Source organism: Trichomycterus rosablanca, chromosome 22, assembly GCF_030014385.1.
Source record: "Trichomycterus rosablanca isolate fTriRos1 chromosome 22, fTriRos1.hap1, whole genome shotgun sequence".
Lineage (NCBI taxonomy): Eukaryota > Metazoa > Chordata > Actinopteri > Siluriformes > Trichomycteridae > Trichomycterus > Trichomycterus rosablanca.
Genome location: NC_086009.1, coordinates 16,446,877 through 16,588,110, shown reverse-complemented (window position 1 = coordinate 16,588,110; position 141,234 = coordinate 16,446,877). Strand labels below are relative to the sequence as shown.

Below are 141,234 nucleotides of genomic sequence, written 5' to 3'. Positions count from 1 at the left end.
CAAAGAAAACTGCTTTGAGCCATTTAGCTTTCTGTTACAAGAAACATTTCAAACAAATCAATTTTTTTATTAATTCTTTTTTTCTTGTTTTATTTTAAATGGTTTATTTATTTTATTTGTATTTTTCTTTATTTTGTGTTTACAAGCACAAAGGTTTATTTGGACTTTAAAAGTTTTTTTTTCATTTTCTTTTGTTTAAAGAATTTTTGGTTTTGTTGGTTTTCAACCAGTTGTGACAAGCCTTTTGTTAAAAAAAAAAAAACGATTCTATCAAGCAATTGAGCTGGAAAGACGGGGCATGCATTTGAGCCTGTATTGTGTATGTCGAAAATCTGCAGAATGATGTAGTTTTTTTTCCCTCTTCCACACTGTGGTGCAAACTCATTTATCTTTCATCACTTTTCTATTTTAATTCTGTGAAATGGGGAAATAAATGTTTTTTTTTCTACCAGCTGGGATGTGTGTACATTCTTTGTGTTGCTTTAATCAAAAAGACGCCTGCTGCTGTTGTGTACTCATGTACATCAAGGAAAAAAAGACTTATGACATTATGACACAAAATAGTGTAGTGAACCTCAAGATTGCCTCACTTTACTCAGATTTGTTGCATCGAATGGTTTCAGATCCTCGTCCAAAAACTGGTTGTTTCAAGGAATAAGGTTATGCAACACATCACTCGTGTGAATTAGTAATTGCACCTCCAATTTTGCTGGTTGTGCCTCTTTTAGTCTCAACCAGATATAATGATAAATTGAGGTCATTCTTTCAGCTTGGACAATTCCTGCACTTTGAAAGCCATGAACTGCTTCTTAGTTTAAGCTTTTGCTACAGCATTTTAACAGATGTCATTTAGAACTTTGATTAGGCTGTTCAGAATTTTTGAGCTATTCTTAATGTTAAAAATTGTGTGTGCCCCATGTATTTATTTCCAATTCTTTCCAATTCCATTACTGTTAAACCATGCTGAAAATGTAGAAGAAATCAAGAATGAAGCAAATGCCTTTACAACACAATAGCATGACTTCTTCACAAACTGTCTGACTAGCTGGATATTGAAGCTTGATGCACAGCAAAACAACATAAATGAGCAAAACCTCTGACCATATGTAAAACTACACTCCATCACCCAGTCAATTTATGTTAGTGATGAAGTCGGGCTACCTGTGTCATAAAAGTGTCATAAGGTGCCTGACTGGGCCTGCAGGCAGGGCTGGAATGTGCAAACCAAGCACCCTGAGCAGAACTAAACATGTCGTAATGAGAAAAGTCGTAATGCAATAAAAGACACGATTTTTGAAAGTAACACAAAGTAAACATTGTAATAGTACAACTATTTAATTATATGAACAGAAGCTGATAACCCATTATCTATGGCAGCAGTGTTTCCACTGGTAATGATACCAATAAGGTTGTATAATATTGTATTTGTCCAGAATGTTTACTGTCCACTAACACTACAGCTGGGTGTGTCAACATTGGCTCATAATGATTTACTACTTTAAACAACTATCTCTGTAAACAGCACCCTAACCTTAAATACATGCAAACATTAATGAGTAGCCAGTCTGCTGTTCAAATAATACACTTCTCTAACAACTATGTAATCTTATTTTTCCATAAAAAATGATTAGAAATGTACTTTGATGGTGGTGGTGGGAGGGGGGTTATGTACAGTATATACAAGCTGTGATTTGGCTGCAGGTAATTACACAGTCTACCAAAAACTCTTGGGTATAATATCCGAAACACCATTTTCTGCACATGATGCAGTGGAGAGAAGCTGCTTTAGTCAGTAAGATAAAAGGCTGTCTTAATCTGCAGTCTATTTTACAATGTGCTCAAACCAATATTCTCACCATTGGTGAAGCAGCATTTAGCTCGGTATGATTTTAAGGTTATACAATGTGGTGTAATGTGTCAATGATTTTTCACACGCAAAAAAACCCCCAAAATTACTAAGCATTCTGCATGGCAAATTATGTTTTAAGTGGGTGTGGTGGTGGTAGAGGGTTGCTGACTCAATATAAAAGTATAGTTTTTGTCTATAGGCTATGGCCTACCATTTTAATGTAATTATAAAAAGTACATCACTTGTATCGGTTGAAATGATGGTGCATGAACAGTCAGCATAGCTAAGAATACATGTGTTTTAGGTAAACTCTGGATGAGAGACCATAGTAATGTGTGTTTAAAAGGTCAATATAAGGAACTGGAGTTCTGGGAACTAGAAGGTGTTTCTTAGAATTGAACTAAGACTAAGATAGTTGGAAAAGTATAAAACACATAGGCATAGCAAAAACAGCAATAACTAAAGGTTCTCAGAGTCAAATGATTAATATCTTAGTGGCAGTACCCTGTCCATTCTCATTTATAGTTTGGTATGCCTTTAGAGGTTGTAGCAATAAACTTATTTATTTTCCCTTTTTTTTTTGTTTACTCTTACAACACCGCAACAGTTTTTACAACCACTATTGTTGACATTTGCAACGTTGTATGGATGTAATTAGAAAGCTGAAATGAGACACCTATATGGGTTGTAACAACGGTGCTGCATTACACAGTAACCATCCAACAACCTTTTTACCTTTTATGGGTAAAACATCTTTGTTTTACCACTTAATATAAATAAATAAATAAAATTATATTTTTGTCTTAAAAGTAACAAGTACTTTTAATCTGAGACAAGTGATGAAACACGTGTAACAGAGAACATGTAGCTTGTTACTACTTAACTTTAATAAACCTTACCTTATATTCTTACTTATACATCACCGTCTCTTTTTTACCTAGAATGTAATTTTAACTTATAGCTGAACTTTTAGTATAAACCTTGTTATCTAACATTACGAGTTTTACATTATAATATTACAAATAAATTTTTAGCCATTTTTGCTTTTGATAAACCTGAAATGATTTAAAAAGAAAAGAAAACAAACTGACGTTTTAACGAATAGAACATAAATTTCTACTGTGTTTATTTCAAATTCTTCTGTAAGTTCTATACAGATAAAGGCAGTTAAATCAACGCCATGTACAGTATAAGGAAAGGTTGGCAATGTGGTTTGTTGATTTTGTTTGTGCCACCCAACAGAATACAGATCTACAACATGTATCCACAAGTTTATATAAGGTTCACTAGACACAGTGTTATATTGTGACCAACCTGAATGTAACATATTTACATATTTAACACATTTACCTTTAATAATCGCTGTTTTCACCATGCCTGTGTACTGTTGCCTCACGGCAAGAAGGTCCTGGGTTCAATCCCCAGGCGGGGCAGTCCGGGTCCTTTCTGTGTGGAGTTTGCATGTTCTGCGTGGGTTTACTCCGGGTGCTCCGGTTTCCTACAACAGTCCTAAGAATTGGAGATACTAAATTGTCCATGACTGTGTTCGATATAACCTTGTGAACTGATGAACCTTGTGTAATAAGTAACTACAGTTTCTGTCATGAATGTAACCAAAAGTGTAAAACATGACGTAAAAATCCTAATAAACAAAAACAAACAACAAACCATGCCTACCCACTGTCCCTGTTTTTTTTTTTTACTTTTCCAAATGATCTCAGTTAAATTGTAAGAAACACATCTTAGTTCCCAGGACACTACAGTTCCTGACAGTTGATATACAGTATATGATATTTTGGTGCCAACCTGTTGAAGACTTGAATGCGTACTATTTAAAACCGTAGTACGCATTAAATCTCATACACTGTAAGTGGCGTACTGTTTCTACACACTACCTAGTACGCTAGCATGTAGACGGCGCCTGAAGTGTGCGCATGCGCTGTTCGGGATCGAACTGAAACGCTTTGTAACCTGTGACTGTTTACACATAGCCGCTAGCTAAGCGCAACGCAACTTTAAACAATTCATAACGCGTTTTATTATTAATTCATCTGACAGGTGCTTGTAATTCTGCTACATGACAACGCGGACCGGTTATTTAATGAAATATGATAGAAAAAGGACCCGTTATTGGGCTTGTTTCGGTTTGTTTTAGGTAGCTAGTTAGCACGCAGGCTAAGCTGTGAGGAGTCAGGATACAGAGGCTCATTGGAGTTGATGAGCTGAGCAGAAAGTGGAGTGTCAGCACAACAGTTAGAGAGATCAGGTGAGCTTCTGTTTTTCTGTTCCAACTAAAACTACAATCATACCACTAAAACACCAAGTCTTCCATAGTTACTGAACTGGCTAAGTGCTGTGGGCTTTCCTTTAGGCGTTGTGTACCGGTTGATCACCATGGCAGGAGGCATTACAGAGACAGGAGAGCCATACTCACCTTTTGTAAGTGTTCACTTTTTACTATCTCTATTTCACAAGCTTCTAAAGTGCTTTATTAGGCTTGTATGTCTATTGATTGGCATCAGTTTTAATTCTTCTATTGCTTGTTACTGTTTAGTTACTGTCAGTATGTCATGTGACCTCGAACTATGACAGCTTACTTCAGTAAAGCTGGAAAATATCATCAAAATATAAAATAATTGACAAATTTTCATTAGCTGGTAAGGCGAGTTTCTTTGTATAGCACCTTTCATACTCAGTGGCAATTCAAAGTGCTTTACATAAGGAAAAATTAAAAGCATCAAAACATAACCACAGAAATGCTTTTTGCAAATATAGTTACAATTAAATAAACATGAAATTAAAACCAGAGAGATAAAATGCTTTACATAAAGAATAAAAACTACATTTTCTAAACATATCTGAAATATAGTTTGGAAATATATCGGAAAGTTAAACCTTAAATCGAATTAGTCCTTGGATCAGTGGGTAGCCCTGTCGCCTCACAGCAAGAAGGTCCTGGGTTCAATCCAATCAGGTGGAGCGGTCCAGGTTCTTTCTGTGTGGAGTTTGCATGTTCTTCCCGTGTCTGTGTGGGTTTCCTCTGGGAGCTCCGGTTTCGTCCCACAGTCCAAAAGATGTGCAAGTGAAGTGAATTGGAGATACAAAATTGCCCAAACTTGTGAACTGATGAATCTTGTGTTACGAGTAACGACCTGTCCTGTCCTGCTAAAATTCAAATAAATAAATTAGTACCTCATTAATGCCCAGATCGCACCGAATTTGTGCTCATTTGTTTGTGTTAAAATTGATCAATATTCTTTTAGATTTGCTCACGATCTAGTCTTCGCTTCCAGTTTGTTGGAAGTTGGAATTAGGTGTATTAACAGGTGTACTAACAGGTGTATAAAGGAAATGATATGCTTCCAACTTTACAGATATGACAGCAACAGTTTAGTAAAGGCCCTTTCCTGTTTCAGCATGTTGATGTCCCATGCACAAAACAAGCTCTATAAATCCATGAAGAAAATCTTGGTTTAAAGAAACTCCAGTGGCCTGAACAGAGCCATGACCTCAGCCCCACTGAACAACAATAGGGTGTCCAAATACTTTTGGCCATATGGTATATAAAATGGCATTTTCCGCAAGTAAGAAGTAGTAAAAGTGACTTTGTAATCCCTGCAAGTAGCTTGTAAAAGTCAGGCTTTCCTCATAAACAAGCACACAACCCGTGCTGCTGATGTTTTCACAGTATAATTTGGTATATCAGGTCCAAATGGAGTGCTCACAGCCCTACAAAGTTACACATTCATCCACTATGAATGAAGAAGTTAGACGATCAAATATAAAGCAGCTGTGTGTGCAAAATGACTTCCATTAAAAAACAGACAGCACAAACTCATCCACGTGTTTAGAGTCGAGCTTGCTTTTTGCTGATCAGCTTTAAAAGAAGCAAAACTGCTTAGTCTTATAGTTTTTGTCTATAGCTGTTAAATTCTTAGGGCTGATTATCTGAGTCACTGTCTGGTCAAAAGTATGTGGTCACCTGACCATGAGCATTTATATGGCTTAACCCGCTTTACGCCGACTTTACACCGTATAATAAAGTGAATATTGACAACATGAAGTTGAGTTTCATTACTGTTCAGCAGCACTACGCCTTATGCAGTTTCTTCTCCACCTAGAGACTACTATGCTAGCACAGAGATCCACGTCTGAATCTCAGTGGTACTATTGGCCGGCCGGGCATCTACACCGACATGGTTGCCTATGTCTGGGAGGTGGGGGGTGTTTGATGACCAAAACCCTGAGATGGATTGGTGCCATATCGAGGGTATTCCTGATAAAGCGCTTACTGAAGATGATGGACACCTGACTTTAAGCTTGTTGAACATATCATTTAAAATCATTTAAAATTGGGGATGTGTTTTAGATTTTCTAAAGGCATTGTCTCAACAGGAAGTTGAACTATTTTCTCACACACAGTCTACAAGTCAGAAAGGCTTTTGCCTTACTAGAACAACAAGGAAAACACAGTGAATTTTTTTGCAACCCAAATATTCTAACCAAACCCATTTTGCTGGATTTTCATAGCCTGTTTTTTTTAATTAGTAAACCTCTTGTCACTTTGCATTCAGATACAGTAATTGTATGTCTCATGAGTAAGCACTGTATAGAATGTATTCAGAACTGTACTTTTGATTTGTTTATTATTTATGCTGTATTTTTATCTCATACTACCAGCCTTTCTACAGGCACTTAACAATGCTGTAATGTTCATAGTGTATTATGTTACTTCTGCCGTAATGACGCACTTAACTTCATAATCAATAAAGCAATATCTGTCTGTCTGACCGTTAATGCACTAGCGTGTAAAATTCATTTCCCTCTTCCAGACTGCACATAAGTGGATATTTGTTATACAATAATTAGGGTCCTACTAAATTCACGGGAATAAAAAAAAAAAAAAAATCAGATTTCATGGAGTTTTAAATAAAAGTGTCACATTTCACGGCAGTCAATAAATTACACTTAGAAATAGAATAATAGAATGGAAGCTACAATACACAGCACAGCTACCTTAAGTTGAAAATTCTTGTCCGATTTCTTTAAGGTACGGTGTATATTGACACATTTATTAAATGAAAGCTTTTTGTGTGTTGTGCACAGGTTGGCTTGGTGTACATGTTTAACCTAATCGTCGGCACCGGTGCTCTGACCATGCCCAAAGCATTTGCCACTGCTGGTTGGGTTGTAAGCCTGGCTCTCGTCTCCTTTTTGGCTTTCATGAGGTAAGTGGTTATAAAATCAACTTCTCAGCCCAAATTAAATTATGAATTATTTGGAAGAATAGTATTTCATATGGCATGGGCTTCCTCCGGGACCTTCGGTTTCCTCCCACAGTCCAAAAACATGCAGTCAGGTTAATTGGAGACACTGAATTGCCCTATAGGTGAATGGGTGTGTGTATGAGTGTGTGTGTATGTGTGTCTGCCCTGCAATGGACTGGCGCCCTGTCCAGGGTATTACTGTGTGCCTTGCGCCCATTGAAAAGCTGGGATAGGCTCCAGCAATCCCCCTAACCCCCCCACGCGACCCTGATTGGATAAGCGGTTAAGAAAGTGAGTGAGAGAGTGTTTCAGATGGAAAAAAAACATATTGCTTGGCTAGAGTTGGACAGAAACACATTACATTTAACATTTGCTGAATTTAGTGACACCCAGTCGCTAGTGTAGGCTAGTGTAATATACCGCTGCACCACCAGAGCACCTGTATGGTATTTTATCTGCATTGTTCATGGCTCATTGGCACAATGGCAACCCTGTTTAATGCATGTTCAGCCAAGTTGCTTGTTTAACTGGAAATAATGTACTGATTGATTTGTTGGATTTGTGTGAAATTGACTGTAGAGAATAATTTTATTTCCTGATCTCTTTCTAGTTACATGACCACAACGTTTGTGATTGAGGCCATGGCTGCAGCCAATGCTCAGCTGCGCTGGAAGAGGAGAGAGCAGGACGAGGTGAGAGAGTAATGCAAGATTCAGCACACTCAGTATGAAGGTTTGAGTACATTTCAGAAACATCGGATTTGTTGGATTTATTTAAAGTCTACGCGGCCTTGTCATGGTCTTGTTTGAGCGAACAGGATATGATTTATGATTTTTAGGTGGGCAAATACTAAAGTCAGTGTCCAAATTGATGGAATATTAACACTGTACATGAATAAAGCAATATTACTCTCAAGGTCAGGACGCTGTGATTAGTTTATTGGCGCAAGGCCTGCAGCCTTGGCATTGACGACTGCAGTCAAAAGCTTGTGTATTTTACGTTGGATCGCTCAGCTCTTGAGGTTGAGTCAATATGGAGTACATTTATAGATGTGTTAGGGTGGCCACAGGGAATTTATTTCTCAAATTTGAAATGTTGTTTATGGGCTGGCTTATTTCTCTTGTCATTGTAATTTTATGTAAATGTTATTGATGTTCTGTTTGTTCTTATTGTTCTTATTAAAAACTTCATAAAACAATATGAAAAAATAGTCATACACAAGTTTGACTGTTGTGTTGTGCTGTTTTGCATCTTTTCTCTCTAGACCAACAGCAGTGACTCTGGTTCTGACTATTCGGACGATGAAATTACCACCCGGGAACAGTCGGAGCAAATAGAAACACGACCGATTCTCTCTGTTCGTAAGTACTTCATATTTTTACATTTGGTGTGTTTAATACACCGTTAAATTGTGCTCTGTGATTGAATATTAAAAGAATGTTGTTTTTTTATGTGAGAGCGTGCAGGGTCTGCAGATCACTTTGACATTGTGGAGAGAGTAGAGATGGGACAAATGGCCTCTATGTTTTTTAATAAAGGTAAGAAATCTCACATGCTGTACAGTGAGGCTTCTCACTTATAGGTTGTTGGCATGGTGGCAAACTAACACAATGATGAACAAATGATGAACACAAATGAACACATCTTTGTGGTGTTTAGTGTTCATTTTTAATTTATTTTTCATTTATTGTTCATTTATTTTTATTTATTTTTGTATTTATTTTTTTGTTTAATTTAGGGCTGTCGAAGTTAACGCGATAATAACGCAATAACGCAATCTCAATTTAACGCGATTAAAAAAATAGTGCCGTTAACGCAAATTCTATTTGGCCCTGCGAGTCATCCGTAGTTCATGTTGAGACGTTTTAACGTCGGACTTGCCACCGTTTCTTTCATTTGCGGTTTGTTAACATAATGTAACCGAGCATTGTAGTGATGCACTTGCTTAATAAAGAAATAAATACACGGTATATTCACAAGTTGTCGGGAGCAGAACACTTTATTACTTCTTCTGTTACGGTACCTAATAGCAAACAGCTAGAGTCATACCGTTAGCCAAGCATGCTATTCCATGCACTATGGAAGCCCCAAAGGGTCAAAACACACTCACAATGTTTGCTGATGGAGAAATTTTAACCTACAATCTGACATTTATACGAAGTCAAGGGTCTCTGCTGGATAGTATTACTGCCTAGTATGTGAGTGAATAAAACTCCCTTACAGTTTTCTCTTGTCCCAGCAGTTTTTAACATCAGTACATTTAGCATAAAATGTGTTCACCATTTTAATTGTAACATTTCACTTAAAAATCCTTGTTTTCTATAACATTTACACAGATTTTTTTTAATGTGATTAATCGTGATTAACTATATGAAATTCTGAGATTAATCACGATTAAAAATTTTAATCGTTTGACAGCCATAGTTTAATTTTATTTTTCTTATTTCTTATTTATTTTTATTTTATTATTTTATTTATTTATTTTTCATTTTATTCCACTATTTTATTTATTCTGTACTTACTGTACTTACACTGTGCAGGAGCTGCTGTAACACTCGAATTTCCCCCATGGGGATCATTATAGGGGAAGTGTTTTTGGGCCATTCCGCCGAATCTGTGCCATTTCAGTCCCCAGGACATTATATGTACAAATGTAGATGAAAATTAACTTTAAAATGCATTTTTTAATTGAGCAAAGTGTCCTGCACATTGATCTAATTGCAAATTTAGGATGTATTATTTAAAATGTTAATAAAAAACTCCCTATAAAAAGATAGTATTTTTTTATTATGAATTCTGTGTTAAAAACTCAGTCCTATTTCTTTTCTGTCCTGTTACATATATACAGCTCATCTTCCACTTAGAAACCTTGTAAAAATTAAACAAAGTTGCCTGAGATTGACCAATACACATTCTAGATAAGTGTATGTTATTAATACTGTAATTGCATGGGTTCTTAATTGTGTAAGTCAAGGATGCCTACATGTGCTTAAAATGATTAAGAAGTTAAGATCGGTAGCCGAATTGGTATGGTTATTTTTCCCTTGATGCTTTTCACCTTTCTTGATATTCATTCAGCATGGCATGAATCTGGCCTGTGACCCACTCGATCACATGTTTAGCAGGTGGATGTTCCTCCACTAGAGGGAGACCTTAGCACAGTTTTAATGTACATCACATCAATGACTTTCAATAAAATGTGTCCTTGATCATGTTAACGATTCCTTCAGTTGAAATGACCAGTTAAATTATGTCCCGTGGTGACCACATGGAATCACATTTCTCTAGATTAGAATATCATCATGACGTATTTATACAGCATCTTTCCCATCCTCAAGGATGCATATTCTGTCTTCTGTTTAGGGCTTTAGGTGTTTTAATGGCTTGTTCATTGTTCCTCTTACTGGCTGTTCTCTTGTAAACATGATCATCTAATAAATCAGTTCTTCTCATAATGTGTCCGAAATAAGAGAGCGTCACTTTGGTTGTCCGGGCTTCAAGTCAAAGGTTAGGTTTGATTTTTGCCTTACAATGGACTCTAGGAGGTTTTTGCCAGCACCAAAGCACGTGGGACTGTGGGTATGCCAGATCCAAAGTGGTTCAACTTTATCCAATGACAAGGGCGGCACTGTGGCTTGGTGGGTAGCACTGTCGCCTTACAGCAAGAGGGTCCTGGGTTTAATCCCCAGGTGGGCGGTCCGGGTCCTTTCTGTGTGGAGTTTGCATGTTCTTCTCGTGTCTGTGTGGGTTTCCTCCGGGAGCTCCGGTTTCCTGGTATTGGATATTTGAGTGCTGAGACGTCTCTGGTAAGATGTAATTAAGTCTTTGCAACGTTGTACTTTTAATTTGACCTGAACCTTCTGGCAAATTCTCATCAATTTTCCAAGGTCACATTGTCCCACCAGTTATGACCGAGGTGGCCAGTACGTAACACACACCCCCTCTGACGCGTGTGTAGTAGCCAACCTGCCCCAGGCGGGTTCACACAGAGAACAGTATGGCATACAAGGTGTCACTCACTCCTCTCCATTATTCACCATCTCTCTGCCTTCATGTTCGCCCAGCAATGAACAATCCCTTAAGTCCTTCCACTTTCAGACACACCCAATCACGTCTATGCAGGAGCCTGGCCAGCCAATAGCAGAGCTGAATTAGGGTATCTTCTTAACAAGGCTGTTTCACCATTGCTTTAATGGAAATGTACAGAGGTTAGATTGCTTTCTTGCTATTATGGGATGGCAGGAAGACGTTGGGTTTTTCTTATTGCATAATTATAAATATTCGTCAGAAGTAATTATATTAGGCATTTTTTGGTATTTATTCACGTTTTAAAAACACACACGAACGGCTGCTAACTTGATTCATTAAAAGAACGTTCTTGAAGGTCACAAAATCATTTTTTGTTCCTTCATTTTTGGGTTGCACCGATCAGGGCTATCAGCTGCTAATGACCTGTAATTAAAGAAAGTTCAATTGCCTTTGGTTGTAATTACTGACTCGCATTGCGTCAGTGCTGGGTTTAATCTCCTCTACACGCTGCACCAGTGTGAGAGAGATACAGGTAGAGACCAAAGGCAAGATAATGGAAAGCTTAATTAAAAGGAGAAGGACATTCACCTTGAACTACAGAGGCATTCTTCTCATCTGGTCTTTTTTTTGGCTTCCATTCACTTTGTTGACTTGGCCATGCTCGCCAATAGCTGACTCAACGCTTTCTTGTACTGCTATGTAATATCTCAACAACATTGCTTTTGGCACCGGCTCAAAATAGTCTGTTAGTAGAAAATTCCTTCCACCTTCTGTACTGCTGCTCTTTCTAAATAATCATCCACTAGGTGGTGAAGTTGTTCCACACTGTTCCACACTCTTCCACACTGGATCAGTAGGCTGTACACACCTCTAATACACATTTACACCTCTTACACTTTCAGTGAACGCACCGGCTTGTTTGTCTGAAATCCTAAAGTGTTGAAATAGCTCCCTGTGCGCAGACCTTACCCACGCAGCATAGAGCACACTGACCGGTTCATCCTCACCCAGATGACCAAGCCAGACGCTATCGATTAGTCGAGGAGACAAAAACCTTTCCCAGTCTAGATGGGCTCAATTCTTCTGATCGCAAACGAACAAGGTGGGCATTCAGCCTTAGGAAAATGAAATCAGAGATGAAATTGTTTCCAGGAGACAAGACTTGCAGTCAGACAGTGTGTATCCCCAAACTGGAGCCTGTACAGTATTTGACTGGCCAATTATACTACACTATAAAGTGCAAATCCAAAGAGCACTAAAGTGAAGCTGTTGTACTATGAAGAAATGTTGCATACATGTACAGACCCCTGTTTTAGAAGGAGAATGTCTAAATTGGCAGATTTTGAGAATTAATGTCCTTGTAATTAGGCAAAGGCTAAGCTTATTGGACCGTGGCTTTAAGGGATCAAGCACAGCTGGGCAATCAGATGGACAGAGTGTGGGACTTATTGGTATGATGCTGCAGACCCCGGACTCTGAGGTGAATATCAGACAGAAAAAAATGGTTTGGTCCACATGGATGAGTAGTACTAGAGTCAAAAGTGTGCACTTGTGCGGACATATTTAATAGCAGCCTGTAGATTTTAATAATCGCTGCAGCTGATCTTTCACTGTGACTGAATGGATGGCACAAACAGTTCACTGCTGGGTCACATTCAGCAGTTAGATTCCTTATAGGTGGTGGTAGCTCAGTAGTTAAAGGTTAAGGCAATGGACTAGTAATCAGAGGGTTGCAAGTTCAAGCCTCACCACCACCGCCCTTAACTCTCAATAATTACTAAATTTCCCAATGGGGATTATTAAAGGAATACAGGATTCTTATGTATGTGCTAGTATATATAAGTCGACCTTAACTATCCATTAGCTTTTATGATTGACAACTGGTGACTTCACTGTGTCCAAATAAATAGGGTTGGGTGGTTTTGCATTTTTTTGCTTTCATTCGAAGGCATTTAATTCTGAACACACCAGCATTATTCTAGATAAATTATTCTCTCTACTTATTCATTTTGAAAGTTACTTGGCCACACAAGGTCTGAGATAAATCAATTTATTTCCAGTATTTTTTTTCCCAGTTTTCCTCCCAATCTAGTCGTATCCAATTCGATTGCATTACGCTTCCTCTCTAATGATGCTGATCTTCACTTCTAATTGAGGCGAGCAAAACTGACACACGCCCCCTCCGACACATGCGCAGTAGCTGACTGCATCTTTTCACCTGCATAAGGCGAGTTCATATGCGGATCAGCTTTGTGTACGGAGCACCATACCCTTATCAATGCATTATTCCTCTACTCTGTGCAGACGCCATCAATCAGCCAGCAGAGGTCGTAATTGCACCAGTTATGAGGTCCCTATCCGACTCCCACCCTGTATGAACAACAGCCAGTCGTTGTTCATGTAGCCGTCCAGCCCAGACGGATGGCAGAGCTAAGTTTTGAACTGGACGAGCACTAGTGTGTTCTAGTGTGTTTTACCGCTGCGCCACCTGAGCGGCCCTGTTCCGGTATTTTAAACAGATTCTAGTTTGCTTTCATTTCAAAAGCCCCTGCTTTACAAATTCAAAGTTGTAAAGACGACCCGATGGACGCTCAAGTGATTTAGCTCGAAAAAGACATTAGAACGTCCTGACTGACTTTGCTATGTCATGTTTTAGTCTCTCATGACCTTCATCTTTAATGATCAGTGGGAAACAGGTGGCGACGGAGCTCTTTTTTCCAGGCGTGAGCAGCATCTATCAAGCCCGTAAAAGGCTTTATAGTCTTAGCTTTTTCATTTAGTGTTAATCGACTGTGAGCCCTAATTTGCCCGGCAGTAACGAATGAGCTGACGAGGCCAGCGGGGCTTTCGGAGATCCTCACAAGAGCTCGAGTTCTTGATGGATGTCTGTCGCGGCACGCCGCTCCGTCTCTTAAAAGCACTCGGCTCGGTCCTCGGGCTGGGCTGGATGAACGGAGGCTGTACAGGCACGAGGACGGGAAGAGCGAAGAGACTTCATCATGAAGTCGTTACTTTGATAATTAGAAGGAATTATGTTCCTGATGGTGAGGAGAAGATGCTTCTTAATATCCGGAGAATGTTGAGAGAGCTGTTGAGAGAGAGACGGAGAGACTGAAGTGGTCTGAAAGGCGTGTTACACTATATTTGGGAATGTTATAAAGTGCTCCCAAGTGTAGAACTATATTTGAAGTTCCTGCATGTATGCAGCAGCACTAGCATTTCAGATGCCTGGTTAATTGCATTTGAGCTAGAGTTTGTTGTAGAATTTTAGAAGATTTAGCCACATCAGACTCAATTAATAATAAATGTTTGTTTGTAGAAGCTTGTTGGGAAAAATATCATTATTTGTGTTTACATCATTAATCATAAAATTTGCTTCAACCTGTTGCCTTCACCGTTCCCTAAGAAAGCATCGGATGCTCCCTCATTATTCAGTCAGTTCATACCTTCGAAATAAGGCACCTTAGTAGGCAGCATTTTAAGGAATCTAAGAATTCATACAGCCTTCTTCTCGGGAGTGTAGAGAAATGTAAGTAGATGTATAGAGATTGTTAGTCTTTCGGACAGACCCTTTGACTAAACGATTTGACTAACTGAATTGCCGTAGGACTGCTAGATCCCCTCGTAGTGCAAATTAACCAGTAAACGTGAGGCACATGAACGCTACATGAATGAAAAACAATAAATCACTAAATACAAACTTAAATAAACGTAAATTTAGAATTGCACAGTGCGCGATTTTCACAGTCGTGAATTAGGTAGGGCTTTAATTATACTGTATTAAGGTAAGAGAAATATCAGACTGTGGATTCATTTTCTTTTCCATTTCCTGGCTCCTGCAGTTGGTGTGAACATGTTCTACATCTGCATTATTGTCTACCTGTACGGAGATTTGGCCATCTATGCTGCTGCCGTTCCCATGTCCCTAATGGAAGTGGCCTGGTGAGTTCAACCAACTTCTTCTACATCTTCCACCTGAACCTAAATATCAATCACTAATATCGTATACTTGTGTGTTTATTATATCATATTTAGAGTCTTTAAACTAGCCTCTGGCAACAGTGCAGCTTATTATTCCCCCTACTTTCTCTCCTCGACCACCCCCCAAGCTTCTGGCGTTTGATTTTATTGTTTGGCTCTGAGACCTATTTTTATTGCACAGGAGGCCGTAACCAAATGTCACGCCATCAGAAATCTCATACAGGGCCGAGGTGTGTCAAGCAGCCTCATCCACCCCCTGGGGGGTACTTCTCTCGCCTCGGTCTTATTAAGATCGCACCGTCGCTTTCGCAGCCTGTCAGCCTGGAAAAGTAGAACAAGGCCAAACTGTAAACTATCAGCAACCTCAAAAACATCCAGATTAGTAACTGATTCTTTGTGTTTATGAGATGTAATAAGTTTTATAAGGAATTGTTTTGTTGCCCGGCAACAGCTAGTAAGAACTGGCTCAGAATGGCCCAGAAACTAGTCCAATGAGTCCAAGAAAGAATGTGTATTTATATATGGATAACTAAATATGTTAAAATGTTAATGGTAATTAACCAGTTGGCCATAATCATAACCTTTAAAGAAATCATCATTCAGTTAACCACATTATTTAGGGCACTGTCACCTCACAGCAAGAAGGTCCTGGGTTCGGTTCCCAGGTGGAGCGATTTGGGTCCTTTCTGTGTGAAGTTTGCATGTTCTCCCTGGGTCTGCATGGGTTTTCTCTGGGAGCTCCGGTTTCCTCCTACAGTCCAAAGACGTGCAAGTGAGGTGAATTGGAGATACAAAATTGTCCATGACTGTGTTTAACATTTTAAAAAAAACACTTGAACTGACGAATCTTGTGTAACCGGTAACTACCTGTTCTGTCATGAATGTAACCAAAGTGTGTAAAACATGACGTTAAAATCCTAATAAATAATAAATAAATAAATAAGCTTGTTGGTTCAATGAAATCAAAGAAAGATTTAAGTCCCTACTAAGTGATACATTGTACATTTGTGTTTGATCGTTATGTTTCTATTAATGTCGTGTGTGTGTGTGTGTGTGTGTGTGTGTGTGTGTGTGTGTGTGTTTGCTCTTACAGTGGAAATCACTCCTGCAGTGCTGGTAGTATAAAGAACAACGACACAGACTCATGCTGGGGGACGGTGAAGCGCAAAGATGCTTACAGAATCTTTCTGGTGAGTTCTGAGCTTTCACCTCATTATCTCTTTTCTTAAGTCACTAGCAGTTGTCTGTCTGGCTGTCTGACCTGCTGAAGTTTAGATAAATGCTAATGTATGGAGGGACTGAGACTGACAGCGCTCCTCATTCTTATTCTGTCTAGTGTGATCTCCTGCTGGGCCTTAACTTACTATGATTCCCTTTAAATGTGCAGCATTTAAAACAAACTGCTTTAAGGTTTTCAATAGAAACATTTTCACTCGTGACTTAAAAGACTTTTTGCCTATACTTATGCTCCTACCTAATTCACGGCTGTGAAAATTGTGTCACAGACCTTGAAATGAGCCGTTTTCCTGTAATTTGCTGTGAAATTCAAACTTTAAGATTTGTGTTTAGTGATTTAACATTTTTCCTTCATGTAGCGTTCAAGTGCCTCACGTTTACTGGTTATTCACACTATGAGGCTTCAAAACATGTTTCAAAACATGGATGAGAATTTTCATATTTGAGACAGAGCCTTGCACCATCTCTAGATGTTCTAGTTTACATTCAACTATTAATGTAGCTGTACTGTGTATTGTAGTTTCTATTTATTCTATCATTTAATTTATGAGTATAATTTAATGACTGCCAAGAACAAGGTCTGAATTATTAAGCACATATACCTGTGAATTCAGTAGGGTCCTAGATATAGTGTATATGAAGCAAGGACTGTAGTTACTGTACAACGATTGAAACTGATCTACTGACTGACTGACTTATTCACCTAGTAGTCCTTTAAATATCAGACAGTTCATTGCAGTTCACCAGTCTGCATTTGTTTCTCGATGCGGTCGCCACGGGATCCGACTATATTGACCATTTCCAACTCATTGGTGACCACCACATCATTCTTTTACACTGACCTAAATGCCACGCCGAAGTGAGCAAAGAACAAGATGCAGCTTAAGCTGACAATGATGAATGTGCTGATCTTCTTCAGTCTGTTTGTTGGTCTCTTTTCTTTGGAAATGAAGGACGGTGGGCAGTTTTTTAGTGGAAGATCCTGATTCCTAAACTGCATTATCTTCTCTAGTTGATAAAGCTTTTAAAGCATTTCTTGGATGACTGTGTAATCATATGGAGATTACTTTACAGAACCAGTATGTGCAGTGCTTTTTATTTATGCATTGCTTTAGTCGTAGCTCTGTGTTTTGCATAAACTTTGGAAGTCGAGACTATAATCTGATGTTGTTTCTTTATAGCAATAGTGTTCATGTAAATCTTGGTTTTTCAAATCTTTTTCCAAGCGACCAACAATTTGTCCATGATTTTTACTGCGACCCAGGCAACACAAACAATACATCAAGACGAAACACAAAACAATATATACTTAATGCATAAAAAAATTTGGCAATCTGGGTGGGTCTCAAGCCCAAAAAAGGGTTTACAGACAAACATAATAATAATTAGGCACTGAGATTCTGAACTCCTCGGTTCGAAACTCGGCTGTGCCACCGGTCGACTGGGCGCCATCTAGCGGGCATAATTGCCAGTGCCTGCAGCAGACACTAATTGGCCACCGTGTCTGCTAGGGTGGGATGACCGGACTATGTGGGTGGGGTCTTCAAACACTGTGCAATGACCCTGATTAGCAGATAGAGGCTCCTGTGCAGGATGCATGAGCGAGAAGAAGGGTTCCGCTGGGACTGCGCGCGTGTCGAATGCAATCAGGGATCCCCAGCAGTGGAAGACAGATTGACTACGCTAAATTGGGAGAAAAATGGGAGAAAATGCACAATTAAGAATAATTAAATCAGCAAATTTTATACATTTTAATAAACTTGTACATGAACGCCCCCTGGTGGAGGCTTTACGTCACATCTTGTAAACCACAGTGGAACCAGATTGCCACCATTTTCATTAATGAAATATATTTCGTATTGTGTTTCGTTTTGATGTATTGTTTGTGTTTCCGAGCGATTTCCGATAAAGGATTGACGTCTGGTCAGGTCCCCAGCTTTACGCACAGCTTAATCAGGGAAAATGCTTCTACTACTGACGTCTTCCTAAATTAAACTGTGTATGGTATATGTGCAATTTCATGAAACAATGAAACCCTCCCATTTGTATTGCATAATACCTCTTCTTTAGTCTTTGTTCTGAGCGTTCTGTTAGAGGAAAATCAATGCCACAATGAACAACCAAACACCTGAAGGTAATTGGAATTCATAATTGCTTCTTTTTGTTTTGGTTATGCTTTTGCTTGATTGAGAGTGTTAGACAAAGAGGAAGCCGGGCGATTAATTCAGCCTGTGAATATGAGTTTGCTTTTGCATTAACGCTTCATTGATTGGATGTTGAGGTGTAAATTATATTCATGGTTTGGATTTATGTTAAGATTAGCTATTTGTTTCATGGGCCCATTGAAGTGGCATTTTTTATAGCAATAAGGGGAAAAGCCATGCACTTGGCAACCCAGCATATTGCACTGTAGGACATTTGTACTCATCATATGGGCAGTTGTAGCCTAGTGGTTAAGGTACTGGACTAGTAATCAAAAGATTGCTGGTTCAAGCCCCACCACTGCCAGGTTATCACTGTTGGGCCCTTGAGCAAGACCCTTAACCGTCAATTGCTTAGACAATATACTGTCACAGTACTGTAAGTTTGTTTACAATAGATTTCTGTTAATTCATTAATAATTACTAACCACTTTTTTGTGTTCTACTAAAACACCGGGATAAAGGCACAAATACATCCTGGACCGAGTCAGTTCATTGCAGGACAGCTCAGTCACTCATCCAATCAATGCATGTTTACGGTCAGTGGGAGCAAACCCACATATCTAAAGGTACCACACAGATCTTGGAAACTTCTAAAAGATCAGGTCCTGAGAAACGCAGCCCATTTTACTTTACTTAGTTGATTTATTTCACATGTTAGCAATTGTAGCTGAAACTTTTGAATTAGGAATAATAAGAGGTGTCCCAATATTTTTGTCCATGTAGAGTATACACGGATCAGCCATAACATTAAAACCACTTCCTTGTTTCTACACTGTCCATTTTATCAGCTCCACTTACCATATAGAAGCACTTTGTAGTTCTACAATTACTGACTGTAGTCCATCTGTTTCTCTACATGCCTTTTTAACCAGCTTTCATGCTGTTCTTCAGTGGTCAGGACTCTCCCAGGACCACCACAGAGCAGGTATTATTTGGGTGGTAGGTGTGTGTTGTGCTGGTATGAGTGGATCAGACACAGCAGCGCTGCTGGAGTTTTTAAATACCGTGTCCACACACTGCCCACTCTATTTCACACTCCTACCTAGTTTGTTCACCTTGTAGATGTAAAGTCAGAGACGATCGCTCATCTATTGCTGCTGTTTGAGTTGGTCATCTTTTAGACCTTCGTCATTGGACGCTGCCCACGGGGCGCTGTTGGCTGGATATATTTGGTTGGTGGACTATTCTCAGTCCAGCAGTGACAGTGAGGTGTTTAAAAACTTAATCAGCGCTGCTGTGTCTTATCCACTCATACCAGCACAACACACACTAACACACCACCACCATGTCAGTGTCACTGCAGTGCTGAGAATGATCCACCACCCAAATAATACCTACTCTGTAGTGGTCCTGAGAGAGTCCTGACCCTTGAAGAACAGCATGAAAGGGGGCTAATAAAGCATGCGGAGAAACAGATGGACTACAGTCAGTAATCGTAGAACTACAAAGTGCTCCTATATGGTAAATGGAGCTGATAAAATGGACAATGTGTGTAGAAACAAGGAGGTAGTTTTAATGATATGGCTGGTCGGTGTATGTGATAGCATTTTTGTCTAGTCCATACGTCTAGTCCATTACATTTCCACTTTCGCTGGACTAGCAAGGTTGCTTTTTGCCCTCTGTTTTCATTTCTTTATAACAGTGTTTTATGTTCCTGCAGCACCGACTGCCCTTTGCTTTCGTGGTGCAACAGATGATGAGGTATTTTTAGACCCCTTGCTCAATAGCCATCCCTGAGCGTAACTATTTTTAAAGTCCAATCATAAACACAGACAATTCAGTCTCCAGAGATGCCAGGAAACAAAGAATGTGGGCCAAATAAAAAAAGTATTGAATGGAAGATAAGGCGTTCATTTGCTTGGACCTAGTCTCGCAAAGCCAGCCATCGGTCTGTAAACTAGATTCAGAGCGTCTGGAGTCAGTCACAGCTTATTTTCAAGATTTTTTTTAAACTAATGCCAAAGTAGAACAAGGTTAATCCACAACAGGTGCTAAACATCTCAAACTTAGAATGAGGAAACATGCCAAGTCAGAAATAGGTTTAGCATTTGATTTAGTGACCAATTGAGGGTTAAGGCCCTCGCTCAAGGGCCCAACAGCAGCAAGCTGGCATTGGTGGGGCTTGAACCAGCGACTTTCTGATTACTTGTTCAGTAACCACTAGGCTACAACTGCCTACAGAAGACTTACAATTATGACTGAATACAATTTTAGCTATTGAGGGTTAAGGAGCTTGCCCAACAGTAGCAACTTGTCGGCAGTGGGGCTTGAACCGCCAACCTTCTGATTACTAGTCCAGTGTCTTAACCACTTTTACGTCCTGTACAGATTTTTAACTGACATTAGGCACTCAGGTGGTGCCGCAGACTATCACGCTACCCCACCACTGCTGAGATCTGGCTCACAGCAAGAAGGTCCTGGGTTCGATCCCCAGGTGGGGCGGTCAGGGTCCTTTCTGTGTGGAGTTTGTGTGTATGTTCCGCTTCTGCCCCATATTCCCTTAAATCCACTATTAAAACGTGCAGCACTTTCACAGAGCTCTATTTATTTTTTGCACACTGTACCAAACATTCCTTTGCTTTTGTGCTGTTGATGTAAAGGTTTGTATTTCTTTCAGAAAAATAGTCTATGGGTCAAAACTGCTTGTGTCAGCTTTGTTTTTGGTGTGAGACGGGTTACGTGATGCTTCAGCGTCCTGTTGTCTGCTCGGTCCTTCAGAGTTTAAATCCTGGCACTTGGTAGACACTAAAACTCTTGATATATTATAGTGCTGGAGGCGTGAGCTGGTGCAGAAATCTAATATGCTAGTAAGCAAGGAGTTCGAGGTCTCGAGTTTGAATCTCAGCGGTGCTGTCAGCCTGGCCGTTAGCTCAACAGACATAACTGACTTGTCTGAAGAAGAGAGGTCGGATAAGATAAGGTCAGTGCTGTCTGGCCGAGGCACCGGCACAAGTCTAAATGGATGGAATTCTAGCGGGGATTTGGATTTGACTAAACTGTGATGGAAAAGGGGTCAGACGAGACGTCTGGAGTAACTGCAGGCGAATTACAACAGGGTGGGAACGAACTTAATTAGCAGATTTATGAATCTGGGACACCTGAAAGTGCAGCCCCAATGAAATGACTACATTTCTACCCAGCTGCATTGATTCCGCTATCAAATTAGTCCAACTGCTAATTATCACATAAGATGTGGATTGGGACGCCGAAAGCATGCTAGGTAAACAAGGTCCGTTTTTCTCAAGAGTGGAATGTATTGTGAGTGTGAACACATTAAATGCTGTAAAAAATGAAGATTGCAGTTACTGGGCCATTGGGGCATGAATGAATCAGAAGTAATGAATCAGAAAAGGAATCAGAGGGTGAATAAATTTAAAAAAAAATAATTTGACCAAAAGAAAAGACAGGGAGCAGGTTAGACAGTTAGATGATCCACCAATTGGCACCATTTGAGCTCATCGACATGACGTTCCTAGTAGATATAAATGTGAAACTGTCAGTCATTCACTGAATGATGGGCTGAAAATAAAAACACGTTTTGAGTGGATAAAATCAGGTTCAGTTTTAATACTTCGTCCCCAGCCCAGATGGCGCTGGGATTCTGAAGTCCCCGAGTTCACTGGGTGCCCCTAGAGGGCACAATTGGCAGTGCCTGCAGCAGACAAAATTGGCCCCTAAAGTCTGCTGGGTGGGAAAAGACCAGACTAACAAAGTAAGTTGGGTCACCCTTCAGCGCTGTGTAAGGACTCTGGTTAGTAGCCTAAAGGCCTCAGCATACTTCATGTGGAGACGACGTTCGCCTGGCTTCGCGACCAGTGTGACATAATTGCAGAAGGAAGCGAACAACCATGGACGTCGCGCAGACGCGTCAATCGCCTTGTCGCGCACATGGAAGCTGGGTGAACTCCGCGGACAATGTTTACAACGCCTGTGATTGGTCGGTAAAAAAAGAGGCGTGCCTTAAAAACAAACATGGATTTTGAGGAGCATCTGAACTGTGATCATCGGCTGCGTCCGAAATCGCTACTTTCATACCGAACAGTACGCGGAAGCGGGTAGTGTGTCAAAATACGTAATATTCATTAAACAGTATGCGAAAAGTACCCAGTTAATCTACTGCTTAGGCAGCTTTTTTGTGTATGCAAACACAGCACACTTGCGTACTGAAAGAGCTTACTTCTGTACCGGCCAAGCAGTGCGCAGCCATCGTTTTTCAGTAGTCATGGAACTTAACATTATAAATGTCACAGCATCACCTGCAGCTGTGGAGCACACGCAACAGGCTAAATGAAACCGCTAGAAGTATGCCAGCTTGCAAGCTCGCGAAGGTACGTTCGGCTTCGTGCAATGCTCACAAACTTAGTTTCGCAGAAAGTATGCCGAGGCCTTAAGGCGTCTGTACAGAAGTGGAGGAACGTGGAGATCAGTGCGTGACTCTACATGAGTGGGACTGGCGTCACATGCAAATCCACCGAAGTATGGGTGAATAAGAACGAATCGGTGGACTGTGCACGTGTTGGAGGAAGTGTGTGTCTGGTGATTAACCCTCCTCAGATGCGATCGGGGTCTCCAGTAGCGACGCTAAAGGGAGAAAATAGCACAAAAAAACCTTCGTCCCCGGAGTCCATCATTTTCTCCTCCTCAGTTCTGTAACTGTTATTGTTTTATGTAAGTGTGCATGATAATCCAGAGCGACGAATCCAGCAAATGAAAAGATCTTCTCATCAGGTAACTCATTAAAACAGAGGCCACCCTTTCAGCAACCATCTGTTGCCACACATGAGTGCACACACACCTGAATTCAGCCTCCTCTCTCCTGACAGTCTGCTCTAATACAGGACTCGCCGATCTGGCCTCAATTCTCATCTCTCATCACTACATTTCCAGTGACCGCTGGCTTCTTTATTGCCTTACTTTTGTACCCAGGGTTTGTCTAAGAGCATCCCCATCTCCCGGTCTAGTCTATTTCCAGTTTCCGATTTTGAATCCGCTGCAGGATCTTTACACGGCCCCTCCGACACGTATCCAATCATTGTCCACGTGCAGACATGACGTCTGGTTTGGGAAGGGGGTGGTGGGCTGGGATGTCAAAGCCCTCATGATTGATTGCCATTCTGTTCAGGGTGTGTTGCTGCTTTGTGCCGGGCCCTGTGGTAAAACATGATAATGAAGTCCGCTAGCACACCAGCACGAGATTCTGAGCTCCCGGGTTCCAATCTCAGCTCTGCTCCCGGTCCGCTGGGTGCCCTCTAATGCCATTAAATTGGCTTCCAGTCTGCTGGGTGGGAAAGACCGGACTAAGAAGTGGGGTTATCAATGCTGTGTAAGGAGCGTGGTTGCCCCGGGCGCCTGTACAGAAATTGGAGGAGAATATACGCCCTCCTTGGATGCTATTGGGGTCCCCAGCCTTGGATTGGTAACACTAAATTGGGGGAAAAGGAGGTAAAAGGCGTAAAAAGATAATAATAACTAAATAGTCGGTTGGACTTGGGTTTGGCTCTTATTTCTTTTAGTTTAAAGACTCTTAAATACAGACTTGGATTGGTTCTCGGTATGGGGCAGGTTCAGTGCCCTGAGCCTCAGCAGGAAGATGCCACTGCAGATGGTTAAGTGAACATTACAACAGCGGGAGAAATGGTTCGGGCAGTGTGCCATAGTGAGAGAGCTTTCTGAAAACGTTTGAGAAGTGAGAAAAGTTTAGGTATATCCAAAAATATGGGCGTTTTGATCATATTATCACTAATTATCATTTTAAATTCAATTAATGTGGACCTCTGTTATTCTTGTTAGTGTTGATTACCTTTTAAATTCATTTGCTGACAAGTATTTTGTCCAATAATCCCGCTGTAGGGGGTTCTCTGGTGGTTCAAAAAGGTCTGGGGTTCGATTCCCAGGTGGAGTGTTCCGGGTCAGCGATGTTGGGCTGAATACAGTGCTGGATATGTACATTATTGTGGTCCTTTTAGTCCATATAGGTACACAAGATAATCCCCTGTAATAGTATGCTGTTTACAGAGCGTATCATAGACGTCAAGTGATGCATAGCTTTATATGTAATGCACTTCCTACGATGACTATTGTCTTGACGCAACTTTACAGATTCCACCCCCGAAAACCAACAAACAAGGGCAAGAGCGGTGTGGAAAAACTTTCTGAGTATTATATTACTGTAGAAGGAAGTAACCTTGAGAAGAACCGGACTCCTCGGGTGGCCTAAGGGAGTTTTTTTTTTTGGGGCTGAATTGAAGGTTTGACGAAGCGAGACGTGACGAATTTCATTAGAGTTCATCATCCTTGGGTTCGGCCTGTGCTAGAATAAGGTCTGATGGTGAGTTTGTGGACATCTCGGTGCAGACTTTCTGCTTCCGGGAGATAAGCATATGATGCAGGAGTGCGTCTGGTTCATTTGAAACACTTACTTTGCTATAGTTTGCGATACTACTGCGAAGAAATGCAATAGACCCTTACGGTTCTGTGTTATCGTAAGAAAGATCACTGCCCGAAAGAGGTGGGGGGTGTTATTTGTCCTAACACTCCCTCATCCTTGTGGTCATTCATCATTCACACCTAGATGTTTTTATCAGCACCTCTTTCCAAGCAGCCTGATAAACCTTCAAATTTATTCACCCAAATAGAGTCGTTATACATTGATTGACATTTTTCTAATGAGAGAGAGCCAGGTGTTTAGATTCTATATTTTATATTTGTTTCTCCTTGTTAATCACGGCATCTGATAGGAGGCTGTTATGGAGGTTAATGATGCATTAGGTGGACTTGCTTTTATTGGAACATGACAGCTGAGGAGCAGAGCGGGTTCACACTCAGGTTCCTTCCTGCCTCCTCTCCCAGTATTCCCTAAACTTTTCTCGTTGTCCGTCTTCCTCCTTCACTCCTTGATTCAGCAAGTTAACAGTTAGTTTTTGATCTGACCTTGGAAGTACTTTTTTTTCTCGGGCACCGGGGTGGCACAGCGGGGTTCAGAGCTCAGTACTTCCAACCTGGCTGGACACTCAACACAGTTAGTCGGATATTAAGGATGCTAGGGTTTCTCCTCATTGACGCTTTTAAATGCAGTCTCTAAGTTTGGACGAGGCACCAGCACGATTGATGGGGGATTGACGTAGGGCATAGCACAGGGGTGGGCAAAGTTTTTGGCTCAAGGGCCACACTGGGTCAGTAGAAGATGGAGGGATGATGAACTAATATAAACGACATGTGAAACTCATTAGTTCAGTGGTTAAGGTACTTGACAAGCAATCAGAAGGTTGCTGGTTCAGGCCACATCACACCAAGTTACCACTGTTGGGCCCCTGGGCAAGACTCTCAACCCTCAAGTGCTCAAATTGTATTCAAGGATTTTATCCAAAGTTGGTCGTAGTTGCCCACTATGCCCACCACTGGCATAGCGTGACTCTCGGTATGTAGTACAGCTGCCTGAAAATCCACCGCTGGTCGGTGTGAATGAAAGCAGACGGCAAATGCACATATCGGAGGGGGCAGAGGCTAATCTGCCAGGAAGTTACACCTGGATGTTGGAAAATAATTGTTTTCTCTGATTGTAGTGACATCATAACTTGGTTTCTACTTCCTAAAAGTATGTGGACAACTGACCATAAGCTTGTTGGACAGCCCATTCCAAACTTTTGTTCTGCTTTATTGGCGTATCTCAGCGGAACAGGACTCGTAATCTGGACTCTTTTAATTTTTCAGCAAAGATAAAACAAATGGTTTAGGATTGAGTGGATTGGTCATATAATACCAGCTTGCTGGGTGTTGATTGATGGATTAAAGCCCTGCAATCTGTACCGCCACATGCTCAGAATGTCTTTCCCGGTAATTCAGTGTTATCTGTATTTGTTTGACTATTTAATATGGCATTAGATTTTTAATATCATAGCTGATAAACATTTGCATTTTTGAAACCCTGCGATCCATTCAAAATAAGAAGAGTTAACATTCAACTCCTAGAACTCCTAGAGTTACACTCTTCACTTCAGTGTCAGTGTATGTAGTGACGTTAACATTTCCACCGAGAACAACCAGCAGATCAAATCCGACCTTCAAATCCAACATATCAGTCTAACCTGAGTGCAAACAAGCTGAGAACGAGAGGACGCTGTACTCAGCTGGGGTGTGATGGTGCTTGTATAGAGACACATTCAGCTGAAGCGAATCATGCTGAATTAGGCGCGTAGACTGCTTTTGAAGTGCACTTCTCATTTTTAGTTGGCACAATTAAGTAACACAAGGTTCACTGTCAGATTCACATACATTTTTAACAATTAATAATTTAGCCGGGCATGCTCATCATGTTCTTTTGCATTAAATTAGAAACACAGATGATAACAGATTAATACATGCTAGAATGTCTGTGCTACCTTCGTTCTTCTATATGACAGAAAGACACCAAGTTCATGTAGAATTAACATTATTGCTTTATTCTTTTTCTCCTTTGAAGAGTTTAGAGCTGAGGTCAGTCTTCTGGGTAAAATTTCTGTTCCGTAGGACCTGGTGGCAGATCCGACTGTACCTCGAAACAACGCTGCCATACCCCCTGCATACCTGCTTTATTTATCATTCAGACTCCTCTTATTGTTTCATATGATACTGTAATGAGCTGCCATTCAGTCGACTTGCTTCAGGAGAGAGTTGAGATGAGTTGGAATCTCTAATTAATCAAATGAGTTGAAGCATTAGTCATTTTTTTTTTTTTTTTGCCAGAGTTGTGATAACTGATGTGGGAAAACGAGGGAAGGAATTCATGCACAGGCACTAACAGGCACAGCTAATGCTTTTAGGGCAAACTCGAAGCATGAATATTATTAGAACAAGACCCACAAACATTTTCAGGCAAGTTTTTTATGCATTTTACCCCCTTTTTTCTTCTAATTTAGCATAGCCATTTCACTGCTGGGCGCCCCCACAGCATCCAATGAGGGGGTATATTCGCCTGACACACACTCCCTCTGATGTGTCTCGATCTATATGCTCCTTCACTTTCTATACATGCACCCTAGGCAACCAAGGTCCTCATACAGTGTTGATAACCCCACCCCCTTAGTCCAGTCTTTTTGCCAATTGTTCCTAGAGGGTAGTAGAACCAAGATTTGAACCCAGGAACACTTAAGTGTGCTCGGACCACTGTCCGAGTAGCTGATATGATTTTGGGAAACAAAACTACTGCAACTAACTGTTTTTTTTCCGGGAGGGTCAGATTACCCTTGTTTATGAAATATGTGCCAGTGAAATGGCTTTTGTTTGCCTTGCAGTGTTTGTTGGCATTATGCTGTTCACCCGCAGCTCCAATTGCTCATGTCAGCCTGAACTCTTTAGGCATACACTGATGAGCCAAAACATCTGGACCACCTCCAGAAATGTGCATGGCAATGCCGAGTTCATAACAATTGTGCATGTTACAGTCAGGGATTTATTAAATGGTAATAACTCGTAGTTTAGTTGTTGATAAGGGCTAAATCATTATGACCAGACAACATGGATGTCTTGAAATATGTCCAACAGCAAGAAGTGCTTACAGGCAGCTGTCTTGAGTTCCCACCGACTGTTGCCCAGACAGGGACAAATGACAAATTTCACTTATTTTTAAAGAAAAGCACCACATTTCACAGCAGTCATCAAATAACACTCATAAATTGAATGATAGAATGAATGAAAGCTTCAATACACAGCGTAGCCTACCTTAATAGTTGAATGTACGAACATTCTCATCCGTGTTGTGACACATTCCCCTCTGCGTTCACAGAATTGGTTGGGAGTTCTTGGACATTTTGACTAACCGATTGCTAATGTAACCAAGCTTCTTTAGAGTTTGCTGAGTTCATGTAGAAAAAAAATAAACTGTACATGGACAAACTATCAGGAACATAATACTTTACTGGCGTGTTCTTTTGATGCGGAGCACAGACTACACAGAGATGATCACGTGTAAAAAAAAAACACTTTTCCATTAATTATGGAATCCCCAAAAGAACAGAATGCACTCAATACATAAACACGTACATCAAACATTGTCAACGCACTACACCACAGAACTTAATTTCTGTATGATTGCTAGGACCTCCTCATATTGGTGTAGGTAAGTGATTAAAGATGTGATTCGGGTTACTGCTGACCTTTGAAGCTCAGCAATATTGGAACAATGATCTGATAGTAATGCACAAGAGCTGTACTTTGGAAATGCAATCGTCCAACAGCACATCATTATGGAATCAATCTTGGTCACTGGTAGACACGTTTTACACTTGAGACCTTGGCGAGATTTAAATAAATTCAGAAACGTGCACCTTTTTAACTAAAATAAGCATAAAAGCTGTATTTGCAAAATTTGTAAAATAGGGTCCAGTGAAATGACCTGTACTAGATATTAAATGAATAAATGCATTGAAATTTGTATCTGCCCACCAGAAAATAAAGGCGACTTGCCAATTTTTTAATTCTTTCTTTTTTTTACGGGCGAATAAGAAGGGATTGAGGGACTGCACACGTGTCGGAGGGGGCGTGGGGCAGGCGAATATACCCTCCTCGCACGCATTCGAGATTCCCAGAAGCAGAAGATTAATTGGCTACTCCAAATCTTGAGAACAAGGGAGAAAATGTCTAAATAATAAAAAAAAGTCACTCAGGTCTTTATACCTTCATTCAACATGTGAACTATGAGTAACCACTATCAGCCTAACATTTTTGGAAGGTGGTCCTAATGTTTGGCTCGTCACTGTATATATTGTGCTTCAAAAAAGTCACTCAACAAACAAAAACATGAATAATTATCATTAAAAATAAGCTGGATTGTGTCAGCTGACCATCATGTGTTCTTTGTCCTATTGCAGGCGGTCTTCACACTACTCCTGGGACCCTTCACGTTCTTCAACGCTCAGAAGACCAAATATCTCCAGATCCTCACTTCACTAATGAGATGGATTGGTGAGTTCACTCTAATGCGCTGTGATTTATTCAGCTCTTCTCTCAAACGTTGAAAGATTCATATGAGCTGCAGTTAGAATGTAATAATATATATAACAGAATATGAGGTTCTGGATTCTTCTTCTGCACCAACGTCTGTTTGGTTTTAAAGTTTGTGACGTTTCAACTAATGGTTTTAAGAATTTGATCTGGCATTGATTATTGGTCAAATCATCCAACAACAGGTTTAGTAACTGCATAGAAAGGTAGTTATGGGGTCTGTCTGAAAACCTAGTGGGCTGCCTTGCTGCCTGCTGCCTAAGTAGAGAGGATTCTAATAAGACATCGACTTCTAGGCCAGGTTATTTAGACGCACTACTTTACATCACTGCAGTTTTGCTTACTAAGCTAACACGGTTAGCCTCAGGCCATTCAGATCAATGGGCTGAGGGGGCACAACCCACTAGCATGCCAGCTAACATCTTCCTCTGTGTCACGGACAAGCCCAAATTTGCAAATAAATGACACTTGTGCACCTTTATACACATAAAAAATCTGTAAGAATTTATTTACGTTTGATAAGAACTCGTACGTTGCTCCACCTTTGTCTGCCATATTTGTCATTTTTGTGGCACACTAAATAATGGGATCGCCTTCACCTTCACCGCTAAGGAAGCATCGGATGCTTCTCGTCATTAAGTCAGTTTGTCGCTTCGAAATAAGGCGCCTCAGTAGGAGCATTTTAAGGTATCTAAGAATTTAGACATGCCTTCTTCTCGGGAGCGCGAATGATGACATGAATGCTGTAGAGCAGGGGTGTCAAACTCATTTTCACCGAGGGCCACATCAGCATTATGGTGGGCCTCAAAGGGCCGATTGTAACGTATCCTGCTGTGATTGCAGTCTGTTGTTTTTCTTGGAGGCCGAATTCTGCATTTGTATCGTCCTACTTTACCACAGACACGGCCTTATAACACAAGAGACGCACCGGTTTCTCTTCCTGAAGCACAAACTTGTTTTTTACTTTCATTACATTTCCTCCTTCTGCTTAATTTTCTTACTTATCTTCTTGTACATTTTAGGATCATGTGTAACATCATTACTGGTGGGATGTGTCACTTTGCAGGTCACAAAATCAGCCTGCATTTTGAAAGATGCAGTTTATTTAGGATTTTACAGTGTATTTTTAAGACAATCATTCTGCCCTCACTAATAGTTTATCCCCCTTTCTCAGCTAGACAGACAGACAGACAGACAGCTCCCTTCAGAATACAGTCGGTTTATTTGCTCCCCAGCTGTGTGCATCAAAATGAAGTAAAAATACAAACAATAAAAACAATAAAGAACCTAATACAGTAAAAGCACACAGCTGTAGTCAAGTGTTACATCTGGTACAATATGAGATTTAACCAAACGTAAAATAACGCTAACGAGTTAAAATTTTGTGTAAAGATACTAATTGCTATAGTAACGGTAACGGTTGTATTTAATTACGGTAAATTTGTAACTAAAACGCTGTGATATACTCACTAAACATTTACAAACAACTGAGAATATAAACGCCACTACTTACAGACGATGCTTGGGTATTATACTGAAAGATAATTATTTGTATTTATTTATTATTGTTTACATTACTGACTACGCTACTTCGCGTTCTCTTTGCCGTAAAAGTCACATGGCTTCTTAGCGAAGGTTAAAGTTAGCTGCCATGACTACGATGTCACGGTTGTCTTTTAAAGGCGCAGGAGTCCCGTTAAATTATATGTGCGTCTCTGTAACGACTCGAACCATCACAACTATGGTACAGTCGTTTAAGCTCTCGCGGGCCACATAAAATGACGTTGCGGGCCGGATCTGGCCCGCGGGCCGTGAGTTTGACACCCCTGCTGTAGAGAGATCACTAGGTTTTGGGACAAACCCTTGGTCTCTGGGATGTAAGATTACAAGCTAACGGTCATGTTTGAACATCTTCTCCTTCTTAGCTACCATAGCCTAGTAGAAAATCTGCAAGACTGTAGATTCCCACTCTAGCAACCCTTATTTTGCTTTAGTCCTTATTTTTTTGGTAGTTGGCTGAGGTACGTGTAGGTTGTCTCAGTGTATTAAGCTTTTGTTGAGTCACGTCTTAGCCCACACTGTTAGTAAAAGTCTTTTCTTAGCCTCTGTAGAAAAACTTTTTTGCTAGTCAATTCTACTACCAGGGGCGGCACGGTGGCTCGGTGGGTAGCACTGTCGCCTCACAGCAAGAAGGTCCTGGGTTCGATCCCCAGGCGGGGCGGTCCGGGTCCTTTCTGTGCGGAGTTTGCATGTTCTCCCCGTGTCTGCGTGGGTTTCCTCCGGGAGCTCCGGTTCCCTCCCACAGTCCAAAAACATGCAGTCAGGTTAATTGGAGACACTGAATTGACCTATAAGTGAATGGGTGTGTGTATGTGTGTATGTGTGTGTGTGTGTGTGTGTATGTGTCTACCCTGCGATGGACTGGCGTCCTGTCCAGGGTGTTACTGTGTGCCTTGCGCCCATTGAGAAGCTGGGATAGGCTCCAGCACCCCCCTGCAACCCTAGTTGAATAAGCGGATAAGAAAATGAAGGAGTGAATGAATGAATTCTACTGCCAATACAATACAGTGAAATCTGTGATTTTTGAAAAACGAGGGGCCCTGCAGATGTACCTAATAAAGTGCTCAGTGAGCGCACATCTGTACCTCCAACACGCAACAGAAAACCAAAGTGCGCCCATCGCTCGCTCATAAGTCATTCCGGTAACCGTTCGCTCTTCCCTCTCTTCTGGCTTCACCTCCCCGCTTTGTCTCGTCCCGTGATTGATTAAGCATGTCAGGATGGCAGCCCTTAGTGCCAAGCTGGCTAATGATTCAAAATGGCTGCCGCAGAAGCGCTTCATTTCTCACCGCCACCTCTGACACAGGCTATACCGCTGCCCGGGATGGATTGCTGCTCTTTCAGCCCTCTGGGGGAACGAGAAGTGGGGAGGAATAAGGGAGCTGTCAGAGCTATGAGGGCTCAGACATTTAGAACCAGGTCCTTTAGGAGGAGAATAGAACTCACACGGCGCTGTCCGGTTTGAGACCTTCGTCCTCTGGCTGAGTAGCAGGTCCGGTCATATTGCACACGCTGTACCGCCAGTGTAATGATGAAGCGGTTCTGGTGAACGAATCGGTTCGAATCCCCTGCAGTCCTACAGGCTGTCTGGGTATCTACATACAGACAGGATTAGCTGTGTCTGAGGGAGGGGGTGGCCAGGGTCCTGTGATAGATTGTTACCAATGCAAAGATCAAAAGCCAGCATCTGTCCTGGACTTTGACATTTTGAGTAACCGATCGCTAACTGAATTGCCGTAGGATTGCTAGGACTGCCTCATAATGCAAATATAACCAGTAAACGTAAGCGGCACTTGAACTCTATGTGACTTAAAAATGTGAAATTGCTAAGCACAGCACGGGAAACGGCTCATTTCACTAGCCTGATGTATTTCTCATTTATCTCTGTGTCTTGTTTTCTCATTTATTCCTCTTTTTCCCCCATGACTCTGATGAACGCTCATTTGAAGTCTATTGATTCGCTGATACAGTGAAAGTGTTTATCAATGCACTCTACAAGTATTAGACCTGCAAAACGTCATGGTGTACTAGTGCCAGCAGCCAACATCCTCTCAACATGTTAAATGAAATTGTTCCCCATCCCCTCGTCCTGATGAATCTTTTTTTTCTGCTATGGTTCCGTCTGCTCACAGTCATTACTCGTATCAGACGACAGAGCTGGCCGAAACCCTCGTGTTAATCTCCGGTCACCCGTAAAGAGACCGTCTTCGGAAATGACCGTGAGCATCCAGGGATCTTCCTTATGTTTTAACCTTTGTGTCGCTTACCGCTGCCCCTGTGGTTTGTCCCTGACCTTGCATATAGCGCCCATGGGGAATGAAAAAAAGCATTTTGGTGGCACTGGCAACCACATAGTTCAGAGTTTTCTCTATGGAACTGTAAAGCCTTATGTGGACCATGTAACTGTGTACTCCAGGGATGTCCATACTACCGTCCATGGGCCATTTGCTTCTTTTTTGTTCCCTTTACCGACTAATGTCTAATGTCCATGGTTTTTTTCCCCTTTTTCTCGCATCCAATTGTTCAATTTGCATCGTGCTTCCTCTCTGTCTATGCCGAACCCTGCCCTGACCGAGGAGATCGAAGCTAACCCATATCCCCTCTGAAACATGGGCAGCAGCCGGATGCATTTTTGCCACCCACACATTGATGAGTGTGGCGCCACCTAGCGTTGCATGCGGAGAGACACACCCTTAGGGCACTCTTCCTCATCTCTGTGCGGGCGCCTCTGATCAGCCGGCAGAGGTCGTAATCGCATTCTGACAGAGAGAGACCCACATCCGGTTCTTTTCCCACCCCCCAACTGAGCAACCGGCCAATCATTGCTCATACATACACTCAGCCTCGGACCGGTAAGGCAGAGCTGGGTTCGATACGAGGTACTCAGAATCCAGCTCTGGTTGCAGCGTATCTTTTTACCGCTGCGCCACCTGAGCGGCCTAATGTCCATGTTTGATGCCCTAGTCAATCACCGTCGAGATGCTGATGATTCATGATCTCCCAGCATGACTTCACAACAGACCGAAGAGCATCTTGTCATGTTACCGAAGGCTCATCTTCAAGCGCCCCATAAATGCTCAGTAGGGTTAAGGTCAGTCGAAGGTCCATAAAGGTCAGAACTCCTTGATATCCTTAAGGTTTGAGATTTGAAATAAAAAAACGTACTTATTTTCATTCGGGACCCAAGACGTTTGGTCCTCGACTGTATGTGAAGGTGCCAACGTGTATTTAAATGCAGTCGAATTAGAAACTTGGCACAGAATATGAATGGATAACTTTAAAACATCAGCCTGCTAAACGTGAACCAGTAAGTGAGCGAGTTCACTGAATTGAATCATATTAGGGACCACGTTAAGCTGATGGTACCAAGGAAACCTTTCAGTTCCTGAATGGACCTGCTTTCATCATAACGGTGAGCGTCGCTGGGATGAGCAGTGTGACTCTCTATAGCTTAACAGTTCTGAGTTATAGCTGCACCTTAATGAAAACTTAAAGCAATAATGTGATGCAGAGTGAACTGACCTCAAGGAAAATGTATTCACATTTATTCACGTTTAGCCCGGCGCCCAGCTTTGGGAATTCAGTATTGAAGAGGAATGTATATTTGCTCGCCCCGTTTTACAATCTTTTTATTTATTAGCGAGAAATGTCATTTTGCTCTTTATGTTTTGAGAATCTGTCCTCTTGAGGAGGTTTTTCAAACCCTGGGTGGGTCGCGAGCCAAAAAATGGGTCACAGAGAAAAATACTAATTAAATCAACAATTTTAACAGGCACAAACACAAAATGAACTTGTACACGAACGCCCCCTTGTGGAGGCTTTATGTTACATCTTGAAAACCACAGTGGGACCAGATTGCCAATTTTATAAATCAAGTACAGTGATCCCTCGCTATATCGCGCTTCGACTTTAGCGGCTTCACTCTATCGCGGATTTTATTTGCAAGCATGTCTAAATATAAACCGCGGATTTCTGCTAGTGATGGGTCGGTCGCGAACGAACGTCGGTCGTTTTTTTCTGTTAAAGCCGCACGTGATTGGTCAAGATGCGTAGTGGCGTGCACAGACAGCGTGCACACGAACAGGAGGGAGAGAGAGAGAACTTGATAAAGTTCTGCAGACAAGCGGGGTGTGTTCGAAAAGCTAGCTCTCTCTCTACATAGACGCATTTTACGTCATCCTGTGCGCGCTCCCGATAAGGAGGCTGTTCAAACATGGCTGACGGTGCGGACAAACGAATGGAGTACTTTTCAAACGTAAATAAAATATTACTGATTTTTAACTTGTATAAACTTGTACCGAGTGTTTTTATTTGCAAGTTCGGGCTTGTCAGGAAATGTAACCGTTATCGTTACATGAAGGGAAATGTTATATTGACGTTAGCATGCTGTGCTACCTCAATCCATTGGTTTTAATGACAAGATGCTAAATGCTAAAGCCGATGGAATCGGGTTATAAAAATAACCATATAAACACATGGTTTTTACTTCACGGATTTTCACCTTTCGCGGAGGGTTCTGGAACGCAACTCCCGCGATCGAGGAGGGATTACTGTATATTTGTATACTGTATACTGTATATACACTCCTGGGGTGCTCTGCGCCTGGGGTGTAACTCCCTCTGGGACTCCTACTGGCTGGTGAAAAGATGTAGCCGGTGATGTTGGAAATGGGACGTGTGATAGTCTCAGTCCTCATCGGCCAGAGTAAAGGTGGTTCAAGTGTCGAGAGAAATGCAACAGGAGAATTGGGTGGAATATTGGAATGTCAGCCAATGGGCGGCACGGTGGCTAAGTGGGTAGCACTGTCACCTCACAGCAAGAAGGTCCTGTGTTCGATCCCCAGGTGGGGCGGTCGGGGTCCTTGCTAACCCCATAACGGGAGCAGACAAGGAAATAAAGATTGGAATATCAGCCAGTCATGTTTGTGCAGACACACGGCCGTCCGATAGCACAGCTTAGGTTCAGTCATACTTTACTGCTGTGCTGCCCAGATTGCATCCAGATAGTGAGATTCTTGACTATGTCTCTTGACTACAATGATTGTGTCCTAACCCGTCGCAGCACGTATGTACCAGAAAAGTCTTTGATCTTGTACCGTCCTGGGCTGGCGTAGTATTGACTCACGTTTCCTCTCCTTAATGAGTTTTCCTCTAACTTTGATTTCCTCCGGACAGTGAACGTGGAACTGATTAGACACAGTGATTGAATTTGTGCAGTTCGGTGCAGCTCTGTCGATATCAGCTCAGTAGATGGTAACTAAGCCTTTTATCAACACCAGCGCTGTTGATTTGTCTGTCCTCCGTCATCTCCTTGTCGGTACAGAAGTCGAGGGCTGGAATAAAAAATGCTAAACGCAGTGCCGCTCACGTCTTCCAGCTGCCCGTGACTCACAAACCTGTCTTCATTTATTTTATGTCGTGTACTCGGATAGACTCACGCTTCACCGTGTTCATTGCTTAGTCGTTTGCTCAGCAGATGAATGAAAAGACTTTGGAGCTGCCTGACGGCTGGTAACCGTGAGAATACTTTACATGTTGATTGTTTTACCTACTTAAAGTGTTTGATTTGGGGAAATGCAGGTCAACCAGGACTAGATCCATATGTATACAATTATGTATGTATGTATATATGTATGTGTATATAGATTTAGATCACAGCGTTATGTTGAACAGTAATTTGCTTACTGTGCGCATAAATCATCAGATTTGCACATTTGGATTTTTTTTATTTAAATTGCTTCTACTTTTTATGCTTAGAATTTAAATCTCTGCTTTCAATTCAGTCTGAGCAGTTATAGCTCATTTTAAACATTATTTTGACCGAAATGCCTGTGATGTGTTCATATTTTATTATTTAAATTCATTTTTGTCTACTGAATAAATAAAAACTCTTCAGCAAAAAAAAAAAGTATTTTCTTTCTTTCTCTTTTTTCGTTCTTTTTTTTCTTTTCTGTTTCTCTTTCCTTTATTTTTTCGTTCTCTATTTCTTCTTTTTGTTCTTTCTTTTTTTTTGTTTTTTTCTCTTTTCTTTCTTTTCGTCTTTCTCTTTTCTTTTTTTGTTCTTCCTTTCATGTTTTTTCTCTTTTCTTTTTTCTCTTTCTTTTCTTTTTTGTTCTTTCTTTCTTTTCTTTTTTCTCTTTTCTTCTTTTGTTCTTTTTTCTCCGTTCTTTTTTTCCTTTTGTTCTTTTTGTTCTTTTTTTGTTCTTTTTATTATTTTTTCTTTTGTTTCTCTATTGTTCATTCTTTTGTTTTTTCCTTTGTTCTTTTTTGTTTTCTTTCTTTTTTCTTTCTTTTGCTCTTTGTTTTGTTTAGTTTTTTTCTTTCATTTGTTCTTTTTTTTCTTTTCTTCTTTCTCTTTTCTTTTCTTTCTTTTGTTCTTTAGTTTTTTCTTTCTTTCTTTTTTCTTTCTTTTTTTCTTTCTTTTGTTCTTTTTTTTTTGTTTTTTTTGTTCTCTTTTCCTTCCTTCCTTCCTTCCTTCCTTCCTTCCTCCCTCCCTCCCTCCCTCCCTCCCTCCCTCCTTTCTTTCTGTTTTTCTATCTTTCTTGGTCCTGAAAATAATTTAAGGCAGAGTATTTTTGCTGGATGCCCTTCCTGATGCAACCCTCCTAATTTTATCCGGGTTTGGAACCAGCACTTGATGCGCACTGACAAGTGCACCTTCAAATGGCAAGGCTGTTTTGGACATGCATGGACTCTTGTATAAAGGCTTTGTCAGATCAGAACAAATACTTTTGGGTTTGTCTGAAAACCTAGTGAGCTGCCTACTGCCTACCTAGGGAGCTACCTAATTAAAGAGGATTCTAATAACACAACAAACTCATAAGGCAGATTATTCAGACGCAGGACTTAGACAGCGATTACGCTGATTACATCACTGCAGTTTTTGCTTACCAAGCTAACACAGTTAGCCTTAGGGAGCGTGTGTTAGGCAAATATACCTTCCTCAGATGCGATCAGGGTCTAAATTGGGGAAAAAAGGGAGAAAATGCACAAATATAGCAAAAAATGTGACTCTTCCCCTTTAAGCAATGTGACGGCGCTGTAGAAAGTGTGATCACTCAGTTCCTCATGATTTCCAGCCTTTGTAAATGAGAGTGGCAGTGTTTATCTTCTAACACCTCTCTCACCAGACTTCTCCTGCACCGCTCATTAAGACAGCACTTCTAAAGCTCAGAACAGATGCCAGGATAAGCCTTTCAGCTCTGTTCTGTCTGTGTGAACACTTCCCAGGCCACTTCTAACCTTTCTTTATGTTTCTTCTCTTGTTTCCCATGGAATTAAGCTCTGATGTCTCTGAGCAGTGTTCGTAGCACCATGCTAGCGGCTATTAGAGTATAAGAAGCTCCACATACTTGTTCTAATGTCTCGAATGGGAGTCAAATGTGTGTGGAACTTAAATAAATGCTTTGTTGGTTTTTTTTTGTAGTTCAGCTGTGTGACTTTGAGGGGCGCAGACTTTACAGCACCTAGAGTTAACAGTTCGGACCTAAGCGCCAGCCCCAGCCTCACATCCAGACATATCAAGATGGATAAAACCCGAAAACATAAATATCGGTGGCATTTTCTCCACTCGTCAACAAGCTCACAGGGGGGAAATTCGGGTCGTGTGATGAATCACTCTACAGCCTGCGCCCAGACAGAATCACATCGCGGCTTTAACCGACGGAGGCCTTTTCGCTGAAGGTTAAACATCTGTATAGCGGACTCTGGCCGTGGCATGGCATGTCAGGAGTATTTGGATTAAATGCGCCCTTGATTTTTCCACTCTGTTGCTCTTCAGTCTGGCACCGTTAATACAGAACGAATGAGTTTCAGCAGTTCTGTTACACCGGCTGCTCTTAGATGCACAGCCATTATTTTTTAAAGGTTATTTGGGACATGGCTGTCAGGAGTCCAGTTTTATTTACACACATCGAGCACTTTATTAGGAATGCCTGTTTCCTATGAACATTCATTGATACATTTCAGACAGTTTTGGAGGTAGCAGTCCAACCGTTTTCCCAGTAGAGTAGGGTTAGGGTTAGGTGTCCACATAATCTTGGCCAAATTAACATACCATACATTATTACATGATACCGAGGGGTTCTCGGGTGGCGCAGCGGTCCATCATGCTAGCCCACAACTGCTGAGATCAGGATTTGAATCTCAGCGGTGCTATCGACCAGTCGAGCGTCTACACAGACATGTTTGGGTATGCCTGAAGAAGTGGCGGGGGGTGGTAGAAATTCTGCGTTGGATTGGCGTCCTGTCTGGGTATTCCTGCCTCCCAAGTGAGGGTTCCCCGCCGGAACCGGACCTGCCACCATGTTGTCAGTGAAGTGAAATAGGGGCAGTTGTAGCCTAGTGGTTAAGGTACTGGTCTAGTAATCAAAAGGTCACTGGTTCAAGCCTCACCACTGCCAGGTTGCCACTGTTGGGCCCTTGAGCAAGTCCCTTAACCCTTTATTGCTTAGACAATATACTGTCACGGTGTAAAAAGGACAAAAAGGGCTTGAAGCAGCATTTTTTCTATAGATAAATGGCAATAGTGAGCATGTAGTTGCCTAGTGGGTAGAGCTTTGAGCTATCAATCAGGCTCTGCTATGCAGCCACTGTTGGGCCCTTAAGCAAGGCTCCAAACCCTGTCTGTCCCAGGGGCGCTGTACACTGTCTGACCCTGTTCTCCAAACAAGCTTGGATATGTGTAAAAAGAATTTCATTGTACTGTACACCAGTATATGTATATATGACAAATAAGGGCACTGTTGTATTATTCCTCTTATTATGTGAACACAGCCGTGATGTCTTTACATATTCTACCAAAAGGACACACCTTGTACGCCTACCATCCAGGACACTCCGCCTTATGTCCTAACCAAGACAGACAGTACGTAATTACTTTCTGCCAATATGCCAGCATGTCCAGGGGACCAAAAAGTAAAGCCCTGCATTTCTGTACAGGACGCTTAGAGGTTATTCCCAGTGCGCTCAACATTATCATGTTATTAGCTTTCACAATCACGCTGGACAGATGTGAGGTGCTTAGGTGTTGTTATGCAGACCCGGCAGTCCTGCGGCGAACGCCTGACGTAGTGGCATGTGGGCTTGATCCGTTAATCAATCATATCCCCCTCTGTCACAACAAATCCTCAGTATGGACGAGAGACGATCTGTCTCACTCTACTGACTGTTTTAAAAACTAAGTACGTATGTAGTGGTTATGAACCCAAAACCTCTTAAAAGTCACATGAAAAGTATTTGGACACCCCTTTAAATTGTTGAATTCATGTGTTACTACATCAATTGTAACAGGTGTAATAAATCATTTATATAAAGGTAATTACATGCTTCCAACTTTGCAGCAACAGTTCAAGGAAGGCCCTGCGTGACTGCACCCTTGTGCACTAAGTAAGCTCTATAAAGACATAAAGAAAAGCTTGTATTACAGAGCCCTAACCTCGGCTCCACTGAGTAGCTTTGGAATGAATCGGAACATTGATAAGGACTAGAAAAACCATGAAAACATTAAAGGTAGAATGTTGATAATAAATGCTTTTAATCTATTCAAAACAGTTTGCGTATTGAACTCTAATACGAACGAAGTGCTAACACCCACTCTGCCCCGGTCCACAGCACCGAGCAGAGAGGCCATTTCCGATCGATAGGACCGAACGCATCCATCATGACAAGGTCCTCGAGTCTCCGAGGGCCGCCGAGGCAAGTCCGGCATTCCTGGAACAGAGTGTTAAGTACCGGCTGTGTCTGCACCCTTTTGTTTTACTGCTCAATCACATCATTACAGCTGGGATTAGTCACAGCCCTCCTCCTACCGCGCACCCCTGGCTGCTTTACGATGCGTCACGCGTCGTCCCTCCTTGCCGACAAGGGGACACAAACCCTCGTCCTTGCGGGACATATCTCACCTTGCGATCGGGCTCAGGTAGTCATCGTGCAAAAGCAGAGACAGACCGAGACCTGAGAATGCGAGGCTCGAGCCGACGGGGGGTTCTCGCTAACGGAAGGACTGTCCGGCCACATGCCTGTCTGGTGCCCTTAAGTATTCTGGTGCATGAAGTATTCAATCCAGTAGTCAAAAAAAAAATATATATATATAAATAGTGCGTGTAGGTACAAAGCATGTTAGTGTGTCTATTAATCTGCAGCGGTGTGCTACTGTTGTGTCAGTTTTATATCCACCAGGGGAATAAAATGATTCAGTCTGATTACAAGGACAAAATGTTCTCTGGATGGTGCGGCTCTAAAAAAGAAATTAAAAAAAACCACCAGCATGTGCCATTTAAAAGAACCGCAAATGTATCTAAAAATAAAAATAGATGAAAGTCTCATGAATCCATTTTTTATATTTAACAAAATTAAACTGGAGAAACCCTTAAGGTGGGTAGAAATAAATCCTACCAGTTTATTTAGGCAGCACCAAATTCAGTTTGATCAAACCTCAGCCTGTAAACACCACAGTGACCAAAATAAAGGGTTTTATTTATTTAATAATTATTATTAATAATTATTTTTTTGGTTGGCAACCCTGGTGCCGTCAAACATCTTCTGACTTCGAAATAAATAAAAAGAATTGATTGTTATGCAATTAATCACGGAAATGCAGAGTATTAGCCACCTAATATGTTGAAAAAAATTAAAAGGGTGGTCCTGGGTTTTTTTATGACCACTTGTGTGAATGTGTGTGTGTGTGTGTGTGTTGGCTGTCAGTGATTCAGAGTGTATGTTTTGAATATTTAAATGCTAATCTAGCAGTTATGAGGAATCCCCTCCGACATTCCCACCACATGTTTTACTTCTGTGCCGCTGAGTTTACGTTTCATATATATATACGTATATTTATATATGTTTTTTATATTAGACTGACGAGACTTGAGAGTTTGCATACTTTTAAATTGTCCTTTTACTGAAAACAGCTGAGAAACGCTGATCCAGCAAGTTGGTGCACTACTAACAGTATAGCTCCACACTACGTACCACTTAGAATGCTGTTCGGGACACAGCCGGGAAACTGATATGCTGGTGTGCTGTGTAAGGGACGTCCATCTGTCATAAGCATGGCTGCTTTTACAGGCAATTAATAGTGCATGTAGGTGCAAAGGATGTTACCACGTCTATTAATCAGCAGCCGCAGCTACTATTGTGTCAGTTTCATGTCTGCCAGGGGAATAAAATGATTCAGTCTGATTACAAGGACACAATGTTCCCTGAAAAAAACAGAACGGAAAATTGAAATAAAAAGCATGTCATCCTCATTCTGTGTCACTTAAATAAATTACAGTTGAATGAAAAACAAAAAGCAAATGCTGCCTACTGAGGTGCCTTAATTCTTAGTGATAAGGTAGCTCCCTAGGTAGGCAGAAAGGCAGCTCACTGGGTTTTCAGACAGACCCATTGTGTCTATAACGTGCGGCAAATAGAGTTGTTGCATCACATCTCCTGAGCTCTGGTTCCTGTCTGTGTGAAGTTTGTCCTCTCCTTCCTATGGTGTCCTGTACTGTCTTCCCAGCTTGTGCAGGATGCCACCCTGTACCCCACTGCCAGCCTAATCAGGATAAACCAATCTAACCCTCTCTTTTTTTTTTTCACTCTGTTTCCTTGCAGCTTTTACCATGATGATAATCTTGGCGCTGATCCGCATCGGAAAGGGACACGGCGAGGGCCACCCTCAGGTGGCGCAGCTCAGCGGAGTTCCCAACCTCTTCGGCGTGTGTGTGTACTCCTTCATGTGCCAGCACTCCTTGCCCTCTCTAATAACCCCCATCTCGGACAAACGCCGGGTGACGGCGCTGATAACGGTAGACTACGTGCTCATCCTGGCTTTCTACGGCCTGGTCTCTTTCACCGCCATCTTCTGCTTCGACAGCTCGCTGCTGCGAGACATGTACACGCTCAACTTCACCGACAACTGTGACGTCCTGGGCGTGGCCGCCCTGCGCTACTTCTTGGGACTCTTCCCGGTCTTCACCATCAGCACCAACTTCCCAATCATCGCCGTCACGTTGCGTAACAACTGGAAGACGCTGTTCCATCGCGACGGCGGGACCTACCCCATGGTGGTGGATCGCATCGTGTTTCCCCTGATCACCCTGGTGCCGCCGATCATCGTGGCGTTTTGTACACACGACCTGGAGGCTCTGGTGGGAATCACTGGGGCATACGCCGGGACGGGCATTCAGTACATCATCCCCGCCACCCTCGTGTACTTCGGTCGCCGCCAGCTAGAGCCTGTTTTTGGAAGGGATGTACAGAACAAGCACCGGTCTCCGTTCCACCACACATGCTGGGTAATATTTGTGGTGCTTTGGGCAACTTTCTGCCTCATGTTCGTCACTGCTAATATTGTTCTGACGTCTGAAAACAAGCTCTAATCACGTTTTACATAAAGGTTTATCAGTATTTTCTCCTTATTTCTTTTTTAACTGCTGTAATTGAAGCTTTACGGGTTTATTTGGCAGCATTTGTTTATTTGGTTCAAAATGAAGAGGGATCTAATACCTTTTTTTCCGGTAATCCAGAATTAATATATATTTTTATTTATCTTTTCATGCTGTCAATCCTGTCACAGTCCTTTCAGACCAAAAACCTTGTTCAGTATTCAGCATTCAATAGTTTTACAGATTAATGCCTGTTTTTTCCCCTGTAATATTACATATAACAGTTCCTACATGGAATTAATTTGGTAAAATGTATATTTTGAACACTTGAGTCTTTTACTGAACACTTGTTTAAATAATACCGTGTTCACTGATTAATTAGCTTGGAAATGATTCAGCATTCCATGACTGTACCGTTAATTAAACGACACCCCGGTCATTCCTGAATCACTCCAATTTGCACAGATGTTTGCACATTTTTTTAGACTAGTCTTTCCCAATACCCACTTTCTTAATCCACTGGGGGTGGGACGGTGGCTAAGCGGGTAGCACTGTCACCTCACAGCAAGAAGGTTCTGGGTTCGATCCCCACCTGCGTGGGTTTCCTGAGGTGAATTGGAGACACTAAATTACCGTGCAATTACCAGGGTGGCAGTGGGTTCCCAAACAAAGCCACACCAAGCTCCATGTGACGCTAAAATTCACGGGACACTTTTACCCCAAGAGAATTGCATTGAGAATTGTGGCTGAATACAGTACAAGTCGATGAAAATTAGGGGGTTTGCTCAGGGACCCAATAGTGACAATCTGGGGGTGTTGGGGCTTGAACCAGTGTAACCTTCCGATTACAAGTCCAGGACCTGAGCCACTGAGCCACCACTGCCGAGTTCTAATAAGATTATTATTTTACCCTTAAACCTATAAATGACCAAAATATTAATGAAAGGAGTCTGAGGGTTTAAGTGACAGTTCTTTTACGACTGTTAAGACGTTTTTAATCCTAAATACATATAAAAATTAAAATTAGGATTTTTTTAAACAACACTGTTACAATCCCAACATGCAGATTTCCCTCTGACTAAAGCCTGGTCAAGAATAAGAATTTCCTCCCAAAGAATGAATCTTTTTTTTTTTTTTTTATTGTATTTTCCATTACCAAAACTAAATGGCCATGAGCAGCTTAGTGTGAGCCGGGCGCACTGAAGGGAGCAAAGCAAATCAGGGATAATCTGTCTGTCATGGCTGCCGTTTTCCACGTTCCTGACTCTCCCGGAGTCCTCGGGTGCGGGCGATGACGCGGGCTCTGCGGCATGGCCGTACGATTTGCTCGCAGCAGCAGTTCGGTCGGTGCTCTTGAGGCAGACTGCTGCAGGAGTTGAAATGCTTCTGTACGCTGTGCGGTTCCTCGTTGGAGACTGTGGGATTGGGCTTGGACACCGCACGGCACCCGCACCTTGAGATGTTTTACTCCTGCACGTACTCACATCTGTTTGTGTGTTTTGCTCAAAGGATCAGGTTCATCAGACTCCGGGCTTGGAGGGTTGTGTTAATGAAGTATTCAGCTTTCTACCTCATTTAACACCTGGTGCAACACTCATCAGTGTGTTAGTAAGGTCTGAATCCGGTGTTAGAGGAAGGAAAACACAAATCTCTGTAGGACTGTGGCCCTCCGCTATCAAATGTGTTCAGGATTAAAAGGGAACCGGGAAGTTTTTGACCTCCAAGTAGGGAAACGAAGAATAAATCTACCTGAACAGCTTTACTGAGTTTCACCATGTTACTGCCCCTAGTGATTAATAACTGTTCCACGTTTTCAGCCTTGTATAATATACTATGACATCACTATGACAACATTCTGTATAATATACAGGTCAGGTACTATGACATCACTGACATACTGGGACATACTATGACAACATTCTGTATGACATCACTATGACATAGTATGACAAAACATTCTGTATTCTATGACATCACTGTGACATACTATGACATCACTAACAGACTAATAATATACAATGACATCACTATGACAATAACATACTATGGCATCACTTTGACATAATATGACATCACTATGACATTAATAATATACTATGACATCACTATGACAGTATATTATTAGTATGTCATAGTGATGTCATAGTATATTATTAATATGACACCACTATGACATATGACATCACTATGACATTAATAGTATACTATGTAATCACTATGACATAATATGACATCACTATGAAAATAATATACTATGACATCACTATGACATATGACATCACTATGACATTAATAGTATACTATGTAATTACTATGACATAATATGACATCACTATGACAATAATATACTATGACATCACTATGACATATGACATCACTATGACATTAATAGTATACTATGTAATCACTATGACATAATATGACATCACTATGACAATAATATACTATGACATCACTATGACATTAATAGTATACTATGGCATCACTGTGACATACTATGACATCACTTTGGCATACTAATAATATACTATGACATCACCATGACATAGTATTACGTCACATTCTGTATATTCTGAATAAAGAAAATATGATTATTTTATTATAAACTATATTCACATAAACAACAATATATGTTGAGTAGGTGCTCGGGTGGCGCAGCAGTCTAACGCTCAAGCACGCCACTGTAAAGTCACAGAAGAGCTACCAGTCCGGCCGGGCGTCCACACGAACACGATTGGCCGTGTTTGAGAGAGGGAAGGTCGGACGGCGTGTCTTTTTGCTGCTGATGTTATATGCGATCTATGGGAGTGGTCTGCACGAGTGCCTAGCATGGCTTTCCATACACAATACAACTCTCTGTGGGAAGCCAACACTGGCAGCAGATTGAATATGTGCTGGAGGGGGCGTGTGGTGGTCCAGCTCTTCTTGGTCAGATGGGGGGTTGTGAAACAGCAGTGGATTCACTATCTGGAATTGGAAATGACTAGATTGGGATGATGAAGAAGGGATTTTTTAATCCCTATATATATATATATATATAATTTGTACTGTTTTGAACATCTGGGTGTCTCTATACTTGACAGGCAGTGTGGGTGGTGCCTCAGGACTGAATAATAATAATAATAATAATACATTTTATTTATATAGCGCTTTTCAAGATACTCAAAGACGCTTATGAATGTTGCTGGGCTTGTATTTGTGCATATGAGTAAACATTAAATGATTGTTGCTCTCTGTGAGAGTGTTTCTCTGATTTCTGAAAAAAGGAATTCACTTTTGAATCCTTCACTTTTGCACCGCACAGTTTTCAACTCGGCTTTAATTAGTTAATAGTTTAAGAATTGAGGTGTCATCGTGCTCGCTGCTGTTTTTACAGTAAATATGGACAACACCGAGGCAGATTAGCATGGCGGTAAATCTCTCTGAAATCTCTCTTTACATTTTAGCTCGGCTATAGATATGTATCATATAGGTAAATCATTACAGTTTGTAGATCTGTAGTCATTTTGTCGGTCAACCTTCTTTGTTTAATGTTGGTTGAAGTAAATGAACAAATGTTTTAATAGATGCAACTAAACTAAACTGTGCCTTCTAACCAAAGTTCAGCCTATATTTTCTTATTAAATAATCTGCATGTTAAACATATTATGTGATTGACAATCAGTCTGATCTACTTCACGTGCTCTTTAGAATTTCCTGTTCTTTAATGTTCTTTACGTTGTTTGTTTGTCTTGTTTATTTGATTGGCTGTTACAATTATAAATAAAAGTGTTTGAATTTATTCGTGTATATGTGTTTATTTTATATATAATAAATTAATAAAAATAAGATTGGGTGGGTGCTTGGATGGCGCAGCTGTCTAACGCTCTAGCACGCCACTGTGGAATCACAGCAGAGCTACCAACCTGTCCGGGCATCCGCACGAGTCACATGGAGCCTTAACATGTGGCTCTGGGTGGGAACCCAACTCTGGCACAGTGGCTCGGTGTGTAGCACTGTCGCCTCACAGCAAGAAGGTCCTGGGTGTGATTCCCAGGTGGAGCGGTCCGAGTCCGAGTGTGGAGTCTGCATGTTCTCCACGTGTCTGCGTGGGGTTCCTTCGGGAGCTCCGGTTACGAGCAAGTGATATGAATTGGAGATTCAAAATTGTCCATGACTGAACTGATGAATCTTGTGTAACCAGTAATTACCCGTCCTGTCATGAATGTAACCAAAGTGTGTAAAATATGAGCTTCCTCAGCCCTGGTACAAGCTTCGTTCTTTACGTCTTCACGCGTCTCGATCCTGATCGTTAAACTCCCAGATGGATTTCATTTCCAGGACGTCTACGGCCGCGTAATGAAATCCCCCCTCTGCCCTTTTGTGCGGGCGGGTGTGCGTACAGGGACTTGTAATTGAAAATTAAAACTTTGTGCCGTGTAAATTATGCACAGATTATTTCATTCGCTGTGATTTATGTCTGGGTTTGACGGAAGGGTGAACGGTAAGACGGCGCCGAATTACCAGACTCGGCTTTAACTGAATAAGACGGTCGGGTTTTATGGGTTCTGTCACCTGGTAGTATTTTGTCAGATGAGCAGAGTGCAATAAAGTTGGCAGGTATATATTGGACCTTAATTAAAAAAAAAAAAAAAAAAAGGTTGCCAGAGTTACATGCTCTTCTGAACTCTCAGTGTGACGACCCATGGTCATTCTGTATACTTATATTTACTACCTGACCACTTTGTTAGATACACCCAATCTACTGATCACTGTTGTTATTACTGTTGTTATATGTTATGAACAGACTACAAGTTGGGTGGCATGGTGGTTAGGTGGGTAGCGCTGTCATCTCACAGCAAGAAGGTCCTGGGTTTGATCCCCAGGTGGTCCTTTCTGTGCAGAGTTTGCATGTTCTCCCCGTGTCTGCGTGGGTTTCCTCCAGGAGCTCCGGTTTCCTCCCACAGTCCAAACACATGCAGTCAGGTTAATTGGAGACACTGAATTGCCCTATAGGTGAGTGTGTGTGTGTGTGTCTGCCCTGCGATGGACTGGCGCCCTGTCCAGGGTGTTACTGTGTGCCTTGCGCCCATTGAAAAGCTGGGATAGGCTCCAGGACCCCCCGCGACCCTGATTGGATAAGCGGTTAAGAAAGTGAGTGAGGCTACAAGTTAGAATAATTAACCGGTAATACCAAGAATGGCCTGCAGAGGGCACTATATAGTCCAAACATAAAATAGTTCATTTATTATCTGTTTTACCACCACGTTATTCAATTCAGGGTCACGGTGGGTACAAAGCAGAAGGAAACACCCCTGACACAGGCACCAGTCCATCACAGGGCAAACACACGCACACACACATTCAGATCTAAGGGCAGTTTTAGTATCTCCAGTTAACCTGCCTTCATGTCTGGACTGTGGGAGGAAACCGGGGCTGGAGGATGTTGGAGGATGTTGGAGGATGAGGGTTCTGTGCAGGCTAGGCACGGGTGAGTCTCATTGTGGATTCATTGGGCCCTTGGGTGGTGCAGCGGTAGATTGCGCTAGCCCACGATGACTGGGATCCTGGCGACTGATAAAACTCTACTATTATTAAAAGAACAATATGGCTGACCTGATTGTAAAAGCCAGGGTTGTGACATCCCGGCCCCTAGTTGTTCGTCCTCACAGAGGCCCGGGAACCTGCGCTGTTCGATAAGAGCCCTGCTGAGGGCTGTAATCTCTACCTGCTGAGGTGTGTGTGTAACCCACCAGCTTTAATTCTTATCCTCAGCAGCCGCCGACGGCTCCATTAAGAATGATTTGCACTGGGGTGATGAATCGAGGCTGCCGAGGTCTGTCCCGTGGGGAGCGCGCTAATAGAGATGGTGATTGCTCGGGGTACACGTTGCCCTTTTGTGATGCTCCAGAGTTCCTCGGGCACAGCTATTGGAAAACAAAGGGCTTGATTTTGTGCCTATGGTGTTAAAAGGTCAAGCACTGGTGTTGATCAAGAAAGCCTGGCTCACAGTCAACGTTCCAATTTATCCCTAAGGTATTGAAGGGGTTAGGTTAGGAGTTCCTTCACACCGACCCTGTCCAACCGTGTCTTTATGGGCCTAAATTTGTGCACCGTCAAGTCGACACACCAAAACCCCTGTTAAGCAAGCCATGGGTGACAGTGGCGAAGAAAACCCCCCCTTAAAATTACAGGGACCACCATCCTCCTTGGGTGGCCTGAAGAATAATAATAATTGCACAGGGATACAATCATATATTGATGCATAGAAATGTATTTTATAAGACTGATTTTATACACCTGTTGGCAGAGGGAGTGGCTAAAACATTGTAGAAGTGTCCACATACTTTTGGCCATATTGTGTAATTCTACATTGTTGCAAATTATACATATAAATACAATATAAGGGTGGCACGGTGGCTCGGTGGGTAGCACTGTCGCCTCACAGCAAGAAGGTCCTGGGTTCGATCCCCAGGCGGGTTGGTCCCCGGTCCTTTCCGTGCGGAGTTTGCATGTTCTCCTCACGTCTGCTTGGGTTTCCTCCGGGAGCTCCGGTTTCCTCCCACAGTCCAAAAACATGCAATCAGGTTAACTGGAGACACTGAATTGCCCTATAAGTGAATGGGTGTCTGTGCATGTGTGTGTGTGTGTGTGTGTGTGCCCTGCGATGGACTGGCGCCCCGTCCAGGGTGTTACTGTGTGCCTTGCGCCCATTGAAAAGCTGGGATAGGCTCCAGCAAGGACGACCCCCCCCCCCCCCCCCCCCCCCCGAAGCTCCCCTAATTGGATAAGCGGTTAAAAGAGCGAGTGAGTGATTTTATACACCTGTTAGAAATGGGCGTGGCTGAAACTTTATAAAGGTCCACATACTTTTGGCCATATTGTGTAATTCCAGGTTGTTGCAAATTATACATATTAATACAGTGTAAGCAGTCGGTCTGCTTTCTGTAAAGCAATAGTTTGGCTGGCGTCAAACCAGCCCCAGAGCTGTATTATATCACTAAATACTCCCACCACCACACTTCACAGTATTTCATTGCTGTTGAATTAGAATGCCTTATATAATCAGATATGGGTATCAATGTATATATATATATATATATATATATATATATATATATATACAGGGGTTGGACAAAATAACTGAAACACCTGGTTTTAGACCACAATAATTTATTAGTATGGTGTAGGGCCTCCTTTTGCGGCCAATACAGCGTCAATTCGTCTTGGAAATGACATATACAAGTCCTGCACAGTGGTCAGAGGGATTTTAAGCCATTCTTCTTGCAGGATAGTGGCCAGGTCACTACGTGATGCTGGTGGAGGAAAACGTTTCCTGACTCGCTTCTCCAAAACACCCCAAAGTGGCTCAATAATATTTAGATCTGGTGACTGTGCAGGCCATGGGAGATGTTCAACTTCACTTTCATGTTCATCAAACCAATCTTTCACCAGTCTTGCTGTGTGTATTGGTGCATTGTCATCCTGATACACAGCACCGCCATTGGATGCACATGGTTCTCCAGAATGGTTCGGTAGTCCTTGGCAGTGACGCGCCCATCTAGCACAAGTATTGGGCCAAGGGAATGCCATGATATGGCAGCCCAAACCATCACTGATCCACCCCCATGCTTCACTCTGGGCATGCAACAGTTTGGGTGGTACGCTTCTTTGGGGCTTCTCCACACCGTAACTCTCCCGGATGTGGGGAAAACAGTAAAGGTGGACTCATCAGAGAACAATACATGTTTCACATTGTCCACAGCCCAAGATTTGCGCTCCTTGCACCATTGAAACCGACGTTTGGCATTGGCACGAGTGACCAAAGGTTTGGCTATAGCAGCCCGGCCGTGTATATTGACCCTGTGGAGCTCCCGACGGACAGTTCTGGTGGAAACAGGAGAGTTGAGGAGCACATTTAATTCTGCCGTGATTTGGGCAGCCGTGGTTTTATGTTTTTTGGATACAATCCGGGTTAGCACCCGAACATCCCTTTCAGACAGCTTCCTCTTGCGTCCACAGTTAATCCTGTTGGATGTGGTTTGTCCTTCTTGGTGGTATGCTGACATTACCCTGGATACCGTGGCTCTTGATACATCACAAAGACTTGCTGTCTTGGTCACAGATGCGCCAGCAAGACGTGCACCAACAATTTGTCCTCTTTTGAACTCTGGTATGTCACCCATAATGTTGTGTGCATTGCAATATTTTGAGCAAAACTGTGCTCTTACCCTGCTAATTGAACCTTCACACTCTGCTCTTACTGGTGCAATGTGCAATTAATGAAGATTGGCCACCAGACTGGTCCAATTTAGCCATGAAACCTCCCACACTAAAATGACAGGTGTTTCAGTTATTTTGTCCAACCCCTGTATATACTGTATATATACAGTATATATATATAATAGCAGCAGTAGTATAATTACAGACGATATATACATACATGTATAAATAAAAAAATAAAAGTAGAATGTGAATGGTATGTAAAGGATAATATTGGTGTAAATTTTGAGTCTGGTTTATCGGCCCCTCCTCTCTGGTAAACAGGACAGAGACACTCTTGTTTTTCTAATAGGATTTTGAACAGCAGAGTTAGTGTAAGAACTGAAATATTACATCGCACCGTCTTAGGTCCCGCTGAAAGGCGTTTCTCTCAGCCCAGACTCTGAACTAAATATATTATGCACAGATGCATGATCGTGTTGAGCTATTGGAATTTAATGTGTAAATGAAGAGGGAGGTTCAGGCCAAATTGCCGCCGCACTTTAACTGAGTGCAGCCGAGCAATTAATCTCTGAGTGTTGGTTTGGCACCGAAGCCGCTGGCACGCCGGTGATCCTGGCTCGGATTCGTAGCCAGCGGAGGATGCTAATTTCATCCGCTATTGTGCATTCTTTCCATTACAGTTCAAGGAAATCGAGAGGGAAATGCAGAAACACTTACAAACTAGATTAATGAGAAGGGTAGAGACAGATGAAAACTATTAGATGTAAAAAGCTGTCACATTTTATAGACATCAACCTGTAATATTGAGGAAATTGAAAATGAGGGTCTGGTTTGTCCCAGTGTTGGTGGATGAGGCTGACTTGAGGGTCCAGTTCGTTCCAGTGTTGGTGGATGAGGCTGACTTGAGGGTCCAGTTCGTCCCAGTGTTGGCGGATGAGGCTGACTTGAGGGTCCAGTTCATTTCAGTGTTGGTATATGGGGCTGACATGAGGGTCCAGTTCATCCCAGTGTGTCCCAGTGTTGGTGGATGAGGCTGACTTGAGGGTCCAGTTCATCTCAGTGTGTCCCAGTGTTGGCGAATGGGGCTGACATGAGGGTCCAGTTCATCCCAGTGTGTCCCAGTGTTGGCGGATGAGGCTGACTTGAGGGTCCTGTTTGTTCCAGTGTTGGCGGATAAGATTGACATGAGGATCCAGTTCATCCCAGAGTTGGTGGATGAGGCTGACATGAGGGTCCAGGTCGCCCCAGTGTTGGCGAATGGGGCTAAAATAATGATCCAGTTCGTCCCAGTGTTGGCGGATGAGGCTGACATGAGGGTCCAGTTTGTCCTGTGTTGGTGGATGAGGCTGACATGAGGATCCAGTTCATCCCAGAGTTGGTGGATGAGGCTGACATGAGGGTCCAGGTCGCCCCAGTGTTGGCGGATGGGGCTGAAATAATGGTCCAGTTCGTCCCAGTGTTGGCGGATGGGGCTGAAATAATGGTCCAGTTTGTCCCAGTGTTCGCGGATGGGCCTGACATTAGGGGCCACATTTCCTCATATTCTAAGCTGACCATCTTAGTCTGAGTTTTCTTCTTGCCTTGACTGGGAAAACTGTAAATACGACAGGACATGGACTCTACAAGCTTGTGGAAATATTCCATAGCCAATAAACACCATAATTCCTGCAGAACGGTCCACAGTGCTTCCACAGCACAACACCTGTTGCGTCTTTGAGCACTTTAGTTGGTAGATTTTTTATTCAACCACGTTTGTTGCTGGAACAGACTGGAGTTCACAATGTTCTTTTAAGTTTATGGTCAGTACTTGATGAAAGCCAATCCAAGAGCCACTTCATTTTAGCCTGATAGAGCCACTCCAAAACCCTTTTGTATGTGCATTGGTCACTGTTTTGCTGGAACAATTAAATCCATTTGGTTTCAGATATTGAGCTGTCAGAAAATCCCGCATATTTAATTCCACTAGCAGCAAAACAGCCCAGAGTAGCATGCTTGGCAGTAGGTACCCTGTTATTGGATTTAAACTTTTTTAAGGCGCTGATTTTGTATCTGTATCTGTATTCTTTCTTTCCCAGCATTGCAAACCCAAGGCAATGTAAAACACACTCGACTCTGGACAGTAACATGTCTTCCAGCGGGTTTTAATTTAATGCAGATTTGGTTTTGAATGGTTCTTGAATTACACAGAAGTGAACCAATTTCCTCTTAGCTTAAGGGTGACAGTTTAGGTTTTTCTTCCAGTCTTGGTAAACTTCTTTATGTAGTTGTACAGTACAGTTGATATACTGTTGTTCATACATAAAATATGAAAAGAAAATTCTGGGATGTGAGGGCCTTTATACATGTGTACAGTACAGTGAAATTCTGTATTCACATATCCCAGCTTCTTTGGAGGACCTTGCACAAGGGAGGAGCAGGCATTTAAACCCACAACCTACTGGTTGGTAACCTACAGCTCTACCCAGTAGGCGACATAGTTAAGCTTCTGAGATCAGACAAGTGTATGGTCCGCCTGCATACACCTGTCTTACACATTCATCATGCCATCATAAAAACAGAGGCTTGGCTCGACTCGAACTCAACTCTTTCTGGAAGTGAGTGTGACACACCCGAGTGTGAAGGTCCTCGCTGAATAAATAGGATCTGTATCTCTGTGCCATTTCCTTCTTTCAACCCAGTAATCAAACACACATGTGATTGGCACAAGTGCAGCAAGGGGCTGTTAGCACCGTGCCAGCCGAAGCGTTCATCACCTTAGATGTGTCGTTTTCACCGCCGTTGCATCAGTGTGTTAGAAGGTGTTGACCTTCACAGTCTAATATTGCCATCACACTTCTTGTGTGTGTGTGTGTGTATGTGTGTGTGACTGGAGCAGTGGACAGTGAGGAAGATATCTAAATCATATCCCACTGATAAGACTCTGTGATGGGACAGCAGGGCTGTTCAAACCTCTGTTCCATATCCATCATGTGTCCTAAAAGCAGATGGGCCAGGACTCGAGCACATGAGCTGCACACACACACACACACACAGACACACACACACACACACAGACACACACACACACACACAGACACACACACACACACACAGACTCACACACAGACTCACACACACACACACACACACACACACACACACACACATTTCAAGCCAGGGTTAAGCCATTAAAAAGCCCATTTTATATTTGTTTAAAAAGAAAAGAAAAAAAAGAAAAGATAGGTGTAAGCATGGTTTAGTAAGAACGTTTGGGAAATGTCCAGACACAAATTATTTACAGCAGTATTGACGTGGCAAGTCGAGAGTATGAAATATTGTAGGACAGACCTGTACGGTGCAAAGCAATGTACCTGGAAATGTCTGAGCAATGTACAGTGTATCACAAAAGTGAGTACACCCCTCACATTTCTGCAGATATTTAAGTATATCTTTTCATGGGACAACACTGACAAAATGACACTTTGACACAATGAAAAGTAGTCTGTGTGCAGCTTATATAACAGTGTAAATTTATTCTTCCCTCAAAATAACTCAATATACAGCCATTAATGTCTAAACCACCGGCAACAAAAGTGAGTACACCCCTTAGTGAAAGTTCCTGAAGTGTCAATATTTTGTGTGGCCACCATTATTTCACAGAACTGCCTTAACTCTCCTGGGCATGGAGTTTACCAGAGCTTCACAGGTTGCCACTGGAATGCTTTTCCACTCCTCCATGACAACATCACGGAGCTGGCGGATATTCGAGACTTTGCACTCCTCCACCTTCCGCTTGAGGATGCCCCAAAGATGTTCGATTGGGTTTAGGTCTGGAGACATGCTTGGCCAGTCCATCACCTTTACCCTCAGCCTCTTTAATAAAGCAGTGGTCGTCTTAGAGGTGTGTTTGGGGTCATTATCATGCTGGAACACTGCCCTGCGACCCAGTTTCCGGAGGGAGGGGATCATGCTCTGCTCAGTATTTCACAGTACATATTGGAGTTCATGTGTCCCTCAATGAAATGTAACTCCCCAACACCTGCTGCACTCATGCAGCCCCAGACCATGGCATTCCCACCACCATGCTTGACTGTAGGCATGACACACTTATCTTTGTACTCCTCACCTGATTGCCGCCACACATGCTTGAGACCATCTGAACCAAACAAATTAATCTTGGTCTCATCAGACCATAGGACATGGTTCCAGTAATCCATGTCCTTTGTTGACATGTCTTCAGCAAACTGTTTGCGGGCTTTCTTGTGTAGAGACTTCAAAAGAGGCTTCCTTCTGGGGTGACAGCCATGCAGACCAATTTGATGTAGTGTGCGGCGTATGGTCTGAGCACTGACAGGCTGACCCCCCACCTTTTCAATCTCTGCAGCAATGCTGACAGCACTCCTGCGCCTATCTTTCAAAGACAGCAGTTGGATGTGACGCTGAGCACGTGCACTCAGCTTCTTTGGACGACCAACGCGAGGTCTGTTCTGAGTGGACCCTGCTCTTTTAAAACGCTGGATGATCTTGGCCACTGTGCTGCAGCTCAGTTTCAGGGTGTTGGCAATCTTCTTGTAGCCTTGGCCATCTTCATGTAGCGCAACAATTCGTCTTTTAAGATCCTCAGAGAGTTCTTTGCCATGAGGTGCCATGTTGGAACTTTCAGTGACCAGTATGAGAGAGTGTGAGAGCTGTACTACTAAATTGAACACACCTGCTCCCTATGCACACCTGAGACCTAGTAACACTAACAAATCACATGACATTTTGGAGGGAAAATGACAAGCAGTGCTCAATTTGGACATTTAGGGGTGTAGTCTCTTAGGGGTGTACTCACTTTTGTTGCCGGTGGTTTAGACATTAATGGCTGTATATTGAGTTATTTTGAGGAAAGAATAAATTTACACTGTTATATAAGCTGCACACAGACTACTTTTCATTGTGTCAAAGTGTCATTTTTTCAATGTTGTCCCATGAAAAGATATACTTAAATATCTGCAGAAATGTGAGGGGTGTACTCACTTTTGTGATACACTGTACTTGTGAGGTCAAAAGTTTACCTTACACCTCTATAGGACATGGATTTAATAGCAGTTACGACTTTTGATGTTTTTTTTTACATATATAATTAAATTATCAGAACTTATTTACACTGATCAGTCATAACATTAAAACCACCTATTTGTTTCTACACTCACTGTCCATTTTATCAGCTCCACTTACCATTTGGAAGCACTTTGTGGTTCTACAATTACTGACTGTAGTCCATCTGTTTCTCTACATACTATTTTAACCTGCTTTCACCCTGTTCTTCAATGGTCAGGACTCTCCCAGGACCACCACAGAGCAGGTATTATTTGGGTGGTGGGTCATTCTCAGCACTGCAGTGACCATGACATGATGGTGGTGTGTTAGTGTGTGTTGTGCTGGTATGAGTGGATAAGACACAGCAGCGCTGCTGGAGTTTTTAAACACCTCACTGTCACTGCTGGACTGAGAATAGTCCACCAATCAAAAATATCCAGCCAACAGCTCAGCTCCCCGTGGGCAGCGTCCTGTGACCACTGATAAAGGTCTAGAAGATGACCAACTCAAACAGCCGCAATAGATGAGCGATCGTCTCTGACTTTACATCTACAAGGTGGACCAACAAGGTAGAAGTGTCTAATAGAGTGGACAGTGGGTGGACATGGTATTTTAAAACTCCAGCAGTGTTGCTGTGTCTGATCCACTCATACCAGCACAACACACACTAACACACCATCACCATGTCAGTGTCACTGCAGTGCTGAGAATCATCCACCACCTAAGTAATACCTGCTCTGTCGTGGTCCTGTGGGGGTCCTGACCATTGAAGAACAGGGTGAAATGAGATTCAAAAAGTATGTAGAGAAACAGATGGACTACAGTCAGTAATTGTAGAACTACAAAGTGTTTCTATATGGTAAGTGGAGCTGATAAAATGGACTGTGAGTGTAGAAACAAGGAGGTGGTTTTAATGTTATGGCTGATCAGTGTATGTTTAAATACCAATGACATGGTGGAGTATATTATGATTTTTGAGAGATATTTGCTGCCATCAAGCAGGGCATTTTTTCCTTGGGTTTGTTTTTGTAAGACATTTACTGTTCAGTTGAAGCAGACTGCCCTGTAGCATGAAAAGAAATGTCGGTAAAGCAATTAAGCCCATACAGTCTGAATAAATATGTGCTAAAAATAACAGTCATATCAATTAAACTAGAAATACTTAGTATTTGCTTTGGAGCTAAACTGTTATTTACTGAAGTTGGTGACTTTGTTTTGATTGGGTTATGAATGAAACTTTTCCAGTTAAACAAGAACGGGTTCAAACAGCCTGTGGGTAAAACATCTGCTCAATTTCAGCATAATTCATAAGCCAAATTTTGCAAAGACTATTCCCAGACGTAATCTGTTTAGAGACTGCAGCTGGCCCCACAGTACTGGTTTTGTCCTGAATGCACTGGCATGCTGGATGGCTCAGACATGGTAAACAAAGTAGATGTGCAGTCACCTAAATTCACATGCACCTACCGGTCATTGATTTGGCTTTGATAGAGCACGAGGAACAAACCAAATAAACTGGAATGACAACATCACAGTGTGGATTGCATTATCAGGGACTAGTCTGGTACAAGCGTTGCAAGACAGACGGCACTGGAGAAGCTGACCCAACTGTGCAGCCAACCATCACAAAGAGATGACAGCATAGTGACATGATATGACATGAAATAATGTCGATGTATAGCTTGTATAAGGCTGCATTATGCTACTATTCATACAGGTGTATGAGTTCTTCAGAGGCCACTGGAAGTAAATACAGGCTTTAGCTTTGGTTTTAGCTACTATTTTTGATTTGGACATAAAGTAGTAACAAAGTATTACTATTTAAAACCTTAGTTTTTCATTTGTGCTGAAAAATGGGGGATACACCGTTCAGGCATAACATTATGACAACCTTTTATTGTGTCCCTATTGTGTAACTGTGATGCACTGTGTATTCTGACACCTTTCTATCAGAACCAGCAGTAGCTCGTCTGTTGGATCGCATCACACGGGCCAGCCTTGGCCACCCATGACCCTGTCGCCGGTTTACCACTGTTCCTTCCTTGACCCACTTTTGATAGATACTGACCACTGCAGACCGGGAACACCCCACAAGAGCTGCAGTTTTGGAGATGCTCTGACCCAGTTTTCTAGCCTTCGCAATTTGGCCCTCGTCAGACTCGCTCAAATTCTTATGCTTGTCCATTTTTCCTGCTTCTAACACGTCAACTTTGAGGATAACATGTTCACTTGCTGCCTAAGCACCCCTAATGGAGGAGACAACCCTGATTGTTACAGTATTTAGTAGTAACATGTAGTAACAGTAGATACATAGAACTGCATTATATGTGTTATACATTACAATAACATGCTGATACGTAGGAAAGAATCTTACTGTGCACTATAGATCACAGGCTATGACTGTCACCTTGTGTGTTCCAAGCTTAGCTAATTTTTCTGTCCCTCAGACAGGATCTATATCACAGCAGTAATTTGCACCAGCTTATCTCACACATCGCTTCAAATAACACATCTTTCACATCCTGCCTGCTGAAATCCTGTGTCATTCCGTGTATTAGCATGAGTTGTAGGTTACGTGCGGCAGCCGTTGAGACAGGGAATGGGGTTCAGGGGGACAATTTCCAGCAGATTAAGTATTCACTGCAGCACCGGCGACAGGCTTGTCATGTTTATTACATTCTATAAAAAGCTGAGAAAAGCTTTTCAGTAAAAAATGTCTTTTCAGTGAATGTAACTTTTTTATAGCCTGTCACATTTTTCACTAGTCACATGGGAAGGTATTTATCACCTTTAATTATATCAAATAATTAAAAACACTCTTTGCTGTACAGGTTTAAAAAAAAAAAAAGTGAAAACAGTATTATGATGGGGAACTAAAATGATATACAATTATATAATAAACAAAAATAAAATAATAGAGTGAAATTAAATAAATACACCAAGTAAACTAAAACTAATGCTTCCTAAACTAACCAAAATTAAAACAAATCTTTTTGTTGTACTCAAAAGTTTTACTCCTGATTTAAAAATAGTTCCTTCAAAGTTCTAGCTTTCCCTAATAGTTCATACATCTCTGTTAGGATTTTAAAGCCACCTATTCCCTCTGGGCGATGAATTTTTGTTTACTCAGACAACTGGTCATTTATTTGACGGTGTTAAAATAAAAAAAATGGTGGATTAATGTTTTTATTCCTAAATAAGTTTATAATTTAAAAAACAACTAGTGGTGTTGTGCTCTAGTATCCCTAATAGAGGAGACAACCCTGATTGTTACAGTACCTAGTAGTAATGTGTGGTTTAGTAGCCTGTATATGAACACCTGTATGAACAGTAGCATAAGGCAGCCTTATACAAGCCATACATCAACATTATTTCATGTCATATCATGTCACTATGCCGTCATCGCTTTCTGATGGTTGGCTGCACAACTGGGTCAGATTTCTCCAGTGCCGTCTGTCTTGTGTCGCTTGTACCAGACTAGTCCCTGACAATGAAATTCACATTGTGACGTTGTCAATACAGCTTATTCTTTGTCTTCCTTGTCTTCTGAGTCCATCAAGTCTTGTAATAAGACTGCTTTGAATTTTGTCATGTGGGTGGCTCATCACATCAAAGAAATGAATCTTGACGGCTTAATGTGGTTCAGTACCTCATTTGGCTTTGACAGTGTTTCTGGCCTATCATCCCGCCTTTCTCACTACAGAGGGAACCTCTTAAACTGAGTACTATCACACTAAATGATGGTAGATTTGTAGCCTTCATTATCAATAAACTGGTACAGTTCGGAGTTTAAGACAAAGCTAATGTACGTTAGATCAGTTCCTGCCTTTAACTCGGTTTATTATACAAATGTATTTTAGACTCCTCATCAGGTATCATTTTTGAGTGCATTTTCACTGCTGAGCCCTTTAGGGTGTGCTTTACACCATTTCACCTCAGGCTATTTTTTGTACATGCTAATATTAGGCTTGTCCGTGGCTGCTGTGACATGAAATCCAGTCCCAGTTGATGGAGCTTTAATGAGCAGTTTTTATGCTTATATTGCACCTGTGCAGAAATCAAATGACAAAGGTAAGTTCATATAAAAGAAAATAAAGATTTCAATTTAGATCAGAGCAGATGAGAGGATTTTCATTTTATTTCCTCTATTATGTTTCCACAGCTGAGCTTAAAAACATCAAATAATCAGTTTTAAACAAGAGCTGATGTGTATCCTCATTTCCTTTAAGCCCATCAATTGTTTAACTAAATTAGTTGAAACTCGGTAGAGGATCTAATCCACAGAGTTCTAATTTCCTGTCTTAGACCTTTTGTTATTGCCTTCCCTTCATTGCTCTCGAGAAATCTTAAGTCTTTGGAAGTAGACATAGATCAATTCCAGTAAATCAATAAGGCATTGGGCTAGACTGTTGATCTGTGAGGAGTCTGTTTTTTTTTCTCCTTGCTTGAAGAAATAGAGCAATAGGCCATAAGTTGATAAATGGACAGGGACTCTGCTCCAACCAAATCAGAGCAACATTGAAAGGTAAAGGACTTAATGACTGAGAATGTCTGAAGCAAAATTATCAGTTCATCTATAATAAGGTATTTATTGATTAAAACTAATCAACTTTCACTGATATTTGGACTTTATATTAGAAACATTTGAGCACATCATTGCAAACTCACCTCTGGTCACATTGTGTGTATGTTAGAGCCTATTAGTTAAACATCCAGAGATGCACGGTTGACTTTCTTACTCTCTAGCTTTTGTATGTCCTTTCGGGACTTTTTCACCTCCTTTAAAATTGCATTTTGTACTATTGATCTTTGCTTCATGCTTACTCCTAGGGAAAGTAGCAACAGTACATGTTTAAAGGGTTGTCTTTATAACCCTTTCACACCTCTACAAGTCCTCTACAACACATTTAGATAAGGACATGGCTTACATTAAAGGTCTAAAGGAGTAGAGAATGTAAGTATTGGAGTCACAGACAAATAGATAGATAGATAGATAGATAGATAGATAGATAGATAGATAGATAGATAGATAGATAGATAGATAGATAGATAGATAGATAGATAGATAGATAGATAGACAGACAGACAGACAGACAGACAGACAGACAGACAGACAGACAGACAGACAGACAGATAGATAGATAGATAGATAGATAGATAGATAGATAGATAGATAGATAGATAGAAAGATAGATAGATAACAGATAGCTTGCTGGTTAGGTAGCTAGATAGACAGACAGACAAGACAGATGGACAGACAAACAGATGTGTATTATCTATATACATAATGGTATAGATATAATATTACACTGTGTTCCAAATTATTATGCAAATAATATTTTCTCAGATTTTCCAAAATTACCTATATGAATTGCAGTCATTGTAATTTTCCAGTCATCAACTATTAGAGTACAATTGAAAGGTTTTTGAACAAACTGCCAATGATAACAGTATATTTAAAAAAAAATAAAACACTCAAAATGCACTCAAAATGCATGTTCCAAATTATTATGCACAGCAGAGTTTTCAACCTTTTCATTTTTACAAAAAAATGGTCATTTGTGAAATTATAAGCATTAGCAGGTTATTACAAACTGAAATCAAACAGTTTTCAAGTCAAAACTTTATTCTAGGTGATGTTACATTTGCACATAGGACCCCTTGTTCAAAAGGAGCTTCTGAACTCTCTCGTCCATTGAATTTGTCAGGTTTTGGATGGTATCTGCTTCAATTGTTTTGCATGAGGACAGAATACCCTCCCAGAGCTGTTGCTTAGATGTGAACTGCCTCCCGCCATCATAGACACTCCTTTTGATGATGCTCCAGAGGTTCTCAATGGGGTTGAGGTCAGGGGAGCATGGGGGCCACACCATAAGTTTGTCCCCTTTTATGCCCATAGCAGCCAGAGATGCAGATGTGTTCTTTGCAGCATGAGACGGTGCATTATCATGCATGAAAATGATCTTGCTGCGGAATGCACGGTTCTTCTTCTTGAACCATGGCAGGAAGTGCTGTTTGAGAAACTCCACATACATTATGGAGGTCATCTTTACCCCTTCAGGGATCCTAAAGGGGCCGACAATCTCTCTCCCCATGATTCTAGCCCAAAACATTACTCCACCTCCTCCTTGTTGGCGCCGTAGCCTTGTTTGCATGGGGTGTCCATCAACCAGCCATCCTCCACTCCATCCATCTGGACCATCGAGCGTTGCACGGCACTCATCGGTGAACAAAACAGTTTTGAAGTCAGTCTTCATGTATTGTTTGGCCCACTGGAGCCGTTTCTGCTTGTGTGCAGTGGATAGAGGAGGTCGACAGGATGGCTTACGCACAGCTGCAAACCTCTGAAGGACCCTGCATCTTGTTGTTCGGGGGACGTTGGAGGCACCAGCAGTTTCAAAAACTTGTCTGCTGCTATGACAAGGCATTTTTGCAGCTGCTCTTTTAACCTGACGTAATTGCCTGTTGGAAAGAGTCCTCAATTTTCCCTTATCAGCACGCACACGTGTGTGCTCTGAATCAGCTACATACTTCTTGATTGTGCGATGATCACGATGAAGTGTCTTGGCAATGTTGATTGTAGTCATGCCTTGACTTAAACACTTCACAATTTGTTGCTTCTCAGCAGCCGACACATCCTTTTTCTTTCCCATTTTGGCTGAAAATGTAGGCTGCTTAATAATGTGGGACAGCCTTCTTAAGTAGTCTTGCCTTTAATTGGACACACCTGCCAAACTAATTAGCACAGGTGTCTGCAATTGCCTTCAGCGATATAAAGAGCGCTGACACACATCACCATCAATGAGTTTAACTGACAAACAAAAAAATTCTTACCTTATCACTCCTAAACACTTTTTGCATAATAATTTGGAACACAGTGTAGTTATAAGTGTAAATACATATATATATATATATATATATATATATATGTATATATATATATACTGTATATACGGTATATATTTAATAGAAGCAGTAGTATATATTCTAATCGATATATACATATAATAATAAATATAAAAATGAAGTACGTACATGTAGGTTTGATATGATGGTATGAGTGTCAGTGTGTGCATGAGATTCAAGGTTTCACACACACACAAGCTCACGGTCCAGCGCGGCCGGCGATCGGCTGGACAAGACCTGTTTGCCTCGGAATCAAAGCAACAGATGTGATTAGTGGGGAGCAGGGTGGTGCAGTCTGGCCTACCCCAGGGTAATCAATTTGCAATGGCAGATGCTCAGAGGGGGAAAAACCTGCCCGCTGCACAACAGCTGCTTACGAATAAATATCAAGGAGCTCTTATTTTCTGCCTCCCAACCCACCTGTTTCATTTACCTTTATCAGCTCCTCGCTCTTTGAACTACAGTCACCTGCACTTTTTAATGTTCCTAATAAAATCAAACATTCCAGGATGCTCGGGGGAACCTGCCCTGTCCTTCAGATGGGATTCATCATTGTTAATGTTGGCTGCTTGTTGGTTATTTGTCCTGATTAAGCAATAAATAAGTAATTACTTGAATTAAATTATTTAAACACTTTCACTACCTAATTTTACATTTTCAACATAGTATTCTTCCAGTTTGCACTATAAAACTGTAAAATAATGTGTATTAATGTGTATTAGCTCACCATGCCCTCATCCATACACATTAGCTCACAGGCTTTAGGAAATGGCTTATGTTGCATAATTAATAGGGGTGACCGGGACGCCTTCCCTATCATCCAGAGAGCAGAAACAGTCAGTACCTGGTCATGGTTGACTTACATGACTTATCAGAAAGTTTACTGACTGTAATTACGAGGGTTCTTCAAAAAGTTTCAGCACTTTTTAAAACTCTATTTATTAAGAATTTCAAAAACAAATTACATCACTTTTCTACACAGTCACCTTTCTTTGCGATGCATTTTCCCAGCGTCATACCTTTTTAATGCCATTAGCAAGACATGTTTTTGGTTGAGTATGTAGCCTCTAATGCGCCGCTGCTTTCACATCATCATCACATGAAAATCTTCTTCCCCTTAAAGCTTAAAGGTGGAAATCAGATGGTGCTAAATCCGGACTATAAGCGTCTCTCAGTCTCTCAGACATGTCCGATTACTACTCCTCCACTCTCACTGTTTCCAACCAAAATATAAAAGTGTGGAAACTTTTTGAAGATCCCTCGTACTTTTATCTCTACTTTCAAAAAGGAATAAAAAAAAGGCTATGACGATCATTTGGATGGAAAAGGGTTTGGGAGCTAAATACTTTTTTAAGGTACTGTGTAGGTCCTGGGTTTGAATCCCATTCTGTGTGTTTCCTTTGGATGCTCTGGTTTTCTCCCTCAGTCCAAAGACATGCAGTCAGGTTAATTAGAGCTACCAAATCCACCCTGAGAGGGGCGGCACGGTGGCTAAGTGGGTAGCACTGTCGCCTCACAGCAAGAAGGTCCTGGGTTCGATCCCCAGGTGGGGCGGTCCGGGTCCTTTCTGTGTGGAGTTTGCATGTTCTCCCCGTGTCTGCATGGGTTTACTCGGGGGCTCCGGTTTCCTCCCACAGTCCAAAAACATGCAAGTGAGGTAAATTGGAGACACTGAATTGTCCGTGTGTGTGTGTGTGTGCGTGCGCGTGTCTGTGTCTGTGTCTGTGTCTGTGTCTGTGTCTGTGTCTGTGTCTGTGTCTGTGTGCCCTGTGATGGGCACACAGATGTGCCGACCTGCCCTCTGTGTTTTACTGGTGATAAAACAAACAATGAATACATAAATGAATGAATGTGTCCAACAGTATAATAAAGACATTGTCCTCCTATCATGGTGTCTCTCGAGTCTGTGGCTCTGGCACAAGGTTGGTGCACACTGTGTTTCACGGCACCAGCAGTCGTCAAGAAGAGGCAGATGGTGCCATCTTGGCAGCCAGACAGAAAAAGTTTCCTGCAACAAGAATGTGATGAATAGTAACTAAACTAGTCAGTTCACAGATTAATGGAGAGCATTTACATTTACATTTTTCAGCATTTAGCAGACGCTAAGCGACTTAAACAATGAGCAACTGAGGGTTAAGGGCCTTGCTCAGGGACCCAACAGTGGCAACTTGGTGGTGGCGGGGCTTGAACCGGCAACCTTCTGTTTACTAGTCCAGTACCTTAACCACTGAGCTATCACTGGCCCCATGTGTGTGAGGGCAGATGATCGCGGGCAGAGAACCGAAACGTGCCAGTCCATCTAATATCCTAATATCAGTCTCCTGCATTTTTAAACCAATTCACACATTCGACCAAACGTCAATTTGCGATCAATTTCAGGCTCATGATTTTATCCAGTCAGGTCATATTTCCACATTAAAGATTTAAGTCGCTGGAAAATGCTTTCCAGTCAATGTGAGTGTGGAGCTCAGCTCTGAATAATGCAGAGAAAAGAATCTATTTGCACACTAATATTTTGGTTATATATAAAAAAAGGAAATAAATTTTTCTAACACTTCATTTGGAATTATGGGAAGCTTATGGATCCCAGGCTTTCCTGTTTAGCGTCACTGGGCTCATTAATACACATAAATACACAGATGCCTGAAATGGGCAAGCACCAAATTGGCACCCCTTCCTTCCACAAAGCAGCACCAATCAGCTTCTGGTCGTGGATGGCCGGGTCTCCCAACCTGTGGTCCACACTTTGATGATTCATTCATTCATTCATTCATTCATTTTCTTATCTGCTTGTCCAATTAGGGTCATGGTGCTGGAGCCTATCCTTGCTTTTCAATGGGCGCAAGGCACACAGTAACACCCTGGACGGGACGCCAGTCCATCGCAGGGCAGACACACACACACACACACACCCACCCATTCACTTATAGGGTAATTCAGTCTCTCCAATTAACCTGACTGCATGTTTTTGGATTGTTGGAGGAAACCGGAGCACCCGGAGGAAACCCACGCAGACACAGGGAGAACATGCAAACTCCGCACAAAAAGGACCCGGACCACCACGCCTGGGGATCAAACTCAGGACCTTCTTGCTGTAAGGCGACAGTGCTACCCACCGAGCCACTGTGCCGCCCTTCACTTTAATGATGATGATGATGGGGTGTTTTTCTAATATTTTTAATGCATGTGTCAACACCGCAAACCAATTGCTTAACTCCTGATTAAGGACCACTGTTATTATCAGGGTGCAACCTGGCAACCTCTGTGAAGTTGCCATGCATGATATATTTTCTAAACTGGTGTGGGAGGGCTATAAGAAAGTGTGATCACAGTCTTTGCTGGATGGACAGTCTGCATGGCAGTGGTAGATCAGTGGTTAAGGTATTGGACTTGTAATCAGAAGGTTCCCGTGTCAAGCCCCACCACCACCAGGTTGCTGCTGTTAGGCCCCTGGGTAAGGTCCTTAACCCTCAATCGCTCAAATTGTATTCAGTCAATTGTGAGTCACTTGGAATAAAAGAATCTGCTAAAATGTGGCAAACGTAAAGGCAGTCTGGCTCTTTGCACCAAGTACAAGGCTCAAGGGTCCAAGAGTGACAATCTGGCAGTGGTGTGGCTTGAACCAGTGAGCTTTTGATTACTAGTCCAGCACCTTAACCACTAGGCTACAACTGCCCTAAAGCTAAACTCTACAGTAAATACATGATTACAGTCGTTTTTGTTTCAAATAGAGTAATTGAGGTTTAAAACCCTTGTAGTGGCAGGGGCCCAACAGTTTTAACTTGGTTACTAGTCCAGTACTTTAACCACTGAGCTACCACCACCTACATGTATTTTTATACTCACGTATTTTAATTAATACACAGACCCCTGAAGTGGCTATTTACTAAACATAAGACAGAATAATAAAAGTGACCTGCAAAGAACTGGCGTCCAAGCCAGGGGTCCAAGAAGACATAAACTCGAGTAGTTCACCTCCCTTCCAGTGAGGTGTTCTCCCTCCCTCTCTATTATAAATTGTTCTCTGGAATCGGGAAATGAGACTTCTGTACCTATGTTTCTGTGCCGCGCTGTCACGGGTACGATGATGAATCGAGGAGTGGACAAAAAGGAGGATTGTGGAATGAGAAATGTAGGACAAGTTCACTCGGAAATGCACAAAATGGAAACATTCAGTTCTAATTTCATGGTTGAGTGAAAGATAGAGGGAGTTTGATACAACATGCAATAAGAACGTGGTTCATCAGGTATAAGTAGAAAAAAATAAAGTAAACAGTCCACTGGCCTATATCAGCACAAGGCCTGATATATACGGTGTCTGAGACTTGCAGTCATGGCCAGCGGTAGCTCAGTGGTTAAGGTAGTGGACTAGTAATCAGAAAGTTGCCACTGTTGGACCCCTGAGCAAGGCCCTTAACCCTCAACTGTTCAAAAAATGTTCAGTTGTAATTGTAAGTCACTTTGGATAAAAATGTAAATTCAGTTTTAGGGCAGCTGTAACCTAGCAATTAAGGTATTGGACTAGTAATCAGAAGGTTGCCAGTACAAGCCTCACCTCTGCCAGGTTGTAACTGTTAGGCACTTGGTCTGTTAGGCACAGAATAACAGGGGCAAAACTTCACACCGGGCTTCACAAACAGACAGGTACTTATACAGGAACTGAGTTAGAACTCAAGTGAGGCTGATCTACCAATCAAGTTCTGATTGGCTAGCTGAGTCTCAGGATCGACTGGTGCATCTTGGGAGTTTTGAGTTCATTACAGTGGATACATCTGTAGGGGGACTGGGATGTGTGACAGTAATAAATACTTCAAATCTAAATGTAGAGGTCATGGAGATGTTTGACGCTCATATAAATAATAAAAGCAGTCCTGACAGTGTATTAAATAAGAAAGGTGCTGTCATAGGGGGTGAATGTGGTACCATGAGGAACGAAGGGGGGATGTCTGACTTAAAAGTCCAGCTGAAACAAGAGATCTGGAAAAAAACTGACACACAAACAGTGTGAATATAAAATGATCGTTAATTTTCCTTCCTTTACCCTTCTGTCTCAGAGCAGGGGGAATAATGCACGAGGCGAGAATGAGCCACTTCCAGTCTGATAGATGACTGTACCTGTCCTGCTTTACTCTCTGCACTAGATTGAAGCTCGAGTGCCACTTCATTAGAGACGATGGGACCTCAGAGCTCGTTTACAGAAGTGGTGATCGTGCTCTCCTGGAGTCAGACAGGTATCCTATCATTCTCTCTACTAAATACTAGACTGCTGTGATAAGAGCAGATAAGAGGAGCTAAAAAAGAATGAATTTACACAGATTAGGCATAACATTATGACCACTGTGTATTCTGACACCTTTCTATCAGAACCAGCATTAACTTCTTCAGCACTTTGAGCTACAGTAGTTCGTCTGTTGGATCGGACCACAAGGGCCAGCCTTCGCTCCCCACGTGCATCAATGAGCCTTGGCCGCCCATGACCCTGTCGCCGGTTTAATGCTCCTTAAATGTTCCTTCCTTGGACCACTTTTGATAGATATTGACTTGTCAAACTCACTCAAATCCTTATGCTTGGCCATTTTTCCTGCTTCTAACACATCAATTTTGAGGATAAAATGTTCACTTGCTGCCTAATATATCCCACCCACTAACAGGTGCCGTGATCAAGAGATAATCAGTGTTATGAACTTCACCTGTCAGTGGTCATAATGTTATGCCTCGTCGGTGTAATTACAATTTAATTACATTTAAGTTTTTCAACTGAATCTCTGTTTACCACAACTGACATTTGAAGAGATATGTTGGAATACTATGTGAAATGCAAAGTAAATAATAAACAAACTGAGATGAACTCATAAAAAATGAGGTACTAAATGTTTATTTAACCAAGTTTAGGATCCCCGTCCGAGTCCAGGCGAGCACCATCACCACTCACCTGGGAGGCACAGCCGTCTAATTTTCAAACCACTGCTAAGATCTATGTTAACATTTACAGTATATGTGAACAAACACTGTCTCCTTGTTTATCACACTACAGTTAATAAGCCTCTTTTATTGTCATGGCACATTGGCTTACTTACGGCTCCTAACCCTCCACCCCAGGACGGCCACTTCAGTTCTTGATCATTTTTTTTATCGATTTCCTGCACAAGGCCACATCCAGGCGGTGGCACACCCAAGAGAAATGACAGTATTAATCTAGTGTGAAATGTTGCTCTGGTTCTTTTTTATTAAACTCACATGGTGGATTCACTCCCCGGGATGGATGTGATCGCTGTATACATTGTGATTTTGGAAATAAACACTTGTTAACAGAATTTTAACTTATTATATGAAACTACTATCCTAGCATACCAGTATCGTACACAATATCATACTTATTAGGCACCCAGGGCTTTTTTTCTTTTTCTATAAGGGTTGTAATGGATCTAAAGCCTTTCCTAAACTCTGGGAACACTGGAAAAAACCTTGTTTATACAATGACCAGACATAACATTATGACCACTGACAGGTGAAGTGAATAACACTGATCAAGTCCTTTTTTCCTGATGGCGGTCTCTGGTGAGTGCTGTACTGAGCAGCTTGACCCCTGGGGTCTATAAAGACAAGTAGTTTTTTCCTTTGATGCAAAAGCAGGAAGGTAAACAAATCATTAAGTGTTGCCAAGTGAATTATGATGGTCCTTTTGGCATGAAAAATGAGGCCAATTGGATTTGGAACAGGCATCTGGATGCCTCTGTTCTTCTGTTTCTATAAATCATTGGCCCAATTATATATGAGGCTGCACTGGGTAATATGATAATATGTTAACTGTAAGTAATTGTGTTTAGTGTAGGTGAAATTTACTCCGCGTTCAGGTACAGCAGTCATGTCCTCACTGCTATATAAAGATTTCAAAAGCTTTGCTTTTTTGGAATACAGTGTACCAGGACTAATCCGTTTTCCCTTCATCACCTTGATTCTTTTTCCTTTCCATCTTCCAGCTTCTTTCTATTTCTCACTTTCTCAGATTTCTCCCATCTTTACTCTCACTCAGTTCTTCACCTCTTCCAGTTATGGCATCCAGAGTCATATTCTCAAGGTGAATCCGAACATCTGGGCTGGTTTATGGAGTGTGAGATAATTTATTCAGTGCAGGGATGTGCCAGGAATACAGTTTGAGAATTCTGGTGGATAGGATCAAGCCTGTCTGTGAGAATGCGCACTCAGTGGACCTTGGCATAAATGTTTGCTGCAGGAAATGGGATCATCGGGGGGTTTGCAGATCTAGAACATTTAGATGTTAACTATAAATAAATTGCTGGTTAATTAGTGGGAGGATATTCTAGTGAAGGGTAAAGACAAAGCAATTTAGCAGGTCAAATGTTGATTTGATTTACCTATGGAAAGATCAGCCTGGGTAGTGGGTAGTGATCCCAGATGCCCAGCTTCAGGGTTGGTGTTAAAGCTGTGCTTTTGCTTTATAAAACATGTCTGGGTCTGTGAGACTAGAATCATTTTGTCCCAAATATTTTAACTTTAAACATTTGATGATCATGCAGGGCTGTATGTGACCAGTGAAAAGCTTCTATCCCTGAGGACTCGAGCTCATCTGCAGTCCAGCTATAATGGATGAGCTGAACCTAATACCATCATGGCCCACAATCTGCTGCCACCGTGGCCCCTTCACTCTGTCGGCCTTAATGCCAATGTGCTACATGCTGTGCCACACGCTGATGGCTGGCCCTGATGTCATGGCATCTGCCCATAAATCTACAGCCTGTGCCCAGGGAGACACAGAAACCTGTGGTCTGCATGCTTCTAAACCAGAGTCTATATACTTGCTCTTAATCTTTTTAATGGCTTGTCCAGAAAAAGTGTGGGCAGATGTTGGACAGTGAGGGGATGAATAAGTAGAAACATTATTCCAAAGAAGTTGGGACTGTAGATAAAATTGGGACTGTGGTAGCATAGTGGGTAGAGCTTGGGGCTATCAATTGAAAGCTTGTGGGTTTGAATCCCAGCTCTGCTATACAGGCACTGTTGGGCGCCATACTATGGCTGAACCTCTGACCCACGCTTCCAAATAAGCTGGGATACACAGAATAATAATTACATTATACTAAACATGGATATATGACATACACTGATCAGCCATAACATTAAAACCACCTCCTTGTTTCTACACTCACTGTCCATTTTATCGGCTCTTACCATATAGAAGCACTTTGTAGTTCTACAATTACTGACAGTAGTCCATCTGTTTCTCTGCATGCTTTGTTAGCCCCCTTTCATGCTGTTCTTCAATGGTCAGGACTCTCCCAGGACCACCAAAGAGCAGGTATTATTTAGGTGGCGGATCATTCTCACCACTGCAGTGACACTGACATGGTGGTGGTGTGTTAGTGTGTGTTGTGCTGGTATGAGTGGATCAGACACAGCAATGATGCTGGTGTCCACTCACTGTCCACTCTATTAGACACTCCTACCTTGTTGGTCCACCTTGTAGATGTAAAGACAGGGACAATCGCTCATCTATTGCTGCTGTTTGCGTTGGTCATCTTCTAGACCTTCATCAGTGATCACAAGATGCTGCCCAGCGGGCGCTGTTGGCTGGACATTTTTGGTTGGTGGACTATTCTCAGCCCAGCAGTGACAGTGCAGTGTCTGATCCACTCATACCAGCACAACACACACTAACACGCCACCACCATGTCAGTGTCACTGCAGTGCTGAGAATGATCCAACACCCAAATAATACCTGCTCTGTAGTGGTCCTGTGGGGGTCCTGACCATTGAAGAGCAGCATGAAAAGGGGGCTAACAAAGCATGCAGAGAAACAGATGGACTACAGTCAGTAATTGTAGAACTACATAGTGCTTCTATATGGTAAGTGGAGCTACGAAAATGGACAGTGAGTGTAGAAACAAGGAGGTGGTTTTAATGTTATGGCTGATCAGTGTATATGGTATTTTACCATCTACAGTACATAACATTATTATAAATATTATGTTAAGAATAAATCTAATCTCTGTGCATAAAGGGCAAAAAAGAAATGAAGAAATGAAATGTTGAATGGATGACAATTGTAACAGCTATGAGCACTGCAAATATTCCCTCTTTGATATTATTGTTAAACATAATTAGTTGATCTGCATATTCTGGAATATAATTTAGCCAAACAATAATAATAAAACTTTAAGTACATAAAATAAGTAGAGTTGTGTAGGGCTGAGCCTTTACAATAAGGTTCTTGACTAAGAAAGGTTAAGAACACCAGGCTCAGTGTTTTAATAGGAACAATCAGTCAGGGACATCTGCATTTACTTAAAAACATGACAATTATATTACAAAGTGCAAATTCAGTGATCAGGATCCATTACAGCAGAATACATCTTTTATGGATGGCTGAATTTTCATTAGCATGAGATGTCTGTCGGGAACTATATAGCGCAAGTTATTACAGCAAGCTGCAAAAAGATAGGAACTGGTCTACAGACTTGTGGAAAAAGTAATAAGCAGCATAAACCAAGATGACAAAAAGCACAGACCTTATAATAGGAACATCTGGAGTTGTGGATGGATATTTGTTTGGAATGGTTGGAGGTATGGGTCGAGCAAATTTATACAAAGTGACTGAGTGACATGACACCCGGTCAATATGACACAATTTCTATCCTGATAGAAGTGGTCACCATCACCAGGGCTCAATAAATGGTTTAAAGAGTATAAACCTGATGTCAAGTCATTTATTTGTATAGAGATTTTTACAATAGACATTGTCTCAAAGCAACTATACAGAATCCAGAACCTACAGTCCAAAAACCCCTGTTAAGCAAGCCAGGGTGATAGGAAGAAACCTCTAGAGGAACCAGACTTAGCAGGGACCTCCATCCTCCTTGGTTGGTCTAGAGAATAATTTAATTAATTGTACAAAAATCATACATACAAAACATTTTTTTTAATTAAAAGTCAAAACTAGCGAGAAGAAAACAAGCAATTAGAGTTCTTCATTATTCAGTCCAGTCTGTGATCATGTCTGTAGAGAGTTCTGGACATTTTCAGTTCAAGCACGGCAGGGTGCCGTCACATCTAGCAGGAGCTGCATTGTTGGCACAGTAGTCTCAATTTGCAGGCTTCAACCTCAGGTGGGTAAACAGGTTTCCGTCAGAACCACATGAAAATAAACAACAGAAAGTGTAATTAAAATGTGAAATCATTAAAAGTAAAATGTTTTGCAGAGGCACCCTTAATTATTACAGCATAACTAAAAGGGAGAGCTAGCAGGTAAGACAGGACGTCAGCGCCCACCTCCCCCACTGTCAACAAACCTGAGTGATCGGACAAGAGAGGCAGAACGACAGCAACCCAACATCCCCAATAACCACAAGTTTCTATGACCTAGATTCCCCAAGCTCTGCACTTTTGACTATAGTCGAGGTGGGCAGTTCTGGTCCTAGGGGTCAGAAACCAGGCACAGTCAGAAGCCAGTTTTAGTAGATTGTAGTTGGTGTATTGATGGTGGTAAACAGGACCGCCTAACGTTGGTCATATCTTGAGTTGTAACAGTTGTAGCCTAGTGGTTAAAGTACTGGACTAATAATCAAAAGGTCGCTGGTTCAAGCCCCACCACTGCTAGGTTGCCACCACTGCCTACCTTGAGCAAGGCCCTTAACCTTCAATTGCTTAGACAATAAATACTGGATAAAAGTGTCTGCTAAATAATGTAAAATGTAAGATAATTCATAAGAGCAGTTTTCCATATCTTCAGTACAGTTCCAAAGACTTAGCAAGGTGTATTGATGCATTGAAGCTTTTATATTTTATATATTTTTGTTTCCTGACTTTAAAACAGTAAATGTTGGAACCTGCAGTAAAATAATGCATTACAAATTATACCCGCTGTTGCCCTGCTTACTTCCCTTTGCCTTGCTAGACAGGGAGCTAAAATCCTCCAACTGCTTCAGGCATTCTGAAATTTATTTCAACTGTCGTCTGGTAATGCTCATCTACACCAGCTGGGGTTTTGTTTTTATATTTTTAAAAATTACTTTTCACCAATGACAGCAGTAAGGATGAATGAGGTGTCAGGATTTAGTCAAGTAAGGCTGAAATAATGTGTTCTGTTTAAAGCCACACATATTTAACGCATTAATTTGGCAACCTACTGAAAGCTTTAGTGTACAAGCATAATCTTGAGGGTTTTAAAGACACCCCAGAGCAGCTTCAGTGCACTCTGAAGATATATAGACGTATGAATGCTCTGAAAGCTTTAGTAATACCAAGTGTCTGGTATGTTGCTGTCATTACACAATAAATTATTGCATGTCTATGTCTTTGTTACCGTGCAGATTGGTGAGACCGTAATCAAATCTACGATTCATTAATCATACAGTTTAAAATATTCAGGATTCATTTTTCATACGTGTTACCACTGACTCTTTAAAAGAAAAAAAAATAACACAGTAAAATGCCATGCCATTAATCATCTCAAAACCCGGGATCTGCATCACGGCACTATGGAAATAATTGATATAGATTTATGTATTGATCTCTTACTGGGAGGAGAGATCTCGTGTCTCAAGTGTTCTCAAGGACGTTTTCAGCATCCATCAAAACGCTCCCCTGCCGATAAATTAAATAAGAATCATGTATTGATGGGTAACACGGAACAGTATTTGATACTAAATTTGATACTACACTTTGCGAAATATACTGAAATAGCAAAATGAATAACATTAGAAAACATTTAAAATGTATTTTGTTATACTGGCACCCGTTCTGTTGCCTTGAGCCCAGTGTCACCAGGATTGGCTTTGGACTTACCATGACACTGATTAGGATAAAGCAGTTAATATAAATAAATAAATAAATTCATTAATAAATATTTATCTAGGGTGGCATAGTGGCTTGTGAGTAGCACTGTCACCTAAGAGCAAAAACTTCCTGGGTTCGATTCCTAGGTGGATCAATATGGGTCCCTTCTTCTTTTTTTTTCTTGCAATCTAGTCATATCCAATTACCCGATTGCATTATGCTTCCTCTCTACCGATGCTGATCCCCACTTCTAATTGAGGTGAGCGAGATTGTCACATGCCCCCTCCGACATGTGCACAGTAGCCAGCTGCATCTTTCCACCTGCATGAGGAAAGTTCATATGCGGATCAGCTTTGTGTACAGAGAGCCACACTCTGATCAATGCATTATTCCTCAAATCTGTGCAGGCACCATCAATCAGCCAGCAGAGGTCATAATTGCATCAGTTATGGTGTAAACAACGAGCCCAGCCCAGGTTTCCTCCTACAGTCAAAAACATGCTGTCAGGTTAACTGGAGATGCAAAACTGCCCTAGATGTGGGTGTGTGTGAGTGCGGTTGCCCTGTGATGGACTGGTGATCTGTCTGGGAGTTTCCTACCTTTCGCCCAGTAAATTGTATCCACCACAATGGAAACAGACAATGACTGAATGAATATTTATCTTCACTTAGTACTTTGTAGTTGTCTGTTGATTTACACCAATACTTAATGCCAGAGCAGTATTAATTCTTTCTTCAATCACATGATGCCAGCATTGGGTGGTACAAACTTAAAAGAATTGCCTGCAAGCATCAGACCTGAATTCAATTCCCAGGAAATGAAGAAATTATTCTCACCTTCAGCTTGTTGACCTTCAGCCCAGCCCACTGTGTTCCGAGACAGCATCTCAGTAGGCAGCTGATGAACCGGATCCATTATGGCCTAGTTATCACACACTTGTACTTTCTCTCCTAACATACCCTCTGGTTTAATTCTGTCCATTATTATCTGACTATCAGTGCTGTCTCTTCAGAGCTGTCATTGGACGGCGTATGTGAGAGCATGAAGGTGTTCTCATATACGCTGAGAGGAAAACTGTGGGAGAATGGATTATTACATGAGACCCTGATTTCTTGCTTCCTTTCCGCTTTGTGATAGATTGTATTTCTTCAGATGAGAGAATAAATCAAGGGCAGGTGGAGGAGAAAGTTAGTAAAACATTTCTTGTTAAATTAGACTTAACAAATCGTGCTTAGAAAGCATTAGTTTTATTAGCATGTTGACTTAAATGTGTGTTTTACAGCCATATCATTAAAACCACCTCCTTGTTTCCACACTCACTGTCCATTTTATTACCTCCACTTACCATATAGAAGCACTTTGTAGTTCTACAATTACTGACTGTAGTCCATCTGTTTCTCTGCATGCTTTGTTAGCCCCCTTTCATGCTGTTCTTCAATGGTCAGGACTCTCCCAGGACCATCACAGAGCAGGTATTATTTGGGTGGTGGATCATTCACAGCACTGCAGTGACTCTGACATGGTGGTGGTGTGTTAGTGTGTGTTGTGCTGGTATGAGTGGATCAGACACAGCAGCGCTGCTGGAGTTTTTAAACACCGTGTCCACTCACTGTCCACTCTATTAAACACTCCTACTTAGTTGGTCCACCTTGTAGATGTAAAGTCAGAGACGATCGCTCATCTATTGCGGCTGTTTGAGTTGGTCATCTTCTAGACCTTTATCGGTGGTCACAGGACGCTGCCCACGGGGCGCTGTTGGCTGGATATTTTTGGTTGGTGGACTATTCTCAGTCCAGCAGTGACAGTGAGGTGTTTAAAAACTCCAGCAGTGCTGCTGTGTCTGATCCACTCATACCAGCACAACACACACAAACACACCACCACCATGTCAGTGTCACTGCAGTGCTGAGAATGATCCACCACCTATTCTGACTATTGAAGAACAGCATGAAAGGGGGCTAACAAAGCATGCAGAGAAACAGATGGACTACAGTCAGTAATTGTAGAACTACAAAGTGCTTCTATATGGTAAGTGGAGCTAATAAAATGGACAGTGAGTGTAGAAACAAAGAGGTTCCTTCTTTATTAAATTTATATAATAATTACTTTTACCATAATTGCCACATGGCATAATAGGTTCCCAACCAATGGTGACATCTTTTATAATAAAACCAGGTCAAATTTGCCAGACAGCATCTTTTGTCAAAGACACTAATTATTTTTCCCTAAATTTCTGGTTGAAGATCAGATGGACTGCCACTATACAAAGAACATCTGACGAAGCATATCCACCAGCATGGAATTTCATAAGGTTAAAGTATTTCAGCCCGAGCAACAACCGAGTGTCAGACCTTTAAAATCAATACAGCGTCTGCTAATTTATTTATTTTTTCGCTGTCACCCCTCACCGCATCAGCAGAAGATGAGTTCAAGGATTTGCCCTGTATAGTCTGTGCTGAGTCGGATTTTTGTGATGACCCTGTGCCTTCACGGAGGGTTGACTGATCAGGTGGACTATCAGTTTTCACCACGCTCATGTTGTTTTGGCATCCCATCATGCATCATCACGAGCAGCCATGATTGAACAGCCTGCTCATGGGGTTAATCTGCATATTCGAAATAAACTGCCCTTCAACTGCCATTCCTGACCGCTTCTTCTTTTTAGTGCATTTTAGAACCAAAGCTGGATTCTGTTCAGCTTTCCGGCAGAGCATGAGTGGCTGAGTCCCAAATCCAACAGATAAAGAGGTGATGGATGGTAAAGACACAGTAGGATGAGGAAGATAAGAGTTCAACACTGGAGTGTGGTATCTCCATGCAGCACCACTTATCTAAGGCCATTTGTCATGTTTTCACTCTACACATGGATGATAAATAATGGAGGATCACTTGCTGCTTTACTATTGCTATAAAGTACATAAAAGCAGCAGGTGTATAATGAATTTTAGCTTCATTTGATTTTTTCTCAGCGCCAGGGCAGGAAATTTGCACAGTGTACATGTTTATTAGCTTGTTTGACCTACAGACAAAAGAAGAAACTTGAGAGTCTTTTGATATGATCTTAATTTTTAAATAATAATAATGAAAATGTGATGTAAACTTAATGTAAAGTATTAATACTCAAATAATTAATGTCTGAAGGGCAGAATATGTTACAGCACTAAAAACTTCACCCCGTTACTTTGCCAGACCCTGGTTTTTAATGTAATGCTGGTATCTGGATGATCCTTCTTGTCTTTGCCCCAGAGAAACATCAACCAAATGCTATTTTTAATGCAGTGCTGTCTGAGGGATTGAACATTACCAGCATGTAATCTTGTTTTCTGTCCATTTCCTTATACACCTTATACAGTGATACCTTAAAACTCAACGTCAATTGGTTCTGGGAGTGGCGTCGAGTTTTAAAGGCATTGAGTTTCAAGGTATTTTTTCCCATAAGGATGTATGAGAAAAAATGAGAAGGATGAGAGGTATGAGATGTATTGTTTTGTTTTGTTAATGCGTTCCGTGGGCTAATGTAAAACAATGGGGTTGTTTTTGCCACTTACACATTGAAAATAGCACAAATATAGGGAAAAAAAAACACAGAAATACAATAAACCTTCTCTTTATCTTTACTTCTTTATTGTTTCCTTATGCTTCTTAATAGTGGAGATGCTAGATCTTGGAATACCGTTCAGTAAAGGCAAAATAGCTTTTGATTTGGCTGTGTCGTTATTTCCTATGAAGTGTGGTGGTGCACAAAGCTTAATGGGACTTATTGTACTAAAACAACTTATGAGCAGTAATAATTAAGAGAGGTTTAGTGTTCCTGTGTTGTTCTTTTAACACATTAAATCGCGTTTTAGACCTTTGGAAAAGCCGATTGTCACAATTTCTCAGCACCCCGCGCTATAACACAAGTTTAAAAGTGAAACAGGAAAAATCCAGCTAAACACAGATACATGTGGAGCTTTCAGAGTGGATTTGACGGTTATTCCACACAAATGCAGATTCATCTTACTTTGATGACGTTTTAATGCACTCTTCCAGCCAAGCGACAGTCACACACATGAAGTTTAAGTGAAACGTCAAGTTTAAGGGTACAAATTTGCATATTTGCATTTTTTAATAATATTTTTTGCATTTTTTTTTTATAAAAGTTTTTGGCAGGCCTTGACTCTGTCTGGCTTATAAAGACTAGTCCCCTCCTGGATACATGCTTTAAACCCAATAGTAATTGCATCATCTGTTTTAAATGTTTTTTATACATTATACAGTGTTACTAGTCTTATAGTTCTAACTTCTTTTTAAAATATGTTGCAGTGATAATTTCAGAATAAACATTGGTCTTACAAAAAGGGGACAAAGTGGATTTACACACTGTTCATTTCAATTGCTACTCACATTTTACATGCTGTCCCAACTTTAAAAAAAAAAAAAAAAACAAGCCCAGTGCTTTTTATATCTGCTATTAAAACGGATTCTTTCCTCAGTAAGAATATTAATGCCGGAGACACGAGTTAACAAGGAATCTAAAGTGAAATCACATTCATATAATATTTTTTTTCCCCAGGTCGTGTTAGATCTCAGCCTATACTTCAGTAAAGATAGCGAGAAGGATTTCACAGGTATTGGTTTTCCTTTGTCATCATTTTTCCTTTCTGAACTTCTGAGACTCAGAGTAGATTTCATTAATTACAGTGAGAAATACATGAAAGTGAAAGTCGCACGAAGAAAAGTGAGACTTTTTTTCCAAGTTAATTTTTGGGTTTCGATTAACTGTGATGCGCTTCTCATCCTGACTGTGCTGAGGGCGATAATCTTTCTCTGTTCTTTTGGAAAGAAGATAGTGGCCTAGCGACACGTTCTCTCATTTCCCACAGTACAGAAGAGCTCAGGCTGTCCTGCATGGGAGATAAGATTGTATTATTCTCCATGTTTCCATCAGCCTTTAAAGACTTCTTCTGGTTTCTTTGCTCTTGTCTGGTTCCTCACAGAATGGTCAGCATTGGTGTTCTTGGTTAGCAGTAAAGAAGTTATGTATACACTGTTTGGTCAACAGTATTTAAACAGAAAACAATGAATTAATAAACTGCAAAACAGATGTACATCAACCAGAACCAAAGTGAATTTAGTTATAAGTTATTTAATCATTTAACAGATTTTTTCATGGGTAGGACAACAGAGCTTATTCTGAAAGGACCTTTAAGCCACCAGTCTCTTACTAAACAGTAAGACAGTCGTGGAAATACAGGCAGCAAAATCGTTCAGGTCCACCAGTCTTAAAATGTGTCACATTTACTACTGCAAATAAAAAATGTCTTTTTTTAAACTCTGAAGTTACAAAAAAATTGGAAGACCTTGAAACAGCTTTAAATTCTGTAGTTCCCCGTAGTTTGGACTTGAAAAATTGTGGAATGCTGAATTGCTCCGACATAAAAGCTACAAAAAAGGCTGCCTCGCAACCTGCTCCCAATCAGGGTTTTTTTTTGGTTTTGTATTTTTGTGTTATTACATATTTGCATTTAAAAAGGTGTTTAAATACCAATGTATATGCTCGAATATAATATATTAAGAATGATTTAATATTGGATTTATTTTTTATACATTTAAATATTTATTCCCAGCAGTAATCACACAGTCAGCTCCTCTCCCATCCCTGCTACCGTACATATTATTGCATTGAGAATATCGCTTTAGAGAATAGTCCACCTTCCGTCTGCTTTAAAGTTGCAGTTCCAGGCCTCTCCCACTCTACGTCCATAGTGGGAGAGGTCTTCGAGCTCTGAGGCACCATTATTAAAGGTTTCAGACCTCAGACTCTAGACTAGACACTCTACCCCAAGGCTTTGGCAGATAAGGACTGTTAGCTCTGTGTGCCACCAAAACTCGTCTGCGTTCGCTTTTCCTGGAGGACGCTGGGAGAGTGTGCAATGTCTGCATTGGTAGGTCCTGGTGTGAGCATCCAGTGCCCTCATAGCTTCCAAAAGCAGCATTTTGGTACATTACAGGCCTGCCGTCTAACCGGGGTATCAGGGCGACATCATTCGGGCAGTGGTTGACGCAGGGAAACATGTGGCACGTGTCTTTGGGGTGATTGTAGAAGTGTGTGGGCCCCACATATACCGGAAGATCATTGTATGAGTTCAGGAAGGTGGAGTAATGTCTGTGCACCACCGTGGAAGAAGACCGACGCAATGCCGCCGCGTTCTGCAGAAGCGCCTCCCGGTATGAGGGGAGCCGGGTGGACTGAGAACATTTGAGTTTCTGTGGCTTGTATGGGTAAGAGCACATATGGGCCGGGTCCAAATATTCTGGCTCGACTGGCATGTTATAGCTAAAGTTTTTACCAGCACTGGCGTACATTTTCAAAGGCTTGGGATTCGCCACCACCACACGAGGGAAGAGGTCAGGCATGTTCATCCGTCTTGAAGAAGACGCAGAGGTGGAAGGCTTTTCGTCCAGATGCCGCATTCTGTCGCCACCCCACGTGGCCCTGAGAAAAGAGGCGCGGCGGTTTAGTTTTTCCTTCCCCAGCAGAGGAACGTCTTCGAAATCTGGCTCTAGGTATGGTTTAATGCAGGAGTTGCAGCTAGCACTGGGCCTCTGGTAGTGACTTCCCAGGCAGGGTGTAGTATGGGAATGGTTCTCCATAAGGTGATTAGCGCTGAGTTCAGCCAAGCAAGCAGACGGTTCATCGTAATCGTTCCTGCGCCGAGTTTCCGGTGAAGGTGCCACATAACTGTGGGACCTCTTCTTGTGGCCTTGGCCTTCAGTGTACAGTTTTCGGGTCTCCAAGGGTTCCTGGTGTTCCACATAGATGTTGGGGACTTGAAACTCACGGTAAGGGAAAAAGGGCGAGGTTGTTGGACAGGTCTGACTGTCCATGTAAAACCTGTGCTGGGGTTTAGGGGCTGTTGGAGGTGGTGGGTCCCTCAATGCAATATGGGGACTGCTAAGACTAGAAATGGGTAGGGTCCGTCCGTATACCTGATGGTGACTTGTCCGTGCAGGAAGAGTGTAGCGTAACGGCGTAGGCCTTGTCAGGATTCGACTCTTCTCGTGCAAGGTCTGGGTGATGTTATCTCCATAATGCAGAGGTAAAGTGGGAGTCAGTGCTCTGTGGGGATATGGTGTGTGGTTGTCAGTGACACTGGAAATATAGGGCAACCGGCCATGAGTGGAATCAGTGCTTATCAAGCGGGTCGGAAGACTAGGTTTATTCACATCTGGGCCCCGACGGGTCCAGTTCTCGATGGTCTTAGTGGCATTATCCAAGGAGTTCTCGACTCTGGTGGAGGAAACGATATCTTTGGCCGTCTTAAGCATCTTGAGCATGTTGGCCTGGGTGTAACTGGTGGTAACATCTGGGCCCTGTATGCTTCCATTGTGATCCATGTCCTCCACTCCATTGAAGCAGCTGTAAATCCCCTACAAAAAAGTAAAGAAAAATGAGACCGTGTCATTGTGTAAGATTTACAGTGACAAGAAAAAGTTTGTGAACCCTTTTTGCATTCCTCAGAAACTCCTAAAATGTAATCTGGCTTACAATAACAAAACATATGTTTTTTTATCTTTATAAAACCAAATAAAACCAAATATTTCAGCTGTAAGTCATGCTGGAGTGACCATAATGTTTTGGAGATGCTTTGCTGCTTCAAGCCTTGCAATCAAGGTAAACATTTGTCACCTGAAGTTTAACAGAATTTAAATAATACGCCAAGACAATCACCCTGAACACACAATTAAATCAAGAACAGAATTGTATCACATACAATTGTAACACAAAGCAGAGTCCAGTCCAATTAGTCCATACTAATTAATATGTAGTGAAATAACATTTACATTTTCAACATTTAGCAGACGCTTTTTATCCAAAGTGACTTACATTACTGGGACAGTGTACAGTCTAAGCAGGCTACACTATCCCAATAACAGTGAATAGTGATATTTGGCTCTAAACAGACACTACAGCACGGCAGATTATCTAAGCACAGTGTCTGACCCTAAACTGAGAAACACAATAAACAAAAGAATAAAACACATGAAAACAACTTATCACTGCCTACGTTTAGTATTTTCACTGTCAATATATTCTTTATTGTTGTTACTACCTGCACTGTTTTATATATATATATATATATACAGTATATATACGTATATATATATATATGTAATTTTTTATATTGTATTTTTATAATATTATTTTCTTTGTACTATATTCTTTATTATATTTCTTATTTATGTATAAAGTATGACAAAAAATACAATAAATTATAATATATATATATATATATATATATATATGTAATTTTTTATATTGTATTTTTATATTACTATTTTCTTTTTACTATATTTTTTATTCTATTTCTTATTTATGTATAAAGATACAATAAATACAATAAATTACAATACAATAAATTATTATATATATATATATATATATATATATATATATATATATATATATATAATTTTAATATTGTATTTTATTGTAATTTTTTCTTATATTTCCTAAATATGTAAGTTTTGGCAACACGAATGTCCGTATTGTTGTGCCAATAAAGCTACCTTTGAACTGAATAACACAAAGAAGACTGTTGATGAAAGAAACATCAGTCTGATCAGCAGATACAAAAATTTTAATGCTGCTGCAGGATGTTATACCAGTTCAAGTTCAAGTGGGCTTTTCAGCTCCATACAAGTACATACTAAAACAAAACAACAATCCTCCAGCACCAGGGTGCAACACAGAACACAAGTGCAAAACAATACAATATACATAGTTCAGATAAAAAACAGTACAACAAATACAAAAGACATTTAGTATCTAAAGAAACTGAGAGGGGTGGGTACCAATGGTACTAAGGAAATGAGGAAAAGTGATATATACTTATAGTATATATAAAATTCCAGAGCAGTAATATAATCACAAAAACATAATAAATGATGCCTAAATCACACAGCTAATGTGTTTTCTTTTGCTTTTCATATGTCACATTTAGGATATGTAGCTTAAATATTGTGTTCTTTGTGTATCTTTGTGTATATAATGCCAGAGCTTTGGAAAAAAATACATTATTGTTACTCAAACTCAAACCATTTCCCAACAAAACTATATCTGTGTCTGTAACCAGCAGGGAATTCTTGACTCCCAAGATTTAACGTAGTAGCATAAATTATAAGGTCCATGATTTATTTGGCTTTTATGCATAATTTTCCAATATTGAAAATAACCAGTTTGTTTTGAAGTGGCTGTTTTACTGTCAAATACATTTACTGTATGACTAATAAGTGTTTCAGCCACACCAACTGCTAACAGGTTTATGAAATCAGTTATACATGAAAGGCTCACTCCTCTCTAGGTCTGTTTTGTATGGAGAAACTCAACGACCTGCACCGTCCTGACCTCAACCCAGGCGTTCTTGTGTAACATCAGTGCTTGACCTTTACAAATGCTCTTTAGTCCGAATGGGCACATTTCTCATAGAGACACACATATTTTGTAGCGTGGAGGCTGATGTAGCCACAAAAGGAGACCATCTTCATAGAATTGGCCATTTTTTTCCCGAATGGAATGTCTAACAGACTCATGCTTAGGTGTCCTCATATATTTTTTAGCCTGGATTTAAATGAATAATCAGTGTGTTTAATATGGACATAAGGTTACTGTTAGCCCTATTTTTAAGGGTTTTTTTTCAGACCCCCAGACAGGTACTCATGCCCTGCCCCACTGTTTGGAAACCTCTGGATTAGAGGACATTATCAGATAAACTGATAAGAATGACTAAAAATGGTTTATTGGTATTCTATTTACTCTGACAGCTTGTGTGGATTAATATAAATATGAGCAGATAAACAAAACCGGTGATGCATTTATGTTGCATATTATTTTTCCCTTTTATATGCAAATCTGTGTTTTCTTTTATTTGTACTTGATAGATTTTACATTCAAATTAAATCTCCACAGGAAAATTTAAACAAACATCACCACTGTCAGTATGTTCAGTGTTATTAATAATAATTAAAAATTATTTAAAATAATTAAAAAATAATGAAAAGCAGAAAACACCTCAGCTGTTTGATTTAAGCATCTTTTATTAAGTTTTTGTGATTATATTACTCACAAATCCTTTAACTGTACAGTATTCAGTATGCAAAACTTAAAAAGAGGATGCCACAATGATTAAAGAAGCATTTCTACTACACCAGCATGGACAGCAGCTAGACTGGGAGTGACTCAATAAGGTCCTGGTAGGTTGTCACAGGTATCTGGGGTATCTGGAGCCATGCTGACTGCAGTGCATCCCACAGCTGCTGGAGGGGGCGTGGGGAAAGATCCAAAGAGCCAACACATGACCATCAAGGTGATCCCACAAACGCTTAATCGGGTTCAAGTCTGGGGAATTAGGGGGCTCTTCCAACCAATGTCGGATATTTCTAGCTTTGTGACATGTGGCATTGTCCTGCTGCCCCAGGGAAGACATGTATGGGTGTATGTGATGTGCAAGGATGGATTCATAGCCAAATCGGTTGAGAGTGCCTTCCACATGGATGCATGGGCCCGGAGAATGCCACGAAAATATTTCCCAGACCATAATGTGACATGACAGTGTATATATACCAAGTAAAAAGTGTATATATACGGATGGTTAATGGTTGTGTGGTTCCAGCACAGCAATCTGGGTAAAAACCAATACCAGGTTACTGCCTTTTAATAAATGTTCACAAGGCAACGTGCTTCCCCCTTGGGTACTCTATTTCACTCCAGTTTCCCAATGTATTATGGGTGTTTTTTCCTTTTTTTTAAATAAATGAACTAAGGTTTTACATATTATTAATCAACTGTGGTTGTGTGATATGGTTTAATGTGTAATATGACCTCATTCACATGCAGTAGATAATAATTAAGTGTATAATTCATGGGACGCTATTTTAAACTTCAGATAAAACAAGCACTTACTCTGCTGATGGCCAGTAGGAAGTCCAGACGTTCAGACTTGCGTACAGAGTGGCGCAGTTTCCAGTACAGCAGGTGCTCCCATGCGAACACTAGCAAGCTAAGGCCCATCGCCACCAGCAGCATGTAGAAAACCCCTGCCATGTTATCGATGTCTAGCTTGGAGCTCATGACTTCTTTTTTTTCATTGCGACAGATCCCGGTCAGCCACACCGTCTGCAGCTTTTGAGTATCACCTATAAGAACAAGAGCAGCTTGTTTGTTTATACTTTAATTTATTTTTAAAGCCTCCTTCAGACAAGACTAGACCAAATGTGTGGCTCAGCCAGACTCCTGATTCATACAGTTTAAGCCTAAATATAGCAAAATATAATCCATTAAATGAAAACCCATGTTGTTATTATCTTTTCCCCTGCTGTGAATAAAGAGTAACACTATGCTCCATGTGTTCCTCCACTCCTTGTGTTGGCACCTTAACCAAGCAGCAATTTAGATGTTTTCTGTCTTTTTACCTACAATTGGTTTAACATGCAGTTCATAACTTTACCGTCAGCCAGGAACTGGAGCAGGGCGAGGTCGATAGGACGCTTCCAGCGTGACTCCTTCTGAAGGGCAATGCCGTAACCCGTAGTCGCAAAAACCTTCCCACTTCCGATGGTCACCAGCTTACATCCCTCATCTTTACCAGCCATGTAGTTCAGCACGGCCGCATCGTAGATGAATGCATCAAGTTTGCTGTATGAAATAATTACATTGTTATGTTTGAGAATAAACTTTAGGATTTAAGGCGTTTTTGCTAAACAGAACATTCATGCGAAAACATACCCAGTTTTGAGACTGTTCAGGGCATCTTCCACACCCTTCTGATTATATTTGACCATGTGGGAGTGCATCTCGGGATAGTTGCTCCTTATATTGCGCTCAGTGCTGCCATTAGGCACGGTTCCAAACCGAAACGGCGGGTACTGCTCCTGAGGCTTCTGGAACTGAGATGGGCAAAAATTTAATATATAAAAGGAACAAAAAAGAGGAACAAAGTTAAACTGACTTCAAACCCCATGACGGACAGTTAAGTGGTCTGAGGAATCTGAGCGGTCAAAGAGAGATTAATTTTTCACTTCAGTTCTTTCATTAGTAGATTTTTTAGGATTCTTTATCTTTGGACTTTATATTTGAAATGCAAATCAACATCCTACCAGTCATGGGAACTAATCTGGGCTTAATTCTGAATTCATGTCTCAACGTTTTCCCAGTGCTGCTCAGTTAAAGACACACTGATAATATTAATACATTTTCCTACTTTTTATGATATTTAAATATTACCTTATTATAGCTTTATTGAATATGTGTCTCATATCATTTCTTTTTCCTACGTTTATGAACACTTGGCATTATTGTTGCATCAGTCTAGTATTTTTTGGAGTGAAACAATCATGGTAGTAAGTGTAGTGGTGTGCGATCGATCCAATACCAAGTAAATACAGGGCCAGTATGGCCGATACGATACTTTTTAATAATTAAGGTAGATGCATAATCAAATTGCTAAATCTGAATGAATATTATTGTAATACATACATTTTTGTAAGTAGCTGCTCTCAGTAGGGTTGTAAATAAATTCAGTTGTTTGAAGCGGCCAGATTTCTTGTTTCTGGTGCTTTACTTTCTCTCAATGTTACCATCATGGCGTATCACCACAAAGCAGCTAACTCATACCACATAGTTGTGTTTGCTGGGTAAATAAATGTATACATTTTTAATAGTGACCGAATATATGTGTCCTTGTTAATTTAAAATACAAAATCGATGCTATTCTGTTTACATTTATAAGCACAAAGTCAAAAGAAAAGAGCTCTCATTCACCAAAACACAAACACAGGGAATAAGAGCCTCACCGCGCATGCTCCGATTCATTTACGTAGGGTGCGCAAAGTGCATAAGGTGCGTCCATACTGTATGTACGTATAGTTTGCACTATTATTTCCATAAATTGACCCTATTTCTGTATCTGCAAAGCAAAGTATTCAAAAACTTACAATCTTCCAATGCCTACCAATGTACTGATGTCTGTTAGGATTTTAAGAACATAACAAAGTGACGGTACCACAACAAAACACAGCAGAGCAGGAGGGGAGGAACGAGGTGAGCATGTAAGATGTGAGAGGAGCGGAGTCTGTACACACATGATCTTTACTTTCTGACGAAACGGGAGAAACGTACTGAATGTAGAGGAGAAAAAGTAAAACTAAATACCAATCCCATCGCACTAGTATCGATCCGATACCAATACCAACGTTGGTATCAATAATATGGATATTTGGATCGATCCGCCCACCACTAAGTAAGTTTAACAGGAAGCTCAACGGATAAAATACATCATTCACGCAGTGCAAATGTAATTATTTAAGTAACGTCAACAAGTGTCACAATTTGTGCTTGCTGTTGCCTGCAGGGTTTAGGAGGTGCTGAGTACAGACTTTTTTCTCTCCATTATTTATCCCCTCTTCATGACCAGCATGTGGATTACTGGAAATCTTTCAATGCAATGTCTCTTCATACACACTGGCTACAGACTAAGATGAGAGCACGTCTCTGTGCTTTTGGGGTAAAGCAGCGCTTTCTCAGGGGCATTGTGCCAGCAAGCCTGTTTTGAATGAATAATAATGCTTTATAACATATTTTTCAGATGTAAAAGAATGTCTAGAATCTAAATGAATGCTGTAATACATAACGTTATAATACATGCTCAAATAGTCATATTCATATGTGCATGTGAAAGCCATAGACGCCTTTATGGCTTTATGTGTTCTGCATACTATTGTGTCAAAACCACAAGGTAAAAGGGATTTAAATTAAAAAAGGAAATTAAAACCTACATCCACTGACTGATTTTGCTGTACAAATAATCTGCATATAGTAATAAATGATGTATTTCTTATGTAGTTAAAATAATCCAAAACGTAGCAAGTAGCTAATAAACAGCTGCTAATAATGAGCTAGAGGCTGTATGTGTCTGGCCAAATAAAATATTTAGTTGATATTTAAAATAAATCAGAATTTTAAAATGCTGTTTTGCTGCATTTTTTAAATATTCTATTACATATTTCATTTAACCTTAACTCAATTTCTGGATCTTAAAATCTTGTAGTGTCAGGATATGTTGTGTGAAATGTACACTTCTGTGTCAATACTGGTGTGTATTTGTGTAATTTTATATGCAAAATGTCAAATAATTTACATACAAACATATGAATATTTTAATCTCAATCATTTTAATGTAGGTGTGTTTATAATCTGTGGGTGTCCTTAAAATGAATTACAATTTCAGCTTGATTAAAAATGCAACAGAAAATGCCATCAGGATGGGGCACTTGTTTAAATTAAAAATTGATCAGTGCATAATGCTCTGTGGTGGTCGAATTACAGAATATTTTAAACTTCAGTAAAGATAAATTAGCTTGTAACATGTAAAACATGTGACCCACTCAAATATAATTAGCTATAAAGGAAATAACGAGAAAAGCCATACAAGTATACAAGAAAAAAACATACAAGTAGCTTTGAGATCAATAGTTAGGAGCTATAACTAACAAACCTAGCTTTGCTAGTTCACTAGGGTGTCGGTAGATTAAACCTGATCTGCTGTAGCAAAAAAATAATTAAATCAACACTTACCTTTTTGTCACTCAGTCCAGAAACAGTGTCGATGTATTGCTCCTGGATCATAAATGCTGCCAGGTTGGCTGTGTAGCTGGCCAGAAAGATAACCGCAAAGAAGGCCCACACCAGTACCATGATCTTACTTGTGGTTCCCTTGGGGTTCTCGATGGGGACAGAATTGTTGAACACGATCCCCCACAGTAGCCACACTGACTTCCCAATGGTAAAGGTTGGTCCACCAGGATCTTAAATGGTAAAAAAAAAACAATCATGTTACCCTATTTTAGTGTACAAAAACACATGGACAAACACAAACCTTGTAATAAGTGGGATATGATGCCCAAAAAGCAGAATTACCCAAAAAGCTGTATATTGATGCAAAGTGAATAAGACCAATGTATAAAAATCAGCTTCAGGGTTTGGGTTTCCATGCTTTAGATTCAAGATTTAATTTGTTGGTCACATACACAGTTATACACAGTATACAACCGGCAGTGAAATGTAAAACCTGGCCCAATTCTTTGGACATAGCAAAGTACAAAGTAGAAGAATAACTAGATAAAATATATATAGAAAGTAGGGTAATAATCACTTATGTACTTTAGCAGTTGCACAAGCCTAGAAGCATCATAAAATGTATAAGCTTAGAGTTTTCTGGAATGATGAAACACATCACTATCTGGCAACATCACAGCCAAATCTGAGTTTGGTAGTTTGCCTTAAGGCTTAATTATTAGTTCCACTGGACGGTAAATGTAAGGCTAGGGCATCTTATCACATTATAAAGATTAGTGTAATTTCAACATTGAGGATGAAGGTTGGGTAAGGCTCTGTTTCGTTTTAGCATGGTCATGGGCGTTTGCATAAATCGGGCATAAAGAATTTCTGCTGACCTAAAACCTATCCAGCTACTTTAAAAAAAGATGGAGTGCAATATCACCCAACACCATCAGCCGACCTCATTCACGAATGAATAGAAGCAAATCATTTTTCTAATAAATGTGTTCTGGGCTTCTAAAAATGGTAACAAACTAATCACACATTATTAAGACCATCAGTCAGACCTTAAGTGAATGTTTTCTCAGCTCAGTAGTTTTTAGATTGATCACACTACATTAGTGGAGTATATTGAATATCCGACCTCATTTTTGGAACGTTGGCAGGCTGAGTGAGCACTCACCTTTGGCACTGACCAGGCTGCGGTTGTACCCTACGGGACTGCAGTACTCAAACACAAACACGGTGATGGCCACCACGGTCAGACACATCACGAACATCATCACCCACACGGCAGGGCTGTACGGCTCTGCCAGAGGAAAGAGAAGAAACGTTACTTGGTGCAGATTAGGGGCTTAAGAATTTGTTTAATATGGTAACATTTTCTTATTATCATGAGTATCATATAGAGTGCTAGGATTTCCTCTTGACAGACTATTCACATCAATCTAAATTTAGTATAAGGCAAAGACAACAATGTAATAATCACAAAATACAGTGATTATTTTATTTATTCTCAGAAAAAACGTTATCCAACACTAACTGACCCTGTGTAAAACTAGTTACTCAAGTATTCTAGTAACGCTTAATGAGACACGAGGTGTGATCATCTTGTTTGGATCATAGTGCTTCACAATGTCTGTAAACAGCACAGCAAGCTCTGGGTTGTGGATACAACACAACAAAAATTGGCAACTTTCTAGACATTTTAAGCATGAATGTTCTTGATTGGCTGATCTATGGTTTAAAAATACTCGTTTAACAAAACATTTAATCAATAAATTATGGATAATAAGTACCAAAAGTATAAAGCAAAAAGTAATAAAAATTAAACAAGAGACAAGAGAAAAGTACACTCCAAAACAATCCGTCAACTTGTGCCCCCCCTACCGGCCAGCCTGGGCACAGCAGGTATAAAAATTACACAAATAAGTTCAGTGATTATTATCCCATTAGTATAATGAGAATATGCAAAAGTACATATTATTTTGCCTTTGCCAAACATCTAGATGACCACCAATACTTTTGTGATATTGTTCTTAGGACAGAAAAGTCAAAGTCTAACGTGGAACCTTAATTATAATTAGATAACTGGCAAAATTTGATAAGCTATAAAATTCTTTGTACCCAAAAAGGCAGAGGGTGAGACGGTTCCATTGCTCCTGGCCACCATCACACTGATCCCGGTCTCAACAAACGGCACTGAGAAGTCGATGATTTCAGAACGTTCCTCGTTTATAGTGAGAGATCCGATAGCCATGTCAGCTCTTTTGTAGACCACCTTAAAGGGAGAAAAACATTATGATGTTTAGTTACTTTTACTCTATTTAATTCTATTTAAACCAATACCTTAGATCACTTTCAAATGATTGGCTTTATCACCAAAGTAGCCAGAGTAAATAAATTGCCTCTAATCTCTTTGTGAGGTCTGTCACTATTGTAGAGATTACTAAACAAACCGCTACCACAGAACTGGTTGGGAGTTTTCCAGACTCTGTTACTTGATGTTTTTAGCTGCTTCAGACTTCAACATCTTGGACATTTTGACTACAACATCATGGCTTCATAGACACAAAGTACATGTGCTTGCCTAGCCTGCCTGCAGTCCAGATCCGTCCTCTACTGAGGATGTATAGGAGAATTAGACAACAGCAGCCAAACTGCAACAATGAGCCTTCAGTTCCCATACAATTAAAAACTGTAATTAATACAAAATATAGTGGTAAACATGCCAGTGTCACAACTTTTTTGAGTGTGTTAAAGGTATCAAATTCTAAATTTGTTTATATTTACAGAATACAATTAAGTTAGTCAGTAAAAAGTATTTAAAAAGTAAAAAAAAAAAAAATCAAGGTCATTAACAAATTACAGATTCATGTTTTTATTGCGAGCGGCACGGTGGCTTGATGGGTAGCACTGTGCCGCACAGCAAGAAGGTCCTGGGTTCGGTTCCCAGGCGAATCAGACCTACCTCAACCCAAAATAGGGACATTTTACAACTTTTTTACAACACTGTCCCAACTTTTTCAGAAATGCTGTTTGTATGAGCTGTAACAGCTAGAAAATCTGTGCTGTGTTCACTAGCACATAAATAAGCAGGTGACTGCCGGCATGTGAAAATCAGATTATTATTGTTTGTGTACACACTCTGAGACACAGGAGCGGGATTACACCGTCTAATTGCAGCCTCACCTCTCCGATCATGCCGTTCCAGACTCCTCGGACGAGCTTGCCGTGTTTACCGTTGGTGACGAGGTAAAGGTCGTAGGAGAACTTGATGTTGCGGGAGAGTTTCTTCAGAATGTCGATGCAGAAACCTTTACAGCACAGTTTGCTGTAGGGCTCTGTCTCTCCAACAATCCTGCAGGTGAAAGACACTAAATCACATCAAGCATATACTCCACATGGCCAACAGTATTTGGACACCTGCCTGAGCTTGTTGGACATCCCATTTTCATTTTCAGCATTTAGCAGACGCTTTTATCCAAAGCGACTTACACAATGAGCAATTGAGGGTTAAGGGCCTTGCTCAGGGTCCCAACAGTAGCAACTTGGTGGTGGCGGGGCTTGAACCGGCAACCTTCTGTTTACTAGTCCAGTATCTTAACCACTGAGCTATCACTGCCCCATTTTAAAAACAAAGGGGATTATAGAGTGACCACTGTGTGATCTTTTAGGCTGTAACAACAGCCACTGCTTCTCATAACAGTTCCAAAATTGTCCAGCAGAGGCCCTTGACTTCATATGAATGTCAGATTGTAGGGTTAAAATTTCTGTATGTAACATGAGATCTGAATATTCTTTGTCAGCTTCTTCCATGTATGAACAAAACAGCCGTCTTTACAGTGTTCTTGCCCGAATCGAACCGTTTTTGGTTTCTTGGTGCTTGGTTGGGCTCTCATCTTCACAAACAGTGTAGGTTACAACAGAAAAATGCCAAAATGGCGCAAACTGGCTACTGATGTATGAGAACTTTCTATATTCGCAGTGCTTTAGGTGGGCTGAGGCGTAGCTATGGTAACAAACCGTAAATTAAAAAAACAGTGGTCACATTTCATGTCAATCACGTTGACCTGTTTCAATGATTGACTGGTCGATCGTGATCGACATGCTGGGAACCCATGAAGTAGAGCATAAAAAACAGACACCCCTGTGTTACATAAATAAGTATGAACACAGATGGGTGTGGTATTCATATTACCCCATCAACACACCAGCGTAAATCGATTCTTAATTCAGCCTTCATTCTTTTTTTGTGCCTCATGAGTCAAATGGGTCAAGTACAAAGTGAGAAAGAACAACTTTTCATCACTGGCACTGACTGTATTAGTGCTTGCTTGTTTGTCACTGCTGGGAAATGAGTACATAAGGGACTATTTTAGTGTAAATTAGAGAGAAACACAGGCTGCGCCTCATTAGCCAGACGTCATTTAGCAGGACAGGCTCACGTTTGGTTGATTATGAATTTCTAGTGCATGGCTGATAGATGTCATCAATCAAGCAATAAGAACTGGATAATGAGAGACTAAGTAAATACGTTTAGATGCACCTCTGATGACAGGGAAAGGTTTTTGTATGTAAAACAAGCATGGTAGCATGTTCCAAAACCATAACGGTGCACCAAAAATGAAGCGTGGAAAGAATGGAAGGAAAAGGATGAGGATGGATGATGTCAGCAGTGGGTGGGTGAGTCCAGCTCGCCGCGGCAGGTCCTGCGTTATGTCACAGTTACAACAGATGGAAGGACAGCCGGGCCTGGCCAAAATAATCCAACGGGGATAAATCACCAGCGAACAGAGGTAGAAGAGCAACCTGGGATAATTGCACTGGCTAATGAATAGCTAATAAAGAACATTTATGTACAAAGGGCAATAACAGCCTTCATGCTTTTGGAAAGGTTTACCACATTTCATCATAATGTAACAAAATTGGATACGCATTTATTTAATGTAGTGAATTTTACACGTTAGTAATGAATAATTAGGATTGTCCTGATACTTTTGGCCATCAATGTATTTTAAAAAGATCTATGCTTTTGTTTATTCCCCATTAAACAAATTAAAGCCATTTCTCTATTTGGTATAGAGCACCCAAATGCAGCATGATCTATGTTAGAATTGGACTTGGTCAGGCTTATATTTAAGTGGCCCCATATTAATATAACCAGCAAAAACCCATTTAACCTCATTTCAAATCACTTCATTAAATATTTGCAAAGCTACAGTAGATCTGTACATGTACACTGTATGTGCAACTGCTTTAAAGTAAACGTGTCTAAAAGCAGGGTTTGTCAGGCAAAAAATGGGTCACAGAGAAAAATAATAATAATAATTAAATAGACATAAACACAAAATGAACTTGTACACGAACACCCCTTGTGGTGGCTTTACATTACGTTTTGTAATCCACAATGGGACCAGATTGCCACCATTTTCATTAATTAAGTATATTTCGTATCATGTTTTCTTTTGATGTATTGTGTGTGTTGCCTGGGTCGCGGTAAAAACTGGCAAAAACTGAGAGACAGGAAGAATGCAGCCAAATACAGGAACTTCTTTAGTATGACACTGACCTGAAGCATACAGACAAAATGACACTGGAGTGGCTATGAAGTCTCTGATTGTACTGGTCCAATGAAAATCTGTGGAGCCCTGAAGATGGCAGTTCACAGACATGTGCCATTCAGTCTGATGGTGCTTGGAGGGATCAGCTGTAAAAGATGGGATAAACTGCCCAAATCCGGGAAAGCATGTATAAATGGAACCAGACCATCAAATAAGCATTTGTGAGGTCAGTCACTAACGTTGGATAAGAAGGTCTGGTTTACAAGAAAATAATTCAATTAATACCATAGTAAGTTGAGGACAGAGCGTTCTGCAGGCCACTGGAGTTCCTCGACATGACATTTGTCAAACTACAGTTACACCCGAAGCATACAGGCAAAACAACACTGGAGTGGCTTTGGAGTCTATAAAGTATCTGAATGTGCTTAAGTGGTCCATCCAAAACCCAGACCTAAAGCCTCTTGCCATCCAGCCAGATAATGCTTGAGGGGATCTGCAATAAAGAATGGGACAAAACCGCCCAAATACAGGAAAACATTTGCTTAAATAAGCATTTGTGAGGTCAGTCACTAATGTTGGATAAGAAGGCCTGGTTCAAAATCAACGTCCTATTATTATCAAAGTAAGTTGAGGACAGAGCGTTTTGCAGGCCACTGGAGTTCCTGGACATGACATTTGTCAAACCACAATTATACTGGAACCAGTAAGGGCTTTATCTAAATTGTTGTAATCATATAGCTGATTTTATACTCCTGATAAAATGAAGTAGGTGAAACACTGAGCTCAAGAATTAGGATTAGTGTCCACATATTTTGAGCAGTATATTGGGACATATTTTTCTCCTCATGGTTTTCTTGACCTTGCCTGCAAAGTCAACAATGTGCCTTAGTACGAGGCTCCTGAGGGTGGGGAGTTTGGTAGGGTTTGTGTTTGCTCCAGTGCCGCAGGTTAATTAGGTTCCGGTACAGAAAGCAGATCATCAGGAGACAGGAGACACTGAAAAGCGAGGTGTGTGTGTGTGTGTGTGTGCAGGTGTTTATCCAGGAGTGATAGTAGTGTATAAGAATAGGACACACTCCAAATTGTAAGAGTGATACGCTGGCTAAAGCCGAGTGCTCTAATGACACGTCACCTTGTACTCTGGCTCCAGACTAATGAACCGTATCTTCATAGAGCGAGGTTAAACGGGTCACAATAAACACACACACACACACAGAAACACACACACGTTAGCGGCCAAAGAAAACAAATGAACTGCTGGATGCAAACAAGCTTCTCCCGCTGATGTTGCATGGTAAACACTCTGCTCCCCTTCCACACCACCTGGCAGAGTTCAGCAGTGGTGGGTATCTCTGCTTCCAAGGGAATTTCAGTGTGTTTACACGCAGCGCAGTGTGTACACGGGTTTGGGATTCAGCGATATAAAAACACAGACAAGGTGAATCGAGTCGTTCCTGAGTCCTGAGAGATTCACTCTCAGTTTAATCTACGCTTCAATGGGCTCATCTGAAATATACGAGGGGTCTAAAAAAAGTTTCCGCACTTTTATATTTTGGTTGGAAACTGTGAGGGTTGGAGGAGTAGTAATCGGTCGTGTCTGAGAGACTGAGAGACGCTTATAGTTCGGATTTAGCGCCATCTGATTCCCACATTTTTGGACGCTTGAAGAAGCTTTAAGGGGAAGAAGTTATTTTTTATATATATATATATATATTTTTTTTTTTAGCGTGTCCAATTGCCCGATTGCGTCATGCTTTCTCTCCACCAATGCCAATCCCCGATCTGATTGAGGAAAACAAAACTAACCCACGCCCCCTCCGACACGTGGGCAGCACCCGTATGCATTTTGTCACCTACACTTTGACGAGTTCAATGCGGATCAGCACTGTGTACGGAGAGACACACCCTGACAGCACTCTTTTCCCCTCTCTGTGCAGGCGCCATCAGTCAGCCAGCAGAGGTCGTAATTGCATTAGTTATGAGAGACACCCTATCCGGGTTTTAATATCCCACCCCTATCTGAACAGGCCAATCGTTGTTCATGTGGTCGCTCAGCCCAGCCCGACAGGCAGAGCCGAGATTCAGTACGATGTATTCAAGATCCCAGCTCTGGTGTAGAGCGTGCGTTTTACAGCTGTGCCACCTGAGCAACAAGGGGAAGAAGATTTTCATTTGATGATGATGTGAAAGCAGCGCTGCATCCGTGGCTACATGCTCAACCAAAAACATGTTTTGCTGATGGCTTTAAAAAGTTGGTACGACACTGGGCCACTTGTTCTTCAAGATTTCATAATTATAAGGATTAACAGGCTTGGCTTGGGTTTTAAGACACACTCTATGGCCCAAAGTGGACTGTTCAGCCTTACTCATTGTTAACAGGATTATAAAAAAATCATTATTATAAAATAAATGATGTAGCTAAGCTTGCAGGGGAACTAGGGAACCAATGACTTCATATTAACATTCATCAAATAGTAGAAATGACTGGGGTCCACATATCTTTGGTTGTTTAGTATACAAACCTAACAGGCTGTTTAATGCAAACCCAATTCCAAAAGTTGGAACATACACTGATCAGCCATAACATTAAAACCACCTACTAGTTTCTACACACACTGTCCATTTTATCAGCTCCACTTACCATATAGAAACACTTTGTAGATCTACAAATACTGACTGTAGTCCATCTATTTCTCTACATGCTTTGTTAGCTCATTTCATGCTGTTCTTCAATGGTCCACAGAGCAGGTATTATTTAGGTAGTGGATCATTCTCAGCACTGCAGTGACACTGACATCATGGTGGTGTACTAACGTGTGTTAGTGCTGGTATGAGTGGATAAGACACAGCAATGCTGATGGAGTTTTTAAACACCTCACTGTCACTGATGGACTGAGAATAGTCCACCAACCAAAATATCCAGCCAACAGCGCCCCATGGGCAGCATCCTGTGACCACTGATGAAGGTCTAGAAGATGACCAAGTCAAACAGCAGCAATAGATGAGCGATCGTCTCTGACTTTACATCTACAAGATGGACCGACTAGGTAGGAGTGTCTAATAGAGTGGACAGTGAGTGGACACGGTGTTTAAAAACTCCAGCAGCGCTGCTGTGTCTGATCCACTCATACCAGCACTAACACACGTTAGTACACCACCATGATGTCAGTGTCACTGCAGTGTGAGAATGATCCACCACCTAAATAATACCTGCTCTGTAGTGGTCCTGTGGGGGTCCTGACCAAGTGGAAAGCAGGTTAAAACAGTATGTAGAGAAACAGATGGACTACAGTCAGCAATTGTTGAACTACAAAATGCTTCTATATGGTAAGTGGAGCTGATAAAATGAACAGTAAGTGTAGAAACAAGGAGGTGGTTTTAATGTTATGGATGATCGGTGTATTGCACAATGTAATAAAAACACGAACCTTTATTTAACTGATAAAAGTGCTACAGAATTACTTCTAATATCATGGCAGACCAGTTTGACTGTAATTCGTAAATATAAACAAATTTTCAATCTGATTCCAACATCAGATTTTTTACTTTTAAGAGAAAGAGCGAGACTACGGCTGGTTATTGTAATCCTGGAAGGTTGGCACCATTATTAGGTTTGTTATTATCTTCTCCTGTTATTGCAGCCTTCTCAGTACAGATTCGTTCTAAAAATATAAACCTGGGAAACTGCTCACCCTGGGATTCTTCACAGCTTTAAAAAAGGGAGTCGTGCATGTACTTACGCCTCGGTTTTGTTCGACTGGCGTCTGCAGGGCACGGTGTTGCTCAGACACGTGCCAGTGATGTGGTCTACAGCCTCCACTATTACGAACGGTCTCTCTTCCAGGGTGGCCACCGTTAGATGCCGATTGTCGGACACCGGCTCCAGGTATGTTCCGTAGCGGGGCCAGACAGGATAGCGCATCTGCAGTATGCCCCACTCATAGCTTCCCACCTGGAGGATGGAAGGAGAAAAAGATTCTTGTGTAGGAATGCAAACAACAATACACAGTCGAGTCACATTATTATGACCACTTCCTACTTTTGACAGCGGCAGCGCCTAGCTCATGAAAGGAGTCATGTTTTGTGAGCTGGTTGGTGGGTATATGAGGGTATACAATTGTCTTCCCTGGGGCCGATGGGATCTTCCAGCAGGACAATGCGACATGTCACATGGTTAGAAATGTCCAACATTGGTTGGATGAGCATGACCAAGACTTCCTCATTCCCCAGACTTGAACCCAATTGATCACCTGTGGAACCACCTTGATCGTCGTGTTCGATCTGTGGATCCTCCCCCATGCATTTCCAGCAGCTGTGAGATGTACTGCAGTCAGCATGGCTCCAGATACCTGTGACAACCTACCAGGACCTTTTTGAGTCACACCCAACCTGTCTAGCTGCTGTCCGTGCTGCACACGCCGGTTACTCTGGATATTAGTTGGTGGTCACCATTCTAATCCATGGTATGATCTGCTTTGCTCTCAGAACAGCCTCAATTCTTGGACACCACATACCACAAGGTGATCCCAGAAGGTATCGAGTTCCTCATCCTTTTGTCTCAAGTTGCCGCCAGAGTCTTTTACACGCTGTTTAGCAAACTAAGTGGCTTCTGTCATGCCACTCTGCAACACTCCACTCTGGAACATGACCATCAAGGTGGTCCCACAGATGCTCAACTGGGTTCAAGTTCGGGGAATAAGGAAGCAGGGGTAGTAATTGGAAGCCTTAGTCATGCTCTTCCAACCAATGTTGGATATTTCTAACCATGTGACATGTCGCATTGTCTAGCTGGAGGATCCCATCCGCCACAGGGAAGACAATCAGCATGTATGGGTGTACGTGATCTGCAAGGATAGATTCATACCCAAATCGGTTGAGAGTGCCTTGAGAGTGTTTTTCTAAACCCCTAAAAGTTGTTGCAGAAGCATTAATATAAGTACATGCTGTTGACTTTGTACATTTACAACACAGATCTAACAAAATAATCATTACCAAAAAAAACAGCTTATTACCTGAAGATTGCAATTTTACCCAGACAAAGCTTGTCTGTATCCTGTAAGCTGTATCCTGTTTTAGATGCGAAATAAATAATAATCAAATATTGGTTTTTCAGACAAAAAATATGTTAGAAGATCTATCTGTCGCCCTACTTTAAATAAGTTTACTCACCAATTTAGTTTGTGAAGACTACAACATTATGGGTGGCTGATTTATTTACAGTTGAAATAACATTGCAAGAAAAATGTTGTCCTAGTTTGGTTCAAAAATAATGTTTGTAAGTAATCAAATAAATTTAAAAATAAAACGTGAGAAAATAATAGAAGAGGGGGAAACCCAATGAAGCATGTTGGCCAACTGTTTGATAATTATTTTGAGGGTAATGAGACTATCTTTGTATAATTATATTCATTATATTCATTATATTTTGCTGTGCTCGATCGAGGACTTAATAGCTACATTGATTTGGCTTAATGTCTGCATCAATATGTAAATCACCAGCCTGGGAAAACATGCAATAAAAGCCCAGAGGATGCAAGTAATTAGACAAACTAATCAAAGTGATCTAACATGACGTCTATGATTGTTAATGTTGGGGAAATTGAGTAAACAGCCTTGTAAATAATTGTTTTCTGTGTATAAATATGGGTTCTTTCCATTTATGTACTCATTGTTTTGTGTGGAAATGTCAAACTGTCCCAAGACTCTTTCTCTATGATATCAATCATATGTTATAGACAATTACATATTATCAGAAACACCATCCAAATACATGGTATGACCTGCTATGACCTGCTTTGCTTTTACCACAAGATGATCCCACAAGCTGTTGGATTTTAAATGCTGTTTAGCAAAATCCAAGCAGGATGTCATGTGCATTTTAATCAACTGTGGCTTCTGTCATGCCACTCTGCCATACAGACCTGATTCATGGAGTGCTGCAGAGAAGATGTCCTTCCAACAGGTTCTCCCATCTCTGCACAGGGGTTTGCACTATTGGGTTCTTTGTGACCTAAATGACTAAAGCTCTTACATTTACATTTTTGGCATTTAATGGACGCTTTTATTTAAAGTGACTTACAGTACTGTGACAGTATACAATCTAAGCAATTGAGGGTTAGGGGTCTTACTCGAGGGCCCAACAGTGGCACCCTGGCAGTGGTGGGGCTCGAACCAACAACCTTCTGATTACTAGTCCAGTACCTTAACCACTAACCTTAACCACAAGTTTTGTTCACTTGTTGCAGATATTTAGGAGCAATAAAAGCTCAACTATCATTTAGTAGTGTAACAGAAAGTCACAGACTAAGACTAGACTATTTTCTAGTACTGATAAATACGCTGAACTGTACCCCTTTATTCCAGAAAAAGAAATCATTTTGAGAAGTTTGGTGTGGGAAAAACTTGACCAGCCTGCTCAGAGCCCTCACTTACATCCCATTCAGGACCTTGGGGATTAATTGGATTGGTGACTCTAAGGCAGGCTGGCAGCCAACATCACTAATATACTGTAAGTTGTAATCTTGATTATCTATTAAATGTTATTGCCGATAAATTTAGAATGACATGTTAACTAACCGATTTACGTTTCATGGTCAGGTGTCTTAATACTTTTGATTAAATAATGTATCTGCTTGTTATATGACTTAGTGCCCCCCAAAATAACAATTTGGTGTCATTGCTGTGCTGCCACCACCCAATTAATATTTGATCAGTGGGGGTCCTGTGGGAGTGCTTTTCTATTCATGGATGGGGTAAAGAGGGATGACAAAGTGTACAAAGAAATAAATGGGATACAGTCAGTCAATGTAACAGGGCTTGTCTCTAAAGTGCCAGTTTGAAGCCTAGCACCAGTGAGGTGATGAGAAATTTTGAGGCTGAAGGGCCAAAAAAAGGAAATACTACTGATGAAATACAAAAATAGCCAAAGCTGATAAACTAAATACAATAATGAAACAATAATCCGTAGTCTGAAGCTAGGAGAGTAGAGGAGTGGTTTGTCACCTTGATGCCAACTACTCAATCCACCAAGATACAACCCAACCCACGAGAGAACCCAGTAAATCTGGCAGTGACCGTAAAAGCAGAGATATTGTGGAACTGCCATTCCATCAACCGAGGGCATTGACGGAGCCAAAAGAGTGCTGCACCAAGGGTTCGGTTCCCCAGAAAAAAAAAGTCAAAACATGCATTAGCAGAAAGCTGAGCAGGTCCTAGTCTGGCTTGATGGCCTCAAAGAGTAAAAAAAGTGCAGGTAAACAGAGAAGCCAGAAATGAACTTACAAATGAGGCTAGTATAAAAAGCTGTAGTGTATCAATGCTTAATGAGGTGCAGAGACTGCCCTTGAAACACTAATGGAACAGTAATCTGCACCACCATGCCCCCTGCCGGCCTGTAATGGCATTTCATGCAGGTGGGCATAAAAATGTAATCCATTACCCCGCCAGTCAATATGGTAGGTGCAGCTCATAAACTAACAACAACAAAACAACATTTACGCTCCTGACAGAAGTAGCTGACGCAAGGCCTTCTGCTTTCGCGAGGCCCAAAGCCGGAGTCTATATATCCTACATGGTTAATCCGTCCAGCAGTCTATGTGCCTTGTTTATGCACCTCGCCGAATGTGCCAACACACACAGCTTGTCTGTAATACATACTGTCACTCACTGTCGGGCTTTACGAGTAAGAAAATAAACTGTATTTACAGTAGACGTGGAACTTGTTCAGCTTTAAGATTGTTTAAATCAACACACAGAGGAGATCTGATTGGCTTCTGTAGAAGAGCTTCGTGTCTTCACATGGGTAAAATTGCTAATAGATTTTTTAAAAGCTTTTTGCTTTGGTATTGAGACATAAGCTAAATTGATTTTACTTCAAAGTGTACATCTATCAAAAGACAGCTAGTGCAACTGAGAGAAACCTTTGATTTTTTTTACATTTAACCCATTATATTTACATCGATCAGGCATAACATTATGACCACCTTTGTAATATTGTGTTGGTCCCCCTTTTGCTGCCAAAACAGCTCTGACCTGTCGAGGCATGAACTCCACTAGACCCCTGAAGGTGTGCTGTGGTATCTGGCACCAAGATGTTAGCAACAGATCCTTTAACTCCTGTAAGTTGCGAGGTAATTACTTAGCCCACCAAATTTAATTGGTCAGACAGTTTGCAAAAGTAATTGGGCAGGATTGATTACAGAATATAAATTTCACACACCGTTAATTATCAAGGCAAAAATTACCCCAAAGCTTTGGGGAACACTGAGGACATTTAAGAAAAGCAATCCAAAGAAGAAAAATAGGTTAAAATATAACAAGTCTTTAGGATTCCACTAAACCACAGCGAGTGCCTTTATCTGTGAATGAAGAAAACTCGAATCTACCCAGTCAATTTGCTTAACCCTTTAATGGTCTCACCAAAAAATAATGAATTTTTTAGTTTCTTGGGACAATACAAACAACAAACAATTAATATTTTTTTACTAGTGCACACAGTGTATTTTAATGAGCCTCTACCAAAATGTAGTATTTAAACTCAAAGTAAGCTTAACCTAATAGTTGAGCAGACCAATAAAGGGTTAAAATTAACCAAAGACTCTGCAACAACTCATCCAGAAATTTACCCTGACTCCTATGTCTTACATGGCCTATTATGTCTTCAGAACGCTCACCCAGGTTGGTAGCACATCTAATACTTGCACCCGGGTCTATTCAATTGTGGGCTCTTACTAAACTTATTAGTTAGCAGCAGCTCATGTATTTTTTGGTTTTGTCCACACATAAAACCATTTTCCAGTGCTCAAGGATCCAGGTTTTGTGTTACTCCAATCAGATTCAATTAGATTGACATATTTTTAATACAAAATGTTGTTGATACAGAAATGTTTGAAGGTTAGGAGAATCATACACCCAAGGTTTGTGGAGTTAATGACGTATAGTTTTTGTTTTAGATGTTTTGGGTATCAATATTTGGTCTTTCTGAAACTCCGTAGTTACATTACATTGTTTTAAATCTTGTATAAAAAGGTGCTTCTTGTCAATGGTATTTTATAGCTGGGACATGCAGTTATTTAACAATCAACCTTATTGAAGTCACTAGTGCAGCTCTTTCCACCTTGCAGATATCATTCACTCTCTCTCCCTCTCACAAACTCTCTCTTTATTATTCCCTCAATGTGCCAAGGCTTGCTTAGCCATCTTTTAGGTGGCATTAGGTATTTTTTAAGATGGCTCAGACACAATTATGTCAGCCGGGGGGCTTTTAATAATGGTTATTTGGTGATTTAGCTCCCTAATAAATGACCTTTGCAGCACAACACGAGTGTAAAGTGAATTGTCTCTGCAGTATGGTGTAGTTAGAAATACGAGCAGGAGATATAATGAGCTGGGAATATCTCAAATGAGCAAAAGACAATGAGTCACGAAAACTGGGAATGAAAACAAAGTACTATAAGTCATTTATATGTTTGTACCGCAGGTGTTTTTACTTTAATTTTGTCTTTTTTTGAAACGTTATTGCTTGTCATTAGGGATGATGGACTGTCCAGTATTTTTACTTGGACCTGGATTTGCTTCTGGTTGTGACCATTTGTCTTCAGAGATCCTGTTTTTATCTAACACAAGCCAACTGATTTTTTATTGTGTTTATGGATTTTTTTTATATATATAATAAGCAACAAAATTCACTTAACCTTTAAGGTGTTGGTTTGAAAACATCTTGTGTGGCCTCCTCAAAGCCTATCACAATGTACGTCTTGCTTGAATGTCCATGCTCCAGTAGCTTATTAATATGTATTGTTCTATGTTTACTTATTGTATGTATAAGTGCCGTTGGATTGCTGCTCAATTTCATTGTACAGTGTGCAATGACAATAAAGGCATCTTATCTTATCTTATCTTATCTTATCTTATCTTATCTTATCTTATCTTATCTTATCTCATCTCATCTCATCTCATCTCATCTCATCTCATCTCATCTCATCTCATCTCATCTCATCTCATCTCATCTCATCTCATCTCATCTCATCTCATCTCATCTCATCTCATCTCATCTCATCTCATCTCATCTCATCTCATCTCATCTCATCTCATCTCATCTCATCTCATCTCATCTCATCTCATCTCATCTCATCTCATCTCATCTCATCTCATCTCATCTCATCTCATCTCATCTCATCTTATCTTATAACGCCAGACCTGTTTTGGGAGGTTTCTGGATAAAATCTGATCCTTCAGATGAATTTCCTCCTAGCAAGTCAAGTAACATTTGGGTTTTCTTCAAAACATAATCAGTAAATCAGAATTATGAGGTCATTCTACAACGTTAAGTGAAATTACAGACTGGCAACTTATTCCAATAGTCCAATTCCTGATTGTAACATACTCCATGGTTGCACCACCTCTGACCGCAGGGCCAAGAAGAGCTGAAGAGTATCACACATACCCGGCCACTTCTTTTAAACCATCTCACCGAGAGCCCTATTGCATATGGAGATTCCAGCACTGCTGTCTGTTAATCATCCATCTCTTAAGCAGGCACCTTGACTGACCAGCAGAGACCACAAATACTTCTGACAAATGTATGATTCAGTTTCTCAAATATATAGAGCTCAGCTGGCTTTTCCATGATCAAACTAAACCTATAAACCTATAAAAGCTGTATTTAATCATAATAACTAATCATAAATTTGTCAGGCAGTTGTAGCCTAGCTACAAGGTATGGGTCTACCAATCAGAAGGTTGCTGGTTCAAGCCCCACCACTGCCAGGTTGCTGCTGTTGGGCCCTTGAGCAAGGTCCTTAACTCTCAATTGCTCAGACTGTATACTGTCCCAGTATTGTAAGTTGCTTTGGATAAAGGCGTCTGCAAATATGTAAAATGTGGTGGCTATAAAACAGCATCAAATAATAGAACTTTCTACATTTCATTTTTTCATCTTCATCAAACACTGTACCCTGGTAAAGGTATCAGCATGGCCCTGTTCCATCAGGATAAACTGAACACAAGGCAGAAATACCTTAGACAGGGCAGTAATTCATCACAGGGCTTTGGCCATCCCAACTCTGTGTACAATTACATTAGATTTACATTTTAGCATTTAGCAGATGCCCTTATCCAAAGTGACTTACAGTACCGTGATAGTATGCAGTCTGAGCAATTGAGGGCCCAACAGCTGCACTTGATTACCACTTGACTACCAGTGAAGTACCTTAACTACTAGGCTACAACTGCCTAGACGCCCAATGGGCTGATAACACAGCTGAGATTTGAACCCGTATCTCAGCAGTAGTGGGCTAGCATAACAGACCAAACAAACTTTTAACATAGAATAAATATATAATGTAGTTCAGACGTTGACAGATTCTGAAATGGAGAGTCTGAGAGTCACAATAATCCTGGCACATTTACATTTTCAGCATTTAGACACTTTCATCCAAAGTGACTTACAGTACTGTGACAGTATAAGTGACTGCCTAAGCAATTGAGGGTTGAGGGCCTTGCTCAAGGGTCCAACAGTGACAACATGGCAGCGGTGTGGCTTGAGACCTTTTGGTTACTAGTCCAGTACCTTAACCATTAGGCTACTACTATTACTGCCCTAATGCATACTTTCTGATTCTTTCGTTCTCATTTTTATCAATATATATAAAAAGGATTTTTTTTGTTAGACAGTCACATCCACAGAGTTTAAAAATAAAAGACTATTTGGAGTTCAAGACAAGTGATGCGCCGGCTGTCTGAAGAAAAATATAAAAATAATGGTGTGAATGTGAGGTGTGATCTAAGGCTTATATTTAGGTTTCGCTGCATGAATTCAAATCATCATGACACGCCCTTCATGGGAATTTTCTATAAATTTCTAAGAATCTGCCACCACAACCTCGGCAAATTGTCCCATGATTTAAAAGTGCGCCAGCAAAGAGGCTGCCAGATCTTCCAATTACACGAGCTGAATCATCGGGTGAAATATAGCACATTTAAAATAAACAGAGCTTCACCTTGAGAGAGACATAAACAGTGTAGTAATTACTTCCATACAGCTTAGAGCTGTGTATTCGATGAGCCGAGACCTAACTCTTAACCTTCAGCATGTTAATGCAGAACTCTCTAGTACACTAAAGATGGGTTCATTTTAGAGTCGCACAATGAATAATTTGTCCTACTCACTGAATTATTATTATCCTGGTCAGTGTTGCAGTGGGTCTAATTCAGGAATCACCCCTGACAGGTCGTCAGTCCATCACCGGGCGCAGACAAACACTTACATGGCAGTTTTTAGTAGCTCCAATTGGCCTGACTGGCCCCAGGACCTTCTTGCTGTGAGGCGACAGTGCTACCCACTGCGCCACCGTGTCGCCCTCACTAAATTAATGTTTGGCAAAAGACATCATGACAGTTTATGGTAGCTTTCAGGATTCTGAAGTGTTTTATTACTAATCCAGAGTCCCTTGTGCAGCTTTGTTTACTCTTGGCAAGATGACAGAATTTCATCCTTCACAAGATGGCAGGTAACACACACAGTTCATACAGTTTTAACAATTTAATAATTTAGTAATACCTCAACACAAATTTTTAAAATATTTGCTACAAATATTCAAGCATCTGATGCTGCAAATGCCCATAATGTCCAATGTCCATACTAAAAATAGCCATTTTGAGATGGTAAAATGTAACTATAAAGGAATGCCCAAGGTCAGCAACAATACTTAGATAGGCTGTGGTATATAAATAAGCTCTATTGGTATTAAGAGAGCCCAACCCAGTTACAGTTACCACCAGCAGGTGAACAGTGAACTATAAACACAAGGCAGGTTCTGGTATTGTACTATTTTAATGCCATATGTTTTTGGTGGAGCGTGTAGCCACTGATGCACCGCTGCTTTCACATCATCATCACATGAAAATCTTCTTCCCCTTAAAGCGTCCAAAAAGATGGAAATCAGATGGTGCTAAATCCGGACTATAAGCGTCTCTCAGTCTCTCAGACACGACCGGTTACTCCTCCTCCCACCCTCAACGTTTCCAAAGAAAATTTAAAAACGAGGAAACTTGAGAAAACTTGGTTAGTTTTAATGGTTTACAATGATCCATTTGTTTTAACCTAAGTACAAAGTAGTAAACAACAGCCAGTAGTAGACTTTCAAGCAACAATCTGTCTGTCTGTCTGTCTGTCTGTCTGTCTATCTATCTATCTATCTATCTATCTATCTATCTATCTATCTATCTATCTATCTATCTATCTATCTATCTATCTATCTATCTATCTATCTATCTATCTATCTATCGAAATCTCTGTTTACAAGGTCCTACAAGGTCACTGATGGGATTATTAAAGGTGATTATTTTCTTTCCTTCTTACTGCATTAACCAAGTTTCTATGTGGGACTTTGTCTGTGCGATCCTTCTCTGCAGACAAAAATAAAACTCTTTTCTACCCATAATCCAGTCTCTAAGGTATTTCATTAAAGGTTTCTTCCACCACACTATCTATCTAAGACACTGAGGAAATCATCAGTGTGAGTGTAGAGACTCATAAAACATGTTGATTAGACCGCAGCATTTCAGCTCGCTGTATACATCACAGTCTAAATGTAAAACACTGTAGGATATGAGCATCTAAACCCATTTGAATGGGAAATACAACCACGATGAATGTGAGTCTGACCTTGTCCCATTGCCTGTCCCGATCCAGCGTGATTATAATCATTGCAGGGTTCACCAGGTATCCATCACTGTTGAATGAAAAGTCTGTGTGTTCCCACGTTACATTCAACATGTGCCTGTGGAAGGACATTAGACACGTAAGACACACACTAGACATTCTGGTCACATAAATTGCACTCATGTCGTCAATCACAGTTTGAATGCTTGTTTGTGCTGTTTTTTTATTAGTTTTACCATCTACTCAATCCACCAGTGAGCCACAGCCTAAATTCTAGTCTATTGCAGCAAAAACCCACAGTAGACTAGAATCTGGCAGTCTGTGGATGCTGGTTTGTGCAAGTTTTTTTTTAGTTTGTAGTTTCACCAGCTACTCAATCCACCAGTGAGCCACAACCCAAATTCTAGTCTTATGCAGCAAAAAACAGCAGTAGACTAGAATCTGGCAGTGACAACTGATTTAGACCAACAACCCATGAATGCTGGTTTGTGCTGGGGTTTTTGTTAGTTTGTGGTTTAACCAGCTACTCAATCCACCAGCGAGTCACAACCCAAATTCTAGTCTAAATTTGGCAGCAACAACTGACTTAGACCAACAACCTGTGAATGCTGGTGTTTGTGGTTTGTGCTGGTGGTTTATGGTTTATGGTTTAACTCACAGCTACTCAATCCACCAGTGAGCCACAACCCAAATTCTAGTTTACTGTAGCAAAAAACAGCAATAGACCAGAATTTGGCAGTGACAACTGACTTAGATCAACAACCTGTGAATGCTCTTACTTACTTGAATAACGTGTCATTGTTTTCTGGCAGCACCGGACTTTGGCAGTCTGCGTGCCCATCAGGAACAAAGCCTCTGTGCTTACGGAAGCTTTCCACCGCTTTTACCACAATGGCCACGCCATCTCTCACTCTGTTCCTCAGACTCATCTTCCAGCGGTCCGTTATGATGCTGATCAGTCCCACAGGAAAGCTATCAGGAGGAGGAAGGTTAGGATTCCCCACTGCCAAACTGGAGATAATCCAAATATATCCAGGTCCCACCAAGCCCACCTCTCTGGCCACGCTGAACAAATACTGGGTTTCATCATAAGAGCAGTAGACCAGAAGCACCTGAGCGTCAATCTGCTGCAGCAGACGCCGCGCCCGGATGTCGTTCATGACATCAGCCGACATGTCGAACGTGAGGACATCCTGAAGCTCCCACAGGAAGTAGGAGGTGTCCGTGAAGGAGCGGACATAGTCTACGAAGGCCTCGTTGCCAGGGTACTGACTAGTCACCACTGCAAAACTGTCCCAGTTGTACTCCTCCATCACCTTGAACATTCCATTGATCTGCTGCTCGATGGAAGCACCCAGCTGCAGGAAGGTGGAGCCATCACCCTAAAAAAGACAATCATTAACAAATGAACACCTGTTTATTTTCATGTCAAGTCCTGATGTTTGTTGTTTCACTGTCATGGTCTTGTGTCCTTCAGAGCAACACTTGAATCATCCATAAACTAGGGTAAGCCTGTGTTCACATGAGTGGAAATGAGAGATGTTCTGCTTTATTCCACTCGGTATACACTGACCCCTTTCACTGCTCTAAAAATCACTAACTTTTCTTACTGAATAATATTTGGCCTGAATTTGCCACAAATGAAGGACATATTAGGGAAATGAGATTGCACGCTTCTTACTCAGAATCAATCTAAAATAAATGTATTGTTTAGTCAAGACAATGTTTCTAGCAGACTTGTACATTTTATGTAAATAAAAAAACATCTTATACTGCCCAATGTCTTCTGCTGACCAACAGTCCAAAACTAGACTGATTCACTAACCTGATAATGTACTTATTTGTATTTATTTATAGTAATTAACACAGTTAAAGTGTTATTAAACAATAAATTGCTAGAGCCTATTTTAGCTTTTCAATGGGCGCAAGGCACAAAGTAACACCCTGGACGAGGCACCAGTCCATCGCAGGGCAGACACATACACACACCCATTCATCTATAGGGCAATTCAGTGTCTCCAGTTAACTTGACTGCATGTTTTTGAACTGCGGGAGGAAACCGGAGCACCCGGAGGAAACCCACGCAGACACAGGGAGAACATGCAAACTCCTCACAGAAAGGACCCAGACCGCCCCGCCTGGGGATCGAACCCAGGACCTTCTTGCTGTGAGTCGACAGTGCTACCCACCAAGCCACCGTGCCGCCGAATTTAAAAGCTGGGAAATGTAACTTAAAGAAATCTTGGTGTTCAGATCCTCTACTGCAGTGTTATTTGCTGCTATGAATTTGAGATAAAGAGCCCTGCAAAACCTGAGAGCACACGGGAAGAAACTCATCACACTTCCAGTTTATTGTATGGAGGAGGGAGTTTATATAGATGGAGATAACAGGTGTACGTAAGAGCAGAGACCAAACAGAATTATTTACAAGCACAACCAAGTTAATGGTTAGGGGTGTTGGGGTTGTTCATTATTCAGAGTGAAAACAGAACCTGTTGAGACCGGTTCTGTGGTCAGAGAAGGACAAGTTACCAAGGGTTTATAACAGTAACACTGGTGTTACTTGATTTTTAATGCTTACCAAACCTCCATGTTACATTCTTTACATGCTTTCAACAGCTAACATTTTTGCTTTCCATTTCGCTCAGCGTAATATCAAACCTGGCAGCGACGGCAAATTGTAATTGCCCTAATCAGCTTAGTAATTGAGCAAAACATCCCCAGGACACAAAGGGTTTACAGGGTAAATCTCTTTTGCTTCTGTTTTCTAAAGCCGGCCAGTGGAGAACCAGAGAATAGCCTAGGAAATGGCACTGTTGGCAGGGCTACAATGTTTGCTAAGCTGGCCAGCTGCCCTCAAATCAATCATTACTTGTGGCATTTAAAGACTGAGCGAACAGAACGATGCATTTTGCAAAAAGATGTAATTAGTGACTTTAATGATTAAATAATTTTATTTTCTCTTTATGATTTAGTGGGATCTAGTAGTAACCATTTCATTTTAGTCTATTGTGATTTTATCATCATTTTTTATTTCTCTGTGATTAGGAAAATCACCTCTTGTTATTGAGTTTAAATCCCAGATCGCAGGTCCAGATCATCAACATGCTTTTTTGTACTTTAGCATCTTGATACTTGATTAACAAGGCAAAATACTGTATTGATTCAATATACACTGATCAGCCATAATATTAAAACCACCTCCTTGTTTCTACACTCACTTTTTATCAGCTCCACTTACCATATAGAAGCACTTTGTAGTTCTACAATTACTGACTGTAGTCCATCTGTTTCTCTACAGACTTTTAAACCTCCTTTTACTTTGTTCTTCAATGGTCAGTACCCCCACAAGACCACTACAGAGCAGGTATTATTTGGGTGGTGGATCATTCTAAGCACTGCAATGACACTGACATGGTGGTGCTGTGTTAGTGTGTGTTGTGCTGGTATGAGTGGATCAGACACAGCAGCTCTGCTGGAGTTTTTAAACACTGTGTCCACTCACTGTCACTGCTGGACTGACAATAGTCCACCACCCAAAAATATCCAGCCAACAGCGCCCTGTGGGAAGCGTCCTGTGACCACTGATGAAGGTCTAGAAGGTCAAACAGCAGCAATAGATGAGCGATCGTCTCTGACTTTACATCTACACGGTGGACCAACTAGGTAGGAGTGTCTAATAGAATGGACAGTGAGTGGACACGGGACACAGCAGAGCTGATGTGTCTTATCTACTCATACCAGCACAACACACACTAACACACCACCACCATGTCAGTGTCACTGCAGCGCTTAGAATGATCCACCACCTAAATAATACCTGCTCTGTGGGGGTCCTGACCATTGAAGAACAGAGTAAAAGGAGGTTAAAAAAGCATGCAGAAAACATATGGACTACAGTCAGTAATTGTAGAACTAAAAAGTGCTTCTATATGGTAAATGGAGCTAATAAAATGGACAGCGAGTGTAGAACCAAGGAGGTGGTTTTAATGTTATGGCTGATCAGTGTAATTTTAAGCTGTAGCGGTACAATGCAATACAATTCATTTTATGCACATTGTTAAAATTGCTGATCTCAATACCTACTGCTAGTCTGTATGACCTAACATTGTGGGTAATCTCAGTAATCACCCTTAATTAGCTTGATACCAATAATCTGGCGCTGACTGTAGTTACTACCTGCAAACACGCTTATAACAAGCTTTCAAAGAGGTAACATATAAGTCGGGGTGCTTTTTTTCCCAAATCAGGCCAATTTTATTATGCTCGCTCGTCTTTCTCGTCCTCTGACAGGACGGCCAGCTGGGTGGCTCTCTGAAGGTATTAATCAGCCTGAACCCCAGACAGCTGTCACGGTGCTACAAGGCCCGGCTGTGCCAGCCATTAATGAGTGCTGTGCCACCTAAGCTGTCTCTTTAAACGCCGACCTTGGTGGCTCGAATAGTGACGTTCAGACCATCCCGGCCAGCCCAGCGTAGTCACGGATGACTTCTTTTAACATACACAGAATTTTACAGCTGTAGTCAAAATTCTGCATACGCTTGCATTGGATATGTGCAGTATATTACTGATTTAAAATACAGTATAAGCACTCTCATAGACACACACTTACAACTCCTGTGATTGGCTAGTGTTTTAAACAGTGGGAGAGAAAGGTATTCTTTATCTCACACAAGGAAAGCAGACCTACTAAGCTTCTAATTCCAAGCAGACCAGAGAAGTCACCCCCTATAACCACTAAAAAATAAGGAGACCATGCCACAAAGTATAATGCCATTATAGAGCTTTCTAAACCACCAGATGATCCCTAATGTTGGAACAATATGATTATGTAAACCAATTAGGACCTTACAAACTCCTGTGATTGGCAAGTGTTTTAAACTGTGGGAGAGAAAGGTATTCTGTATCTCACACCCAGACAGCAGACCAAGTGTGTTCTCTTTATAATAGATTACTATCTCAATAAGTGTTTAGTTTTTAAGGTTGTAGGATTATTCATTTTGTAATATAGAATGTTACATAATGCATTTTGGCATGCCAATTAGTTATCCGCTGGATCATGTCCGTCTCATACTTGCGCAGTCCACCGACCCCTTCTTATTCGCCTGTACTTTGGTGGATTCGTACTTGAGACTAGTCTAGCTCATGGAGAGTCACACACTGATCTCCACATTCCTCCACTTCTGTACAGGTGCCTCAGGCTACTAACCAGGGTTCTCAAACGGCGTAGACCCCACCCACTTATTAGTTCGGTGTTTTCCCACTCAGTGGACTAGTAGCCAATTTCGTCTGCTGTAGGCACTGCCAGTTGTGTCTGCAAGGGGGCGCCCAGATGAGAAGAAATTTGTTCAGATGATCACATGTAATCCAATAAACATATAAAATAAATACTGTCACGCCCAGGTGGTACAGCGGGATATTCCGCTAGCACACCAGCACCGAGTTTCTGAACTCCTCGGTTTGAAACTCGGTGTTGCCACCGGTCGGCTGGGCAGCATCTGGCGGGCATAATTGGCAGTGCCTGCAGCAGATACTAACTGGCCACCGTATCTGCAGGGTGGGGGCCGGACTATGTGCGAGTGGGTGGGTCTTCATACACTGTGTAAAGACCCAGATTGGCGGAAGAGACGCCTGTGCAGAGTGCAGGGGCGAGAAGAGGAGGGCTGTGCACGTGTCGGAAGAGGTGTGTACAGCGACGTGCTCTCCTTGGATGCAATCTGGTATCTCTCAGCAGCGGAAGACAAAATTGAGTACGCTAAATAGGGAGGAAAATGGGGAGAAAATGCATTAAAAACTATTTAAATAAATAAATACTGTCCACCATCAATCAAACTTTACATCACCATAGGAGTAGATGCAAGAAAAAGGTTGACCTTGGTTGACTGTGGACAGTGTCACCTCTGTCTCAAAGGCTTCCAATTGCTAGCAGACTAGAGAGGTCACCCGCTATAATTACTAGGAAGTTAGGAGGCCATGCCACAACGTGTAATGCCATTATTAAACTGTCTAAACCACCTGATGATCCCTAATATTGGAACAAATTGAAGTAACCCAATTCTGACCTTGTGTGGCAGGACTACAGCAGATCCCCCGCTGATTCCGACAATAGGCACGGACGTCTGTGTCGATATGAAGTCGAGGATCTGTGCCACAGCCTCCGAGCCGATGTTGTCCTCGAACACCACGCCGTGCACCCGATTGGCGGCCAGCGTGTCGCAGATCCGTGTCAGCAGTGCCCGAGGGTTGCTGTCGTTCACCAGCACCGTGATTGGATTCACCTCCAATGGCAGATCCATAAAGTTCTCTCGGCTCAGGCGGCCTTTTATCTCCACCTGGTAGACGGAGCCGCTGAACACCACTGCCACATTCACGGCCGGCTCGGGCATGGCAAACGGCCGGCCCTGGCAGCACGGCCAGGTACAGAGCGAGAGCAGCAACAGCAGAGGTGGCCACAGAGCGTCGCACGGGCGGTCTAGACGAACGCCCATCTCACTCGCCTACTACCTGCATGAACGAGATAAACACTTATTAACAGTCATTAAGAAATCTTAGTGTAGCTTCCTAATAAATCAGTAGTTAATTGGATAATTAGCAGATTAAACAAGGTGGTATAAAATACATTACACTTGGCTGAACCTGAAGGACAGAAAAGCAACACAACAAACAGGACATTGTTTGTATGACTGAATATATGTAATATACACTGATCAGCCATAACATTAAAACCACCTCCTTGTTTCTACACACATTGTCCATTTTATCAGCTCCACTTACCATATAGAAGCACTTTGTAGTTCTACAATTACTGACTGTAGTCCATCTGTTTCTCTACATGCTTTGTTAGCCCCCTTTCATGCTGTTGTTTAATGGTCAGGACCCCCACAGGACCATCACAGAGCAGGTATTATTTAGGTGGTGGATCATTCTCAGCACTGCAGTGACACTGACATGGTGGTGGTGTGTTGATGTGTGTTGTGCTGGTATGAGTGGATAAGACACAGCAATGCTGATGTAGTCTTTAAACGCCTCACTGTCACTGCTGGACTGAGAATAGTCCACCAACCACAAATAACAGCGCCCCGTGGGCAGCGTCCTGTGACCGCTGATGAAGGTCAAGAAGATGACCAAGAAGATGAGCGATCGTCTCTGACTTTACCTCTACAAGGTGGACCAACTAGGTAGGAGTGTCTAATAGAGTGGACAGTGAGTGGACACAGTATTTTAAAAATTCCACTCATACCAGCACAACACACCACCACCATGTCAGTGTCACTGCAGTGCTGAGAATCATCCACAACCTAAATAATACCTACTCGGTAGTGGTCCTGTGGGGGTCCTGACCATTGAGGAACAGGGTGAAAGGAGGCTAACAAAGCATGCAGAGAAACAGATGGACTACAGTCAGTAATTGAAGAACCTCAAAGTGCTTCTATATGGTAAGTGGAGCTGATAAAATTGACAGTGAGTGTAGAAACAAGGAGGTGGTTTTAATCTTATGGCTGATGTGTGTATATTTGCAGTGTATGCAAAATGTCCAACCTACTGTACATGGATAAAAATGTGAGTCTGCACACAGGGACAGGAGCTACTCTGTGAGGGTCAAGTGTGCATATGCTTAATTCCACTACAATATGTTTGATGTTGTTACAGCCCAGCTGTGTCCTTTTGCTTTACATACTATTACAGCGATAATTTAATGTTTATAGTTTGTTATGCAGACACATTTCTGCAAGAAATATGTGCATAAGATTCCACTTATGGCTTGGCGAAGGCTGGCACATTGACTATGGAAAGCAGCTGCACTCTCGCCCATAACTCTAAAACTGAACAGTGCAATCCAGCAGATGGTGGACATCACGAAATAAAATCTCATTTATTACCCAGTGTAGAACACGAGGAATGATGTCTCTACTCTTTTGTGCCTTTTTGCTTTACATTACAGGGCAGTTCAATTTAATATTTCAATGAAAACTGAACATGCAGCAGTGGTCTGTGAAATTATCCCGAGAAGGTTGTGATGGAACAGATTCTATCTTGTAAAACTGAAGTACTTGAATCTGATTTGTAGCCTTTGACCCGTTTGTCAGTCGACTGTTTCTGAGATATCAAAGCTTTTGTTTTTCTGTATTTGATATCAAATGCCTCATGGAACAGATAAAATGATCTATATATCTGTCAGAACCTAAAGCAGGGACATATCGCTTTAGTTTCAGATTGACTCGCGGCGAGAGTAAGCAGATCACGCTGACCAAATTTTTCATGTGTCCTGGGCGAGACGCCACATAATCCTTCATAATCTCTCAGCCTGTCATGCCTGAACTATGTTTCTTGTGTTTCACAGTTTGGTTGTATTATCAAGCCATAGAACACTGCACCAGAAGCATTGTGGAAGATACTGATGGTCATTTCAGACTTTATTTAACTTTAAACATTGTACATTTGCTACACCCTACTTACTTTGTATTTGTATTAGTTTTTCTTCTTTTTCTCTTGTTCAGCTACTAGAGGATAATAATCTATCTATCTATCCATCCATCCATCCATCCATCCATCCATCCATCCATCCAGCCATTCATCCATCTATCTACATGGGCTTGGGAGTACTTTGGGAAACCGTTGTCACTTAGCGAAGTCAACCTCCACATAAAAAAAAAATGCAATGTGAAACCCTATTATGCAAAAATAAAGCCATACATTATATCCATGCAGAAACCATGCAGAAACCATGCAGACTACTGAGTTCTTTTGGCTCTGATGGACTGAAAAGGTGCCAAAGCTGGTAATAGTGCATCAGTGCTCTGCTCATGGCATGGTTGACTTAGACATATATGAAGGTACCATTGACGTGAAGGAATATACTAAGACATTTGGTGCCACCAATGTCTGTTTTATAAAGATGCTCTACAACCTTTTTACAAAGAGAAAAGAGGACTATATATGGCACCTGAGGTTTCTTGTGTGCTTAAATTCATTAATACTACCTTATTAAACATGTGCATTAATTCATTCAGCTGATTCTCTCTTTTACTGACCTTGCAAACACAATTAGCCACACAATGTCCTCATTAACAAACAAATAGCAGGTTAAATAGCAGGTTAATTCCTTTCCTTTCACTGGCACTATGTGACCTCCACACATTTAATTACACCAAAAAAGCAAAGTAGATATGGATGCCTAAAGGTTGGGTACATGAGGGATTACTGTAATAATGAAAGGATGAGAATTAAACAGATTGGCCGAATGACTCATGGATAAATTAATCAAACGTTTTTGTCAATATGGCTCATTTAACGTACGGCAAACAGATGGGTGGGTTTAATCGAGGTGTTAAATCAGTACCACAAGAGATGGCAAATCCGACTGAGCTTATACGTTTACAGACACTACTGAGAGCATGTGCTGCAACTATTTCTTTTATAACAGAATGACTGGAACACACACACACACACGTCCAAACAAAGGTTCTATAATGTTAATAATTTCTGTGGCATGACCCATTTTTTGTAAAGCAATATAACCCCAATAAACACAAATAATAAACTCAAATCCTGTCTTTCAAACAATTTTGATTACACAACTAGATTGGTGGCAAAGCTAAGACTCTGGACTCTAGCATGTAAGCTAGCATGTTAAAATAAGAAGTGTATATACACATTTAACATTTTTTCAGAACCTTATCATCTTAAGCCAATTTCAAATTATGCATAGCCTAGTGCTCAACATCGCTTACCAGACACAAATGGGCATGTCTGAGAAAAGGGTAGGTGGGATCTGGTTTCTTTTTACTGCCGGTTGAGGCACCTGCACGAGTAGTAGAGGAACACATATGGCATAGTGTGTTCCTCTGTACATAGTACAGCACTCTGAGTACAGAATCCACTGCTGGCTAGTGTTAAAAAGATTTCACACGTGTCTGAACGGAGCATTGGCTAATCTGCAGCCCCCTTGGACAAGGAGATGGTGCAAAGAATTGTAATAAATGGAGAAAATGTAACCAAAGATATATCCTCCCAAAACATGCAATACAATCTACAAATCTGCAGCTATCCCTCAGCTCATTTCAAAACTGTGTCATTCTCACTGCCGATTCCCAGTTCCGATTAGAGGGAATTTTTAACTGTATGACCTCTCTCTACCTCCCTCCATCCCATTCTTGGCTCTGTCTGAGTTCCACTTGGCCTGAAAGCACACAGACCAGATTAGATCAAAGCAGGAGTCACAACTCCAGCCTGGCACCCAGCAATCTCAAACTGTCTTTTGTCAGGCCTATCTCCTCTGCTCAATACATAAAAGTAAGGACAAAAGTACGGTTTTATCCTCTTCCTCTCAGATTTGAAGGAAACTGGGACAGGACAAGAGCTTTTAAGCTTCTAAGCAGAGGAGTCTTGGCAGCATGGCAGTACAGAGCTTGAATTTGCTGGTCTGTGCTGAGGAAGTGCTTACCGCCCTCTAGTGGTACAGCTGGAGAGGACAGACAGAGAGAATGAGCAAGATTCTCTTTCTACCTTGACGATGTTCCAGTCTTCCATTTATTCCATTCCATTCATTCCATTCCTAATCAGTTTATAGTACCACTGTGTATACTGTATATACAGCCAAAATATTACATTTAAAACGTATACAAGTTAACAGCAGTGGTTCTGGTGGACTGTTGGTTCTGGATTATGTAAAGTTGCTTTGAGACAATGCCAATTTTAAAAAGCACTATACAAATAAATTTGACTTGACTACTACCAGGACTTAATAATACCCAATAATACTCATTAAGACGCAAATGAGAAAACGCTGGCATTCCATAACAGCAGACTAGACCAAATCATTATTATTGTTATTCCAAATCACAACCAAGTGAAAATTAGTGCACAACAAACAGTCATTAGTGTACTGATCTCAGTAGTACACTGTATGTAATTCAGGGTGGACCCAGCTCAACAAGCTTATCGACTAGCCAAATATTCATTTTATTATTATTATTATTATTATTATTATTATTATTATTATTATTATTATTATTGGATCTCAATTCACATTATTTCATTTTAGTGATTTAGTTAATAGTACCAAAATATATAAAAATATGTGTGTTTACACAGAGTATTGCTGGGTACTATGCTCAAAAATGAATATTTCTATATATTTTTGTCATATATTTGGCAAAATATCAAATAATTAATAATACATATTTTTGTGTAGTGTGTTTGCATGGAGGATTGCTGGGTACTATGCTCAAAAAATAATATTTCTATATATTATTTTACATATTTGGCAACATATAAGGCAGTATAGCCTACCCTACACTCCAGTATTACCTCCTACACTCCAGTATTACCCTACATTCCAGTATTACCCATTTATTTCTTTATTTGTTTGTATTTTCTTTGTTTTTGCCCATGTTGCCACGATTATCTTGTGTATCACACTGATCATCTACTATAAGGCCAAAACATCTAAATACCTTTACATGAGCTTGTTGGACATCCCATTCCCCTATTAGTGGTCATTAATATGTCCCTCATTTACAGCTATAACCTCAAAAGCCAAATTTACTAAGGTGTGTAATGTGAAGTCGTTCAGTGGGGCAACTAGGGTTTGTTTACATTTGTGGCATTTAGCAAACGCTTATATCCAAAGCAGTGCACATTTATGATTGAATTTAATTCCAGCAATTGAGGGATGGCAGTGGCAACTTGGCGGTGGCAAGGCTTGAACTGGCAACCTTCCACTTACCAGTCCAGTACCTTAAACACTGAGCAAACTTGTCAAACAGTGTGCTTATGCACCTCATTGTCTTTATGGACAGTTGGGAGCACATGATTTATTTTCTATAGATAATTATATACAGCTGTTAGTAATGGACGTGACTGTAACACCTGAAATCTGTCCCACTGGCCATCTAGTGTACTATATAGGTCCCAACATCTGTACAGGTCTGTCTGGAATGAATTACAAGCACAGGTCAAGAACTCAAGCAAGCTTAAGATCACCGCTGGCTTAGAGACTGCTGTGCAAGAAACTAATCCCTGACTTAGTTTTTCTTTTTGGTACTCCAGTAATGCTTTTCCCACCCCCACCCTTTAAAACCTGTATAAAGGTAAAGTGGCTACTCTAACCTCGTCCTACGTGTTAGGACTGTTTAGGGTTTTGAAAGCATGAAACAGAGCGAGCAGGTTTAAAACCCCAGAAAGTTAAAATGTTCACTAATACATAATGCTTTTAGCTGCAGCAAAGTTGTACCAGAAAGTTTTTTGTAATATTGTGTAATTATTGTGCAATAAAACTTCATAAAACAACAAAAAATGGAATTAAACTTTGCCAGATGTAGGAGGAAAGGGACTTGCTTTTAGGTTATCGTATTATTGTTTTGATCAGCCATTGAATTACTTTCTTTCCTTTTTTTAACTGATATTACACCGAAACGCTTGGTTATTGAAAATATGAGTTCTTCGATGTCAAGGCTGAGAGAGAATAAATTATACCTCAGAGAAAAAAGCGTGTTATGAGGGAAAGTACAGTTAAAAGAGGAACTTACTATGAAAAAAAGTGCAAAGATCAAATCTTGGAATAAAAATAAAGGGGATTTTATCATTCATTCATCTTCTGTAACCACATTATGATCGTGGGTTTGAAGTCTATCCTGGAATTACTGGGTGCAAGGCAAGAATACATCCTAGATTTCAATGCCACTACTTAAGGAACTAAGAAAGCATATTACTATTGTTTTATCAGTTCTGGATGTTTTACAGGTCCATGATAAACACATTAATTAAATAAAAGACTTCACTGTATTAGAAGTGGGTGGCACTGTGGTTTGGTGGGTGTCTGCATGGGATTCCCCCGGGAGCTCCGGTTTCCTCCCACAGTCCAAAAACATGCAGTCAGGTTAATTGGAAACACTGAATTGCCCTAAAGGTGAATGGGTGTTTGTATGTGTGTCTGCCCTGCGATGGACTGGCACCCCGTCCAGGGTGTTACTGTGTGCACTGTGCCTATTGAAAAGCTGGGATAGGCTCCAGCACCCACACAACCCTAACTGGATAAGCGGTTAAGAAATTGAGTGAGTGTATTGGAAGTATTATGAATCTATGACATACTGTTTTTTTCCACAATTCATATATAAAGCAGTGGTTGCTCGGTTAAGGTACTGGACTAGTAATAATAAGGTTGCCAGTTCACCCCCCATCATTTCCAAGCCTGAGCAAGGCCCTTAACCCTCAACTGCTTGAAATGTAATTGTAAGTCACTTTGGATAAAATGCTGCAAGTGTTATGTGAATATAGTTTATATGTTTTGATAGACTGGGTTGAGGGTGAGAGAGTACAGAGCAACAGAGAGGGTGAAGTTAATGATTTTATACCCTCAACGTGCATCTATATGGCAGGTGTTGCTGGAAAAGAGAGATTCAACTAATAAACTGGTAGGTGAGTGTGGGGAGAGATTAAATATTATTACTGTTGTTGTTGTTATTGGTGGTGGTTAATAGTTTATGAAGGTAAAACACTAGACACTATTAAAATAGACCCCCCCCCCTTCCTTGTAGTGTATACATACAGTATGTCCTGTGATAACACTGCTTTAGTACAGTGAAAAACATTTCTCATCTGGGACGAATCAGGGACGACAGACACAGACCCGGCTGTAGTGTACGGTTCACATGACAGCTAATAGATCTGCAGTGCAATAAAACACACTTTAGTAAAGCAAGTAAAGCAGACAGATTTATGAAAGCTGTTCAGATGGGTTACAGTGTTTGCGCCTCCAATTTCAGTGGCAGACACTTTTATTCAAAGCAAATTAAAACTAAGAAATTGAGGCGTACAGACCTTATTTAGCATTATAGTGGTGATGCTTATAATCAGATCAAATCCAAATTTATTTGTCACACGTAGTCATACACAGTACAAGTGGCAGTGAAATGCTTTTGTGACTACTAAAAGAAATGTTTTAAAATGTAAAATGTGTAGAAAATGAGAAAAATAGAAGCTTAAAATATAATTTTAAAAAATAGACACAATTTAAAGTGAACCAAATGTGCAAAAGTGACAGAAGATGTGCAAGAACTGAATATAATACAGTGGTACCTTGTAACTCAATGTCCCCTAAACTCAAAATCTTTGAAACTCAACGCCCTTCGTCGAAAAATTTTAACCCTTAATGTTTTCCTAAAACTCAACATGTTCAGCTTGTTTTTTAAAAATGTATTTATTTAATTTCAAATTAACAATTAACAGTCGCTTTGTTCAGTGATTGGCTTGAGCAGTGCGGTAAAACATCATTAAAGTGTGCATATGAGACGAATCTGCATTTGTGTGGAATAACCGTCAGATTCACTCTGAAAGCTCCACATGTATCTGTGTTTATCTTGATTTTTCTCCTGTTTCACTTTTAAACTTGTGTTATAGCTCGGGGTGCTTGGAAATTGTAAGAATCAGCTTTTTATTTAAGTGTTTTTATATTATATTTATGTTATTTTCAGTGTATAAATGTCAAAAACAATCCCATTATTTTACATTAGTCTAAAATATTTGCAGTTCCAGAGAACCATGGAACACATTAACAGGTTTCCCATACATCCTTATGGGAAAAATACCTTAAAACTCAATGCCTTTTAAACTCAAAGCCAGTCCCAGAACCAATTGCCGTTGGGTTTCAAGGTACCACTGTATAAATATATTCCAAGCTGTTTTTATGCTAAATCAAGCAAGAAAAAAAAGACTTTTAAAACTTCGACAATTCCAATGTTAATGGAAACATAATGTAACAGTGGGGGACAGTGGTAGCCTAGTGGGTAGAGCTTTGGGCTATCAACCGGAAGATTGGCGGTTCAAATCCAGGCTCTGCTATGCAGCCACTGTTGGGTCCTTGAGCAAGGCCCTTAACCCTGTCTGCTCCAGGGTGCCGTACGATGGCTGACCCTGCGCTCTGACCCCAGCTTCCAAACAAGCTGGGAAATGCAAAGAAAGAATTTTATTGTACTGTACACCTGTATATGTATTTATGACAAATAAAGTATATCTTCTATTAAAGGCCCCCTTTCTAAACTTTTGTACAGTGTTTCCCTCAAATAAGCAAAAACATTAAAATAGTTCAGTTAAAATACTAAATACTTTGTCTTTGTCTGTTGTAATGAAATATGGCAGGTCAAATAGATTTGCAGATTATTGCTGTCTGTTTTATTTATATTTGATGGAAGTACTTTTGAGCCAAAAAGTCAGTCACCACATTGAGGTAGCAGAGTGGAAATGCAATTACCCCTCCACTGGATAATGAGACTGCTTGGAATGCATTCTAAGACTAAATTGTCTATTTACTTCCTGGAAGAAACGCAGTTTAATCTAGCTTTAAACAAATATAAAGATCTTTGACTTGGACTAAATATTTCAATCGATACTGCCGACTTAATGAGAGCACGATCGTTTATCTGGGACTGTTGGCGGTGCCGGCCTAAATAAGTAATCATTTTTAAAAAGAAGTACAGCTCCCAAGTGCCAAAACAGTAAAGCACCGGAATTGGGAAATTTGGGAAATACATTTGTAACTAAGCAATGGATGTCTGACATAGAACAATCAGCTCTGTTCTCTGGGAGGAAACAATGTCAATCTGAGCAAGAATAGCCAATCTGTGTGCTTAAGTGTGTACTTAATAGTGCACTCCTTACAAAACTGTTCATCTGCTTTATAATACTGCATAAGCTCTAAGCTGGCTAGATATGTCTGGGAGCAAGCACATGTAAGCCTTGACATGATCTTTATAAGCTACACCATTTAAGTAAACTTTGTGGATATACGGTTACTGACTGTTGCTTATCTGTTGTAGACTTTGTCACCCCACTGTACCCACTCAGTCACTTTATTAACCGCTTATCCAATTAGGGTCGCACGGGGGGGGGGGGGGGGAAGCTGGAGCCTATTCCAGCTTTTCAATGGGCGCAAGGCACACAGTAACACCCTGGAGGGGGTGCCAGTCCATCGCAGGGCAGACACACATACACACACACACATACACACACCCATTCACCTATATGGCAATTCAGTGTCTCCAATTAACCTGACCGCATGTTTTTGGACTGTGGGAGGAAACCAGAGCTCCCGGAGGAAACCCACGCAGACACGGGGAGAACATGCAAACTCCGCACAGAAAGGACCCAGATCGAACCCCGACCCCTCACACGACCCTGACTGACCAGATGTTGTTTCGATGATGAACCAGTTTTCAGCACTGCAATGAGACCACATTTGATTCTTTAACGCAGTGGTTATCAACCAGGAGGCCTCAGTGAGCCTAGAGGGGGTCCTGTTGCATTTAATTAAGAGATCAATCTATCTTATCTAGCATATACGTTTTTTTTTAAACAGGTCATCATTTAATTAGCTTTGATTATTTAATTAATTAAGAGTTACTCCATGGTCATGAAAATATTAGCTACATAAACAGCACTACAAATGTCATTTTAGCCATTATAGAAAATTATTCACAGCCCACAGTGTGCGGAGTGGGGTTGTGTTAGGGGTGCAAAAAAATTAGACCTCTCAAAATAGGGTCACCTGCCAAAAAGGGTTGAGAAGCTCTGACCTATCCTGTTCAATCTGTGGATGCTACTGTGTGTGTGTGTGTGTGTGTGTGTGTGTATGTGTGTGCGCGCGCACATGTGTGTGTGTGCATTATGTGCAGCAGAGGATCAGTGTAAGACCTTGCTTAAGCTGTAGTTGTGGTATCCACTACAGAATCCTTCCTCATCCACATGACCTCAAACCACACAAGCTGACTTATTAATACACACACATGTACACATACACACACGTGTACACACCCTCCACCACCATACAGAGGATGTGGGGGGTCAAAACCGGGGTCAAAATTTGGTGCAAACTTTTATATGGCTAACAGCACAACTGCTCAACTGTTTTGACCTTAAAGAAACGGTGCTTTTTTAATACAGGTGGTTCCAGAATAGATTTTATACATTATTACTCAGCAAAAGTGTAGGAACATGGTCCACAATCAGGTTGAATTAAAAGAGAACATACGTAAACACAAATTCCTCATCAGTTAAGAAGCGCCACAGGCTGGAACACCGTTAAGCCGTCAACTGCATCGTAACACCAGCCAGCAGCGGCTTCGTAGAAAGAGTCTTAGCATCTACTGTACAAAGGACCAAGCTACTCTCTCTAAATCCTTCTTGAAAAAAAAATGGGTAACTTGGCTGGGTAACAAATCAGCCTGGAGTATTTAGGTGCAACATTTTAGTGCTTTTGTACAAGCGTGGACAAAGAAAAACCAGATCACAGCAGTTTCTAAGCCCTTGCTCGATTGTGTTGTTTGAGCTTTTAGTGTTTATTTTTGGGAGTGAGGGGTATCTTGTTTTACCCCAGTAATCTGGACAAATATCTAGCATTAGGTGACAGTTTGCAGTTTAGAGTTTTTTTAAACACCACTGTTCCATGCACTGTTTAATTTATAGTGCGATTAAACCAACCCTATTAATATAGTCACAGAAAAGTCATTAGCTGTGATCAATCATAATTAATAACATTAATAACAAGACATTATAGTGCATGGCCAATGTCAACGGGGGGGATAGCCAAAACAGCCTAGCTATTGTGAGGGACACTTGTCAGTGCAATCTTAGTGCTAGTCCCAAATAGGAGGGTTGTGCCAAGTTGTTTATGCATTTTCTCCCCTTTTTCTCCCTTTTAGCACATCCAATTGCCTGATTGCATCATGCTTCCTCTCCACCAATGCCGAGCCTCGCTCTGATTGAGGAGAATGAAGCTAACCCACGCCCCCGCCCTATGCATTTCGTCACTTACACTTTGACGAGTGCAATGCGGATCAGCACTGTGTACGGAGAGACACACCCTGAGAGCACTCTTTTCCCGTCTTTGTGCAGGCACCATTAATCAGCCAGCAGAGGTCGTAATTGCATTCGTTATGAGAGACTCCCTGTCTGGCTTTTTAATATCCCACCTCTATCTGAACAACAGGTCAATCATTGTTTATGCGGTTGCTCAGCCAGCCGGCAGGCAGAGCTGAGATTCGATACGATGTATTAGAGATCCCAGCTCTGGTGTTCAGCGTGTGTTTTACCGCTGCGCCACCTGAGCGGCAGTTTAACCGTTTTTGATACAGAGAGAGATGTTAGCTGGTAGGCTAGAGGGTTGTGCCGTCTCAGCCCATTGGTTTGAATGGCCTGAAGCTAACTGTGTTAGCTTAGTAAGCGAAAATTGAGGTGACGTAATCACTGTAATCGCTGTCTAAGTAGTGCGTCTAAATAATCTGCCTTATAAGTCGATGTCTTATTAGAATCCTCTCTACCTAGACAGCTAACTGGGTAGGCAGTAGGCATCAAGGCAGCCCCCATGTCTATTTGTGTTTTGATCTCAGAGGCACCACCAGTGTCAAACAGCCCAACTTACATTTTTAAACTGATGTTTAACTTGCATTGAGTTAAAACATTTATCACCTAAGCCTTTCCTGTCACCCTGTCAGATCCCCCAGTTCTCTCCAGGCTAACCTGCGTCTGCTCAACGTTTCCCATCCGGCCTGTGTACTTTATAAAATTGATCAGGGAGTGAGGTTCAGTTCTCATTTCGCTCGACAGTCCGTCAGTTTTCCTTGTTTGTCTCGGCGGACGACGACAGACGGTGCACGCCGCTCGCCGGTCTGAATGCAGATGGAGGCAGTCGGGATATTCCGGTCGCGAGCGTGAGAATCAACACACGAAAAGAGACGCTTGTGTCAGAGCTCCTGCTTATGACGCTCTCGCACATCACACTGGAGAGACTCAGGTTTTCTCGCCTCGGAGAGAAGTTGCTATTTTTCCCCTCGCAGGCTGATAGAGCCGCGCCGGCTGTAAAACATTTTGAGCGTCTGAGAATTGTACCTTCGCTCGCGTGACCTTGAACTGGTCTTTATGGCGGCTTTTCGAAGCTATCGGCTGGAGGCCTGTAATTGTGTGTGCAGTCTGCAGCATCATGTTAAATTCGAATTGGTTTGCAGGGTCATTTTTAAGACTTTGAGCTCCACAAGCCCCACCACTAATATTCTAGTAACACTATGAAGGATAGGCATTAATATGGAGCTGTCTTGCCCTACACCCCGTTCCATGGCTACAGCAAGCACCACTCTTGGGGTACGACTTTCCACAAGACTAGACTTTTGAGTGGGTCTGCTCATTCACTAAGATTTTAATTAAAAGGCCAAGTTTTCTCCCTAATCTAGTCATATCCAATTACCCTGATTGCATTACGCTTCCCCTCTACTCTGCTGACACGTGCGCAGTACCGACTGCATCTTTTCACCTGCATGAGGCGAGTTCATATGCGGATCAGCTTTGTGTACAGAGAGTCACACCCTGATAAATGCATTATTCCTCGACTCTGTGCAGGTGGCATCAATCAGCCAGCATAGGTCATAATTGCATCAGTTTTAAGGAGCCCTGGTCCGGCTTCGAACCCAATCGTTGATGGCAGAGCTGAGATTCGAACCCATGAGTTCGAAATCTCGGCTCTGGTGTGCTAGGTGTTTTACTGCTGCGCCACCTGAGCTCCCTATTCCAAAACTTTTCAATAGAGTTGAGATCAGGGCTCTGTGCAGGCCACGGGAGTTCTTCGTCTCCAGATCTGCCAAACCAGGTCTTCATAGACCTCGCTTAGTTCTCAGAGGCACATTAATGCTGGAAAAGGAAATGGCCTTCCCTAAACTGTTGCTACAATGTCTGAAGTATAATCTTTTTTGTTAATAATTGATGGGTTTTGCTATTTAGCTATGGCAAAAACTGACTGGAGGTGAATTAAATGCTCAAACTTCAAATCAAATCATAATACAGCCTGTATTTGTCATGTATAAATTCTTAACCTACATGGCAGTGGTGTGTTGGGTTGCTACCCATCCTGTATCAGCCTAAAAATGATTTAAAATGGTTAGAATTTTGTTGATTATTGGTGTTTATTGGTGATCTGAGAGGGCGTGTGTTAGTCACGGCTCTCCTCAATCAGGAGTTGTCGACATCAGTAGAGGGGAAGCGTAACGCAATCGGGTAATTGGGTATGACTAGACTGGGAGGAAAATTGGGGGGGGGGGGTGCACAAAAAATCTGGCAATCTGCCAACCTTCACAAACTACCATGTGTCCTGTATTATTTCTTTTCATGGACTGATGTAAATGTAACCTTGCCAGTCATGTTGCCCCCATGCAGTCAAGTAGGCAGTGTTAGCCAGGCAGTAATAGTAGTGTTAATTTCTTGATGATGATTATGGCCATTTTTCAGTTCCAAATATTTCAATATCATCCCGTAAATGCATCAGTTATGAGGAATCCCCTTCAACACCCTGCCTGAACAACAAGCCAATCATTGTTCGTGTGGGCGCCAAACACTTGTAAAGGAAAATGCTCATTAAATGCTTTTACCACAAATAAAAAGGTTGTTCTCAGACCCACATGGTCACTTATGGTAATTTATGTTACTTTTTAATCTAGCTTTTTTGACAGTGCGGTCTGTATAGAACATGCTTTGCTAATACAGATCTAGCTGAAGTGTAATATCTATATTAGCCTGCCACGTATGTAAAGTGCTCTGAACTAGAACAAAGCCCCCGAAACGTTTGAGATTTCATTAGGCCGATGGGCTCTTAGTGGCAGCGCGCTGACAAAGCATCAGCTAATGCTGCGATGCGGCGCTAGAGGTCATTTGTGAGAAACAAGGATACGGGAGACTGTATCAGTCATTCATCTGCACATCAAACACCGGCGTGGCGGCTTTTATAGGTAAATGGAGCGGCTTGTATAAATGCATAACATTTGATTGGATGTGTTTGCAGTAACATCATTTTTCTGCTCAATGGATTTTGGATTATTGGCTGACCTGACTGCCCTTTAGTTATGATAACATGAAGGAAAGGTACTTCCGATTATTTTAATGCCTGAAAAGCTGAGAGCCAGTTGCTCTTCATTGCTTTGCAGTCGTATCGTTTCAGGTCAGTATGTGAGTTGAATGAAATGCATTTTTTGTGTCCAAAATCATTCAATCAATCAATTATTTATCCTATTCAGGGTCGCAGTGGGTGTGATTCATTGGGCGAAAGGCATGAAACACCCTGGACGGGTCACCAGTCCATCACAGGGCAAACACACTCACACACCTAGGGAGATTTTAGTATCTCCAATTAGTCTGACTGTATGTCTTTGGACTGTGGTAGGAAACCCACACAGACACAGGGAGTACATGCAAACTCCACACCAAAAGGACCGGGACCGCTCCTCCTGAGAATCAAACCCAGGATCTTCTTGCTTAAATGTCAATTATCGCACCATTTTTTAATAGATATGTGCCACGAATGTTTCCACACCTAGGCTGGTTCAGTTTACCATGTCAGGTGGTATCCCGATTTACCGTAGTCAATTTGTCTTCCGCTGCTGGGGATCCCAGATTGAATTCGAGGAGGGTATATTGCTGCTCATGCCTCTCTGACCGGTGCGCCCTTAGCGGACCCCTTCTTTTCACCCATGAATTCTGCACAGGCTCCTCTATCTGCTAATCAGGGTCCTATAAAAACCTTGACTTTACTTATTACAAAGTCCATGGAACAGTGGTCCCCAGCAGAGATCAGGAATTTGTTAACACAGTTTGTTGGATCTGGCTAAATTAAAAGCAGCTGGAACCCAGGTGACACTGTCCACACGGTCTCTTCCGGGAGCTCCGGTTTCCTCCAACAGTCCAAAAATGTGAAGTCAGGTTAATTAGAGATACTAAAATCCCCCATAGGTGTGTGTATGTGTGAGTGTGTTTGCCCTGTGATGGACTGGCAACCCGGGGTGTTTTCTGCCTTTCGTTCAGTGAATTAGACCCTGAATTGGATGAAACAGTGGTACAACTTTTTTATGAGGAATATATCTGTACAGCTGTATGTGTGTTGATGCATGTAGTGAAAGCCAGTGGGATTAAACCAGCATGTTAAACCAGCGTGTGATTGTTAATACAATCTATTCCCTCAGGTTACCACCACTGTGTTTAAACATATGCAGCTTGGTTTTGGTTTTGGTACTTTCTCCGAGGCTGTCACTCACAACGTAGCTGTAGTATCACCTGTGCTGTGCTGTGCTGTGCATACCTGTTTCAGAAGAGATGTGCTTTGAAATGTTAAATTTATTTATAAAGGAAGTCACTGTGTGAGCTTAACGGCTGACAGGAATTTGGAGAATACAGTACAAGGGACACAACTACTCAATCTACTCAATCCAAAGTGTTTGGACACCTCTGGTTGGTTATCTTATTTCAAATACAAATGGTATTAAAACAGATTGACCTCTATGTGACCTTTTCAGCTCTATCAACAGCCACTTTTTTGAGAAGGCTTCTCACAAAACTTAACAGTATGTCTGTAGGAATTTGTGCCAGGGCTCTTTAAACCGGGCAGTTGTAGCCTAGTGGTTAAGGTACTGGACTAGTAATCAAAAGATCACTAATTCAAGCCCCTCCACTGCCAGGCTGTCACTGTTGGGCCCTTAAGCAAGGCCCTTAATCATCAATTACTCAGACTGTATACTGTCACACTGTGTACGGAGAGCCACACCCTGATTGATGCATTATTCCTCAACTCTGCGCAGGCACCATTAATCAGCCAGCAGAGGTCAGAATTTCATCCCACCCCAAACAACAAGCCAATTGTTGTTCATGTAGCCACCCAGCCCAGCTAAATGTCAGAACTGAGATTTGATACGATGTATTCGAAATTCCAGCTCTGGTGTGCTAGTGTGTTTTACCACTGCGCCACCTGAGCGGCTTTTTATGATTTTTATTGGATTTTATGATTTTTATCTATAATTTATATTATTATCAACTTACAGTACTGTGACAGTATATTGTCTAAGCAATTGAGGGTTAAGGACCTTGCTCAAGAGCCCAACAGTGGCAACCTGGCAGTGGTGTGGCTTGAACCAGCAACCTTTTGATTACTAGTCCAGTACCTTAACCGCTAGGCTACTACTGCCCTAATATATCTAATGCAAGCTGCAGCGTGACACAAAGTGGTGCGAAGTTAAGATGCTCACTATTCCTAGCTTTGCCCCTAAATAGTTTCTATAAAGAAATTAACACAAAAAACACTTTCTTTATCCCAAACCGGCTTTTACTGCTTACTGCCAAACACTGCTGGAGATTATTATCATAAACTGTCTGTTTCGATTCATTAAGGATTAAATGGGTTTAGTTTAAACTTTGTGCATCAGCAATTAGTGCAAATGGTCACTAAAAGGTCTGAGATTTGCTCTTGGTAAATATGCTTTCAAAAGAGAGTAGTCATAAAGGTTTTGTTAAAATTGCTGCTTTACAATTAGACCTTCACTGTAATTAATTTAGAGGACTGGTCTTAATTAGACAAGGGTCACTGTGACTGTATTTATTTAAGCAAAGAAAGAAGATAGACCTAAGAGGTAGATTTTTTTTTATCAAAGTTGTGGGCAGTTGTAGCCTAGTGGTTAAGGTGGTCAAGCCCCACTACTGCCAGGTTGCTACTGTTGAGCCCTTAAGCAAAGCCATTAACCCTCTATTGTCACAGTACTGTAAGTCGCTTTAAATAAAAAGCATCTGCTACATGCTAAAAATGTAAATGGTTGGTCGGGTCTCAGCTGAAAACACAGGGCACAAGGAGGGAATATACCTATGTCACAGGGCATCTAACAAGAGTACCTGGAACCAAACTCCTCAAAGGCAGTGACCACAGACAGGGTTTAAACACTCCTTTAAAAAGATACAAATAGGGCCGCTTAGGTGGCGCAGCTGTAAAACACACTAGCACACCAGAGCTGGGATTTGAATACATCGTATCGAATCTCTGCTCTGCAATCCGGCTGGGCTGGGCGTCTATATGAACAACGTTTGGCTGTTGTTCATCCAGGGAGGGAGCCGGATAGGGACCTCATAACTAATGCAATTACAACCTCTGCTGGCTGATTGATGGCGTCTGCGCAGAGTCGGAGAATAATGCATTAATAATCAGGGTGTGGCTCACCGTGCAAAAGGCTGATTCGCATATGAACTCGCCTCGTGCAGGTGAAAAGATGCAGTCGGGTACTGCTCACATGTCGGAGGGGGCGTGTGTCAGTTCGCTCTCCACGATCAGGGCTGGGGTTAGCACCAGTAGAGAGGAGGCATGACGCAATTGGGTAAAAATTGGACGCGCTAAAAATCGGGGAGAAAAAGGGACAAAATGCATTAAAAAAAGAAGAAAGGCCGCTCAGGTGGTGCAGCAGTAAAAAGACGCGCTGCAACCAGGGCTGGATTCTGAGTACGTGGTATCGAATCCAGCTCTGCTTCACCGGTTCGAAGCTGAGTGGCTGTATGAGCATCGATTGGCCGGTTGCTCATATGGGGGGGTGGGACAAAGAACCGGATGTGGGTCTCTCTCTGTCAGAATGCAATTACGTTCTCTGCCGGCTGATTAGAGGCGACTGCACAAGAGATGAGGGAGGGTGCCCTTAGGGTGTGTCTCTCCGCATGCAACGCTAGGTGGCGCCAAACTCATCAATGTGTGGGTGGCAAAGATGCATCTGGCTGCTGCTCGTGTTTCGGAGGGGATGTGGGTTAGCTTCGATCTCCTCTGTCAGGGCAGAGTTCGGCATAGACAGAGAGGAAGCACGATGCAAATTGAACAATTGGATGTGCTAAAGGGGGAGAAAAAGGAAGAAAAGAAAAAAAAAAAAAAAAAAAAAGAAAGATACAAATGAGTATGATTTATATTTTAAGGCTGGCTATTTGTTACAGGGTGATATGTGTGGCATTCAGCAGACGCCTTTACTCAAAGCAATTTACACTTGTGACTGATCCCAATTCAAGCAAATTAGGGTTAAGAGCCTTGCTCAGGGGCCCAACAGAGACAACCTAGCAGGAGTGGGTCTTGGACCAGCAGCCTTCTGATCACTAGTCCATTACCTCGACCGCTGAGCCACAACTGCCTTATGGTTTAATTTAATAGGAATCAGAAATATGCAGCGACTTTATAGACCACTGAACATAATTAATGCTATATTCAATACCCTAGAGCGTGTTCTTATTCCTTCTGTACTGTGTATAACTCATTATAAGTGTATAATTAATAATGATACATTTACTGATATATATCCCTTTTGAGATGCTGAATGATATTTTGTTGCCCTAGTACTTGTACTACACAATGACAGTAAGGTATCCGTCAATATGTGGCTTGATGTAGTTAAACTATATTCTAAAGGGTATGTGGACACCCTTCCTAATTATAAAGGTCAGTATGTTGAGTCATATCTGTTTCCTACGGGTGTATAAAATACATTCATTAAAATGTATTATATAGTTCCAATTTGTGACAGACCCCTTCTGTTCTGTCAACCCTCTACCCCTGTGGTCAACGTTCATAAAGATGTGGTTTGTGGTGTTAATTAAAGTGGCCTGCTCTTATTTAAGGAGATCTGACCTTAACCCACAATTAACACATTTAAAATGAATGGGGATGCCAATTATGAGCCATGCCATTAGTGCCAGAACCAAAATGGGCACAAATTCCCAAAACGTCCTCTAAAATCTTGTGAAAAGCCTTCATTGAGGGGTGGAGGCTGTTATAGTGGCAAATAGAAAAGGGGGCATAATAATACCCATAGTTTTAGAATGGGATGTCCAACACACTTATGGTTAGTACATATCAGACTGGTGTCACTCCAATGTGTGTGTGTGTACTATGCCATTAGTGCCAGAACCAAAATGCTGTGAACTGATTGGGCACAAATTCCCAAAAACCTCCTCTAAAAGCCTTCCTTGAAGGGTGGAGGCTGTTATAGCGGCAAATAGAGAGGCAGCATAATAAAACCCATGGAACTATGGTGTCATTCGTCAATACCCTTCGTGTCCTGTTTTTTATATGGGTGTGTGTGCGCGCGTGTACCATGCCGTGTTGTGCACTGTTCTTTCCCGTGTAGAGCCAGCATTCCCTGGGCTTAATGCATCTGTTCTGTCCACACACCCTGAGTCGGTCAGCATCTCTGCTCTACTCTCAGCTGACCTTCACTATTACGTACAGTACATTTCATTTTACCGCCTTTGTAACTTGACACGGGCGAGTAAATTCTACATACTATGGACAGAAATGTCTGGATTACGTTGTGATCACTTTCAGTGCTACAAATCTCCTTTGTTCAGATTATTTCTCGTGCTAGCAGGGTGAATGTACTACATGTTACACAGTACTATCACTATCAAGCTATGGTAGCGTTTTGTCATGTCAGTATGATGTTGGAACAGTCGCAAAGAAAAAAAAAAAAAAATTGTGCTTATTTAAAATTGCCCTTAAGAAAATGTCACAGCCAACACACACACACACACACACACACTGTACAATAAACATACGTCAATAGCAAGTGTGTTTTAAAGACACACAACCAGTCAAACATCATTCATTCCTCTCCTGGTGAGGAGATATAGTTTAAATGGAAGGACTCGCTCCACCTACATACAGCCAGTGGTTTACAATAATTACTAGTCATCTCAAACTAGAGAAGATTAGATCTTCACTGAGGAATTTTATAGTATTTGGCATCCTTTTCTGGCATACATTGGGGAGATGGGGGCTAACAGCAGGACAATATCATTAATATATGTAACATCACTGTGATAGCATTGTTTATTTTGTAATAAACAGACTTTTGATAAAGAAACTTTATTAGTTCATTTATTTATTTTTCTATTTTATTTATGCATTTTTGCCTATTTTCTCCCAATTTAGTGTAGTCAATCTGTCTTCCGCTGCTGGGGATCCCTGATTGCAGTCGAGGTGGGTATATTGCTGCTCACGCCTCGTTCCACCTGCGCGCAACCCTTTGCAGAACCCTTTTTCACCAATGCACTCTGCACAGCCGTTTAAAGACACCCACCCACATAGTCCGGTCATCCCGCCCTAACAGAAACAGTAGCCAATCAGTGTCTGCTGCAGGCACTGCCAATTATGCCCGCTAGATGGCGCCCAGCCGACCGATGGCAACATCAAGTTTTGAACCGGGGAGTTCAGAATCTCAGAGCTGGTGTGCTAGCGGAATATCCCGCTGTGCCACCTGGGCGCCTCAGTTATTTATTTATTGTCTGTTTTACCACCGCTCCGTCCTGTTCGCAGTGGGTTCCATATACTGGGAAAAGGTAGAAAACATTCTGAAAGGGTTGCCAGTCCATGACAGGGCTACAGTCAAACCTTTACATACAATTACAAAAAAAAAGTCTTGGGACTTTTTACTCTGCAGCTTTTGTTTTCAAGTGACTGAATGACTAAAACACATTAACTAAAAGATCTTTGCTCTACCGATGCTGATCCCCACTGCTGATTGAGAAGAACGAGACTGACACACGCCCCCTTTGACACGTGTGCAGTAGCCAACTGCATCTTTTCACCTGCACGAGGCGAGTTCATATGCGGATCAGCTTTGTGTACGGAGACCCACACCCTGTCCACATTATTCCACGACTCTGTGCAGGCATCATTAATCAGCCAGCAGAGGTCGTAATTGCATCAGTTATGAGGTCCCTATACGGCTTCCAGCCCTGTATGAACAACAGCCAATCGTTGTTCATGTGGGTGCCCCGCCTGCTGATTTGTTGGTGTAGGATGGCAGAGCTGAGTTTCGAACCGATGAGTTTGACATGTCAGCCCTGGTGTGCTAGTGTGTTTTACCGCTGCGCCACCTGAGCGGCTATGATAATCATAATAATTTGTTGGTGTAGAAAGTTCTAGAATGCTTTTATGTTATGGTGTGGCTTGCTAATTTTTTGTTGGTAATTAATTGACTTTATTTGGTCTGTTTGCCCATATAAACAGGATTAGGTTTATATGAAACAAATTCCTTGTGTGTATCCACATACTTGGCCAATAAATCTGATTCTGATGAGGTTGATGGCACCCAATAAAACGTACATTACACTCATCAAATTGTTATTTAAGCTGAGAAAGTGTCAGAAATCGTAGGAGTAAAGCTTGCTTGACTGTGAACAGTGTAACTGACATTCATGGCAAATTTTATGGAATTTATTTTTATTATTTTGGATCAACTGGACAATATAATATAAATATTTTTAATATTGTATAAATATAATATTTATATAAAAATATTAATTAATGCATTTAAAATATAATGTTACTTATTTGCATGTATGGTCAGGTGGTCACTGAACTGCCCTTTCAATAACAATACCCTTAATAATTCCCCCCATTTACCCTTTTGTCACTATCTGTACCTTAATCATTTTTCCTGTTCTTATTAAAAGGCTATAAAAGTTCAACCATGGTGATCAGCCCCGGCTGGCACATCCTAAAAGTCCTGAACACATCAGTATGCACCCCTGCTCGAGCGATAAGTAGAGCAACGGTAATTACCGCAGCTTGTCATTGGCCAATTCTCTGAGGAGCTCAGTTCACCTTTTACAGCCAATTCGGTCCATTTTTTTCACTCACACCAAATGTTTGTGAGTCATTCTTTACAAGCACTGGTGTGAAACTAACCAGCACAAAGAGTAAATAGAAAATGTAACGAAAAGTCCAGTTATTGATTCATTCCACCTTGAAATAAAGCCTCGACCGTGCCAGCAAGTGTCCTACCTGTGGATAAACTTCACACGTATGCATTCGGCACTTGTTTCACACCTGTGAGCAAACCCGGCAGGGTACCCTGAGCTCCTAAATGCATGAAATCACTTACAGGCACAGATAAAAATAAGCCAGCTTTGCCTCTACAAACAATCACCCACCCAGCATGAGAAGTAAAAGAAGTGATGAGTTACCTGCGACGGCAAAGCGCATCCAGCCCTGTCTCCTGATAACACATTCCTCCTCTGTGACTCCAATGTCCTGTTTCTTTTTTTATTTTTATTTTATTTTTTCCCTCTCACTCTCTTCCCTCTCAATCCCTCTGTAACACTCGCTTTCGGCTTCCTGCACTTGTTTGAGTCTATTTCAGTGCGGACGGAGGAGCCTGCTGTGTCGGTGGCATGGTTTCTAGCAGTTTGGCAGAAGGTCACATCATCTTGTTCTGTGATGGGAGGGAGGGACGGAATGGGAGGGGAGGTGGGTGTGAGTGAGGGAGTGAGGGAGTGGAGAGAGAAGAGGAGGAAGAGTGAGGAAGGACAGCACCAAGAATTAATGAATATTGACTCAGTAACAAACATAAAAGTTAAATATTTGGCTGCTGTGGTTTGGGTCGGGTTGTTCATTTAAAGAAAAGCATCATAGCAAATTCTCCTGTTTTCTTACAATTTAGTGTAGCCAGTTTGTCTTCTGCTGCTGGAGACCCTAAACCAGTCCAAGGAGGGTGTTTTCGCCTAACACACGCTCCCTCCAACCCCGTTTTTATTTGCCTGTACTTCAGTGGATTCATGTGTGAAGCCAGTTCTGCGCATGGAGAGTCACGCACTGATCTCCACATTCCTCCACTTCTATACAGGCGCCTTAGGATACAAACCAGGGTCCTTACAGGGGCGTAACTACTGCAGGGGGGCAGGTGCACTGGGGCCCATGGGGGGGGGGTCCTCCATGAGCTGAACTCAACCCCCCCACCGCACTGCCCCTCCATTTGCTGCACTGTGCATTAAAAATACTAGCATACAGCATTTATATATATATATATACATATATATAAAAACATTTTTGCACTGGGGCCAAGAGCTCCTAGGTACACCACTGGGTCCTTACACAGCGTACACAGACCCCACTTCCTTTCAAATCTGGTCTTTTCCCACCCAGCCGAATTTAACAGCCAGTTTTGTCTGTCGCTGGCTTTGCCGATTGTGACCACAAGGGGGCGTCCAGCCGACCAGTAACAGAGCTGAAATTCGAAAACCTGGGCGCCATAATTGTTACTGCTAGTCCATCGTAAAACTATATAAAACAATAAAAGAAACATCTTGGCGTCCCAAGTGTAACAAATGTATCTGAGTCATAAGATTTTCCTCACCTTTAGTCACATCTAGGTCCAAGTGAAGTCAAAAGTTCCCCTAAAAGATCACCATGAACGCTAAAGACACAGCAAGTACAATCAACGTCTTTCCAAGTCCCGTTCGAAACATTACAAAAAACAACCGGAGCATCTCAGGATGGACTGGATTATTTCGGAAGAGCATCATAAACCTCTGATTTGTCTCACTGAGTTGTTTCGTCCCTTGTCCGTCGTGACCTCAGCATCAGTAACACACAGAGGTGACTCCAGATGCAGACAGTGTGTGCAGACCGGCAGCCAGACAGCACCGATCAGCAGGCGGCGGAAAAAACTGTGAGAAACCACTTGTTCCTGGTGCAACATCTGGACTATCCTGAGCTCCTTCCCTTCCTTCTAAACTGATCTTCTGCATGATGTTTTATTTTACTCATATATGATCCTGGTTTTGTTCTTGCTCTGAACTATCCTTCATCGATCGTCCTTTAAAGTCCCGGTACTTGTAGACGTAGCTGTACAGAGTGTGGTCTCGGCCCTCGGATTACCGCGTCCCGTTGTAATCCGCCCCCCTCTTACAGCGAGGGCTTGTGAGCCGTAATCATCATGTCGTAAGGATTTATCCTGCATATCTCGCACTCTCTCTCTTTTACTCTCTCATGTATCCTTCCCCCACCCTTTCTCCCTCCCGGTAGAACTAACACCCAGCGTTTCTTGCATTGCATTTCTCAAATCGGTAAGGCATCTTCTTTTAATTCAGACAATTAGTTTGATGCCAGCTCTCGTTTTCTTATCGTTTGTTGTTAAAGGACGCGACTCCTCAACAGGTCCAGCAGAAGGTCATCTGGTGAATGTGAATCGATACATCCTGTATCAGACAAAGGAAGTTTTCAGGGTAATTAATTTAAGAATGGACTTAATAATTGTCCCAGCATCATTTTTGGTACCTGATATGCACTTTTCGGACACTTTATTAGGAACACTGAACTAATACTGGGTAAAAAAATCCATTGTGGCCCGGAATCTACAAGGTGTTACAGACGTGCCCTTAAGTTTTTCATCCGTGCTGACATGGATGCATCATTTAATGGTGGCAAATTTGGCGACTACTCATTCTCCCACTTGTATAGGTGCTTTACTGGATCCAGATCTGCTCAGTAGGGTTTTGAAGTAAACCAACTTCATTGTGTTTGTGGAAGCCAATGCAATACATTTTGATTGCTGGGCGCCCATGTGGCGCAGCAGGACATCCCGCTAGTTCACCAGTGCTGGGATTCTGTACTCTCGAGTTCGCATCTCAGCTCTGCTACCAGTTGGCTGGGCACCCTCTTGCCGGCACAATTGGCAGTGAGTGCAGCAGCCAACATTGGCCACCAGTCTGCTGGGTGTGAAAGACTGGACTAATAAGGTGGTGGGGCCTTCAAATGTCAAAGGACCCCGGTTAGCAGCCCTAGGCACCTGTAGTGGCTTTCCGAGCGCGATATTCAGCCTCATGTGCAAATCCACGGAAGGAACGGTCAAATATGAAGGGGTGGGTAGACTGAGCGTATTGATCCATGTAGTCACTTAGACCTTGATGCAATTTAGAGTAGCCAATCCTGGCCTGTTTTGGAAAGTAAAAGTAAAATCAATGCCAGCAAACGTAGGAAGATGAAATTGGAGGCAGTGATCAAACCCAGGCCTTTGGGACCTTGAAGGCATGCAACACAGGCGTTCATGTAGTGCCAGTATTCTGCATATTAGTTATTATTATTTATTACTAACTGCCTCATCCTGGTACAGTTCACAGTGGGTCCTGCACCACTCTTAAACACTAAGCACAAGGCTCCCTTACACCTAGGGGAAGTTTAGAGTAACCAGTCAAAATTCTGCATGTTTATAAAAGGTACATAAAAACAGATGTGCCTTTAGACATCAAGCCAAGGACCCTGTACCACACTTTATTTAATCCTGTGAATGAAAAGCATCACTCGCTGGTTGTTAAAATGCTTGTAAAGCATCTCATTTACAGGATAAAAAATCATTAACAATGTTACACCTTCT

General features: G+C 41.3%; 2 protein-coding genes across 3 annotated transcripts; one reads left to right on the top strand and one right to left on the bottom strand.

Moving 5' to 3' along the window:
* Positions 1 to 3,936: 3,936 nt before the first annotated feature.
* On the top strand, positions 3,937 to 43,495 carry tmem104 (transmembrane protein 104). Of its 2 annotated transcripts, none has more exons than XM_063019092.1 (10): positions 3,937 to 4,115; positions 4,221 to 4,288; positions 6,956 to 7,077; positions 7,727 to 7,808; positions 8,381 to 8,477; positions 8,583 to 8,654; positions 14,988 to 15,087; positions 16,220 to 16,316; positions 29,411 to 29,504; positions 42,701 to 43,495. In XM_063019092.1, exons 2-10 carry the CDS (start codon positions 4,244 to 4,246, stop codon positions 43,465 to 43,467), a joined length of 1,476 nt encoding a protein of 491 aa, XP_062875162.1. In that variant the 5' UTR covers positions 3,937 to 4,115; positions 4,221 to 4,243; the 3' UTR covers positions 43,468 to 43,495. The 2 variants fall into 2 exon arrangements, with proteins under 2 accessions (XP_062875162.1, XP_062875161.1); XM_063019091.1 differs by having other exon boundaries at positions 8,574 to 8,654.
* Positions 43,496 to 80,583: 37,088 nt separating this feature from the next.
* Positions 80,584 to 138,213, bottom strand: grin2ca (glutamate receptor, ionotropic, N-methyl D-aspartate 2Ca). The gene is made up of 13 exons (XM_063018572.1): positions 138,047 to 138,213; positions 115,324 to 115,765; positions 110,045 to 110,643; positions 109,265 to 109,379; positions 99,339 to 99,550; positions 93,227 to 93,395; positions 92,162 to 92,315; positions 91,218 to 91,343; positions 90,053 to 90,282; positions 87,206 to 87,366; positions 86,928 to 87,115; positions 86,384 to 86,616; positions 80,584 to 82,851 (listed from the first exon to the last, which is right to left on the bottom strand). Exons 2-13 carry the CDS (start codon positions 115,747 to 115,749, stop codon positions 81,229 to 81,231), a joined length of 4,236 nt encoding a protein of 1,411 aa, XP_062874642.1. The 5' UTR covers positions 115,750 to 115,765; positions 138,047 to 138,213; the 3' UTR covers positions 80,584 to 81,228.
* Positions 138,214 to 141,234: the final 3,021 nt, after the last annotated feature.

What these genes read in the sequence shown, in the direction of transcription:
- tmem104 (XM_063019091.1), top strand. Translation starts at nt 4,244, where the DNA reads ATGGCAGGAGGCATTACAGAGACAGGAGAGCCATACTCACCTTTT. An exon ending in TCCTTTTTGGCTTTCATGAG is followed by an intron (nt 7,078 to 7,726) that starts GTAAGTGGTTAT and finishes ATCTCTTTCTAG; the next exon opens with TTACATGACCACAACGTTTG. An exon ending in TCCCTAATGGAAGTGGCCTG is followed by an intron (nt 15,088 to 16,219) that starts GTGAGTTCAACC and finishes TTGCTCTTACAG; the next exon opens with TGGAAATCACTCCTGCAGTG.
- grin2ca (XM_063018572.1), bottom strand. Translation starts at nt 115,749, where the DNA reads ATGGGCGTTCGTCTAGACCGCCCGTGCGACGCTCTGTGGCCACCTCTG. An exon ending in AACAATGACACGTTATTCAA is followed by an intron (nt 109,380 to 110,044) that starts GTAAGTAAGAGC and finishes GTCCTTCCACAG; the next exon opens with GCACATGTTGAATGTAACGT. An exon ending in GCTCCAGTTCCTGGCTGACG is followed by an intron (nt 86,617 to 86,927) that starts GTAAAGTTATGA and finishes TTGTTCTTATAG; the next exon opens with GTGATACTCAAAAGCTGCAG.